Source organism: Ascaphus truei, chromosome 5 (assembly GCF_040206685.1).
Source record: "Ascaphus truei isolate aAscTru1 chromosome 5, aAscTru1.hap1, whole genome shotgun sequence".
NCBI classification, from domain to species: Eukaryota; Metazoa; Chordata; class Amphibia; order Anura; family Ascaphidae; genus Ascaphus; species Ascaphus truei.
In genome coordinates, this window is record NC_134487.1 from 130,767,114 (window position 1) to 130,911,292 (window position 144,179).

At 44.3% G+C, this 144,179-nt stretch overlaps 1 protein-coding gene across 4 annotated transcripts; it reads right to left on the minus strand.

Annotated features, from left to right (window-relative positions):
* Window positions 1-28,007: 28,007 nt before the first annotated feature.
* Window positions 28,008-110,500, minus strand: LOC142495379 (hexokinase-2-like). Of its 4 annotated transcripts, none has more exons than XM_075600790.1 (20): window positions 110,459-110,500; window positions 77,892-77,954; window positions 69,556-69,718; window positions 61,153-61,295; window positions 60,505-60,624; window positions 58,836-58,931; window positions 58,550-58,649; window positions 58,275-58,461; window positions 57,485-57,640; window positions 57,148-57,381; window positions 56,325-56,629; window positions 56,090-56,238; window positions 54,886-55,005; window positions 54,710-54,805; window positions 54,182-54,281; window positions 49,549-49,732; window positions 48,864-49,019; window positions 47,644-47,877; window positions 42,177-42,355; window positions 28,008-28,240 (listed from the first exon to the last, which is right to left on the minus strand). In XM_075600790.1, the coding sequence occupies exons 1-19, from the start codon at window positions 110,483-110,485 to the stop codon at window positions 42,205-42,207; spliced, it is 2,784 nt and encodes a 927-aa protein (XP_075456905.1). In that variant the 5' UTR covers window positions 110,486-110,500; the 3' UTR covers window positions 28,008-28,240; window positions 42,177-42,204. The 4 variants fall into 4 exon arrangements, with proteins under 4 accessions (XP_075456905.1, XP_075456906.1, XP_075456909.1 ...); XM_075600791.1 differs by lacking the exon at window positions 110,459-110,500 and adding an exon at window positions 110,088-110,133; XM_075600794.1 differs by lacking the exon at window positions 110,459-110,500 and adding an exon at window positions 85,028-85,052.
* Between the last annotated feature and the right edge of the window lie 33,679 nt (window positions 110,501-144,179).

Sequence of the window (144,179 nt, forward strand, 5' to 3'; positions counted from 1 at the left end):
CATATGTAGGTGAGAGCGTCCAATGAGAACCTGCAGCGTGGGGAAGGGGGGTGTCCAGCAGGGGCTGTGGTAGACAGAGTGCAGGTGCAAGGAGGACCTCTGAGAGAAGAGAGGCAGGGCTGCAGGGCTAGAGCATGCCTCCGTGCGCGTGTCCGCATGCACGCCGCGCGCGCCATGATTTGCACTATTAGATTTGATGCGGGTGGGCGCACGTGTAGTAGTGCCGCAGGAGCTGCCTGACATGGCAGGAGATGAAGGCGAGCAGCGCGGAGGAGCCTGCGGCGGCGATGCACATGCGCGCCCAGTGCGGGAGCAGAGCCCAGAGGTGGAGCCGTGGCCAGCGAGCTGCGCGGGAGGTAAGCGGGGAGAGTGCCGAAGGCAGTGTAACTCCCCGATACTCACACTGGTATATCTATTAATTCCCAGACCCCCATTTCTGAGACAAGCGTACCTTTTTCTGATCCATTTGCAGTACCTAGTGTAATCATTGCTGATTCTCAGACAATCATTTCGGAGACAAGCGTATCTTTCACTGACTGCCCTGCAGTGCCTGTTATAACCATTGAGGACTCTGGGACTCCCATTCCAAGGACACGTTTAAGTATCACTGAGTTTTCAGCAGCATCTGAGGTACTTGTTATTGACTCTAAGATTCCTACATCAACGGATAGCTTTCCCCTCACTGGTTTCTCTAGAGTACCTTATTTAACCCTTCATGAGTCTTGGACTCCCACTCCAAAGGCAAGTTTATGTCTCGCTGATTCTTCTGCAGTGTTTGAGGTACCCCTTACTGACTCAAAGACTTCTGCTTCAAGGTCAGGTTTACCTCTCAGTGATTTTCCTGCAGTACCTGATGTCCTTACTGATTCGAGGGCTCCCGTTTTTAAGATGGATTTACGGCTTACTGATCCCTGTGCAGCACCTGACATGTCCTTTCCTGATTTCATGGCGTCCCCTTCAAAGACAAATGCACCCCTCTTGGACTCCCCTGCAGAGCTTGATGTACCTTTTCCTATTTCCTGTGCTCTTGCTGTGGGGACGGGTGTACTTCTTTCTGATTGCCCTTCAGTGACTGGTGCTTCCTCTCTGGATTCTGGGGGCCCCACGGCCGAGACAAGTTTCCTGCACATCGATTCTCTTCCAGAGCCTGTTGTATCTGCGGCAGATTCCAAGGCTCCCACATCAAAGTCAAGTTTACTGCCCACGGATTCCCTGGTCTCTGTATTGATGCATTCCCAAGCCCACCTGCCCGGGGGTGCTGGTCTCCTGCTGATGACCAGTCCCACGGCAGAAAGCTACTTCATCACGTCAACTGTCACAGATAAGTTGCTATGTCTAACTGGACCTCGATAAGGGGATTGTATCTGTGCCTGAGTCGTCTTATGATGCATTCTGCGTATCAAGACTAGCAGTACCGCTGCTTTCTATCCCAGAGAGGCTACTCAATAAACATGGTTTCCTCAAGTCTTGTACCTGTCCAAGATGTTTTCGAAACAATTCAGTCACCAAGATCACCAAGTGAGCCAGGTTCTGATCGCCCGGAGGTCTCTCCTGAAGGGGGGGATACTGTAAGGGTTCCAGTCCAGGCTTTGGCTGAAACTCGAATTCCAAGAAAGGTTGAGACCGCGCTGATCAGGAATCCCCCATTTTTTTCCTGGGTCAGACTGTTCCCGCTGCTTACACTCTGCCGCGATCCACCGGGTCAAAACAGACAAGTACAATAGGTGAAGCACAGTGAAAACGACTTTGTCAGAGAAATATTCCTAATTTATTTCAATGTGGCACTCAGCACCTAGCCAGCAAGGATTCCCCACGTATGCCCCATGCTTTAGTGAGAATAGCTCTGATTTGTGTTTTTGTGTTGTGCTTACTGCCTCCTGCTGGAATAAATATTCTTATTCAACTGCTTTGTCCTGTCTGGTGCCTTGATCCCACTGATAAGTTATTGTCTTCCATGACAGCATGTACATATAGTAATTCGTAGTTTATCTCACTTTTACTCTGCATACAATTTCATGTATCTGTCTTCAGTCACCCTTATGATAAGTGCATGTTCTTTTAGTGTTGACCCATCATCCTGACTGAGTGCTTCTTGCCAATCATCATAAATTGCTGCTTCGTTGTCTTTTGCAATCTTCGATAGTCTCTTCACTATATCAGTTACATTTTGTTACATCTTCAGTTATACACGAACACCTGGAGCACAACTCTCATGGGACATATAAAATACAAAAAACAATCAAATATAGTGCAACCTTGTTTGTGCTAAATAATATTTCTGTTCTGGTTTTGTATTGCACTCACATGTACAGTATGGAATTGGTTTTCAAGGACTTTCAATTATTATCAATATGCTTGAGACCAAAAGATAAAATGAAACACAAACATAGTATAGATCTACAGCTATACAGGGGCCTATGCTATAAGCGCCGAAAAGCCCTTCCTCGCCAGCTTCCCGCCAAAAAATGCCTACTGCTATTCAGTAAGCCCAGAGAAGCTGTCAAGAATTGGAAAACTCGCCATTTTTTTGGGGCAAAAAAAAAAATCCGCCGACCACTTGGCGAGAAGCCTTATCTTGCCGCTCATCGCCAGCTTTTCAAACTCGCTGTATTCTAGTAGCCCCAATCAGCATCTCGCAGCTAATCGCCGCTCTAGAATGGGGAATTTATCGCCAAATGGCCTCGGCAAAAAGAGTTGGCAAGAAGCTGGGGATAAGCAGCGAGATGGCACTTAGAAAAATCAGACCCTATTCCTGCCTGGGATTGATGCCGGGGTCCTGGAGCTGATACCCATTAATACCAGCACCGGAGACCCCCGGCATGCCTCCAGGAAAAATACATTTACAGCCCACTTCATTACCTTAGCGGCAAACCGCTACGGCAATGAAGGGGTTAACCACCCGTGCCAGGCTTATTGTGGGTAGCGGGTGATAGTGGTATTTGGCCCTTGGTGGGTGACTAGGCCTTGCCAATGGGGGGGGGTTGCGGGTGGACTTAACGCCTTAATTTCCTTAGCGGTTAATACCGCTAAGGTAATTAAGGGGTTAACCCCTCCAGCTACCCACCCGCAAGGTCTAAACACCCATCCTTGGGGCTAATACCCCCTTTACCCACCCCCGCTACCCACAATAAAAACAATACACACAACAGCCCCACTACCCACCTCATAGGCCCTCATAAATATAGCAATATCTAATTTACCGCCCCCTGTGCCCCCAACAACCCCTGTACCCCCTTAACATACATAAAATATCTTAATATTTTTGGGATGCACAGGCATTATACTACAGGCCTGAGGTGGCCTTTGGGTAGTCCCCGCTTGCCTGCAGTCCCTATCCTGTGCCCCCAAAAAATACATTAAAAAATACATAAATACTTTCAAATAAATACACACACCCCCCTCCCGCACCCTAACACATACAGTACAATAATGGTGGGCTAAATCACTATTATCCACATATGGATAATAATGCATTTGCCCATTTAAAATACAATAAGCAGCAGAAATAAAATAAATACATCTTGCACTCACCCCTGCCAGGCTGCCACGATGAAGGCCGTCCTCATCCTCACCCCGTCCGTGTCCTCCGGTGCTGCAAAACAAATGAGAAGAATAAAAAAAACACAATATAATGTCCCCTAACCCCTTAATCACCTTAGCGGTTGGTAACCCACCTTCCCCCACTACTCACCCGTGAGGCCTATCCACCCTCCCAATACCCACCCGTAAGGCCTAACCACCCACTAACCACCCTCCTTTGGGGATGATACCCCCTTCACACACCCCCACTTCCCACAATAAAAACACTACACAAAATAGCCCCACTACCCACCTCCTAGGCCCCACAATAAACATTACCATATTTAATAAACAATATATAACCCACCCACCCCCTGTGCTCCCCCATAAAAACCTGATTTATTATTTTATATACAGGTTTAATACCCCAGGCCTATGGTAGTCCCCGGTGGTCCTGACGGGTGTCCGCCGGCCCCACAGTGCACCCCGGGGGGTGCCCACGGGTGTCTGGCGGTCTCCAGGTGGTCCCCGCTAGGTGCCGCAGGCCTCCAGGTGGTCCCTGGGGGTCACCATGGGCCCCAATGGGGTCCATGGATGGACCCGCGGGTGTCTGGGGGTCCCCGGGTCATCCACACAGGTGTCTGAGGCCCTCGGGTGGTTCCCACGGGGGTCTGGGGTCCTCGGGTGGTCCTTGCGGGTCCACGGTGCTTCCCTGCAGATGTTCCCCTTGGGTCCGCAGGTGGTACCCATGGGCTTACGGGGATCCTCGGGTGGTACCCGTGGGCGTCCGGGGGTTCTCAGGTGGTCTCCATAGGTCCCCACAGACCTACCCTACCCTGTATGTAACCAACCCTGTATGTAAAAAAATAAAACATGGCCTACATTTAAATAAATCAACAACCCCCCCCCCCCCCACCACCACCGCCACCACCACCACCACCACCACCACATACAGTTCAGTAATGTGCAAAATAACTATTATCCAGATATGGATAATAGATTATTTGCCCATTATTAAACACATTAACCAGCATAAATAAAGTAAATAAATACAGTTCTACTTACAACAGCCAATATGAAGGGGGTCCTCATCAGAATCTGCAGGTCCCTGTCCTCCATTGCCAGAAAAATACATAGCAAATACATTCTAATGTCCCCTAACCCCTTAATTAACTTATTGGTTAATAACCGCAAAATTAATTAAGGGGTTAACCTGCCCTGCCCCGATACCCACCCACGAGGCCTAAACACCCTCCCCAGGCAACTACCCCCAACCTTCACCCATTCATTTGTACAGTGGCTTCATCATGCCCATATATAATATATATAATAGGGGCATGATTAACCAATATACAAAGAAATGGTAAAGGATTACCAAAACATGCGTAAATAAAAACATCACATCTCAAAATAAAATCATCCCATAGCCAAATATAAAAAACAGCCCATCTCAAAATAAAACACAGCACATAGCCAATTACCTCTATAACAAATGCCAATCAAACAATTGAATGGTACAGTGGGTACATGATGCAAATAATCTGTGCATCATGTAACACTATGCCACTCAATGCTCAAACTAAAAGAAACAATTACAAACAAGATCCAATACCACCCAAACAATGATAAAATATAAACAAAGCAAGAAGTAAACAGACATAAATTACCAACAATCAAGTAATCCAAGCCAAAATAAATTACACAACAACCATTCTGATATAAATGCAAGTTCAAAGTAACCACCATCATCCAAAATCTAACTACCAAAAAGAAGCTACTATTAAAAAGCAAGACCCCCCTGAAATAAATTATTTAAAACAGCACTCAAAATTACATATTACTAAATAAAAAAAAAAACATTACATTGCACCAATATTTCTAAACAAGCCAAACAAGCATTTGCAAAAGAAAACATTGATTTTCCTTGTATGTACAGTACCGACCAAGTTTATTCTAATACGGCTAGAGCCGCAAGCCGCGAGGTTTCCCGGCTTTGATGGAGAATACCCTCGGCGACATAGGGACATACATAAATACAGGGGCAATAAATGGGCATACAAAATAATTCAATTACAAAAAAAATAAAAAACCAAAACAACCATTGATTGTCCCTGTATGTATATCCGTAGGGACATACATAAACACAGAGTCAATAAATGGGCATAAAAAAAAACAATCACATTAAAAAAATGAAAAACTTGTAAAATAAAAATAACATACATTTAATATTTTTACTTACCTTTAGATGACTTCACCCTCCGAATCCAGGGGACACCGCATACTCACAAACCAATCCATGCACAGAAACCATGTTAAAAAAAAATTGTAATCCATACCGTCACTCTTCTAGGGTCTTCGGGGTCTTCATCTGTCTCTTCCTCTTCATCTGTGTCTTCATCCGGCACACCCTTGTCCTCTTCTTCCTTCAGGATGTCCTTCCTCCTTTGCTTCTTGCTCTAAAATGAGGCGTCATATGCTTTTATAGGCCCCTGATATCACATTTCCATCAAATGGTTCCCACGGCCCTGATTCGGCAGCGAAAACCATGATTTTGTGGGGGGGTTTTGGTGATGTCATTTAAAGGGAATGATGCCAGCCAATCAGAATGGCTGTGCTTCATTTCCCTTTAAGATTAAGTCATCAAAAGCAAGATGGCCACCATCACATGGTACTTGAGCCAATCAGATCGTGGGAACTAAATCCCCAATCTGATTGGCTGTAGAGGTTAAATAGCTCATGGTTGTCATGACAGCCTGCGGGGGAGTGTCTACCCCGGGCTGTTAGCTGGATACACTGCCGCACTCTTTGACCTGCGGCATGTGAAGTGTATAAATGAAAGCCTAATATGCTTAGTGATAGACTGCTGTTGTAGCAGATTAAACACATACAGTAGCACCAATCGATGTAAATGCAGGCATACGTGAATGCTGTAGTTGTATGCACAGAGTACATAGAAGAGTGGTAAACAGATAATGCCCCAACCTCCATAAACACATCAGTGGTCTAAATCAATGAGAGGGGGGGGGGCGTAGTAGTGTGGATGGGGAAGGTAGATTGCACTAATTAAGTGCTCAAAAAGTACATAGGTAAGACCAAACGGCAACTAAGACACAGGATACTCGAGCACTTAGGGGATATTCGCAACCATCGCGATACCCCTGTTGCCAACCACGTCCATAATAGACACCAGGGAATGTCTACAGCTCTTAAATTTGTGGGTATTGAGGCAGTGTCTAACCATAGCAGAGGTGGAGATTGGGACAATGAGATCCTGAAACGTGAATCCCGATGGATCTACACCTTGGGTACCCTGGCCCCCAAGGGACTGAACGAGGAATTCCTTTTCTCTCCATTCATCTGAAGTATTGTCACCTCTATTCAGTTATGGATATTCATTCCCTGTTTAAGCTTGAGCACATATTTCCATTAATGTGCAGTTGTAACATCACACCCTTGCACCAGGGAACTACATGCTGGGGACATACTATCCTTCCTATTTCAGTGAGCACTTAATTAGTGCAATCTACCTTCCCCATCCACACTACTACGGCCCCCCCCCCTCTCTCATTGATTTAGACCACTGATGTGTTTATGGAGGTTGGGGCATTATCTGTTTACCACTCTTCTATGTACTCTGTGCATACAACTACAGCATTCACGTATGCCTGCATTTACATCGATTGGTGCTACTGTATGTGTTTAATCTGCTACAACAGCAGTCTATCACTAAGCATATTAGGCTTTCATTTATACACTTCACATGCCGCAGGTCAGAGAGTGCGGCAGTGTATCCAGCTAACAGCCCGGGGTAGACACTCCCCCGCAGGCTGTCATGACAACCATGAGCTATTTAAGTGCTCGTTGACTGCGGGCAGGTACCTTTGAAAAAGCGCGAGCATGCGCGAAACGTACGTCTATTTAAGTGTGCTGATTTTTTGACAATAGATTATCTGTTTATAGAACAGATTATCTAGTCTGAAGTTACACTGTGATTACTACTGGCAGGTCTCTAGCCCACATATCGGCGGTGTAGTGTCATACCTCATTATCTCCCGTGTATTTATTTGGGAAGATTGTTTCTTGGTTTGTCAATAGGGACTGGTCGTGGATTACTTTCTGCCATTTCCCTCTATACAAGATGTTTTACTATATGTGTGATTAAAAGGTTTTTTAATATTATCAACCATATCACGTTGACTTACCTTTCTGAGTGCATTCTAGGAGGATCTTTCCTGTTCGTCTATGTTGTTAACCATATATATCCTCTATTGCACCAGTCTGTGAGTTACCTCATTCACATTGCCATTTTCACTAGCTGATGCGGGAGCCTCCATTCCCCTTTCCCCTTTCCCTACCCTTAAAACTTGGCTGTAGTAGACCATGTGACAGAGTTTTTGGGAGAAAGGATGTGACGTCATCCAAAGGTAGTCACATGGTCTACTACAGCCAATCAGAGGGCCACCGGAGGGCATGGATGGGGGGAGGCCTTCATCGTGGCAGCCTGGCAGGGGTGAGTGCAAGATGTATTTATTTTATTTCTGCTGCTTATTGTATTTTAAATGGGCAAATGCATTATTATCCATATGTGGATAATAGTAATTTTGCTCATTACTGTACTGTATGTGTTAGGGGGTGCCAGGGGGTTGGGTGGGGTGGGGTGGGGGGTGTATTTATTTTAAAGTATTTAGTATTTTTTATTTATTTTTTGGGGGCACAGAATTGGTACTGCAGGCAAGCGGCGACCCCCAGACACTTGTGGGGACCACCCGAGGGCCTCCACCGGCCTGTAATATAATTCCTGTGCATTAAAAAAAATGTGCTTTATGTTTGGGGGGTATAGAGGGGGGTATAGAGGTTGTTGGGGGCACAGGGGGTGGGTGGCGTATTTGATATAGTAATGTTTTTTGAGGGCCTAGGAGGTGGGTGGTGGGGCTGTGTGTGTATTGTTTTTATTGTGGTTAGCGTGGGTGGGTGAAGGGAGTATTATGCCCAACGGTGGGTGTTTCGGCCTTGCGGGTAGGTAGCGGGAGGGGTTAACTCCTTCAGTATCTTAGTAGTATTAACCGCTAAGGTAATGAAGGGGTTAGGTCCACCCGCAGTTCCCCCGCAAGGCCTAAACACCCACCAGGGGCCAAATACCCCCTTCACCCACCCCCGCTACCCACAATAAGCCTGGCACTTGTAGTTAACACCTTCATTCCCTTAGCGCAGGGGTGGGGAACGTTTTTTCTGCCAAGGGCCATTTGGATATTTATAACATCGTTCGCGGGCCATACAGACACAGACAGGCAGGCACACGGCAGGCACACGGCAGGCACACAGCAGGTATGTAGGCACACAGAACCCCGCCCCCCTATCTCTGGTAGTTGCTGCTGCTGGGGGGATCGTGTAGGGCAGATGCTGGGGTAAGTGCGGAGGGAACTGCTGGAGAAGCATGGGGGAAGTGCAGGGAATGCTGCGGGGGGAGTTCGGGGGAAGTATGGTGACTGCTGGGGCTAGTACGGTGGCTGCTGGGGATCGTGTAGGGCTGCCGGCACCTCACACCACCTCCTCCCTCCTCCCGATCGAGCGCGCGGCGGCCATTTAAAAAATAATTAGCGCGACCCCGGTTATAGCAGTTGCCTTAGCAGGGCCAGACCAAATGATTTCGAGGGCCTTATACGGCCCTCGGGCCTGACGTTCCCCACCCTTGCCTTAGCGGTTAGCCGCTAAGGTAATGAAGTGGGCTGTAAATGCATTTTTCCTGCATCGGATGCATGCCGGGGTTCTCCGGTGCTGGTATTAATGGGTATTAGCTCCAGGGACCCCCGCATCAATCCGAGGCAGGAAAATGGCCTGATTTTTTCTAAGTCCCATCTCGCAGCTCATCCGCTGCTTCTCCCCACCTTCTTGCCAACTTTTTGTGGCGGGATGGTTTTGAGAGAAATTCTCAATTCTAGAGCGGCGAGAAGCTGCGAAAAGCTGATCGGGGCTACTAGAATTGAGCTTGTTTGAAAAACTGGCGATCAGCGCGAAAAGTGGCTTTTCGCCAAGCAACTGCCAAATATTTTTTTTCGGCAAAAAAAAAGGCGAGTTTTGCTCTTATCGGCAGCTTCTCGGGGCTTACTGAATCGCTGTATTGGTAGTGTTTTTATAAAAGTAGCTTTATTTTCAATGAGTAAATTAAATTGATACATTGAGATATGTCTAAAATGTAAGGCAGAGATACTGAATCGGCATTTTTTTCGAGAAGCTGGCGAAAAGTGGCTTTTCGGCGCTTACTGCATGAGGCCCGATGTCTCATAAGGGGGAAAAATACATTCCTTCCTGACTCTTTTTATCCACAACCTTCTCATGTTTACATTTGGCATATCCCTGTATATACCACAATTTTTTTTTATTTATAAAATAAAAATGAATCTAACAAATACACAATATTAAAAACAATGTTAATCACCTAAATATACGATTCACTGGGTAAAAAGGATATATACAAATAGGAAAGAATTAATATCCATATAAAATGAATATGAATTTATGGTGTTAATTTAGGTCTTTCAACACAGTAGAATTTATAGCAGACTTACGCTGCGTTTATAGTAGGCGCGACAGTGCATGCGATTTTGTGCGCTGCTCGAACAAAGTGCAGAAGCTCTATTGGGCCGGCCATAGTAAGCGCGAGCGCGCTGCAGAGCGACCGTGCGGCAGATTTTTTTAAATACAAATTATTTTGTTTTTCATGCGACGGCCGCGTCACGTGAGCGGTTCAGCCAATGAGGGCAAACCAGCCTGGTGACGCATCTGCCACGCCTCCCGCCTTAGTTTCCCGCATTGCTCGGGCGACAGGCACGCATGACCCCATGCGCTCTATCACGCGCGCCTAATAGAATCTCTGCCTTACATTTTAGACATGTCTCAATGTATCAATTTAATTTACTCATTGAAAATAAAGCTACATTTATAAAAACACTACCAATTCAAATAGCAACCTATAATAGATCCCTATAATCTGTGCATAGACTCACATGGTCATAAATAGAAAACAAACAGACAACCTATACTATAAAGAAATGCAGGTCAATATCCACATTAATTCCGGCTTGATTCAAAGTACAGTACCCAATTTGAAGAGCCAAAACGTCTCTCTTTGTGATACTCGCTCTCCAATTAGCATGAACAAGATGTATCCCTACAAAGTTTAACCCTGTTGGATGCAAATTGGGCTTTCTTTTTGAAGTGTAATGAAACATTATGGGACTGGTGTATATATCCAAGATTATCGTGCATAGTGGTCTGGTAGTGCAGCCCACATATTGCAGACTGCACGGACATTAGATATGTTACCTAGTCCATTTTACAGTGAAAATTTTATATTTTAAATTTTATTTAAAAATATCAGTTTTACTGGATTTGGAAGCTTTGCATTTTAGACATTTAAAAAAAACAAAAAAAAAAAAACTAATCTATTCCCTAAGCAATTACATGTATTGTCTTCATGTTTATTATTCCTTTTTAGAATGCTCTGAGCCAATTAGATCTTCAAATTAGGTGCTTTGTTTGTCACAGTTGATCAGGTAAAATCTCCTTAAAAATGAGATCCTGCTTCAATATGTTCCAGTGTTTCTTCAGTATATTCTTAATTTGATATGCCTCTTTATTAAACTGAGTTATGAATGGAGTAACATTTTATTGCAGTGTTTTTTTTTTTTTTTTTTTACGGTTGTATTACATACTGTAGTAGATCCACCTACAGTACAGTATATCCACCAAGTTCAACCTATGTTAAATTTAGAAAGCGACTTACCCTCTATTTGTATTAAGGTTTATTACATTGTATCACGTTTTTACTTGAGTGTCATATTGTATTAAGGTTTGCCATAAAGTAACACATCGGGTTGCTTTATATATTCACACTTTTGTTACTGCACTGGTACAGTATTTCACATCGATTAATATGACAACCTTCAGTTATACGCCTGCGGACTGTCTTGCACAGCATATTCAATTCTTGTTCGTGCGTCTTTGGATTGCTTATTTCCTTGTTCTTTCCTCAGTAACTGCTGCTGTGTCTCATCTGATATTTTCTTTTCCTGTTTTTTTTAAATACCAATTCATCTGGGTTTTTTTTTTTCTTCTGTGCTTTCAACTACAATCTTTATAAGTTCTTCATCATTGTTTGTTAAAGTGTCCCCATTAATTTCAAGCCAGCTGAAGTGATTTTTCAGCCCCAGTTGAAACCCTGCCATTATTCTTGAGGTTCTTGATATTGATCGTTTTTGTCTTTTTAATACATTTTTTATTTGTTCATCTTCACATTCAGATGTAATTTGTGGCGAACCAATCAGTGGTCACTCCTGTCAAAATGCTTAAAGACTGTGCAGTCTTCAATCATTATTTGTTTTGTTGGCTAGGATATAGTCAATTTCATTTTTTATTCAATTGCTTCCACTCCATGTCCATTTTCTATTTTTTTTTTTAAAGAATTCATTTATGATGTAGAAGTTTTTAAATTCTGTAAATTCCACCAATTTCACGTTCGTTCCTGTTGCCGTAAATATACTTACCAAAGTGACGCCTCGTTCTTTTTGCAGGGTGCCAATCTTTACATTGACATCTCCCATAATGATCTTGAGGTGACAATGTTATGTTAGTTGATTTCATGGTGGAAGTCTTTCACTTCATTGTCTGTGCAACTTGATGTTGAAAACAAAGTAGAAAAAGACTCTGCAGTATTGCACTGTTAATCAGAGTGAGTAAATTAACTATTAAAACTAGTAGCATTATTAAATAACTATAAAAAATGTATGTGGTGAAATGAGAAAAAAGGCTAAACAACGTACTTTATATATTACAGTATATACAACAAAAATAAAACTAGTCCTAAGCTGGTCCACCAGATCAACAAATGAATAACGAGGCAATAAAGATCTAGGTTTAGGGAGGGAAGGGAGGGAATAAATAAATATATATAGGGAATGGTAATACATTCAATATATAAGGCTCCCAGGATTCTGGACAGCTTTTATCCTGAATAGGCTGGAAAGTGCAGCCACAGAAGGGATGTCCTCCATCCCACCGTTTTGCAGCTGCTGGAACTGAGGGATGAGGGATCCAGATCAGAGTTTGTCTACTGCCTGATTTCTGTCACCTGTCCTGCTAATTAGGAAACAGGTATTTAAAGCTGGTTTCCTGGTTCCTCTCCCCAAGAGCCTGGAGGCAGGACTGCTGCTGGAAGCAGAAAGGGGAATCATTCTGATCCTTTGTTAACTTGTAAAGTTCCTTATGATTATGATTGTTGGAAGTGGGCAAGCCGCCCAACCCTAGTCAGGGTGATCCTGTGTTAAGTTATTGCTCAGTAGAGCACTGTTTTGTTTTGTATTTGTTTTCAATGTGTTGCAGTCTCAGTGCCTGGGACTAAATAATGTTGGGTATCTGTGTGTTCATTGACTGAATAAACTAGGCAGAAGCCTGCTGGAAGGAACAGTATATTATGCCACATTATTTTCTTACCCTAAAAGACAGTGTTCTAGCGGACTCGGACAGACAGAGCCCCTGAGTAAGCCGTTTGTCACATATGGTGGAGAATGCGGGCCGAACACTAAAAGGTCTGCAGGTATAAGAACTTTAAAAAAAAAAAATCATTTTATTGATTTTTTTCAGCATATGAATATTGACAAAATACATCTGCAGTCAGGTACAGTAATTCGGCTACACATTAACAGTGTCCACACATTGAAAACAGAACAGAATAACATGATTTTAGATATAAATCAAAATGTTCCAATTACCGAGTGACACATAGCATGAGTCTAACAATCATCCATCTCGACTAATGCAGAGTATTACATAGCTTTTGAATAACATTTGTACTTGGGGTGACAGACAACAACAACTAAAAAAATGAAGTTAAAACCAACAGTGAAGGTAGGGGGGGTAACCAGGGGGGAGGAGGGGAGACAAGGACAGTAACCCCTATCTACCCAGTCCACTACCCGGCCCAAACAGTAGTCTCGCAGAGTTCTCTTAGCTGATTCTAGTCAATTTTGTTTTGTTCAACCAGAGCTAATAGAAAAGGAAAACCCCTTATCTAGCACTTCTGGGTCTAATCCATCCGGTCAATTCCCAGCCACCAGTATCTGATCACTTGCCTGGGTAAAAATGAAGGCATCTCGCAGTAAATCAAAAAGAACGATTCCTGCGCTCCTACTAATTAGGCCAAAATAAAATAATAATCTCATGAAAAAGGGTTATTTAGTTAAACCCTTTGGCCAAAGCATTTATAAGCCAGCATGCCACGACAAGGCATAACCGTATGCAGGCTTATAAATGCTTTGGCCAAAGGGTTTAACTAAATAACCCTTTTTCATGAGATTATTTTATTTTGGCCTAATTGGTAGGAGCGCAGGAATCATTCTTTTTGTTTTTCTATATGTAAGGCCTATCTTTTTACCTGCAGCAAACTTCTATAGGGAGGAGCGTGGTATTATGTACAGTTTCTCACAAATATTAGGCAATCCTTTTCCTTGCTGTATACTCTCTAAGGGCATTTTAAATATAGTATCTCTGAAACGTCATAGGGGTAGGTTTATTGGCTCATCTGCTTTACATAGCAGTCACTGAGCCCCTACCAATCTTTTGTTTTGCTCCAGATATTCCATGTGCATCTCATCGAGCCCAATATGAACATGTTGATATTAGCCTCCTGCCTCCCGGGGGACCATAGAGTCATTGCTAGTTGGGTATCCCTCGAATAGTGGGATTTGATACCCAGCCAGAAAAACACCATCAGGTCAGCATTCCAAACCACAACATGCATCAAGTGGGCTGCTTGATAATATTTATATATATTCCGGACCCCCATACCCCCTCTTGCTCTAGAAGCTAGCAAAATGATCTTGCCGTCCTAGGTCTTTTGCCCTGCCAAATGAATTAGAATATTTTACTTTGCTGTTTTTTTAACTCCGAGATCAGTATTAAGACCAGAAGGGTCTGAAAATAATATAACAGTCTAGGTAGTATATTCATCTTGACCGATATTATCCTCCCGATCCAGGAGATCTGGTACTTATCCCACACCTGCAGATCTTTCTTGATCTTGTCAAATAAAGGGGGGTTAATTACAGTGACAAAGAGAGCTATAGTATCTGGCAATTTTAACTCCCAGATATTTAATATGGGAGGAACTCCACTTGTATTTGAAGTTCAATTGTTGTAGTTTAATTTCCTGGCATGGGAGGGTCAGATTCACAGCTTCTGATTTATCGTTATTAATGTATTAGTTCTCTTTGAGACATTCTCCCTGTGTTTAACCAACAAAACATTCCCATCCATACCACTCACTTTGTGATGGGAATCTTCAATGAGTTTATCACTAAAGCCTTTGTCAAAAATTTCCCTCAAACTATTTGACTGTCTCTCAAAATCATAACTGTTCTTATGAACAGTTCCACTTGAGTCGACAGAACTGTCCATAGGGGATATTGTTTAAGCACTTGTGACGGTGATTACTCTTTGCATCAAGGTAATTTTTATAGGCAACTGTTTTAAAGTGAACATCCGTTTTGATCCGATGTTCTCCATCCACAAACAAATGTAAAAATTAGACCAAAATCATTGGTATTAAAGTGGGAAAACCGTTTTATGAGTTCCAACTCCTCCCCATCCCAAATGATAAGTATATAATCTATGGAACAACCATAGTTCACCAGACCCAACCCATATGGGTTGCCTGATCAAACCTGTTGGTTCTCCCAGCAACCCATAAATTGGCATAACTGGGGGAAACCCCTGTGCCCATGGCCATTCCACAGAGCTGCAAATAAAAGAGTAATCAAACATAAAATAATGAACCCAATACTATCCAAAATAAATTATTTTTGAATAGGTGGTAGAGCATCATCTTTGTCAAGATTTTACCTCCCACCAATGAGTACCTTGACATGATCAATGCTGGTACCGCTCAACCCAATTGTAACGCTGTGCTTGGGGTCCAAAGAATCACATTTCGGTTTAAGCGGATCGCGTTAGAAATAATGTACAATTGTATGCATTGTACAATAAAGTATTTAAGATGCCAATAATCGTGTTGTAAAGTATTCATAAATACGGAAATTGGGAGCCACGCTTGCATCGCGTTATAAGCGGATTTGCGTTGTAACTGATTGCGTTATAATGGGGTTGAGCTGTATATAGTGCCTGCATGTCACAAGTGGCCCATCTATATGATGCCTTTCACTCTATATCAGAAATCAAATAAATGACGTGCAACGAATCTCGAATATGTGATGAAATTTAACCACATAAGGTTGGAGAAAGTGGTCATGCCTTGAAAGTGGCTCGCAGGTTTGTACGTTTTGGCCAAAGGGTTAACTAAATAACCCTTTTTCAAGAGATATATAGGTATTTCACTGTGTATTTTTGTCACATTGGATGTTGCTCTGGACGTCTTTGTTTCTTGGAAAAAGTGGGCCACTTATTGGGATACATTGGACGTCATTAATATGATTCCTGATATAATAGTTCTTCCTGGTGGATTAATAAGGCTTTTGTGAGCTTTAGGTAGATCATAGAAAATAGCAATATTGTGATGTGTAATGTGGAGAAATGTATACTCATAATCTGTAAGGATGCTAATATCTTTAGCTCTTGCCAAATGTTGATCAAATATGATCTGCTATTAGTCAGTAGGATCCTGATCCAACAGAGTATATCATTTCTCTACTCCCAGTAGTCTAAATGCTTCAGCTACATAATCAGACTTATCTTGAATGATAGTCGAGAGAGGTGAGGCACTGCAATGATGATCGGGTTGGAGGCAGTATATTAAAAAAGAAAATGTAATGGATACACATGGCGATGTACACTCAGGTAAAACAAATATAAACACCAACTCTTCTCTGTATAAGGAGCATGCAGCTAGTGAAGGAATTGGCCATACAAATGTGCAAAACAGAAAGAGAATCCCTGCGCTTCTCCCAAGCGCACGGATTCTCTTTCTGTAATGTACACCCAGGAACAGAACAAAAAATTCCTCTGCCGCGTTTCTCACCATGCAGCGCTTTATCAGAGAATAATGGTATATGGATCTAGTGTCTAATTTATAGCCGTCCCTCAGGTGGGGGGCGGCCCCTGAAATCTGCACCTTGTCACTAATCATCTGAGAAAGGTGAAAATGGAACAAGGAGAATGGGAGGGGGAAATACCAGGGCCGCTTATCCACTGGACAAATGCCCAATATCATATATATACAAGGAGAAAATGATAACAATGCATATACAGTGTATATACTACAACACACAACTGCTATACAACATAGGGAAACTATGCGTACAATCATAAATAGCAGACACGTCCCATGTGCGCTGTTAAAATGTACCGGACTATAAACTGGAACAATAAAAGGCCTATAACTGGAACTGATGCATTGTGAGAAAGCAACACGAATGCAAAATCCCAAAATGTCTGAAATAATATATAATAGTGAATAAAGGTATCCACAAAAAATACCCCATGTACTACTAGGATGCAGAAGCAATGATATTGAGCTTGTTATAAGTCAAAATTGACCATAATAGACCTATAATAATATGTCAAATCAGTTTTAATTATGATTAAATCAAATAACAACAATAATGATAATTTCTATCTTTAATAGAAGGATCTAAAAAGGACAGTAGATTACTCACATTTGGATTGTCATTCATGTTGTGATCAAATGCTCACTTAACTAAATAGTACTAAAATGGATCCCTTTGACAAGATAAACTAAACACTCTTGGTAATATAATGTATAGAAATAATCCATACATAGATAAATAAATGAGTTAATAGTGTTGAACTAATAAATCAATCAAGTCCATCTGAATTAACTCTGAGTTGAATCAATTAGTGCAGAAAAAAACGTACTTGATAAATACACAAAATATGTCAATAAAATAATCAACAGATATATTTGATTCTAAAGATGAAGAATAGAATCAAGACCTGAAATACTAAAATCATGACATAACCTAATGTATATTAAAGCAAATTGATAATATAAATTAAGCTCTTACTTCGAAATAATACAAAAAATCATAATATTAATAATAAGTTACAAAATAGAAATCAATCTGATAATCATCAGAACGGGAGTATGTTATTCAAATGAGAACTGGTTGAAACCCTGTCCAATAATGTACATCCTCCTTAACTCAATCCATATTAACAATTCCATGGATGACCTGATCGTAAATGTTGAATTGCACAATATTGAATGTGGTTCTCTATAAACCCAATTACACAACAAAGGTGATTCTAAAATCACATTAGTATGTGTAATCAAAAGATATCTTTCAAATAAAGAGTACTTATATTGAACCCAAATACATATATAAACAATTATTATTTACCATTGTAGAAAGCAATAAGCGTTAAACAAAACAGACATAAATTCCAAAAGTATGCTCAAAATATCACAAGTGAATCACATTACACAACATGTATATTAATTGTAAAAATTGTTTTAATTCACAGTGAACATTTGTTGTAGGCACCATTCCGTGCTTACCTGTTGTGGGGGGGACTTGCCGAGTGAGTTGGAGAACCCGCCAGAGGTGCTTCGGCTGCGAAGCTTCCTCCCGGTGTGGCTTGTTCCTTCTCTTTCATCTCCGCTCCCTCCTCTACACCAGGAGTTTGGTTGCACAGAGGGTTATTATCCCACATGGAAAAAACAAACAAAAAAAAGCAGAGCACTGCAAAAACCAATAATGAAGCTGGACTAAAAGCCGGGAGAAAAAATATTTATTGAAAATACAAAAGTCATCTCTGATGCATTTCATACCGCTATGACACTTTAGCAAAGAGGGGTCTTGCTGTCGGTTTTTCCCCTCCCTCTGCTCTTCTCTTCCTCTACCTGCTTTGTTGTCCACACTTACACAGGCTACAGAATTCAGTGCTTTTATTGTGCAGCAGTTGTATACATCTCCTGGACTATTACAATTTTATTATTGTCAGTTAATATGGACTTTATTACAGTCACTATGTCTTTACCAATCGTCTAAAGCACCGGCACGGGGGTTTGTCCCCCTTTTTTCCATTATTATCCCACTTGTATTTCGGTCGTTGTTCACTTGCCACGGATATGTTACCCCCAATGTGATATTCATGATGGTTCTATTCCTTTTCACATTCACAGATATATTATTTTGTATATAAACAGACTGCTATCGGCACTTACAGTTTTTGGAACGAACACAAGGGATTGTTTCCTTCAATTCTCCTCTATGTTAAATGATGATGGCTCTGCCTTTATCGGCCGCCTGTTTTATAACAATGTTATTATTACTTTTAAGCTTTTTCAGGGCATTAGTTTCTCCGGATATGAGATTATTCTTGAATCTACTATCAAATTCCTACATGTTAATCAGTTATATTTTTATATATATATATATATATATATATATATAAATATATATATATATATATATATATATATATATATATACAGTGTTCGACAAACCTATACATTTGCTCGCCCCGGGCGAGTGGATTTAACCCCCGGGCGAGTAAATATTGGCCCAAGCAGCACACGTTTGGTACTAGGCGAGTAGATTTTTTTGTGTGGCGAGTAGATTTTTTGGTGATTTGTCAACCACTGACTGTATATATATATATATATATATATATACTTTTTCTATACATTTTAATAAATTTATTTAGACAGATTGATCATAGGGTGTACAACATATTTATGTAACAATCGCACATTAGTTGCATCCCTTGATCTACAGCTTATTTCACATTTCCCATGTGTTTTTAGATTCATCACCATTTTTTATTTATATCTATATAATTTTTGTTATTTTTTATGTTTTTATTGAATATTATGTATCAGCACAATAGTTTTAACACCTCTGTATACTGGTTTGATATAGGATGTAGTTATATACCTTTTTCCCCACCTTTGTCCATCTTGGGATGGTGTTGCTTTAAGAATTAGCTTGATTATTGGTTACCCAAGTAACTGCTGGGGGTTAAATACTCGGTTGATTCAATGCGGTTTATACCCCTGAGGAAGTCTCAGATGCGACGAAACGCGTTGGCCGATTCGGTGACCTGTGTCCCTTGAAGTTTCCAAGTTCTATTGCCGAGACCTCTTCTGGATCCATTTCTATCAGCTGTGCCTACAGATGACTGTTTTGACCAACTGAGCATATATGGGAGAGCAGAGTGGCCGGACTATCCGGGAGTGTGAGACAGAGTTAAAAGATCCTTAGGCTTACTACCGCAGTTGTTTCATACTTATTGCGCAGGATGTTCATCTGGATCTGCTACATGAGGCCTCTACACAGGACACAAGAGATTTTTGCTTGGAGCTAGTGACAGTATACCTATACCGGACACACGCTACATGCAAGGCAATGCACTGTTTGTTACATTTCTATGGCACAGAGTCTGCAGTGTATTCCTACAAGGAATAGGAGATTGATCCTTGTACAAGGCAGGGTAATAGAGAGGCTAACACCCACTTGCATTTTCCTCCAATTAACTCCTTCATTAACTGTGGCAAGAACGCACAAGACTTGGACTCACATTATCTGCACTTACATTTATGCAGTGGGTTCAAGTGTGTATTATACACACTATTAAGTTTACATATAAGCAATATTTGAGTGTACCAATCTGTTATTAATTGCGCCCTTTTAAACACATTATTGCTTAAAAAAAATAATATATCATGTTTATTTATGAATATACTCACATTACATAACTAATGTTTGCTATTTTAGTGTGTTAATAATTGTTCGATTTGTTTATTTCACATCAATCTAGTGAGAATTACAGCGCTGACATGTTGTGTATGTATGTATGTATGTATACACACACACACACACACTATATATATATATATATATATATATATATACCCAAAATGAACTGTGGTAGGTAACAACTTGGTTAATTAAACCCTAATAAAACAAAGATATCTCCACATCTCCTATAAAGATTGGTAATAGAGAGAGGTAGGTCCAGGTAGTTCGTTAAGGATTATAATCCCTTATATATAGCCCTAGAGTTTATTTTGCTATGGTTAATTATTAACCAGTGGCACAGTACCTCTTTTGAATAAAGGCATTAGTAGCACTGGAGGATAGATCTAAATAGAAAAAACCTTGTATGAAATGTTTAGACACCAAAGGGTTTAGCTTGGTTACATAGTGGTTAAATAGGTAGATATACATTAACCCAGGGTAACAGCTGGGTACAATCAGGGGGTTAAGCTATATTCTAGCACAGTGTTGTAGTGGATGAAGTGAATCCACCTCGCCCCTTTTTTAAGGCATTAATTGTCCCAATTACTTTTCCTACTGTTTGGAGCAACTCTATCAATGGCTATGAATTTCAGTGCACATTGATCACCTGCATGCATTTATTCATGTGCAACCGAGGTATCCACCTGGCTGCGTATGCAGGGCCACTGACTGATTTCCCAGGGCTTAGGACTAGATTTACGACTGGGGCCCCTCTCCCCCGTGTCGGCTGTTTTGGCGAGCACCCCCATTTCACATCTCGCGAGTCCCCTCTATTTCCTCCCCTTCTTCCCATGTATTTCTCTCCCCTCCGTCTAACTCCCTCACTCACCCCCCCTCCATCAATTACCCCACTCTCACTCAATTCCTCCCCCTCATGTATTTCTCTCCCGTGTCTTACTTTTACTCCCTCTTTTCCTCACTCCCTCTCTTACACCCCCTCTCCTCTCATTCTCCCTAACCCTCCATCAATTACCCCACTCTCCCTCAATCACCGCATCTCACACTCATTTCCTCCCCTCACACACAATCCCCCCCACAAAATACATACCAAAACAAAACCACCCCCAAATACAAAAAACCTTCCCACCCCCAAATACATACAAAAAAAACTACCCCCCGAATACATATCAAACTCCCCTCCACCTACCCAAATACATTTAAACCCCCCAACCCCCAAATACATATATAAAAAAAAAACTCCCAAATACATAAACCCCCCCCACCAACCAAATACATATATATCAAAAATAAAATAAAATAAACAAATACTTATAAAATACATTTACCATGCGGACGGTCTCAAGTCTCTGGCCGGTGGCTGCGGGGGGCGTGGATGCCAGTCCTCTCGTGGCTGCCCGGCCCCGGCTCCCTGCAGTCCTCCTGACCCTGATTCCTGCTATTATACAATTGTTCCAGGATATTGGATTTGCTTTGAAGAGACTTATGTTCTACTGTGAGCTTACTGTGGTGATGCACCAATATACCACATAACCTATGTCCTCCTGACCCGCCTCCCTCACTGACTGTCCCACACCTAGCTTCTGACGCTGGTGCGCGCTGGGCCCGTTGCATCCGGCGCGCCGACGTCAGACATGCCTGACTCGCTGACGTCAGAAGCTCGGCGTGGGACAGTCAGTGAGGGATGCCTTGTGAAAAAGATTGTTATCCTAAAAGCGCTTAAACCAATTAAGTACAATTCTTATAATAAAAATAACGTGAATATTCCGTGAATTTAATCATTAAAGTGCAAAATAATTTCACAACATGCATAGTGACGAGATCAATTAAATAATAAATATAATGGTAATTTGTAGCTCAAACCCTTTCTGGATTTTTTTCTCAATGGTTCGAATGTTTTGGGGAGCGCAGGTATATGAAATAAAAAACATACAAAATATAGTGTGTAGCTGTGCCTGGTGTGGCTACTAGTCTGCCCTCACTGCCATGCAAGTCCTTGTAAGAACAGGCAGTGCCAGTACCAATTATGGGTTTTCCCCACACAGGCAGCTTCCTTGAGTTTCAGGGGAGGAGGTGGGACTAGGTCTGTGCTCTGCCCAATCATGCGTTCAGACCAAGTACCTTCCCCCTACTGTACTTAAGGGACTTGCAACCCCAAATTCATAAGTGTCTCTACTATTGAGAGAGACAAGGTATCAAGCAGGGCTGCTGTGCACTGGCAGGCCCTGATCCTCTACCCTAGGGGGGAGAGTGAGTGATTACCTTTTCACCTGGTCCTGCTAGAGGGCTGGGGAAGAGCAGGGACTGCTGTGGGAGCCCTCGGACCATAGTGAAGGTCCAGGGACCATCCCAAGTGTAACCAGGTCCCCTCTGGTCCCCCGGTCTTCCGTTCCCCACCCCTTACCTTCTGTGCCAGGGGGATGTTGCGGGGAGGGCGAAGGGCTCACCGGCGGGTCACTCCGCAGGACGTCGCCATGTTTTGTATGCGCGTGGACGCTGCACGCGCGAAGGTTCGCACATGCGCAGAGCGATTGCGGAATGGGAAAAGTGGTGCTCCGTAGTGCAGGGACTGCCCACAATTGCGCATGCTCAGTTGAGAGAAGCGGCCATTAGAAGTTTGCGCATGCGCAGTAGAGATTGTGCACGCAGCCCCAATAGCAAAGAGCTCTGCAAGGGACTACAACTCCCAGCAGCCCCAGGGGCTGGAGCACAGGTGACTCATTACAGCCAATAGGGCTCTAGGATTCCCCTGGCTGACAGGATATAGTCATCAGCCAGAGACCATGCAGGTCAGTAGGAGCTGGGAGTGAGACAGGGGAGGTTGTGTGTGCTAGGGTCAGGGACCCACTGCACTAGGCCCGGTAATTCCCTAGGCCCCAGCTAGGCCCTGAGACATTGTATGAGTTTGTGGCTGCTGTAGGGAAGGCCCATGCATTTAGGTACTTTGCCCTTTAGCAGCGAGTTAAGTTCAGGGACACAGCGGCAGTGCTGCAGGGCCCTGATGGTTGTGGAAGGGGGGGAAAGGAGGGGGGAAAGGAGGGGAGGGGGGGAAGGACAGGGGGGGAAGGACAGGGAAGGGGGGGAAGGAGGGGGAGGGGGAAGGAGGTGGAAGGAGGGGGGGAAGGAGGGGGAGGGGGGGGAAGGAGGGGGGGAAGGGAGGGGGAGGACTGGGGGGGAGCCATTTGCCACACCAGTCCTGTAGTCCACACCTGTCCTGCAGTCCACACAAACATACGTTCCAAGTGACACAGCTTTGCATTTGTCACAAATTATATTTTGATTTTTATCATTTTGCATGAATGAGAGTTTAGAGTGACAAAATGCTAAGAAGTTTTCGCTTCATACACGTGTGCTCTGCACACACCCCTTTTTTGTGGTGGCAACTGGACTAGAGTATAAAATTATTACTGTCTACATCTTTAAAGTGTGTTTTTGTTTAATTTTGTTGTAATCGATGTAGACCGTCAGATCAAGAAAATGTATTTCCGATTCGCTCACAGTTGATGTAAATTTTAAATTCACTGTGTTTGTATCTAGGCCTATCAGGAACCCATCTAAATCTTCTCTGGTCCCGTTGCAGACAATGATGATATCATCTATATACCTTCTCCAGGTCACCAGCTTCGAGCCGAGTCCTGCCCATGACCAAATGTGGTCATCTTCCCATGCACTCATGAAAAGATTCTTGTAACTCGACGCGAACCAGGTCCCCATTGCCGTCCAACATTGTTGGAGGTAAAAAAGTTTGTTAAACCAAAAGAAATTCCTTTTTAATATAAATGCAATGCATTCTATGAGGAATTGTATCTGCTTTTTAGGTAGTTCACCACTCTTTTCTAAGATCCTCATTACTGCTCCACAACCGTCATCGTGGTTTATTGACATAGAAAGAGCAGTAACGTCCGAGGTCATCAAATAGTAACCCTGGTTCCACTCAATTTCATCTAAAAGAAGCAAAACATCACTTGTGTCTTTTAAATATGATCTCTGACTTTTAATATAGCTTTGTAGGAAACTGTCAATTAATTCGGAGAGTTGGAGGTCATAGACCCGATGCCCGATATTATGGGTCTTCCAGGTGCATTTAGTCTATCTTTGTGGATCTTTGGTAAGAAATAGAAAGGAATCTGGAATCCTCAACATTCAAAAAATTTAATTCACTTTCTTCTAAAATGTCCTGTCTCTTACCCTCAGATAACAACAACAAATGTAGTTCCTTTTTTTTTCTGTGGTGTTAGATTCTAATTTCTTATAACTATTTGTGTCCCCAAGGATCCTAGCATCCTCCTTCATATGGCAATACAAAGGACATTATAAGTGGCACACCACTGTTTAAGGGAAAAATTTCTCAAGGTGTTTGCTTTTGGTGCTCACCTTCCGTTGATCCTGGCGTCCCAAAGCTGGATCCAAAAGTAGCTCTGATGCATTAATACATTTGGAAATCATTTGATTCAACTATATTTTGTGTGCCTCTTCTTTTCTCCTACCTATCCTCCTTCATATAATATTTGTCCATAATAACAATTCCTCCGCCCTTATCTGCTTGTTTAATAGCTAGACTAGTGTCTAAGGACCGTTCTTCTAAAGCTTCTTTTTCTATTTTAGACAAATTGTCAAATGTTCTGCCTCTTTTAGTGGTGAGAGCTTCCAAATCTTTATTTACCAACTGAAAAAATACCTCTAAATTATTCCTTTTGGCATGACTATGGTAGAATTTCGATTTCGTCTTGAATTTGAATGTTGATAATTTATCTCTGAATCTACAACATTAGACAATATTTTTCCTGGTTCAATTACTGGGTTTTCCTAATTCCTTATCTCGGTTTCTTTGTTAAGAAAAAAAATCTTTTGATAGTTAAAGTTCTTAGAAATGTTTGTGTGTCTATGAACAGATTCAATTTATTAGGCCCAATAGAAGGGGCAAAAGTAAGGCCTTAAGAAATCACTTTATTCTGTGTTTCTGTTAGAACCTTATTGCTTAGATTAAAAATGTTTCCATATTTTATGGTTTGTATGCTTTTTTTACTTGGTCTCTTTCGTCCCTCTCGTTTTCCTCTGACATGCGTCTTTTTTTTATACTTGGGGACATGTCTTTCTCTGTCAGTGGTAGGAACCTGTTTCTGGTTCCAATTCATGGGAGACCAGAAACAGGTTTCTACCGATGACAGAGAAAGACAGCGTATCGGAAATACATTTTCTTGATCTGACAATCTACATCGATAACAACAAAATTAAAACAAAAATATACTTTAAAGATGTAGACAGTAATAATTTTATACTCCAGTCTCCACCACAAAAAGTGTATTGAAAATATACCATTTGGCCAATATAGAAGGCTAAAAAGAAATTGCACTGACAACAGTGTTTTCCTGAACAATCTGAGACCCTTACACAAAAATTCCTGGAAAGGAATTATAAAAAAATCTGATATAGATAATGCTCTAACTAAAACTTTAACCCTGGAAGGGAAATCCATGTTCAGTTCTACCAGAGCATCTGTAAATAATAATAAAAAAATAGTTACCTTTCATCACCCAATTTAATAGGGAAGCTGGAAAAATGAAAAAAAAAAATGTAAACCAATATTAGCATGTGCTAAAAAACGACCCGGTATTGGGTAATAATATCCCAGAAAGACCTCAAGTCATCTATAGGAAAGTTCAGAATATTACAAATAAACTGTCTCCCAGTGTCCTAAGAAAGCAAGAAACTAGCTCTACGTGGCTAGATCTCCCAAAGTGCTTCTTTAGCTGCAAAAACTGTACAGCATGCAACGATAGCTTGACACTTGGCAACCAGTTTAAATCTAATAAGACAGGCAATATCTTCAAAATTAAAAATCATATAAATTGTAGGTCTAAATTTGTTAACTACCTCCTAGAATGCCCCTGCGGTTTTCAATACATAGGGAAAACCATTCGCCTTCTGTGTGTACACATCGTAGAACCAATGGGAAATATTAAAAGAAAATTATTAACTCATAGTGTGCCTAAGCATTTCCTTACAGCTCATAATGCTGATCCCCAGAGGTTTAGCCTATTTAGGTATTGAAGTGGTCTTACAGCACTGGCGAGGGGGAAATAGAAATATGGATCTGATAAAGAGAAAGCTTTTGGATTCACCAATTGGGTTGCATGACACCACATGGCCTAAACATAGATTTTGAATTGAGTTTATTTTTATGTATACACTGATCATAACTTTGTCTTTAATTAGATCCTTATTTCGTCTTCTTAATATACATCTATGCATATAGTATATGCATTGATTTTGTGTTTCTAACATCATTTTCCTTTTCATTCTAGTAAATCTGCTCTCTAGTATACATTCAGTCATTTTAGTTATTCCAGTTATCACAGTTTTATTTTAATATGTTTATTAAAGCGATTTTTGGACCTCTCTTGCATGTTTTGCTTGGAGGGTTTAATAATATGTAACTCTTACATATGTCTGAGTGTGTCAGCTTATAATTGTATCAGTGCAATTGCCATCTAGCTGTACTACCCTGTCATTGGCCACTTAGTCTCCAATTGACAACCTATGAATACAAGCTTGCTGTAACCAATAGAAAGATGAGAGGGTATTTAACAGCAGCTGAAACATCTAGCACCACTCCTAACTCGGAACTGCGGGACTAGAGACGAGCGACGCGAGCCCTGCTGAGGAGGAGAGTTGAGAGAACCCCCAACACCCCAGCTGATCGCGTTCCTACACTTTTTAATTGCGCATTTTTATGTGACACCATGTGAGTGTATTTGATCTATCTATAGGTGTTTTCAGGTCCACACTATTTGGTTCTCCACCTTATTTTACAAGGGCTGCTGTACCTGGGGACTCAAAAACACAGACAGAAAGATACCTCAAAGACACAGATTTTGCCACAGATTTGGATATGCACAAAAGATTTGAGAGTTTGTGAGTACACACTCTGTTGGATTTTGACCAATCAAGTTCACACTTCTATATAGACATAGATTCTGCACTATATTTTGTATGTTTTTTATTTCATATACCTGCGCTCCCCAAAACATCCGGACCAGTGAGGGAGGACTGCAGCTGGGAAGAGCCAGGTCCCGGCGGGAACAAGAGGACCGGCCGCTGGGCCCGGGACACTTGTTCGGGCTCGCCCCCATTGGTGGCCCTGTGCGTATGGTAACTATGTGTTCTAATATTCTGCGCCTAAATTAGTGACATGTTTTACATTCATAAATATATTGTATGTGTATATATCTCATAATTAAAAAGTTAAACAATTAATATATTAATGGGGATTGTCGGGGGGAAGCCATATTTCAAAGAGTTACTGTATACAGGTAGCACTGCTACAGAAGATGGGGGCGACAGAAGCCTCAGAAGTGCACAAAGTGAACATTAGTCATTGGTTGCCTCTCCAGGGGTTCTGGAAACAGCAATTGGGGAGTTAATGTGGGCTCCTGCAATACCCATCCTTTTCAAGCACCAAGAAATGGAGATTACATGGTAAGTATTATTCAGGTGCAGAAGGTGCAAATGCTGGTCATAATCAGGGCTTCCCAAACAATATCTACAGTTATAGGTAGGAGGGGGAAGGACACAAAATCAATCCACCATCCAGTAAACTTGTCAGTGTCACACTGTTGCCAACAGGGGAAGTCTCTGCTACAGTGGGACCAAACTTAGTTCATGGCACATGTTTTATACAGTGGGTTCCACCCCATGCCCCCCCTCCCCACCCTGATTTAGTGCACTCTGTACAAGGAGTCAGGAAATAAGTCAGAGTTGAGAGAAATCAGCAATAGATTTTATTTAACAATAACGTGCAAACTATTCATAAAGAGTAGTGTATAATATAACTAGAAATTCCGCTTTTAACTGAAAAAAACACCCAAAACATCTTGCACTTTCGATTAAAACCGATAAACACCGGAAATGAAGCATTCTGTCCAATTAAATTCCGCCTTTCGTGGCAGCCTGTCCACAAGTAGGAGACACATCACGGGGAAGGGTGGAATCTAAAAAAAAAAAAAGTGCACTGATAAAACACCAAATTCAAATGCGTCAATTCTTTTCATTGTTAACACAGATTTTTTTTTTAATTAAACGAAAACAATAGGAACCCCCTCCCCCCACCCCGATTTTTTTTATTTTTTTTAACAAGGGACCTACTGTACTACCTCCCAGTCATAGGCATTCATAGCAAAAAAATCAAAGTGTCCTTTATCTAAGTCCTGTTGTGTGATGTATATGAAGGTTCTTTTGAAAGATTGTCTTATTTTTTTTCTAAATGTCCTATCTAGAGATGGACGAATCCGCCCAAATCCGTTTCTCCCAAATCTCACATTTTCTGCCCCAAATCTATTTCACGATGTAAAATCCCTAAACCATTTGGTTGGTTTTAATCCATGCGGATTCATCAAAAACCGCCATTGGATACAACATGTGGATGAATTTGTAGAATTCAATTGTCAGGAATATCCTGACACAGTTTAGGTGTTCTCCCTTTCTTTTCATTGTTTGTCCACCGGATGTGCTGTTGTTTCTGTCTGCTCTGGGTTTTCCTCTGTCGGTCTCCTCTTAGGTGCTCCTGTCTTCTGTCTCTGCCGGCTTTATAGTTTCCTGTTTCCTGCACCTGCTTGCCTTTGTTTTGTAATCTTGACTCCTGCTCTGACTTGACCTGATCTTTCTATGTTTTGTCCTGATTCCATATTAAAGGCCCTTGCCTAATTTTTTTTTAAACATATTTTTATTGAGCTTTTTCAGATATAAATGGGGTGGAAGTGTTTTCTTCCACGCTGCTGCTACAGTGCATCTAGCCGCCGTTAAAATATGCATAATCAATTTGTCTGTATAGTGGTTCACATCATCCATGGGTCTAGCCAGGATAATTAAGACTGGGTCTAGCGGCATCTTAATCCTACGTCACATCTTCTATCAATTTCAGAACTGTCCTCCAATATGTCAGCATAGGTGGACTGAACCACCAAATATGCGCTAGATCCCTTATCTGCCCACAACCCCCGTAGCATCTTTTAGTAGCCTCTGGGAACATTTGCTTTAACCTCTTGGGGGTGTAATACCAATACAGCAACATTTTGTTAATATTCTGCTTCGTTACTGTACATATAGAGGTTTTGCCTGCATTGTCCCAAATATCCTCCCAGTTCTCTCTTGTTTTTTCAGTCTGGAAGTCCAGAGCCCACTCATCCATATATTTATGATCCGGGGTATCCTTTTGAGGGGTTAGACCCTGGAAGTGAGATGAGATCAGACCCTTTTGGTATTTTTTTGTTTTGCACAAATCTTCGACTTGTGTGTAACCGGGGAATTCATCCCCATAAAAACCCTGCCGAACAAAATGTTGGACCTGCATATATTTGAACACCTCAGTTGGGAGTAGACCATATTTTCTAGTCAATTCTTCAAAAGACATCAGCTTGTCTTTTTCTAATAGATCTCCCATCTCTAGGATCCCTCTCTGTCTCCAGGATTCAAAACCCTGAACCTGGAATCCAGACAGTAACCCATGGTTACCAAACAGGGGAGTAAGTCTGGATGGGGTTGACATAACTTTATATTTCTTTTTTTGCAAGCTGCCCAATTTGTAGGGAGAATACGATTACCAGCGGGTCTAAGTGACTCCTAGTACCAACCCTGGGGCTCGACCATAGCAAAGAAGGCAGACCAACTGGGCTTTTTAGTGAGCTCTCCAAGTCTACCAAAGCATAAGTCCCTCCCGAGGAGTGCCAGTACACCATCTATCTCAAATGAGAGGCTATATAATATTTTAAAATATTTGGTTCTGCCATACTGCCTCCTTCCTTAGACTCCAACATAATTGATCTGGCTACTCTTGGTTGTTTATGATTCCAGATAAATTGCATAATTCAATTTTGAATCTCTTTTATAGTTGTATGCGGCACAGGTATTGGTAATGTCTGCAACTACTGTAGTACAGAAGTCTGGGGAGGATATTCATCTTAACCGCAGCAACACGCCATAACCAGGAGATGCAATGGGAATTCCAGACTTGAAGATCCTTCTTAGAAAAAAGCTTGGGGTAGTTATATTTATATAGTGAGTTGTAGTCTCTAGTGAGATGAATCCCCAGATATTTTAAATGGGTCTTTTTCCACTTGTAGTCAAAGTGGCCTTTGAGAACCTCAACATCCCTTTCCGTTAGCGTTAGATTTAACGCTTCCGACTTTCCTACATTAACTTTATATCCTGATAGATCTCTGAATCAACGGAGGCTGGATTGTAAATTCGGAAGGGACACAAGAGGGTTAGAAATGGTAAGAATGATATCATCCACAAAGAGTGATATTTTATAGCCCTCATCTTTTATTTTAATCCCCTGTATATTTGGGGAGGTTCTGATTGTTAACGCAAGAGGCTCGACCTAATCCCTGTGAGTTTATTTGCCAGCAGACGGTCCGCCTTTTCTCCTTTATCATAATACATCTGTTTAGTCCACTTCAGGGCCTTCACTACCTCTTCTAATTGTAAACTCTTGAGTTCTACTCTTGCCTGACTTCAAATTTTATAGACTTTCCTTGATGGATTTTTCTTGTGTGATTGCTCTAACTGTACTATTTTTTTAAATTTCAATTTTTTGTTTCTCTATTTTTATCCTCTTTCTATACATTGCTATTGAAATGAGCTGTCCTCTAATCGTGGCCTTATGCGCCTCCCTTAATACTGTTGATTCTACAGATCCGTTATTAATAGGCAAGTAATTTTAAGCGACTCTCCAATTTGAGTACTAATCTCTGGATAGTTTAATAGTGAGTCATTCATCCTCCAATGGAAAGATCAAATCCTAATAAATAGTTGGATCAAACAAGATCACCACCGGGGCGTGGTCTGACCACGTAATAGGTCCTATATCTGACTGAACAAATACTTCCAAGATACTTGGGGATACAAATATATTATCAATTTTAGAATACGAGTCATGTGGAGGCGAGTAAAAAGAATAATCCCGCTGTCCTTTATTTGTGCCACGCCAGGCATCCCATCGTACAAATTCTTTGAGTAACAGTCTAAATTTTTTTTGCAACACTGTAGGCCATTGCGGAGTGTGGGTGTTCTGAGTGAATGGACTTGTCCATGGCTGGATCTGGTACCATATTAAAATCACCTCCCAGGATCAGATGCTGATCTCTACTTTCCCACATTGATTTCAATGTTTCCTTTAAAAAATCAATTTGACCCTCGTTGGGAGCGTAAATATTTACTAACGTAATCTGTTGGCCTGAGACGAGCCCGCGGACCACCAGGGACCTCCCTCCTTTATTCCTCTTGATTTCCAGTGGCTGGAACTGAATACCCTGTTTTATCAGTATCGCAACCCCCCTTTTTTTACTGGTAAAAGACAAGTAGAATACTATAGAGTAAGCCCCACTGAAAGTATTTGGGGGGTCCTGGGTGTCAAAATGTCTCTCTTGTAGAAAGACAAAATCTGCATTCAGATTCCTAAATTCTTTTAGAGCTATAATCTGCGCTTACCATTGCTATTAAGGCCTTTAACATTCATGGATATTAACTTCAATGGCGCTTGTCTAGTCATTCCCAATGTCGTGTCTCTCTCTCATATGAAAGTTGTGAACAGAAAAGACTGATGGTTGTGGGGAACAGGTGGGAGTAGGAAAAAAAATAGGGGAACATTCCCCCTCCGGGAACTTGGATACAAACAAAAGAAAAAACACCAAAAACAAAATTAAACTATAAAGAAAGATGAGTGTAACCAGCCACTCATCCGTAATTTGCGGCCAGGCCCTTCTTGGGGCGACCTGACGTCGGGCATACAGGGCTTCTTCCTACCCCACACACCCCGCCTTCCTGTATTCTCAGTCCTTTGATCGCACCTGCATCCTAGCCGAAGCCAGTGCTCACAAACAGCACCATCCTCGTTTTTATTCCACCGATCAGCAGACCAGCTTCCAAGATGTAGACGGTAAACTCCAAGACTCTGATGAAACAGTACCTACAAAGGTTATAAGGAATAAAATACAGGGAAAAACAAGAAGAAAAAAACGAGGGGGAGCAAACAGTTTTAGGACCGGTGAAGGCATCTCACAATCATCCTATGTAGACGGATCGAGGATTGGAGAAAACAGCCGTTGATGCCAGTTAAATCTTCCAAAGTCCAAGAGAATCACAGGAGAGTTATTCGACAAGAGTCTCTCAAAGGCACAGACGGACTTGGGTCATTAATCTCCGTGCAACTGCACACTCAGTTGATCGATCATCATCTGTGTCATCCCGAGGTCTTTGTCGTTGGCCCTCTCCATTCCTCTGTTTCTGCAGCCTTTTATAATCATTTCCTTTGTTTGCATATTGGTGGAGCCTTAGGACCACATCTCTGCTTCTTTTGGGGTCATCAAATCTTGATCCCAAGGCTCTGTGAGCCCGATCAATCATAAGATCACCATCTTGTAGCTGAGGGTCAATTGATGTAAACAGTCTTTTTTATGATAGGGCTTCCGCAGACACCGACTCAGGGACATGCCGGATTCGTAAATTCTGCCTTCGCTCCCTGTTCTCCATATCGTCCATTCCATCCCTCATAGTTCTTATCTCAGCATTGAGACGCAGGACCTCATCGTCGGTATTTACTTGGTTTTGTAGGGAAATGTCCATCTTATTTTCAAGCTCCGTAGTTCTTTTAGCTAGCACAGAGACTCCTGTTTTAAATTCCCTTACAGCCCTATCCAGAGCTGACTGAAAACGTGCTTGCATTTCTTTAAGCATGTTCTGGAGGTCCTGTTTAGTAATCACTGTATCTCCCTCTGTCGTAGTCAGTTCTCTGCCAGAAGCAGCTCCCCCCACTGCCTCCTCACCTGAAGTGGCCCCCTCTGCTTGATTTCTTAATGTGGCCTTTCTGTTAGGGATATTTCCCTCAAAATCCATAACTTGCCTCTCTCCCCTGTTGTTGCCTGCAGGTGCGTGCTCCCGTGTGCCCAGCTCAGTGGCGCCATCTTTGTTTTTCGTCCTCTCTGGTGCCGCTTGTTTTCCACGGCTGAAATGGGAGAGATTCGGGGTCCCCGGCCTCGACGACTTCCTGGAGGACATCCCCGCTAGTTCCCACGGCTTATCGGATGTCACGCGGGACTAAACGAAGTGACGACTGGCCACTGACAGTGGCGCCAATATGCCCACCCCTGGAAGAAAGCGTGTCCCACACCGAAGCGTATGTCGGATACAGCGTTCACACAAGCCGGCTTGCAGCAGGGAGCTCTGAGATGCCTGATCGAGCTAAAGCACCGTCACATTAGTAAATGATTCAAAGTAGGGCTTTAACTACTGATCTAATGTACTGATCGGGTACTAATGAGCTGCTGCTCTACTGACTTGAGGAGCTAAGAACTCCATTTTTATTCTTACTACAGCTAAGGGTTGTTTTCACTGAATAATGGGGTGATACTTTTCCTGCAATACACAAAATAGGTGTTGAATTTGCCACAATATAGCTACAGTACATGGTCATCTGTCTACACTATCACTGTAACGTATTATGATATGCCTTGAACGTGGCATTGATAGATTGATTCACTAGGACTATATGATGCCATAATTCCCCCATTTGTATGTATGTCTGCCCTGAGGTTACTCTGAAGGGAGATAGCTTAATAAGTAATACAGTTGGCTAGCTAATATTTAATGTGGTATATATCTATACACCAGTGTATGTGGATTGAATTCATAATATTATGTTTGATTAAGCAATAGGTTTTACACACAATGTATGGGGCATGATTTAAATCATATATTATTCATCCCCTACTGTTGATTTTTTAAAACCTTCTCTGCAGTTTTTGATCTCTGTGATTATGATTCCCCACACAAAAGTTTTTTTCTGATGGATAATATTGGGTTTGCTATGTGTTTTACATCTTGCAAGTATCATAAATACTATTACATTATCATCATAATACTGTTACATTTTCACCTACATGTCAGTAGTTTAAAGCTGCAGTTCAGTCTTTTTTTTTTTTTTTTTACTTCAATAGTTTCATGTGTGCAATCTCTAATTACCTAAAGAACTGTATAGCTGCAGGTCAATTCGTTCTCCATGTATTGATCGGCAAAATTTGGTGACATCATTAGTGAAGGGATCTGTTTTTCTTCTGCGTCTTTCTCTCAGTGGAAACTCATGAATATTCATGAGCACTCCTGCACTGACATGTGCTAGAGGGAGGGCAGGGCTGACAAAGGGGTGTGCCAGGGCTTGTGACAGGACATGAAGGGGCAGTGCCTTAGCAAATGGTTGTTAAAATAGAATACAAGAAAATTGGTCTTTCAAAGTTGTTTTTTTAAAAACAGAAAATGCTAAAAGTATTTTTTCTTACTACAGAACTCATTTATTAAAAAAAACACACATGCAGGATATTGACTGAACTGCAGCTTTAAACTATGATGTGTCTTAAATGTGGTACTTTCTAGCTACTTAAATTGACACATTATTTTGTAGCAAGGGTGAATACGGTCACACTCAAGGCAGCCCTTTGAAAAGGAGTTTGGAACAGAGACATCCTATTTAAACCTTCTGTGGGATTAATTAAGCCCTCACAGGTACCCTTAATGTAAAATAGATTGAGATCAACTTGTGTTATTATAGTATCACCATTAAGTGAGGTGTGTTAGGAATTATTTGCATACGTAACACCCTTATCACTACAATAGGATGCATCATATGCATGCAATTATATCATTTACCCTTTATGATGTTTACTTGGCCAGACAGGTCTATTAATTGCAACACCTAGATCTGAGTTATTAATTTGTTATATCTTCTAGTGCCAATTCTTTTAAGATTAATTCAAATCAAATATTAAGTTTTAATACATCATACAATACATCTTCATTTGGATTTTGGTGCGCATATAGGGATCTTTTTCTCAAGTGCCTAGTGCACTTACCCTTCTTAGTACATTTCCTCCCAGGCAGCACATTCTCCTTCCCAGGAAAGATTAGAGCGAGGCCACCATACTCTACTGCACTACAAAAGTGTCTGTCCACAACACTTGCTAAATGCGTATTACAGGGGAAAGAACAGCACCAGTTGGAGAGTGACCTGGTTATCATGTCAAGTAAGCTGGAGAAGGCATACACTGATGTGTAACAGAGTGCTCACCACAAACAAGGCGTGACCACAGGGCCGAGGTGGGGATTTGATATAACACCAACCTCCAGCCAGCCGCGAGGACGCGTCTGGAGTGTAGATTGGTCTCCCTCGTGGCACCAATCTGCGGATTCAGCAATCCATTGGCGGATCATTAAGGATCCACCAACGGATTGCTGAATCCACGGATCCACCAACGGATTGTGAATCCACAAATTGGATTCTACAAATCCATTGACGGGTTGTGGAATCCGGGAAGTTTATTGCTAATAATAATAATAAATCTGAAAAACGTGAATCGCTCTTTTGAGGTAGATCTGCTGTAATCCACAGAGTAAGGGAATCTGCCAATCCGCTGCGGATACACATTTGCCAAAAAAATTGTCCATCTCTAGTCCCATCCCATCTTTATTCTCTTATTGATTTAATTCTGGATGTTCCCATCTTGTAGCAGCCCTCAACTCTCCTTCTGATAAGTGTACGGTCTTTTATTGTTCATTCATTGTTTTGTGTGAGTGTGATGACTTGCTTCTTCCCAATCAGAAGTAGCCACTTCATCTTCCTTAAACCTTTGTGAGCTTTAATAGTTTACTTCACCATTTCACAGTTACATTTTCTTACATCTTCAGTGTGCGCGAGCGTATCATCTTGTCCGGCTCTGTATATTCCATTTCTGTTCTTACATCTTGGGTTTGCTGCATTTTTTTGTCATTACCTTAGTAATGGCCTTGTCTTAGAAGATTCCTCCATTTGTTTCTGTGCTTTCAGCTACAATCTTTACACATTTTTTATAGGTGTTTGTTGAAGTTTCCCCATGCATCTTGTGCACGCTGAATACATTTGTCAGCTCGAGTTTAAATTCTCTGCTGTTCTCAAGGTTTTTGATGTTTTGTTTTTGATCAGTTTTCTTCTTTCCATCTTTGCTTTAAGATTTAATTTGCAGCAAACTAATATGTGATCACTTCTTGAGTCAAAACGATTAAGTGAATTTAATTTTTTATTCCATTGGGCCTATTCCATGTCTATTTTCTATTTGGAGTCTTCTTGAATAATAAATTTATGGTAAACTAGCTGATATACCCGGCGTTGCCCGGGATGTAAATCCGTAATAGGTATTATTATTTATAAATAGTTGAAAAGAAACATGGAAGAAAATGTAATACGATATTGTTGTTTAAAAATGGTTTATTGTAAACACACCACAGTACAATGTATATTTTGGTGACATAAGTGATGTAAAAATGTGAGGGGTGTGTCCCGCTACGGTGTGAGTGGGTGTGAGGCATCGGGTTGGTGTTCAGTACGGGTGGCGGGTGGGTAGTGGAGTGCTGGCTGTGGGTGGGAGTCGCGCTAGGGCAGGCCTGCCCAACTCGTAAAGTGAGAAGGGCCGAAGTGCTCCAAGGAAAAAAAATTTGGGCCGCACGGGTTAAATCATCATCATCATCATCTCTCCTCCAGCACCTTTCATCATCATCATCATCATCATCATCATATCTCACCAGAACCCCTCACTATCAATCTTTACGATACTCCCCATCTATCTCTCATACCCCCATCTCTCCCCCTCACCCACACAATACCCCCCTCCACATCAAACACACAATACCCCCTCCACATCCCCCCATCCCATTCCATGTCAGCATCCCCCCCACAAGTCAGCATCCCCCCCATGTCTCTCTTCCCTCAATATGACACTCTCTCCCCCTCCCCTTAATGACACTCTCTCCCCCTCCCCTCAATATGACACACTCTCCCCCTCCCCTGAATATGACACTCTTTCCCCCTTCCCTCAATATGACACTCTTTCCCCCTCCCCTCAATATGACACTCTTTCCCCCTCCCCTCAATATGACACTCTCTCCCTCCCTGCAACTCACATCACACCCTCCCCCTGCAACTCACATCACTCTCTCCCCCCCCTGCAACTCACACCCACCCCCCCACCAGCCTGTTTTTCACACCCACCCCCCACCAGCCCGTTTTTCTCACACACACACCACACACCACGCACCACACACCTCTCTTAGATTCAGCTCAGCACATCCTCTCTCCCCGGTACTAAGCCCCGCCCCCGGCATGCTCTGACCTCCCCCGCAGCCTGCTATTGAAGAAAAAAAAACACACGGCTGCCGCATCGTCCTCATGCTGCTGCTGCCCCCGCGCATCGCAAAACCTGGGGGCTGGGAGGGACAGGGAGGGGGCTGGGAGGGAGAGGGAGGGGGCTGGGAGGGAGAGGAAGGGAGGAGGGATGAATTGCTGCCATTTTTTTAAACTTTTTTATTTATTTATTTAATTAATTAACTGGCGCCTGGCCAGAGTCATCGCGGGCCGCACAGAGAGGCCAGGAGGGCCGCATGCGGCCCGCGGGCCGTATGTTGTGCAGGCCTGCGCTAGGGTGTGAGGCGGCGGGTGTCTGGTGAGTGCGTGCGGCGGCTAGTCAGTGATGTCGGTGCGTAGGGGCGAGAGGCGGCGGGTGTGTGTCGAGTGTGGCAGGTGGGTGAGAGGCGGCAGGTGTCTGTTGAGTGAGGGCGGCGGCTGTGGGGCGCAGGGGTGTGAGGCGGTGGGTGGCTGAAAGGCAGAGGCGGGAGGCGGCGGGAGTGCGGGTGGGTGAAAGGCGGGAGGGCGGCGGGCGGCAAGTGGGTGAAAGGCAGAGGCGGGGGTCAAAAACGGAGCTGGGAGGGGTCAAAAACGGAGCTGGGGGAGGGGTCAAAAACGGAGCTGGGGAGGGGTCAAAAACAGAGCTGGGGGAGGGGTCAAAAACAGAGCTGGGGGAGGGGTCAAAAACGGAGCTGGGGAGGGGTCAAAAACGGAGCTGGGGGGGGTCAAAAACGAACCTCAGGCAGCAGCAGCAGTGTGACAAGGGGTTGGGGACCCCTGGGTTAGAGCGCACAGGCCAATGAGAGCCGTAGGGGGGCGAGCAATCCGGAGGGGTGAGACATATGTGTGTGTATATACTGTTAGACCACACCGGCCAATGAGAGGTGTGTGGGGGCGGGTGGGCCAAGGGAGCCATCTCATTGGCCTGAGGCGGAGTGACGGGACAAAGGTCCAATGTGATTGCCCCTAGACACAGGGACATACAATGTTTTCAAAAATATAGATATAGATAGGTGAAAATCTATCTCCTATTGGTTTAAAACTATTACTTAAATGGACCCCAACAACCTATCCAAGAGGACTTCAAGAACAGGAACTATTTCTAGGCCTCCGAGGCAAACTTTATCCGATTTGAACCCAACAACCGGAACGGTAAGAGCTCTCCTGTCAGATCCTTCACTCTTGTCCAACCTAATACTGTACAAATAAAAGCGCATCTAAATACTAAGCTGGTAAGCTGCTTTACATGGAGAAAGGGTCTCTCCTCTAAGGTGTCCCATGTACTGGGACTTTAGCTGGCTAGGATTTCAGTCAGGGTCTGGATGCTGTGGTTGGTCACTGCTCAAATTGGTGTAGTCCCCCAAAATCAGAAGTGCTGTCTGAGGTAACATTTCTCACAGGCCCCTCTAAGGCTAGGGGGCCTGGCTTCTGAAGTAGTCTGCTCTTCTCTGGTGTTCACTTGGATGGTTTAGTAAAACCAACATTCCTCCCAGTCAGGGCCACTGTTGATCGGTCCTCGACCTCTGGGTGCGCAGGCTGTGGCTTGGTTCTGGGAGTGGGGATTTTTGCCAAGCCCTCTGTCTAAGAAGAGGATTGGGTGAATGCCTCTCCCAGATCTCAAGGATGGATCGTTTCAGCATATGGTGTGCTAGTGCAGTGGGGCCTTGTCTCAGGAGGCTGAGGTTCCTCCGTCCAGCCTCACCCGGTTGGCGATTCCGGCCTCAGTGGTTGGTGATTCTGGCAACTGTGCCCCTGGGTTCTCAGTGGACCACACCTTGTTCCAACACAGTTGGTGGTTAGCTTGCAAATGTTCAACCGTTTTGCAGGCGGTGATCTCAAGGCGGAAAACCTTTGCAGGCAGTTTACAGTAGCTTGGTGGGAAAGTTCTTGCAGCCACCAAAACAGCCCAAAGAATAATGCAAAAATGAATAAAGTAGGGGAAATGGGAAAACTACCACATTACTTTTCAATCTCAGTCCTTCTTTTCCAATTTGCTCACCTAGATCCTGGTATTTAGCATCAATTATAACCTAATTGTGGACACTATGGTGCCAGTACTGCCACTTGTTCAGGATTCAGACCCGGAATTACTGTACTCCAACGTAACCATATGAGGGTATATTCTTGAGCAATAAATAGGGTAGGACCAGAGAGCTCAATAAAGGAAGGCTAAAAATCAGATTTAAGGCAAAAGTAGAGAGGATGAAGTATGGCATGGGAAGGAACTCATATCACTGACAGGTATGGTTTCTCCTGTCTCCCTATCAGAAACTGGATAAGTGGTAGCAAAAAAAAGGTTACCATAGGACAACCCCTCTGGTTAAATGACAGAATGAGAGCCAAGATTCCACTAAAGCAAAGAGCGAGAGCAGAAGAGGTTCAGGTATTAAATGGAGGGCGAAAGAAGGCGAGTCTCCTGTACTGCCTACTTAATTTCCCAGTCCCTCATCCAGGGCTACCGACGGTGCATATCTGGTGTGGGCCTAGTGGGTTTAGGGGCTCTGCCTCCTTCCAGCACATCAGTTATCTGCAGGGACCCCCTTAAGCTGCAGGAAGCACAGATAGGGGACATCGGTCAGTGGGCGGAGCGTCGGTCAGTGGGTGTCGCCTCAGGGAGAGTGGAGGAGAGCAGTGCAGGGCTGGAGCATGGGGCAGAGACAGCCCGAGGTGAAAGAAAGGACCAGATCAGGAAGAGAAACAGACATGAAAGTGGAAAAATAGATTTAGAAAGGAAGAGAGAAAATAAAGGAGAAAAGGGGTGGGGGAGGAAGGAGAGCAATGAGGGGGAATAGATGCGAAGGGGGAAGCAAAAGAGGAAGAGATACTGGGAGGAGAGATAGAAACATCTGGGATTAAATATAGAGGATATTAGGAATGGGGAAAAAAGCATCATGGGTTTTTTTTTTTTCAAACGTTTTTATTAGGCATTTGCAGTTTACATGCATAAAAATACAGTTTTTCAAGGTATATAGGGGCTAGAGAAAAACTTCGCCAAGGGAGGCGGGGCTCCAAGACCACTGGGCGGTCTTATGAGCTAGAAGCTGGAAAAAGAGAGGGAGAAGGGAAGAGAGGGTAGAGGGGGGGGAGGGGGGAGGGAGGGGAGAGGGAGGGAGGGGAGAGGGAGGGAGGGGAGGACCTCCCTACCCCCAGCCACCGGGGTTCGTCCACCGAGATTCGGAATCTACTCTTTTGTGCGAATATCAGAATTAGACGAGTTTTGGTCGAGGTTACTGTGTCAGCCAAGGCTCCCAAACTTTGTAGAAACCTTCCGTCGATCGCTTAAGAAAAGCAGTTTGCCTCTCCATAAGCATTCCCTCGTTTATTCTTTTTTTTTACATTCTGTTTGGAGAGGAGTAACACCTTCTTCCAAGAGGCCGCTACTGCACATCTCGCCGCTGTGAGAATGAAGGAGATTAATTTCCCAATTGGTCGGTCAATTTCCTCTATTGGCCGAGCCAGTAGGTAGGTCAGTGGATCGATGAGTATCGTGAGGTCAGTTACCTCTTTTATTAAAGATTGTATAGTTAGCCAATATTTCTGAATTTCTGAACATGACCACCAAATGTGGGCCATGTCCCCCCTTTGTTCACAGCCTCTCCAGCATAGATCAGAGGCCAGGGGGTAGATTTGTTTTAGCATCATCGTGCATCATGGGGTTTTTTAAAGAATAGAAAGAAAGCGTGTGTGTGAAAGGCGACATGGGGAGGGAGGGGAAAAAAGAGATGGGGGAGGGAGGGGAAAAAAGAGATGGGGGAGGGGGAAATACATGAGGGGAGAACAGAGAGTAAGAATTATATGAGGGGTATAAAAAAAAAAGAGGGACATGGCAATCCCCCCAACAATATATATCAACTGGCTTTTGAGCGAAGGGTATTATGGGCTGTTTCTTGTTCACATTGGAGATGTCAAATAAATGGAAATTGGTGGTTCTGGACCAAACTATTGCATTTTAATGGATTTAATTATATCTAGGAGAAAGGCGATACGGTTTTTCTCAGTGGCTTTCTTGTAGCAGCTAAATGCCCTTGCGTTTAATATAATCTTTTGTTGGGGTTTCCCTTGCCGCAATTTAGGTTTCATTATCTGCAGCCCGAGCCCAATCGCCATGCTCCTAAACCTTTGGGAGGCACAGTACTTCCCCAGTGGGAACTTGACTCAACAGGCAGCTGCTATAGCTTAGGTTGGCAACTAGGATTCTCTCCTGTACATGATGTCAGAGGGTGCATCGGTTACCATCTATTTCCCATCAAGGCCCTGAGCAGTGTGTTTTATACTTTTGACACCCTTGCAAGCTAGAATGCACTGTATACTTAACACCTTGGGTGGCTGCAGTGCATGGAAGAACAACTAATTGCAGATCTCTTTAGAGGGGAAGGAGCCAATCACTGCAAAATGTTATTTCTCTCTTCAAATCAAGCGTCTTGACATACTGTTAAGGAGGGTAGTGCTTTTTGAACAGTTTTGCCATTTAATGGTGTAAGTGTATAGCAATGCATTAAGGGGGCATGGAGGAGAAAGAAGGTGGTTACAATATTTTGGTCTGAAAGCACAAAGGTATGTCTTGTCAATTTAAAAATATTTAATTTGCACACAACGCATAGCATTAATTCATATAAATATGACAAGTTAATTCCAATCTGGGACATTACTAGTCATTTTGCATTCCACGAGACCCAATACAATTCATCTTTCCAAATCAACATTATTTTGCCATAATCCCAATTGACCTGTTGGCTGCAGAGGGTGAAGCAGAGATTAGGCTGCACGTTGCTCAGCACCAGCGATACGACAAGCGACAGCAGTGATCAAAGCTGCTCCCTTCCCAGAGCCATCATCTGACCGGAGAAAGGTGATATCACACAGAGGAGCCAACATCTTCACGGTCTTGTGAACGACTCCTGCAAAGCTGCAGAGGAGAAAAATGTTTGAGCACCATGTTCAGAACAGCAGCACTATATATAGTTTGACCCCTATCCCTTCAAAGGGAAGAAAAATCAATTTTATTGATTGATTTTAGAAATTATTTTTGTTTAGATGAAGAAAAATTGGGTAGCATCTTAATGTGGTACTACAGCTAGCATCCAGAAACTGTACAACTGTGTGGGGGCAAAGATTCCTTGACCCTATTTTAGAGAGGTTTACATACTGTATCATATTTGTGCTCTAAAACAGCAAGGGAGATGGTCTTTGTATGGCAAATCCCTTCTTAAAATAGAAGCTAATTTGTAAACCCAAATTGTAGCGGTCCTCAGTGTTTGTACATAAAAGAAAATAAACCTCACAGCACTGTCAGAATTATAGGATGATCTATAGAACCAGTTTTGTAAACTATTTCTTAACTACTGTATATCAATCTCAAGCAGACCAAGTCTCAAATTGAGCATCTGCACAATGTATTTACTGAACATGAGGCTAAATGGAGACGTCTTAAACTCCATGGTACCCGATGGAGTACTAACACATTGAAGTCAACTTGAGAATCGAGCTCTGGGTTGTTACAAGCACAGTAATATGATGGATAATTGCACTCCACTGTAAATAATGTGGCAGAAATAAATGTGTTACACTGTGTATAGTTTGGAGCAAACACAAACAAATAAGGGGATGTTAGAAAAAAATGGAGGGATGTATTTCTACCATGTATTAAAAACAGACCGTTGTAGAAGAACTGCAGTAGTGGTTGAGCCCTTTCGGTTCCTTTTGAACCTGTGCAAGTCACTAAATCAGGTGCTCCAGGTACAGGCAGATTGATTGTTAACTCTTAAAGAAGTTATTAAAGACGTTTTTTTCTCTCGTTTTTTAATTTTTTAATACAGGATTGAAGCAGTGGGATCTCCTGAGCTGAACCCCATTAATTTCAGCTCTGGGAATCCCCTGCTTCCAGAGATACCGTCACCCACTACGGGGGTATGTATCTCCTGCAGTTTAAAGCTCCCACGTCACATAGGCCAATAGGAAGCTGTACCCGATGTCATGGCTTCATATAGGCCCGCGGGGCGCGAGCTTTGAAAAATCAGCCATAATGTTAACCCTGGAGTGGCTACCGGCACTTACCTCCAGGTGTAGGGGGTCCCCAGAGCTAAAATTAATGGGATTCAGCTCCGGAGACCGCAGGCTTCAATCCTGTATTTGAATAAAAAGATATGGGGTTAGGGGAGGGGGGAAACCGGCTTGGATTGCCTCTTTAAGGGAAAGTGGTCGTATAATTCTGTATAATCTCTTTTCTGACAGAGCCAGCAATGCAATACGAGGCCCCTCTGTCACCAAAAAAGATTTCATAATGTACAGGTACAAGAAACTGTCTTCATTATAATAAAAATGAGATATTTCTTAACCAAAGTACTTGATTTTATTTCAGTGCATTTTACCCATAGAAATTCACTGAATTACGAAGATTTCCATAGGTTTTCCTAAAGATGAAAATGAAAATATTTAAAAACAGAAACAACTTGCTTTAAAATATCAATATTTCACAATCAAAGGTGAGAAATTAGGTAAGTGTCAAATCGTTGTTCAGTGATGTGCAGAAGTGAGTCATCCTTAATTTCATGCCAACATTTGTTATATAGTGACAGCGATATATCAAACATTGGCAGTGATACAGTACGTTGTGGCTGAATCAAAAGGAAAGAAGAAAAAACATTGGAGAATAATTGGACTCACTGAACCAGAAATGAGACTCAACCCCTCATTTGTTTAGACTGATTCACGATGAAATTGTAGCATTGGGAATGAGAATTCATGCTAAAGTCTAAGAGAGGATGCAATTGCAAGACCAGTAAGAAAGCATGCATTATATGCAGTTTCAGTATTTAACTTGTGATGTTCAGTAGGTGCAATGGTTAGGGTGACTCAGATTGCAGTACTTCTAAAATGTGTTAATCATGCAATAAAAAAACCAGTTACAATCTCTATAGATCGTTCTAGAACGGCACATATTATTATTATTAATAATAATAATAAATTATACAACATGTATGGTATTCGAACAGAAATTGATTACATTTATAAAATAAAGCCCATTTATTTAGAAAAAATAAAGTGGAAATGTACTTAAATAAAAACAGTATTTACTTACCTCTATTCTTTTTATTTTTTTTCCTGTGAGCTAACTAGGCATAAACATGTTACTGTATTGGAAGACACTCCTTACTAATGCAGGAACCAAGCTACATCATTCAGGGGCGAGTCTATCCAGCCTCAGGCACCCCTTACCTGAAGTCTTAGATACTTCTATAGCCAAAGCAATAGACCTTGGCCTTAAAACATTGTGCCACAACCAAGAAAAGAGAGAGGAAATAAGGGAAAGAACCACGTTTGCCTTCACTGGACAGAATAGCAGTAAATGAATTCTCCGTTTCCTGGGCATTTTCCCATGGCAGCACATGCTATTGGATTTACCATAGCCATGTACATATCGGGCTGCATGAAATCCCATGGGAGCAAGTACAGAGAAAATAATATCTTATAATGCAGCAAAAATGTATGCAGTAAAGCCCAAGTTGCCACAGTACAAATACCAATCAAAAAACCTTGAAAATGTTCTGCCCAGGACAAGTTTGCCACCCTTGTTAATTGTGCTTTCAGAGATGGGTTCGAAGTCCTTGGTAGTATGCTTTATTCATCACTGCTGTTTTCCATCTCGAAAGAGTTAGCTTCAAGGCCAACATGCCCTTCTTTGGTCTTCGAGTCTGAACTTACAGCTTGTCAAACTTTCTGAAGTCTTGTGTCCTGCATATTTTTATTCACTCAGCATGTCCTTAAGTATGACGTTTCGTATTTATCATTTTTAGGGTGCAGACAAAATAATGGAAGTATGTCCCACATTAAATGGACTACCAGAACCATCTTGGGGATGAAATGTTGTGGCATCCTTAGTGTTTGTGTCTTGTGCAAAGATGGTTCCTTGCACACAGCACTGCCCGCATCTCCAATATATTTTTTAGCAATTGGCGTTCTAGTTTGACCAAACTAGTAATAAAACAGCTCTGAATAAACCTCCCCATCCGTTGTCACTGTCAGCCAAACATAACCAGCGAGGCATACACCATAGATTGCGTACATCCTCCCATCATAGTAGTTTTATAACATTTGTCAGCAAGACCTTCTGTCGGGCCTTTTTTTTGTGTTCCTGGACTAAAGAAAGCATTCTGTAGCAGCCTAATTTGGAACCTTGCCCATCCTACTGTGCCCATTGTAGCAAACATCAAGCCCAGCAAGCTGAAGCACACATACTGTATGTTTCATAGGGTGCAGACCTTAATGCTCCTGCATAGTGCAGTACAGTGGAAGTTCTTCCCTCTGGTGGGATTCTTCCTTCTAGATTTTTTAAGTGAACTCCCGAAAACCCTAAAGGACCCTGGGATGAATGTAGAAGGCTTTCGAACCAATTATACAGCCATGTGTTTACAGTTCCGAAGTTACCTATGTGCGTGTGTGTGTACATATGTTGGCCATCTTCAACAACCTTGCCCTAGCCAGACAGTTGTCAAGGTATGGGTAAACGTATATATGCCCGCTGTCTCAGTTTCCCTACCACCATCATCACTTTTGGGCAAGTTCAAGGCAAGGTTGCCAGTGTAAATGATAGAGCCCTATATTGAAAATGTTTTGCACCTACTGTACTACAAAATGTATAAAAATGTACTAGACAGCACTCGTAAACAGTGAAAAATCTAATAGGGTGGTGCACAAGGGAACCAGGAGGAACCTACTTCCTCCCAAATAACATAAATAACAAACAAATGTTCCCGGCACTCAAAATGAAATAGCATAAGCAAATGGATCAGCCAAAAAGAATTTAATGATTAATAGAGGATGCACAACAAGAGTTAGATAAAGACGAGAAAGTCAAAATGCACTGAAATCATATTTACAGCCATCTTCAGTACTCCAACTAATTTATCAATGGCATCGACATTGAAAAAAAAGGTATCTTGATGCATTTCTACTTTGGTAACTGCAGCTCCCCTCCAGCGACTGACTAATAGAAAGTCTGAATCTTATTTTTCTTGCATTCTGCAAAATTTCTCTCTAATGAAAGGCTCCCACAGCCTCATCCTTTACCACTGCGGATCTTTCTTATAATAAAGTTCTAAATCATGATCAAGATGAAGCCATGTTACAATCTTTGGTCTGAATTTTCTGACGACAGGCTGATCCTACTATGTCTCCTGGGATAGTGACCCCCCATAATGTTTACATAGAGGCTTTTAACTTATCGGCATCTTAGAACACTCACTAGTCCTTCTTAGTTCTCTAAGGCTTTAAAAGTAAACATTATACGGAGTCAGCCTGTCGTGACAAAAAAAAGTGAAAACAACGTCCTACCCCAGAAACCCCATGTCAGATAGAGGGAGCAAAACTGACAAAAATTAATATTTCACTGAGTTAAGAACACCCAGGAGTCACTAGGCCAAACCTATAGGTGCAGCTATATAACCTCAATCCTAGAATTTTACAGGACTCAAATACTCCTGAAGAAGGTGCCTAAAGTGAGACCACTCAAGAGTGAACATTTAAAATGAAAAAAATTAATTAAAAAATCTATCCAACCTGGGGTCATTCCCACAACAGCCTCCCTAGAATCTGCATGAGTACAGGCACAATCCCACAGCAGTTCATGGGAGTGTAAGAAAGAGCCTTCATCCCCTCTCCTCTAGCGCCATCTATCCCATACAGTTCAAAGTGCAGCATCTTCACAAGTACCACGCCAAAAGTTTGCCGTAGCTCCTCTGTAGTCCAGCAGATCACTGGATGCCGGGCCCGGGCTACTGCCACATTCCAAGAGAAAAAAGGTATCCCGGGAGTGGAGGGAAAAAAAAGGAAGATTGCAGGTAAGAGGTGAATGGATCAGATTACCTCTCTCCTGAATGATGCCGCCAGGTCACTATCTGTAGGAAGTGGGGCATCTTCCCACTGCTCTAATAAAAGGCCACTGCTGTAAAAATGCCCTAGAAAAGCATAAGAGAATAAAAGGACTAATAAAAAACAACACGTTTCTCTTACAAAAAGGGACCTACATTTGGGAAGTATGGGGCCATAGTATGGCCCAAGTACCAAATTTACCGTTACACTTTTCCCAAAATTGTGTACAAATGCAGATCAGCCGGCGAGCCCATGATGACCCCAGTGTGATTGTCCTGACAGTAGTCATACCATAAAAATTCCTGGAGAGTTTGTGTTTCTACTTACTGGGGATGCAGCTTATATAAGGTTCCATCCACCCCCACCGTGACTTTTAGATGGCCCAGCCTCCGATTCTCTCTCATCTTCTCCACCACAGCAGCGATGCCGGCAGCACACAGCTCAGCCGCTCTCTGTGACACAGTGCGGCACACCTCTTTCACCAATACTGTGTCATCACATGTACTGCGCAGGCCAAGCTGTATCAGAATGGATCTCACTTGCACCAGGCCCAGCGTATCACTGCAAGAGAAAAAGAAATAAATACAAAGAATAGCTCTTTAACCGTTATACATGGTCACAAGTTAGAATTTTTTGTAGGTAAGAATCAGCCATATTTAGCATACACAGGAATAAATAAATAATGATCTATGCCAAGGTACCAAATGTAGGAGATACAAAGTCGAGCACTATTCACAGCATTCTTAATGCAGTAACTTCCATCCATTTGAAGGAACAGTGGATGGTGCAACGTTTCAGGTTCCGTATGATCAGGTCTGATGAAACGTCCATATGGGACCCGAAACGAAGAGCTCTACGTTGTATATCCCATTTAGAATTTCTGTTTCTACTAATGTTTTTGTCAATTTCTGTTGGTCACACATACAGACTTGTCCTCACTGAAGCTTTTTTCCCTATGTTACCAAATGTTAAATAATTTGCAACTGGGGTGTGCATCGACTCCAAACAATTCAGTTCTACTTTCACTTCTTCATTGAGGAAAAAATATATTAAATGACAGAATAACCTGCGACACCTATAACTTTCAGCATGGGGGGGGGTGGCGGGAATCGTGTTGGAACACCATAAAAACATTCATAGCGAAAACTGCATCTGAATGAGTGGAGTACAAGTTCCCAAGGTGCTGTATGGCTCATGACCTAAATGTTCCCTGCAGTTCATCCTACATTCATGTCGAAGGCTGATTGCAACTGCAGCTTTGAGAGCTACAATTCCAACAGGAACAGAAGCGGGATTTCTTCTTGCTCTCCTGATTTTGGGAGTTTCAGGGCCATGTGATCAATGCACTATCAATCCCATGACTCTTGAGCCAGTATATACAGGGCACTGTTGTAAAAGATATTCAAGTAGCAAAGTGATTCAAAATTCACTTAACAAAAACAAACAAAAACTTTATTTACTACAAAAATGCAGTCTAATCCTGTCGTGTGACTACACCCCCTCCCAGCCTTACCAACTGCCTGCATTCGGGAAATCATAGCACTTACCTCTCAATAAGCGAAAGGAACTTGGTAGGGAATAAATCTCTGGTCTGCAATCGCTGGGAGATTTTGCCTCCAAATAGGATTCCGTGCTTAGTCAGGACAATGAGAATCTGGCGCACAATTTCTCCTAGGTACATCCCACTGATCATCTTCTCATACCTGAAAGAGGGGTTATGTGAGAGACTCCACCAGTGCCTGAAGTGGAATCGTCTCAAACTGCAGAATAAAACCTAGTTTCATGGAAATACCTCATATTTAATACAATAAGACACCTTTTGTGTCTGCAGGGAATATGTGGTATGGGAAAAACTATCTGATGGCAAACCCAGAGAGTATATTAACAGCAGCAACACTTACAGAATCATGCACATTTTTTATTAAGGTGTCACAGAATGTAACTGTATGCAAAAGTACATAGTGTGGAATTCTGTTAACCTCTCCCACGCACGGTTTACTATAAAATGATGCTGATTCGTGAGGAATGTGCACCTACAAAGATTTGGGTGCCCTAAGGGAAATGACTAAATGGACATGGTACTAAAATGACAGCTGTATGATATGAACTATGGATGGGATTTAAGATAATTAATGCTTACAATTTTTTCTATTGAATTTATTCCAGCCCTCGGGATTAGGCCATTCTGCAAAGATCAGAGAAGAAACAAACCCTCTTGTCCCCATTACTAACCTCTGCTTTCCAGGATTGATTGAGAACTCATCTACATCCTGGTCAAATGAAGTCATGATGTCTTTCAAACAGCCATTGTCCCCAAAGGCTCCCCACTCCATATTTATACACATCTGTCCCTCATCTCCATCCACCAGCTCCACATTCCTCATCTCCTCCATGTAACAAGCATTGGTTCCTGTACCTACAAGGTGTTAGCAAAAAGAAGAACATCTCTATGCACACTCAAACAAGATAAAACAATAAAGGAGATGAGAAGGGGGTCAAAAGTTTACCTCAAGAGGCCAAATAAGTAGCAAAAATAGATGTAGAACCAGATAGAACACCATATGAGAGTAGATGATGAAAATGTAAATTATTTAATTAGCAATAGCATATAGCAAATGACATGGGGTGCTACCAAAACTCCACAGCATGTTGTAATGTATATGCTGTTGCTAATTAAATTATGGTGGCATGCCATTAATTCCTAAATCTGAGAGATTAGGACATGTATTTTATGGCAACGGAATATTGATACATAGCTACAGTAGGACTGTCATACAGGAGAAAGAGAGGAAGAGGATGAAGTCAACCCAATTGTATTCATTCTTTTATAAAAGCACCAACATATACCATAGTGCAGTGACTGAATAGCAATATGTAAAAATATTTTCAATCTATAGAAAGTAGGTGGGGAGGGGACAAACAAGGTTATGGGAAGACAAATCTATATATATATATATAAAAGTCAAAAATTGTTTGTTGGTTTGTGGGTATGTCACCGGCTGGGCGGTTACATTGCAACACACTAACCCCGCCCCCTCTGACATCACACGATGGCAAAGAACTACATTTCCCATAATGCTAGGCACCTCGTGAGGTATGGGAGTGTAAAAATGGCAGCTCACAACTTTGAAATCTGCATTAAGAGACTGCAGACAGGTGTGTGTTGTGTGTGACTGTGCTGTGTGTCACAGTTGTGTGCGCGCTGAAGGTGAAGCCAGGTATTATTCCACAAGTTTCAAAATTGTTGCTATATAAAGACGTGCAACAGGCATTTCTGTTACTCTCTTACGAATACTGCTAAAGTGTTATTAGAGCCTCTGTTGAAAATGTAAATAGTGCTTTGAGATTCAGTGTGGAGTATACTGTAGCACTGCTTACTGATTCAGGCTGGTGCATTTGTAGTAGTGCTTTTTATTCAGTCTGCTCTTTATAGTTGTAGTGTTTCTTTCATCAAGTCTACTGGATTCAAACTGCCTCCAAAAAAACGCAAACACATTGGACAACTTAATCCGAAAGCAAACAAATCAAAATTACTGCGCCCCACTGAGACAACCGAACAGCGCGAGACCCCACTTCAAAACACATTTACTGAATTTTTCTTTTCACCTTTCTTTTGGAGTCTTTCTGAAAACCGTAAAGCTACCTTAAGATATTTCTAACAAATAGTACCTATGAGAAAATGAAATCCCGCAACGCCGGGTATATAAGCTAGTGGCTTATAAAGGTCAAGATTTGGTGGCTGATCGTTATGAGCCCAGCAGAAAGTATGAGCTTCTCTCATGGCATTGGGTCAGGACCGACAGGCAAATGTTTTGTTGGGGAACATTACCCCTACTGGCTCAGGTATCAAGTTGCCTTGACACACACAGCCACTACTTGCACCATATTCCCAAACATCTCTCCCCCTCATCTCTTTATACAGTATATGTAAGTTTAACATCTAGGCTTATTACTTTAGTCCACTTGACTTCAAAGGAAACTTGTTAGTGTTAGAACAGGATTTTATTTTATAAGTGAACCTCACACTGTTGTGCCAATTTAATTTTAATGACGCGCTTTAATTTCCTTTGAGTAAAATGTGGAAGGTAGCACCAGGTATTTTTTTGTTACTTTGATATCAAATAGTTGATCAAGGCAATTCAGATATATGTCTGCCCGAGCATGTCATGTATGCAAAAGAAAACATTTGGAGGTGATTATCCGGAGCACAGTAAGTAAGCATTGCAGGCTCTCTGCCCATCATTTAGTCCTAAGGACAACAGCAGAGGGTGTTTTAAGTGGGGATTAGAGGACTTTAACTGTTTTTCTTCCCCACCACACCTCCTTGGTTTAGACTCTGTGGATATTCAGTGCTTACTCCCTCCATTTGAGCCCCTTCTCCAATTGTGGGACCCCACGTTTTATATATATTATTTTCCTATACCCTGGAGTGCATGGCAGTTTCTCTTTTCATTCTCTCTGGCAGCCAAAGGATTAACGGAGCTCAGATTGCAGCGCGTCAGATACGTTTTGATCCTTGGGATAAAGCCTCAAACACTTTTACGTATAAAGGACAAGAACAAACATTTATACATACACACATCTAAATACTGCAATGGGACATTTGGTCGCGGCCGTTTCGGCGCGACCAAATGACTGCCGGTGTTCGGGCCGCAGACGGGCGCTCCGCTGCAGCCGATCCACCACCGCAACCTCCACCGATGGCCGCTTCTACAATAAGGTAAGTTTTAGGGATTTTTAGGGTTCTTTGCGGTTAGGGTAGGGGGTTAATATGAGGGTTTTTTTAGGGTAAGGGGTTAAGGTTTTAAGAGCAGGAGGTAGCGTTAATATTATCAGGTTTTAGGGTAAGGAGTAAGGTCAGGGACTTACTTTAGCAGCAAAGTGGCCGGCGGTCGAGTATCCCGATAGCGAGGTGATTTGCAGCCAAGCGCTGGTGGTCATTTGGTCACAGCGAAACGGCCACGTCCAAATGTCCTAGACTGTCTAAATACACACACACCCCCACAGGGGCGAAACTAGTCCCCGGTGGGCCCTGGTACAGTAAAAAAAAAAAAAAGGCCCCCCCTCCTCTTCCCACCGGGGCCCTACCTGAAGAGCAGGTACTTACACAGTGGCGGGAGCCCACCCAGGTGGTGGTTTTGGAAATTGGTCCTAACTTCAGTGTTAGGACCACCTGGGAGGGCTTCCGCCACATCCAAGTAAGGTCCTGCACCACAGGTCGTGTCCAGGGAGGGTTCCTTTAGAAATGACAAAACGCTGTTACGGCACTCTGCCCCCTTCACCCATGCCAGCCTGCCCCTGCATTGGTAAAGTGTACTGGTCACACAAAAGGAGAGTGAGAAGTGTGTGCAGCAGGAATGGAAGGAAGTCACGACAGCAGCAATTAAGGCAACAATTACTGTTAAGAGCAGAGGTTAAGGTTAAGAGAATATAGCCCCCTCTTGGTTGCCTACTAAGTGGTTAAAGGGTAAATTGATACACAGGGTTAAACTGTGTGGGATCACCAGGTTCTGCCTTGCCACCAGTAATATCATTACAGGGGTAATTGGTATCAATAGCCACGCTCGTATTGTAGAAGCAGTTCTTCAGAGTTCGAATGTGAAGTTCTCATGCACAGTAAGTCCTGTATATAGGTTTGCGTGTTACTAGTATGAATCTAGCTGTGTCATGTCACCCTTTATTATTTTGACAATTAGTAACAAGCCCCTGTTCTTATGCAAGTGCCTGTAGAGAGGATGAGGACGTTTATGTCTATAGGAGAAGTATGCAGCATAGTTCCCATAGGGTTGCCAAATCAGGAACCTGAACATATGTCGGACTGGCCAAATCGGAAGGTTCCAATTGCATTACTGACTTCGTGCAAGATACTTCCATTCCAGTCTTTTTCTTGGTAACCATGATAATTACTTCCCTTCCAGAGGATGATTCTCCAAAGCTTCTATTTTTTGCCATTTGTATTGTATCATCTCATCATGTATATTTTGAAGTGTGTCTGGACTGTGTTCAATAAACACGCTTTTGTTTTATAAAACTTTCTGGTGCCTATTTCTATCCCTACTTTCATCAAAGCCCAGCCTGCCGGATATACTTGGCCTGAGAGACTGAGCATATACATTATATGGAGATATGAGATGTGACACCCTTCAGAGCCGGGAAAAGAGGGTTACATGAATATTGAAAATTGCTATTGGAATGAGCAGAACAGCCCTAAGATTGTGTATGACAATTTTTAGCTAGGTTGCCACCATCATGAATTCACCAGAAAATAAGATACAGACATACCTCGGTTTAAGGACACTCACTTTAAGTACACTCGCAAGTAAGGACATATCACCCAATAGGCAAACAGCAGCTCACGCATGCACCTGTCAGCACGTCCTGAACAGTAATACCGGCTCCCTACCTGTACCGAAGCTGTGCGCAATCGGTGAGACTATAGAGCCTGTTACAAATGCATTATTTAAGTCATGCATGTATATGACGATTGCAGTACAGTACATGCATCGATAAGTGGAAAAAAGGTAGTGCTTCACTTTAAGTACATTTTCGCTTTACATACATACTCCGGTCCCTTTGCGTACGTTAATGCGGGGTATGCCTGTATTGTGAAGTAATTTGAAAATCAGTGACATAAATGGGGATTAGCTAAATACGGCTGTGTACCTACGTTTCTGTGTTTACATCTGATCTTGTCCATTTTATTTTAGCTTGTGTGACTAACATAACTAAAATTGTTTGTAGAACTTAAATGTTCCATGCTTTAAACAATGCTTCTTATCTCTCTACAACGGAAGGTGCTCTAAAATGGTATCCAACGCAAGTTTATTAAATAGATAGAGAAGGTTTCAGTTATGTGGTTCCTCACCTACAATCAGCCCAATCTCACATGCTGGGTCATCATAGCCACAGGACATCATCGTCCCCACAGTATCATTCACTAGGGCAATCACGAGCAGATCAGAGTTCTACAAGATAAACTCCATTACTAAATGGTCACATGGCAGATAACATAGATATCTTTAAGAAAAGGTTAAACATCTTTGAGAGGGGAAAGGTATATAGGGATATATCTAAATAAGTTAAATAAACTTAGAAAGTATGTTGATCCAGGAAGAAATTGGATTGCAATTATTAGAGTAAGGAAGGAATTTACTTTACCCAATTATAGTAGGTCTCACAAGGGGAAAATGTGGGTTATTTTACCTTCTTCTGGATCAATACATACACACATATATAGGTTGAGAACCTATCAACAAAATGTAACAAAGATTGAACTCTATGGACATGTGTCTTTTCTCAACCTCATCTAGTATGTAACCTTAGAGAATGAAGCAAAGACAGCTATCACAGGACAGAGACATGCGTTTCATTCTTCATGCTGGAACATACACACCCCTTTCCTGATGGTGGCCTCTCGAAGAAGTCTGACCACATCTTGTCCTACACACCCGGATGCACTGAAACCTTTTGTCCAGGTAATCAGGATGCCCTGTGTAGAAACAGATGGGTCAAGTTGGTAATAGGAAAGCATATAACTTTTTTCCAAATAGAATGATGCAAAATCTTTACCTGGTCAAGGCTGGTCTGTCTACAGGGAAAGGAGAAGGTGAAACCCAGGGGCAGCTTTTTCCCTTGCAGATTGTTTGCAAGTTGAAAGTCCGAAATGCAGTCCACAATATGATCAAAGAGCTGAGGAGACAGTGGTAGTGCTTAAATGAACAACAAAGCTCATCCATAAGCTCTGCCTCGTCTTATAACCAGAAAAGAAGTGTACATGCAGTATTTACTGAAGCATTGCAGGTCTAGCCCATCAAAAGTGGAGAAATACAAATAATTGTATGTATTGCTCCTAAACATCTCACCTGGATAAAGTGCAAAGTTACTATCAAGTCTCACTTACTACAGGATTTGTGTATTGCTTCTATATCAGAGTGATATAAACTGACCCTTTCCTACCATGACATCTGTCAATTGAGGTCAAACAAAGTGGCGATTTCAGCCAAGACAAGCAGCCCAAACACCATCTGGTCCCTCTTTATTTATACCTTGTGTTCCTGTTTCCCTTTATATGGTGAGCTCCTTTATGCAGGGATCTCAACTTATTGTATTGCAATGTGGTAAAATTGAAGTTAAATGAATGTCTCCAGCTAAAGGGGCTATTAAATTGAATTAATGCTAATTGGGTACCCACGTTGATGTGAATTAGCACTAGCACACTATTGTGAATAGCCCCCTTAGTCTATACATTTTTAATGAAATGCTCAAACTATTAACAGATAGAAATAAAACAGAGAGGGAACCGTATGAAGAATGAAAGGAAACTTGCTAGTAACCTCTAGAGATGTGTGAGATTTTCACTGAAGTTCAAACAAGGCATAAATTTGTTTTTTAAGTTATACTAAAGCATGAAATGAAATGCATAGTTCATTTTGTCTATACAGTAATTCAAATTCTTCTGACATGAAATATATTTCATTATGATACTGTCTTAATGAAGTATATTTAAGGTCAGAAGAATTTACATAACTGTTTTTTTTTCTATATGGAAAGCTTAAAAAAAAATATTTTGCCAAACATTAAAGTCAATGTGCAACTAACATGGCCTTTTATATACAGTCGTTTTAAATGGACAAGATCAAGGGTCACCAGGAAAGCCAAGACTAATAACATATGTACAGTAAGCCACAGTACAAGGATTCATTATGTATGGATTGACAAAATTCCATGTACAGTATGTAGAAAAGGGTTACGGCTCAGGAGTGACCACACATACCTTTTCTCCTGTTCCTTGTATCACTTCCTGAGGCAAGGAGAAAGTCTTGCTCGTTATTTGCACCCCTCTCTCCTCTTTACTGTCCACCTGGACATACAAGACCCTGAAGTTGGTTCCTCCCAGATCTAATGCAATGAAGTCCCCTCGCTCTGTAGGACAAATGGAGCACTGTTAAGACAACCTATTCATGTGAGACAGTGGTTATCCCTCCATTGTCCCACCTACAGTATCTTACCTGTTCCATCAGGTGTAGCACGCACATAGGTGGGCAGCATCTTCACAGTGGCAGTGGGCTGTGTACTCTTCTGCAGGCCAATGTCCATCTCCTTACGCATACAGCCTTGCACCTCCTTCAACTTCGTCTGAGACAGATGAAACGGGGCTAACACTTTGTTAATCCGATTTCGCTGGGCTGCAAGTCGCTGAGCTACAGCAGTCACTATGGCAGTGCCCTTCCCACTTCCATCTTCTGACACCAAAAACTTCACCTGGCATCTAGGGGCCAAGCTCTGTAGAGCAGAACAGAGACGTCCACTGAATCTAGAAGGTGAATGCAGAAATCGTTATCCTGTACACCATCCAAAACCAATAACCCTCAAATCAGGGAGGCAACCTCGGGTAACAGCCGTCACAGCAGGGTTGCCTAGTCACACTCAGAATGTGCAGCTTTATAGACTGATTAATATAGTACATGAATATGCATAAAAGAAAATATATTACACACCCCATTATTTGGGCTAAAATGTTGTGTACAGTGTCTAACACTACTAAAAATGTTCTTGTCCATTAAGATACTGAGTGTCCGATTAAACAAGGCCCTTCAACATTGATCAAGTGCAATGATTAGCAGTCCCTGGATCATTTACAAATCACAAGCTAGTAAGTTTTACAAAAATATGCATCTAGGGTGTCCCATAATTCCTTACAATCTAGGTATGCAGACTCTTAAAGCCCCTGGGGGGTCAGGCTAATTTAGATGCAATGCATTAAGGAGACTTGCGTACACATGCAGCACAAGACCAAGGTACAGTAAATAGCAAAACAGTCCAATATCTCACTTGGGGTGCATCTTATACACAGAGCCATCAACTCCAACAGTGACACTGTCCTGTGGGCTCTGGTGGTTGCATTGGATACGGGTAACAACTGCAGCAAGTCCAGCAGCACACAGATTGGCAGAGCGAGAAGACACAGCGCTGCACACTCGTTGCACCTTCACAAGGTCCTGCTCACTTGGATTCAGTCCCAGGAGAGTCAAGAAATTACGAGCTGCAGCCAGACCTAAACTGTCACTACAAGGGAGAGACAACAGTGATGGCATCAGGCCTCCACAAAGCATCGTCATGTCAATTACATACTGTACAAAAATATACGACACTCAGACATAATACTTACTCCTCAATGGCCGACACATGTTTGGTTACAAAGCATCCTTTGGTAAGAAGTGCTGGAGTTGTGACACCATCAAACAGAAGTCCCCGACTGGCCAGTGTGACCAAGATGTGACGCACAATTTCTCCCATGTACATTCCACTGACCATCTTGTCAAAGCTGTATGAGAAAGATGAGTAACTAGGAAATATTTTTTACATCTATGGACAGTGGTGTTTTTTGTAGGGGAAAGGCCTCATAGAAAATGATCATCTAAATTACAATAGATACAGTAATTCAGCTTTAGATGCAGAAATATGTATCCACTCCCAGTTACTATACCACCCCCATTAATAATTATTTCAAGGTTACTATAAGGAGTTTTTTGTTGATCCAGAAAAGGTGGTCCTGGAACTCCGCTCTACTGAGGTTATTCCAAAAAAAATAGCTCTTGTTATTGTTATTCTTAACCACCCTAGGCCACTATTAAATAATATAATGCAACTGGAGTGCTGGAGAAGAGGTTAGATCAATTCAAAAGAATCTGAATACCATGTTCTCCAGAAGCAGGAAGCAGCTTCAGAGTATATTGAATTAGGGTTTTCCTCTAGCTGGGCTTGACCTTTGTTTATTCAGAATGGGTAAGACTACAAGCTTTCACCCCAATAGAAGAGTTGCAAGGAAGATTGTGAAATTGTTCATAGAGCAAGGTTGGAGTATGAAAGTATGGAGTATGAAAAAGAAGCCCTGCTTGTTCCTCTAAAAAAATAGGAGTAAAAAAAAAAAAAAGAGTAACGCAGAAGGTCTCACTCACGACTGCTTGCCGGGGGGGTCCAAGGAGTTCTGGTCTACCTGCCGGTCATACTCTGTCTGGATGCAACTTAGCTCTCCATCCTCCCCAAAAGCGCCCCACTCCATGTTCACACACATTTTTCCTTCATCCCCCTCTACTGACTCTACATTCCCCATCTCCTCCATGTAACAGACATTGGTACCGGTGCCTGAGAATGATACAGATCACCACATCAGAATGCCTTACCCTCTGCCTTTAAGCCTTCCTATACCCTTTAAAGGAACCATAGCACTCACCTGCGATGAAACCGACTTCACAGCTGTGGTCATGGTATCCACAACTCATCATTGTTCCAACAGTGTCATTGACAATGGCAATCACATCAACATCATAATCCTGACAAACAAAAAAGATAACGGCTACAAAGCAATACATTTTAAGGACTGTGCTGGCTGTGTCCAAAGCTACAAATCCCTCCATGCCACACTAAAAACATAATAGCTGCCTAAATTTAATAAAGAGACTTCAGATTAAAAGCATCCTACACACCTCCATTTTTCCTCCCCACTTTCTGGCACTCACCCCATGCCTGTGGATGGCATCACGCAAAAGTTGTACCACATCCTTGCCTTCTACTCCAGAGCTGCGAAATACTTTTGTCCATGAGATCAGGACACTCTGTGGATGGGAATGATATTAGGATTCACAATATGACCCCAACAGCACATTGATCCTATGCACAGAATAAAGTAAAGTGCATATAGGTAGACCTGTAATCAGGATTACAAAAGTAAATCCAAGCATTTGAAGACACTAGCACACTAGTGCCACCTATCATTACCAATGGTAAAACTGTATTTTACCCGGCTGCGACGCACTCGCAAGTCAACTGCGAGCAACTGACAAAACATCGGGAGATCAGATGCAATATCTGCGAGACCCCGGTGAAAGTAAATGATGCTGTATCTGTATATCATGTGTTGAACAGCAACATGTAAATAATACCTGGGCAAAGTTAGCCACTTCATTATACCTTGCCCCTTGCAGGGAAAGGAGATAAAATTGGAATTATGTTCTGAGATCATAATCATGGTGGTGTAAACTAGACACAACATCTCGAAGATGACATAAATATTCCAACAACTACCCTCAAATCTCAATAGTGTCATGGAAGGTTGGTAGGTTTCTAAATAGACAAAAATCGGTTACTATGACACTGGTTTAATGGGGAGGAGCAGCTTATAATGATATCATGCCCCCCTCTCCCAAATTTGTCTCTACTGCTTATATTCTGTGGGATGGTCGAGGGTGGTGAATGTGATGTAAAGGTGGGCGGCCCTGGGTGATAAGGAAGACTGTCTGGCACTGGCAGCGACACCTAACCTAACCCTACGGGACACAGTACATGTCTGCTGCTACTACTGGGTGGTAGTGGCAAACATATGGCCACTACACCTCTTCGCACTCTGTCAGCTTAGAGGAGGACGTCTGCTGCTGACAGTGACCTACACAGGTTTCCCTGTGATTAACTTGCAGATGGTTGTGCAGGGTAGATGTACCTTTGCAAGGTGGAACTACACAAGTTGCAGTGGACCACTGCTCAGCCATGCACTGGTTCTTGGGGTGTGCAAACTAAAATATGACTGTTCCAAAAATTATGTAGGCCAGTGTGTCCTTCTCTTATGCTAAAATGTGGTGCTACTAGTAGTGGCATGTTTATTCAGCATCCTTCTTTCACTCACCATCATAATCATCCTACTCACTCAGGTCCATGACCACTACTTTGGACAGTAAGAGTGGCCTGTCCCAGTCCCTCCTCCTGAAACATCCCCATGTGTGCCTTCCTCCTTCTAAATAGCAGCAGCTTTCACCAAAAAAGTGTTGAACACGCTATAGATTTCGAGCAAACTTTCATGAACACCTTCGCAAATGTGACGCTTTTAAAAAGTTGCAAACATTTTGACAAAGTGTACAGCAAGGCATTCACGCATCTTTAGTGTTGACCAATCAGGGTGCAAATCATTTTATCATTGCACGGTGCAGTTGGTTGCCAACGCTCTAAATGTGTTCATAAATACACACAAGTATAAAAGACATTGCTTATGCACAAAAGCTTCTCTATAATGGCCACATGTCAATAACTGGAGAGCCAAGAAGAGCTGTGATATTGTCATGTGAAGGGCTGCTTCTGGATGACAAAGGGTGATTAAACTTACTGATAGAAAGGGATATTAGTTTGTGTGCGTCTTACCTTGTCCAATTGACTCTGCACACAGGGGAATGAGAACGTGAAGCCAAGGGGCAAGACTTTTTGGTGGAGCTTTCGTTGATGAAGGAAACGCGAAAGGCACCCAGCAACGTGATCAAAGAGCTACAGAGACATTACAAATAGTATTTAGAAAAAACTTAACCAACCGTTAAATAAGTACCATCTTCTATCATAGGGCATCACCTGACCTCTCTCCCATTATACTGAACTGACAAAGTCTATGGTCAATACATGTCTCCAGATAAGGACCATATTGACCAGTGTTGCTGGGGGAGATGTCCGAGGATGCCAGGAAACGCCACTGAAGGTAAAGCGCTACATTTATTTAAAAAAAAAAAATTTGTGTTGGCCTTCTGTAGAAGGTGGGAACCCTGACAGTATATTGGGTGAATAACGTGTTTTTTTTAGGTCATCTAGTGTTTTAACTAGGTTTTAAATAGAGGTCTTAACATGTGGTTTGAATTTCCTAAATTTATTTAAAACAACCCAGTTTAGGTTAACGTCCATGGTCACAATTATATAACCGCACGACATACAGTAGCTAATCTTCTGATTCCAGTTTGAGGTCCTTCACTACTAAAAGGAGTGTTCAGTGGATTGTCCACTTTCTTCGCCTCTACTAGCAGTCACCTGTTGTCCCGTCCCCAGCATTGCTTCCTCAGGCATGGCGAAGACTTCACTGTCCATTTCCACCTTATGCGAGCCGCCCAGCTTCACCTGTAGAATTCGAAAGTTGGCCCCTCCTAGGTCCAATACCAAGAAGTGGCCCCTCTCTGCAGATAGAGACACCATGGTCAAAAAGAGGCACAAAGCAATAACTAGGTGCACAGCATGAGCACAGAGCTTTAATCTTCATTCCTGTGTCTGCCATTGAAAGAGATTTCAGTCTAGAAGTTATATTAATCTATTATTAGTGTACATCACTAGAGATTTTCTAGCATCCTATGATACATGTTATGGGACGAATATGAAAACTATTGTTAAAGGATGCTCTACAATATTAGAAATCTAAAAAGATATGAAGAGTTAATGTTAAGGTTTTATGGTTTTGCAGCCTGTATTTGTGAAAGCAATTTAAATCGAACAAGAGAGGCTTGCAACTAATTTCAGAGAGAATGTAAGTGGCACAAAACTGACAAATGTATAAACCACTCTTCAGAATACTGCACTACAAAAATGAAAGGAGCAAGAAGGCTGTTTAAAAGACAGCTCAAAATACATACATAGAATGAAAGATGTGTTCCCAGAGCTCTTAGAATGTTTAAAGAAGAAAAAAAAAAGAGAACAGGAAGATGTCTGGGAAATACAATATTTAATTCCTCCAACAGCTGAAATGTTGTCTGGGATTATACTACGTGTATATTGCATTGCAGATATACTTTATGGTATGTCAATAGGTAGGTCAAATATTCTACGGGCAGATATTTCAAACCATACACTTGTAACCCATATGAGAAAGCCTGTGGCTCCCAAGTAGATTAATACATTGAGAGAAACCAGTACTTTAGGCCATAGTTACATTTTTAACAAGAGAAATTACTAAATACAGCTCAACCCCATTATAGCGCGATCCGTTACAACGCGAATCCGCTTATATCGCGATGCAAACATGGCTCCCAATTTTCGTATTTATGAATACTTTACAACACGATTATTGGTATCTTAAATACTTTATTGTACAATGCATACAATTGTACATTATTTCTAACGCGATCCGCTTATAACGCAATGTGATTCTTTGGACCCCAAGCACAGCGTTATAAGGGGGTTGAGCTGTAGTCATTTCATTAGTAAATAAATTTATAAACAATTAGTGCATTTTTTATGCCCTTATCTGTATTCCAATCTAACACTGAAGCCAGATATAAATGGAGACAAAGGGGACTTACTCAATATCACGAGGAGCGGACCCTAGAATTCAAACTGGGTTTAAGCTCTTCAAAACGTCTCTGATCCAAGACAGAAAAAGAGATGTGCGGAACGGAAAGAGTAAAAAGAATAGAGGCATGTGCAATCAATCTGCAGCAATCAGGATAATTAATTCCCAACAAACGCATGCCTCTCATTGGGGTCTCTGGATCACAGTATTGCTGCAGTAAAGGTCCACAGCTAAAAACCCGCAAATGCAAGAACTCAACTTTTAGTACATACTACTGTACAGTACATTTCCTCTGACAGATATACAAGACATTATATATTGCAAATGTAACAGTTCCTACTTTACACTCCATCTCGGAGATATAAACATGTTGCACTGACCTAAGACATATGAGATATCCTTATAGTTCCCTCTTCACCGTATAAACATTGTGACATAGTGAGGGGTTTATTCTAAGCACACTCTCTCTGGAATATAAACTTTATACAGATCATTTATCACAGTTTATCACCAGTGTATCCACATAGCATGGGAAAAAATAAAGTCTATAAGTCTCACAGCCACTTCTAGGCAAAAGCTGGGAGATGACAAAACGACTCGGTATCTAGAAAACACAAGATTACTTTGCCTCAAATGGAAATGAGGAATTCGGCTGGCAAATACAGAAAGGGAACAATGGTCGGCACAGTTTTACTTCCAATTTTCTATCCCATCCCACACCAAAAAATAATAATAATATTTGCAGAATAATGGGACATACTGTAGAAACAGCTACATGTTCTTCGATCGTACCCCCAACTACTACTCACACTAAAAGAGCTATGCCACAGGGAAGTAAACTACTATAACACTTAAATTCCTGACCCCTTTCTCTTAATTGTTGCATCTGATGCACTCTGGGGGGTTTTAACCCTTCCCTTGCCAACACATAACATTATCAGCCCCTTCCTGGGAGGAGCTAGGGGTGATAAAGGGGAACCCCTTCTTTCCTCATCCAATCATCTCTTTATATAACTGTTGCATATCTGTGTATGTTGAAAAGGAGGCATTACTTGTGACCCCGAAGAATGTTTTAACTGCCTACTGAAAGTACCCCAAGACCAGAGAAGAAAGTTCGAGTTACATTAGTTAGTGTGGAGTTGCAAAGGGAGGAGGGGAAAGCCATGAGGCCTGATATAGTTTCCACACACACAAAAAAAGACAAAACGATTCTTATGCAATATTCTTATTCAGTTGATTACACAAGCTCAGCTGATAGCAAATGACAGGGCATTTTTGAGGAAGAGTGAATACTCTTTAGACTGCACAGAGCTCTGGGGAGCTCCCGGACACTTTATATTTCTGGAACAACATATTGGATTTTGAAAAATGAAACTAAGTAAAAAAATAAAATGCAAAAAGATAATAATATGCCGGTCAGTGGGGACTGCTGTTTTAAGACGTTCTAATGGTCTGTGTAACAAGCAAGTGGTCTTCTGGCAGTAGCCAGTGTAAGAGTACCCACCTCTACTACAGAATATATACAGAAATAAGAGAGGGGCCAAGACCACTCATAGTGTAGTATGTATAAAAATAGTATTTATATATAAAGGGTAAGTATTGCCAATACAAAAAGATAACACATTAACACATGTTACCCCCACAGTTCCCGGTTAGCCTCTCCGTCGGCTTACACTGAGGAGAGCGAATATCGTGAAGAGCTGCAGTCCTGGGCGAGTGCCGTCCATCCACCCCCCCACTTAAACACTACTGGCAGGCTGCATTAAAGTGTTATCTTTTTGTATGTAGCCATGCATAACAATGTCTACAGTCATCTCTCCTGCTGGCAGTAAAAACCTGGTAAGTTACAGGAATGCCAGCAGTAATCATGGAGGTTTGCCCTCACACCCTGGTGAGGTGCCCTATGTATGGATGGGACTGGCTACATGATCTGAGTCCCTAGTTAGTGACATCAGAGATGTGCCTGTTTCCTGAGGTATATAAGGCACTGCACTGCCTAAAGTTAGTGTGTGGTTGCTGCGGGTTGATGTTACAAGGTGAAGGTGAAGCAGCAAGTTCAAGGTGCCTACTAGTGCAGTAACTAGTGGCACCAATCTATCTCCAGCCAGAGAAGGCCAACTGTGTCCAGGGACCTGGCACAGGGGTGATCTCCCTGCGGGGAGAGGGAATCCCACTCCATTGTGAGGGCGTACCTTTTAAAGGGGATCACGGAGCAATGTGCGGCTGAGGCACTGATTGTGAGGGGCAGCTGGCCCTTATCACCACGCACAATAAATATGGCTTGTTCAACGAGAACCCCATGGTGTGAGTCTGCAATTACTCTCCAGGGGCCCTCACCACCAAGAAGGAGTTCCTCATCAGGACCATCTACCTGCATACGCATAGATCCTGATGAGGTGGAGGCGCTGCACGTGATGTAAGTAGGACTCGCACACACTACCTCAGCTACCTGTCTGGATTGACATCCCCCAATACCATCAAGCGGGAGACTCAGGAGTCCTGTTGCCTACAGGTGCACCACCATACACAGACATGTAACGGGGCTGGATAGACCATAGGGGCCAATGTGAGATTGGGTGGGTCAGACCAGACACGAACACCCGTTACATGTACATGCAATACTTAACTTTTCATGTATAAATACTATTTTTATACATTACTACCCACGCTCTCTTTTTCTTTTATTTCTGTCTTTTAGATCTCTGTTTTTTAGATCTCTGTTGTGGAGTCAACACCTATGAGGAGCTGCAGCCCAGGAGAGATGATTTGGGCTTTATGGCGAGTTGCAAGAACATTGTCTGGACTAATCTAATCTGTGATCTTTACACCTTTTTCTGTGTTGTTATAGTTATCTCACGTATATTTGTCACTTCTGTTTACCTTTGGTGTTCACTCGCCATTCGGGATTTATGGATAGTTTATCATTATATATTTTAATTTGGGTTTATTAGCCTTTATAAGGTTACTTATATCACGTTTAACACAAATGAAAAAGATGTTTCACAATAGAACATAGACGTGTACATGTCTGTTCAATATTGCCTTTCACTACAGAATATAATATATACACTGCACTGAGGTGGAGAGCAGGCCTAAAATACTTTTCTTACTGTAGCTCAGATGAATGTCTTTTTCAGAACTAATCTGTCATCATTTTTACAGCATGATACATTTACATATACACTATACCTTCAAAATGATTTTATCAAAAGAGATGTGTCAACTCTCATTTCTCATTTCTCACCAATATAGATACACAGATATGTTAACTGTAATGCAAGCCTGCCAGCCAAAGCAATGGGAGTTATCCAACCGTAGCTGGTATTTATCAACAGCTCCCAGATGAAAACTACACAAATATATATATCAAAGGAAATATCCCGCAATTGCTACCAATGGGGCCGGTACTGTTTTTAACCCTGGTTTGATAGCCACCTCCACAGATTCCTGCTCCCCTCCCAGTGCCTTAAAAACAGCAGTGATACTGTGTCTGATTGAAAGAAATCCTAAACGTATTAAACGTTAGGGCTGAGCATGATGGGCTTTATTACTGCAGTAATGATAATAGAATATTCACATTCTGAAAACAAAAAGTCACAGAACTAAGGGGCACCTCCTATTTTGCAGGAAAGCGCTGCTCTTGGTATATAAAAGGTAGTGGTACCCGAGGTTTGTAAACAACAACAAAAAAGCAGTAGTACTCTCTCCCCAATTACCCTTAGGCCACGATTATAGTGGTGGCGTGCGCACGACGGAGAAGATGATGTCACGCGTCACACTGAGGCTGGAGGCGATTGGGAGGCGTAGCAGACGCGTCACCAGGCAGGTTCGCCCTCATTGGCCGAGCCGCTCACGTAACGCGGCCGTCGCATTGAAAAAACTATTTCATTTGTCTCCTCTGTTACCTGTAGCGTTTGATCGCACGCACTATGTGCACCGCCACTATAATCGCGGCCTTACACTTTGACCTTTGCTTCTCGAGCAGGTGGTTTCATTAATGAGTGAGTACCACCTGGGGTCTAAAGAGGACTAATGGCAGTGACATGTTTAACCCTTTGTTGCTAGCAATGTTCAAGCCACAATAATGATAACATTTGAAGTATATACATACACAAAACATGTTTTTGGGGGGGCCAGAACCTATAGACTATGATGCTATCCATGGTTAGATGTCATTTTCACACATAATGCAGAGATTTTTCTAAAAATGCATTAAAAAAAAAAGTTTAATAAAGTCAAGTAGATATAAACTTTCAATATTTTAGTAGATGCTCTTAAAGAGTCCTCCAATAACGTACAGTAACCGTTACATTGTGCAGCACCACTGCGTGACTTTTAGGGTTGTAAGTACTAAATCAGCCTACCCTCCAACTATCCCCCATATGTGAGAGGTAGGACCCGGTACGGAATAGGATAAGTTCATCGACCTAGGGCGAAATTCTGTCCCAAAGTTGATGTTCCAGTTAGGGTTCCTGTTGGCAGTAAGATGAAGTATAGGCCACAGTCCAGGAACCTTGTCTGGAAACAGAAGGGCCACAAGGCCTAGTAGTCAGGGATTGACCCAGTTGTGTATAGTGCAAGTGGCCACGGCTTGCGTTCCAGTTAGGGTTCACTCTTGTCGGCTAGTTACCTGCCCCTTCTCCCTTCCTTGCCAGCAGTACTGCGGCGAGGCTCGTTCAGGTCTACTCCACTGCGAAGGGCTGCGGAGACTACTCTTTCAATAGAGCATCCCTCTTCAGAGTTCACCTTGTACCTACCTTCAGGGCAACGTTGCACTAGGGCAACGTGGGAGTACAGGTACGTTGATGTTCACCAGTTAGTAAATTAAATCTTAGGGCTGAGTGAAGGGACACAAATAAAGGAAGAAAAGGGATGCACCCTAAGGACAAGGACTTACGATTTGTTTGTTAAAGTTATAGCATTCAAGATTACTAGACCGGACCCAGTAAAGAATGTTATTTTTTTTGTGTATTTCACCATACAATAGTATAAGCTCTGTGGTTAGTGTTCTGTATGTATCTATACATTAGAGTGTAAGCCCTGTGCCTGTTTACATACATACATATATATATATATACACACACATCAAAAAACAGAGATGTACTGTAGGACAGCGCATAATTGTTGACCATATACATGTTGTAATTGATGTACAAAATAAAACTATGATTAGACGCCGCGCCAAGGCGGAACTACAACCATTACCATTGGTTGCCGGAGGACTGCATTGTGAGGAGGCATAGCCTGCCTAGGTCCCTGACAACGATCAGCGGCTGGAGTTGCGGGATACTTGCCCTGTCTGCTCACGGAGCATAGCTCATAACATGCCTTTACACAACAGATGTTTGTGAGTTTGTTTCTTTTACCTTGTTCAGGATATTCAATTGTGTAGCTGATTTTACACATGGAGTGGGCGCATGAGAGAGAGAAGAGAGAGAGAAGAGAGAGAAGAGAGAGAAGAGAGAGAAGAGAGAGAAGAGAGAGACGAGAGAGACGAGAGAGACGAGAGAGACGAGAGAGACGAGAGAGACGAGAGAGACGAGAGAGAGGAGAGAGAGGAGAGGAGAGAGAGGAGAGAGAGGAGAGAGAGGAGAGAGAGGAGAGAGAGGAGAGAGAGGAGAGGAGAGGAGACAAGAGAGACGAGACAAGAGAGACAAGAGAGACAAGAGAGAGAGAGATAATCTACTCCAGCAGGAGCAGACACAAGACAGCACTCAAAGGTAAGTAAGAAAACTTGTATTCAAAAATAAACATAGCACAAACATGACCAACGTTTCGGTCCTCGTGGGACCTTCCTCAGGGTGGTGCTTGAGACTAATGGCCAGTGGATCCCTTAAATACCCCCATACCCCACCAAAATGACTCAACCAGAGTAGCTGAGTGGCCGTGCATCAAGTCCCATGATCAGACCCAAAGTCGCTGATGTCGCACAATGCCCGTCATCAGCGGTGACGTCACTGGAGAGGCCGGTCGGCAGTGAATCGGAGGATTCAGCGCCGTGCGACCTACCAGCTAGATGCGAGGACCATCGACAGATCCGACACCACAGTGCAGTGTGATACACATTCTAAGGCTCATGTGCTAGTTACGTCCTGTAAGTAGGATTCCAATTTTTCTATCCGACGGAGGAGTAGAATCGTCAATTCACATGTACTGTACCATACTTACTTACTGCATTGGTCATTAATGTTGACAAAGTGCTAGGTGCATGTTGTGGATTTGTTTTATAGTAGACTATAATATACGGCCTTTTTTTTATATATATTTTTCTCATATATGAGTACAGGCATACCCCGGTTTAAGGACACTCACTTTAAGTACACTCGCGAGTAAGTACATATCGCTCAATAGGCAAACGGCAGCTCATGCATGCGCCTGTCAGCATGTCCTGAACAGCAATACCGGCTACCTACCTGTACCGAAGCTGTGCGCAAGCGGGGAGACTATAGAGCCTGTTACAAATGCGTTATTTACATCAGTTATGCACGTATATGATGTTTGCAGTACAGTACATGCATTGATAAGTGGGAAAAAGGTAGTGCTTCACTTTAAGTACATTTTCGCTTTACATACATGCTGCGGTCCCAATGCGTACGTTAATGCGGGGTATGCCTGTATTACATTTGTAGTTTTTATACATTTACTCTGTCATCATCCCTGATCTTAGCTTAATGTTGCCACTTATTATTTACATTTGAAAGGATAATGCACTATGTTGGCATGTTTTGTTTTCTTGTCTTCCACATTCTGAGGTTTCCAGTGCATTACGGATCCACAAGAATCTCAGCAGTTTTCACATTGGAAAAGAACTTTTCGAGACTTTCTTTTTCTCTACCACCAAGGGCCAGAAAGGTCTGTCTTTTCTAGTTCATCCAACTAGTTGTGAGACAGCCAGCAGGACATTTCAGGCAGCTATATTGGACCTTATTGTACGGGACAGTTCACTTTGTATCACATTATTATTATTATTATTATTATTATTTTGGTGGTATATTAATGTATGTTTAGTGGTATTAGCGCTTTTTTCACTAATTTAGCACACATCTGTGAGTGTGTATATTCCTACAAAGTGAGAAGTTACTGGATTAGCCTATTTCTGATATGTATCCAAGAGAATGTCGAAGTGACAGTGAAATAACCTACTGCTGACATACCGGTGCCATCTGGGGTTGAGCGAACATATGTGGGCAGCATTTTAAGTGTAGATGGTTTCTGGTGGTTGTTACGCAGCCCTCGCTCCATGTTATCCAACATCATGTCCCTCACTTTCTCCAGCTGTGCCTGGGACAGCATGAATGGCTGCAGATAGCGCCCGAGCTGCAGAGGGAACAAAAGGTGCGTGAAACAATTTCTGCTGTTTCCCATCCTAAAGTATAAACGTACTAATTCTAATATATGCACATCTGGTATTTTTATTTATTACATATCGTACATCGAATAAAGCAAGCACAATGACTCCTTACCCAAAAAGAGTTTTCTCCACTAACTGTAGTTTACGTCAAATGTGTGTGTGTGTGTGTGTGTGTGTGTGTGTGTGTGTGTGTGTGTGTGTGTGTGTGTGTGTGTGTGTGTGTGTGTGTGTGTGTGTGTGTGTGTGTGTGTGTGTGTGTGTGTGTGTGTGTGTGTGTGTGTGTGTGTGTGTGTGTGTGTGTGTGTGTGTGCACATGCATTATCCCCTTCACTACCACTGTGCCCTGATCCAGATTACATTGTACTACATAACCCTGCAGCAAAATGCACTTGCAGATGCAAGAACCTAATAAACATTGATAAGGTTACACTTAAAAAGACCTGGAAGAGTTTTCATCCATAATGCCCTGTTTGGAAGCTCCATGTACATTCATCTCTGGCTTTATAGTCTCTATACTGTAAGTGATTTTTGTGGTGTGATCCTGTATGCATGAGTAAGAGAACAATGTACATTTTTATAGTGTTCTGTTAAGAGACCGTCTGTGGTTACAAAGTGTTGCTGAAATGCCATTTGTAAACTTCCCGTCAGCGGTGCGAGATTGACAAAAACAGAAGTGAGTGGGGGGATAGGAAGAGCCCTCTTGACCGGTCATGGAAAAAAAATGTACTTATTTCCTGCTGTTATTTTAAAAAACAAAATAACTGGCTTTTACGAGAAGCTTTGTAAAAAGCACTTGTGAATTGTAGCAATAGCCCGTCAAAAATATGACATTTTACCTGTAAAGTTTTCTATACATACCCATTCATTTTTAAATCTATGTTCGTTACAGTACAGTTTCAACTCTTAGTACACTTTAGTCAAAAAGTGAATAAAACATATACAGAAGTGTATAGGGATTTTCAGCTGAAAATGTCCCAAACGGCTGCTTTGGAAGATATATACCAGGGATGTCCAAAGTAAGGCCCCCGGGCCAAATATGGCCCGCCACCTGGATCAATCAGGCCCGGGACTGTTCTTAAAATGTCCTGGTTTGGGCCAGGTGGAGGAGGAGAGCAAGACTGCCGGCTGCATCAACACTACAACTTCCAGAGAGCAGATGGCGCTGGAGAGCCCACCATAGCCGCTCATCCCTAGATTGTGTGTGTTGCATATGTGTTAATAATGCATCTGTGTGTTCCATTCATTATGTGCACGTTTATGTTGTATATTTTGAGTTTGTAAATGTTCAATATAAATGTGTATTTGTATATGGTATGTGTGTATATGGTGTGTCTGTGTGTGTGTATATGGGGCATACATGAGGTGTCTGTGTGAGTATATGGGGTATTGTCTGACTTTGTTGTGCTTATTGTATTATAATTTCCTGTACGGTATTGTCTGTTGGAACTGTGGGACCCACAGGTTACTTCCTAGGTCTATCTCTGTCCTCTGCTCTCAATAGAGCACCAAACGGCCACCTTGCCAAAGGCAGCCTGACTAAAATCCCCAAAGTGCACCGCGGGTCGTGTGAATATCGCGAGAGCTGCTGCCTACTGTAGCTAGAGCAGCAGTTTCACAAATTCACAGCGAACGGAGGAAGAATCACAGTGTCCCGACGGGTGATCTCACCACATCCTGCACTTGGACACTGAAACAGCCTTATTTCCTCTACGCGTTTCACGTTACTACACATAGAAGTATTTGGCACACTATCTATATAAACAAAATACACCATCCACTGCACAACATCAATTTATTATTGATAATATTATGTTTATTTGAGATTATGATTATTTTCTGTTTGAGGGAGAGTACTATATCCAGACCAATGGGATGACCATGGGTACATGATTTTCTCCAAATTCTGCAGATCTCTTTATGGGTCTATAGGAGGAGGATTTTGTATGGGTCAACAACAAATTCTGCCAACATATTGTTTACTATGGAAGATATATTGACGATATTCTGATTATTTGGTCTGGGTTGGGTGAAGACCTGATGGAGTTTGTCTCCTTTTTGAGCAGTAATGATCAGAATATCATCCTTAGTGGTGAGATTAGTACCATAGGGATTCACTTCTTAGATCTCCGTTTGGAGGCAGTGGATCATCGCATTGTAACCAAACCCCATTTTAAACAGATAGATGTGAATTCCTACCTTGATTACACAAGTAATAATTCTCTGCAATGGCTCAATAACATACCGTATGGACAATTCCTGAGGGTACGCAGGAATTGTTTGGAGCCATTGGACTGTGAGGAACAAACACAGGTCCTTTAAACAGAGATAAGGGTTACAGTGCGGATGTAATACATAACTCCATGAGCAATAGTAGTTTAAGGCCTAGGGATACATTGTTAATTCCAAAGGATAAAAATAAAATCTCAGACTTTAATAAAATCCCAACGTTTATTGCAGATTATTGTAAGCAGGAAACCAATATAAAGAAAATGATCTCTAAACATTGGGAGGTTCTCCAAATGGACCCGATTCTATGACATACCCTACCACCTAAACCTAAGGTAGTCTTCAGAAAAACTAGGAACCTTAAAAAGTGTACTAGCACCTAGTGCCCTGAAACCACCCAATAAGATCACTTCCATTGATAATTTCCTAGGGAAGCCGATTGGGAACTATCGGTGTGGGAAATATGTGTTATGTGCAAATACTTGACACAAGAGAAAACCTTTAAAGATGGCAGAATAGGGAAAGAATACAAAATTGGTGAATTTATCACCTGTTCTACCAATTTTGTAGTTTATGTCATTAACTGTCCCTGCAATAAATATTATGTTGGGATAACTATTAGACCGATAAAGGTAACAATGAGGAACATGTCAATGGCATTAAGAATGCGAGACACCTTTTAGATAAAGAGGAAAAGGTTCGTAATTTATCTCAGCACTTCCTTGACCATCATGGTGGGTCAGCAGAAGGTTTGCATTTTAGAGGTTTAGAATTGGTTAAGAGAGATGTTAGGAAGGGAGATAGAGATCTAAAACTTCTCCAGCGAGAACAGTTTTGGATATACACATTATGTAGTAGGACCCCTTTGGGACTGAATGAACAACTGGAGCTCCACCCGTTTCTGAAATAGAATGGGGGGTGGGGGTGGGGGGGGTTTGTGGGATCCTCTACTATTCTCTCTCTCTTTTAGGTCTCTGTCGGGCATTTTTAGTTTATGATCTTAGATATATGAAGTGTTTTTAATTCTTTTATAGTTTTTTTTAGAATTTTAAGGGATTTTTAAAAATTTAATAGTTAGATAATGGGATCACTATAATTTTTTTTTTTTTAATAATTTTTTTTATTAGGCAGACATATTATTACAGGATGTTGACAATACAGAGGTGCAGAGTATGAGCCTAATACATCTTTTTTCTCTTTTTTAACTGAGGGGAAAAGAAGAAAGGCTCAACGTCCCCCCTGGCCTTAGTTGGCCCATCGGGGTGGCGTGAGTGTAGAAAAAGAAGAAGGGGTGGGGAGGGGAGGAGGGGGGGGCAGGGGGTGAAGGGGTACGACCGAGATGGGTCGTGCTCCCCTACTCCTTGTCGGCTCCTGGTTGTGTCGTGGCATTTTATGTGCTTCTGAGTTGTTATGGGTGAGTTCGGCGCAAAAGAGCCATATGGGTTTCCCATGGGTCCCAGGTTTTCAGAAAGGCTGACAGCCTTTCCATGTCCTTTACTGTTTGTATTCTTTGTATTATTATTTGTTTTGAGGGAGGAGACACCTTCTTCCAGGCCGCAGCCACCGCACATCTAGCCGCCGTTAGGATGAAGGAGACTAATTTTCTCGTTGGCCGGTCCAGGTAGTCTAAGGGCCTGGCCAACAAGTAGGTCAGCGGGTCAATGGGTATTGTGAGGTCTGTGACCTCTTCTATTAGTTTTTGTGTTGTTTCCCAGAATTTCTGAATTTCCGGACATGACCACCATATGTGGGCCATGTCCCCCTTTTGACCGCAGCCTCTCCAACATAGGTCGGATGCCAGTGGGTAGATTTGATTTATTCTAACTGGAGTAAGATACCAGCGGAACAGTATTTTATATATATTTTCTTTGATTGTAGTACATATGGAAGTTCCTGGAGCATTTTCCCAAATACTTTCCCAGTCCTCTCGGTCTATAACTATATCCAATTCTGCAGCCCAATGCTGCATGTAATCATGTAGAGGGGGGTCTGTGGCCCTTTCCAGCTCTAAGCAAATTTGTGTTATTAGACCTCGTTGGTGGCCTGCTTCTCTACATAGCCGCTCGAATCCGGTGAGAGGGGGAAATTTCAACGTTGGGGACAATGTTTGGATAAAGTGCCGAATTTGTAGGTATTTAAAGACATTTAATCCTACCATTTCATATTTAGCTTGCAGATTTTGATAGCTCAGGAACTTCCCAAAGCTCAGGAGGTCGGCTATCGTCCTGATGTTTTTGGTTTTGAATTGGTCGAATTGTCTGGGCTCACATCCAGGAGGAAATTTTGGATTTTTGTGAATTTGTATTAGTTGAGATTGGGGTGTGGTGAGCTTGAATTTAAGTTTGCATTTCGCCCAGGTCTCCCAGGTGTGTCTCATAGGGCCTAATTTGAATTTGCTATTCTGCATGTCCTCTCTACTCAGTGACCAAAGGCAGGCCGGCAGTGAAGGCGTCCCGGCATATTGTATAATTTTTTTTAAAGTGGACCTAAATTAGAGAATATTTAGTTAGGTATAGGTTATTTATGGGGTATAGTAGTTGGTCCTTTCCCCCCCTTTTCTTCCCTCTCCCCCTTCCCCTCTTCCCCCTCCCCTTTTCCCTCCATTCCACTTGTCCTTTTTCTTTCCCCCCTCCCCTTCCCCCACATTTCAAGTCCATCTTTCTTTTCCCCCCTACCCCCTCCACTTTCTCCCCTCCCCCCCCCCCCTTTCCTTTTGTCCTTCTTCTATTTGGTCCCCAAATAGACCAATACCATCAAGGGGGAAATGTGTGAACACAGATATTGAATGTGGCTTTGTAGTGTATTCACAATTTCCATTTTTAATCTAGGGTAGGAATTTTTATGGTATAGTCTAGGTGCTGATGTGATTGATAAAACAATTAATAGGAAATAGTGTTCCCAACAGGATTTCATTTTCCTATCACTTTTTCTGGGTACGTAGCTTTTTTTTTATTTTTCTTTTTTAACATTTTCTGCCTTTCATATTTTATTGTTTTAATGTGTTTATAATGTGTAATATGTTCTTTGTGAATGTAAGTAAATGTTGCCAATTAATGTTGTGTGTGTACACAGGAGTAACTGTCCAATGGCTGCACTGTCCGTTTCAATGCCTGGGCCAATAGAACGATATCTGTCCGTATAAAGGGGACAGTTCCCAGCATGCAAAAAATACCTCCTGCCGAAGCGTGGAAAAACGTGAAACGCGTAGGAGAAAAGGCTGTTTCAGTGTCCAAGTGCAGGACGTGGTGAGATCACCCGTCGGGACATTGTGATTCTTCCTCCGTTCGCTATGAATTTCTGGGAGCGCTGCTCTAGCTACAGTAAGCAGCAGCTCTCGCGATATTCACACGACACGCGGTGCACTCTGGGGATTGTAGTCAGGCGGCCTTTGGCAAGGTGGCCGTTTGGTGCTCTTGTGAGAGCAGAGTACAGAGAGCAGACCTAGGAAGTGACCCATGGGTCCCACAGTTCCAACAGACTGTGATGCGAGGGAGGGATGCCAGCAATGCCATTTTATTATATGTACGTTTTTGATGTACTACATATAATCATATAAAGGAATTTTCTTCTAATAGAGTTTTTTCTCTGCACTCCTCTTTTTGTATAAGCATGTTTGTTTTTGCCCCAGTAGATCACAGAGAGGCTTGGAGCAGCGGGAAATACTGTGACCAGCAAGAAACAGGAAGCTTCTTATCAGAGCATCTTCAAAAAAAATTCTTCTGTACTGTAGCTTTAATCCAGTTAATTAAAGGAGCAGTTCCTCCTGCTAGATTTATTTTTTCTTCCTTTTTTTACATGTATAGGAAGCAGGGGGTCTCTGGAGCTGGGCTGCGTTCATTTCAGCGCCAGGTACCCCTGGTTCCCGAGATAGTTACCAGGGCAAATGCTGCAGTTTGTCTCCTCCAGGGGAAAGAAAAATGGAGGTTTTAATCTCACGTGATTGCGGCATCCCTGAACGCCTATTCTCTCCCAGACCCTCTACAATCTGGCTTCCGCACTGCTCACTCCACTGAAACAGCCCTCACTAAAATAACTAACTAATGACCTCAATGCTGCCAAAGGCTGAGGTCATTACACTCTGCTCATATTACTCGACCTCTCTGCAGCATTTGATACTGTGGACCACCCTCTTCTCCTTCACATTCTCCATACTCTTGGCATTCGTAACAAAGAGCTATCCTGGATCTCATCCTACCTCTCCCATCGTACTTTCAGTGTCTCATTTGCTAACACCTCCTCTATCGATCTCTCTATTGGGGTCCCAGGGCTCTGTCCTGGGACCCCTTCACTTTTCTCTTTCCACACTCCCTCTTTGTGATCTAATCACATCTCTTGGGTTCAAATATCACCTCTTTTCTGATGACACACACATTTACTTTTCTACCCCTGACCTTACACCTGCTGTACAGACTAAAGTTTCGGAATGTCTCTCGGCTACATCATCCTGGATGGCCCTACGACGACTTAAACTTAACATGGCAAAAACAGAGCTCCTCATATTTCCTCCCAAACCTGGCCTTACTACCTTCTTTCACATTACTGTTTGAAGTGCTATAATCCATCCAGTAGCCAAAGCACTCTGACTAGCGGTCACACTCGACTCCTTTCTCATATTCAAAAGGTAGCAAAAAAACTGTAGTTTTTTCCTCCGCAATATCACTAAGATACACCCTTTCCTGTGGTGCTCGACAGCAAAAACTCTGGCTCAGGCCCTCATTCTCTCCCATCTCGATTACTGTAACATTCTGCTGTCCGGCCTTCCTGCCTCTCACCTGTCTCCCCTACAATATATCCTAAAATGCTGCTGCCAGAATCACTCTACTATTTCAGAAACTTGTCTCAGCGTTTCCCCTGCTGAAATCCCTCTACTGGCTTCCTATCAAATCCTGTATCACACACTAAATTCTCCTCCTCACTTTTAAAGCTTTACACTCTTCTGCTCCTACTTACATCTCAGCCCTAATTTCCCGCTATACACAATCCCGACTCTTGCGTTCTGCTCAAGGAGGTCTTCTCTCTAGCCCTTTTGTAGCTAAAGCCCTCTCGCCGCCTTAAACCTCTCACTGACTGCCCCACACCTCTGGAATGCCCTTCCTCTCAATATCCGACTAGCACTCTCTCTATCCACATTTAAGACCCACCTCAAAACACAACTGCTTAAGGAAGCATATGAGTAGCTCCATGGCTGATAATTAACACCTCATACATAAACCTTGGCCCCTTGCAGACACACTAACCAGAACGCCATCCTACTGTCTCTATATGTTCTTCCTACCAATGAATTAGATTGTAAGCTCCTCGGAGCAGGGACTCCTCTTCCTAAATGTTACTTTTTTATGTCTGAAGCACTTCTCCCCATTATGTGTTATTTATATTATTTGTTATTTATATGATTGTCACGTATATTACTGCTGTGAAGCGCTATTTACATTAATGGCGCTATATAAATAAAGACATACAATACATACATACAAGAGGAAGGAATCCTCCAACCTATATGGAGCACAGCACACAAGCCATGACATAGACACTGCAGTCGTGACGTAGCCACGATCTCATGGGGCCCCTGGAGTGCCAGACCCAATGACGTAAGGGCTACGTCTTGGGGCACCCAAAGGGTTAAATGGATACCTTCAGTGCCAGACAAGCCTGTACCATACAGGTTAGTAATGTGTGGCAGATCTCTCTGACACTGACGGGGTTAAAGTGCAGTTCAATAAAACATATTGCCATGTGCCTATGTGACTAAGTCCCCCCCCTTTTTTTTTTTTTTACTCCTCAGGGGGTAAAGATTTTCAGGCATGAAATTACATTCTATACTTTATCCCCATTGCAATATTATTGTACTTTGTATAATGCAGCGGGGCACAATACATCCTCTCTACCCCATACACACCATGATCTTGTGCTTACCTCATCATCAGTGAAGGGTTGCAGAGTCGCAAAGGCTCCTGGGAGTGCCATCGCTTGATGTATCTGGCGCAGCAAACAGCAGAAGGCGAGCAGGAATGGATAATGGAGAAAACAGAAAGACAGCAGATACTGTACGATCGTGCCAAGGGGACAAAAATTATAATTCAATGCAATGGAATAAATAATGTGAAAGGAGCAGTGTCAGTATCGCAGAGAGAAAAACTTCAAAGAACATGCGATGTGCAACCCCTGAGGTGGGACTTCTCACCACCACATCATAAGACTAATGCTATCCCTGTCCACCCCAAAATGTCAAGGGGAAGTTACCAACCACTAGTTTACTAGAGCGCTACAAAAATAGATGCCTTGTATCAGACAGATACTGTGTGACGATGGGTTGATAGTCTGACCTGCCCTTACAGTAAGCTGTTGGAACCGGGAAGGTTTAATATGTAATTATTTCAAAATAAGCATTCAGTTACGTCCCACGACACAAAAAAAACAGGATGTGAAACTGAAAACCCTGATTGAGTAAGAGCATACAAAGGAATAGAAAACTGTGCATGTTTCTGAGGAGTGAAAACTAGGTCTAACACAGCTGCCCTTCCAAGTCGCATCTATGACGGTGAGGGGGTAACCAGGCACTTAATAAAGGTCAAGTCCTGTTTTGGTTACCCCTGATCCGAAATAAGGGCTCAAGAAGAGTCAGCTCTTGAGCTCAGTAACGTTATATGCATAACCTGTCATTTGCGTTAATAAAGAATGTTTGTGTTTTTACCTTTCCAGGCATGCCAGTGAGCAGGGATTGCTGAGGCATGAGTTTCAAGGGTGGGTTTGCGGCGGAATTGCTGTCAGAATGTGCCTAGGTAATTCGGGTCCAGAGTTGTCGGTTCCCCTAAAAATGTACCCGGGAATCATACCTGATTCTCGGATACTTGTAGGCACATTGTCCGGGCAATATCTCCCTTTGAAAACGCTTGCGCGACTCACCACTAGGGTTCCCTGCTTCAGCATAGCTCAGAAAGGTAAATGGGGCAAAGGGTTGAAAAGTGTCCCTATAACTAAAGGGGTCCCTAGGTTAAGGGGGATACCCCAGTTAATGCCCAGGTAGCCCAGAACCTATATAGGGGTTCATGGGTGCTCCAAGAATTCATAAGGTTGTGAGGGGACACTCAGAGTCCAGTCTAAGTCTAAAAGATAGTGTGTGGGGAATAAAGGCTAGTAGAAATAAAAGTGCAGCTTTCTATTCTCTTCCCCATACTCAGAGACTTGGAATGGTATTAAGGTATATTTTTATTAATACTGTAATCATGCTGTAATGTACTGTTGTGCACTGTTTATGAGCTTGGACTTTTGGAACCAATGCCCACACAGACTGTCAGGGCTACCAAGTTGGTGCCAGTAAGTCTAGTCGACATCTGAGTACAAAGTAGCCAGAACCTGCCAGAGGTGTGAAAGCCATTCGGGTGGCAGGAAAGGGCTCAAGTACCCACGTCCTGGGAACAATGGTAGTCGTCCGGGCTGCCATTTGTCCTGCCAGACCTGGAGGAGCCTGACCCAGCGGGTGGCATGAGATAGCCAGGGACAGAGGTGGCAAACTTGCGCATGCCCCTTGACAGATTCAGATTCCCCACTAACCCAGCTTTCTGTACCGGTTTCGCTCTGATTGGCTACTGAGAAAGTTCCCACGCGCTGATTGGCTGTAGTATTTTGTGAATGGAGCTCCAAATACTATAAGAAACCCTGAGCCAATCAGGTTAGAGATTTCTAGCGGTAGAAGTGCGAGCAGGCTTTTCAAAGATGGTCTTGTGCGAAAAGCAGAGCTACCGGCTTCGTTTTGAAGCTGAAAAGTCTGCCCGCCAGAGACTAAGTCCGTCTTTTTGGGACCAAGTTCTCAAAATAGAATGCACAGTAGCAGTCGCGGCTGGGATTGCAAGCTGATTTTAGTTCCAGCAGTTTTGTACTAACACCCGATCAAGAGAAAGTCCAAGTTCTCAGAAGAGAAGGGAGCGGTGGTGTGTGGAACTTCACGCCAATTTGGGAACCAGGAGATTCCGGGCTAAGCCCCGGTCAGGGTAAAACTCTTATTTAGAGTTCCCTGCACCAAGACAAGTCTAGTTTTCGACCCCCAGTTCCCCAGTGTTCCACTGTGTGTATGCCTATTTCTGTGAACAAATTACAATTTATTTCACTATCTTGTTTTGCTCAATGAATGATCCTGGTAAAGGTGTACAATAAACCTGGTCTCCCGTGACAGCATCCCACATCAATAACTAACTTGTATGTGTAGCCAGGTCCCCAGGTCTGTCCTTACCTCCGCTGCAGTGGGAGCGTTAGGCAGGTTGCCAGCGAGTGCAGGGAGCGCTCTGGTACTTAGGAGGCTCTGCGGCGGCCCGAACGTTCAGGGCGTCGCCATTTTGAGGTTTGCGCAGGGAGTTAGCGCTGTAGCGCGCGAAGCCCGGACCTATCAGAAGAGGGCTAGAGCAGGGGACTACAAGTCCCATGAGTGCCAGGACCGACTACATGGTGCCAGGGAGCTAATAGGGCACTAGGATCCTTCCAGGAAGGATATAGGAGGTTGCGCAGGGGAGCACGTTGTCAGTCGAGACCAGGAAGGGAAGGGGGTAGGAGCTGTATGTGTAGAGAGGCAAGTAGCCTCTACACTAGGCCAGAGACGCCTCTAGGCCCCAAGTAGGCCATGAGTCACATACAGCTTGTGGTTGCTGTAGGGATAGGCCCTAGAATAGGGAACCTGCCCCATTAGTGTGCATAGTCTGGGACACAGCGGTCGCTGCATTTCCCTAACAGAGGTTTGGGAACAGGTCTCTTCAGAGACAGACATAATATATCTGGGTGGGATCGCCTGAAAGGACGTCGCGGAAGGTATCGCGTGTCTGCGGATCCTTTTCGAAGATGTCTGCTGGCCCGAGCGCAGGAGCGCTCGGCAGGTAATCACATACACCAACTGCACCAACTATATACTCTCTACATAGTGGCAGCGCGGTCACCACACATTGGGGTTTGGGTGTGGGACATTGGACACCGTGTGGGAAACACGGTGGAGGGTTGCGTCCTGCGAGACGCTTTGGGTAGTTGTGTCTCTAGTGGGAAGGAGTATGTGATGTGTACGCATATAAGGTCACAGTGTATCGCTAGTAAAGGTATTTGTTATTGTACATCCAGTGTGTATCTCATTATATTGGTGTCCTGTGAGGAACAACTCCCACTCTGTTGGGATCCCTCCCAGGTAGAGGCGCTGCATCTAGTAAGAGGTAATATATATCACCCCAGGCTCTCCGTGGCAGAGGCTCAGGCCCTGTGAGCCAACAGGTTAACCATTAGTAGCCTTGCTGTGTTCTAGGGGAAACAGGGCTACATATGGAAAATGACAGGACCCAACGCAAATAAACTATAGAGAAACCCCCGCTACTGCTTGCAATAGTTACTTAATAATGATGGGTGTAGGTGCTGATGGGGCAATATAAGAATAATAAACAATGGAGGAAAGAACCCCAGTAGAGCACTCATACACTGTGTTGAGATGAGTGTAAATTTTAAATTAAACTTTATTAGAAACATAGTAAAACAATGGGGATTAAAATAGGATTAAACTCTGTATCACTACGCTTAATTACCTAACCGATATGATAGTCCCCAGGTAGGTAGTCGTTATTGAAGTGTTGCTTGAGTACACTAGCCCCCAGCCACCTTAATTAGGGAAGCCTGGGGGAAAGCTAGATTGAGGGATTATAAATACTATTCTTATATGGAATGCCAATTATATACTTGTAGTGCATTGGTGCAATATTGTTGAAATGACACTGCTAATGGTGGGTTGATTGCACAGCCTGTAGTTAGCAATAGAGTGTCATTTAAATCTTGATAAGATAATGCACCTATGTTCCCTTAGGGTTAAATGAACAGTGTAAATTACTGCCCCAAGGATACACAGCAGCTATAGCTCTAGGTCATATTGTTAAGACATCTCGCTCTAGCTGATATTACACAGTGTAGTTATAATAAAGTGTGCTGCACTTCTAAAACCTGTTGCTAACTGCAGTAGGTGATAGATTAAATAGAGCACCGTATAGACAAATGGTGGCAGTTGCTATATAATCTGCCCCAGACCTGAAGGGTGTGCTATTTAACCATATAAGATTGTGAACTGACTTAATCAGTAGATTGAAATAAACCTAATCTCTGATAAAGAGCACCATGTGTATACTGATTGCTATACCTGGAAATCCCTGTATGGGAGTTACTGTGCAGAGTAGTTGGTGTATAAGTGTAAAAAATAATTCAGCTCAGCAAGTGTAGAACATGAACAGTATCTTAACAGCCCTGATTAGAGTGCAGGCACTGAGCCCTCACACAGACGCTGCTATCTATGCTTAATGACAGAGCAGGCAGCGCAGAGACTCAGCTCCTGCACAGTTTACACTCCTGTATTACCCGATGGTCTAAGGCAGGGAAGCGCAAACTTTTTGTGCTGCGCCCCCCTGTCTCTCTGCCCCGGCTCTCGCGCCCCCCTGCCTTCCTTCAGCCGCGTCAGATGACGCTGCGTGGGCGTGTGACGTCAGGTCACATGATGCCGCGGCGTCTATTGACGCCGCGTTGCCATGGTGACGCAACACAGACGGCTGAATCCCGGTAAGTAAACAGTTGCAGGGGCCTCACGCGATCCCCCGGCATTTAATTTAAATGCCTGGGGGAAGAGCGCGGGGCCTCTGCAACTGCCCGCGCCCCCCCAGCACAATCTCCCGCCCCCCCTGGGGGTCGCGCCCCCCACTTTGCGCACCGCTGATCTAAGGGAGCCTCCTTTTCTAGGGATTATATATATATATATATATATACTGACAAGCTATACAGCAGCTGTAGAGTATACTTACCTGTGCTGTTGCTCACTACCATTCACTGTTACAGCAGAGTAGCTCTAATCAGGGCTGTTAAGATACTGTTCATGTTCTACACTTGCTGAGCTGAATTGTTTTTACACTTATACACCAACTACTCTGCACAGTAACTCCCATACAGGGATTTCCAGGTATAGCAATCAGTATACACATGGTGCTCTTTATCAGAGATTATGTTTATTTCAATCTACTGATTAAATCAGTTCACAATCTTATATGGTTAAATAGCACACCCTTCAGGTCTGGGGCAGATTATATAGCAACTGCCACCATTTGTCTATACGGTGCTCTATTTAATCTATCACCTACTGCAGTTAGCAACAGGTTTTAGAAGTGCAGCACACTTTATTATAACTACACTGTGTAATATCAGCTAGAGCCGAGGTCTTAACAATATGATCTAGAGCTATAGCTGTTGTGTATCCTTGGGGCAGTCATTTACACTGTTCATTTAACCCTAAGGGAACATAGGTGCATTATCTTATCAAGATTTAAATGACACTCTATTGCTAACTACAGGCTGTGCAATCAACCCACCATTAGCAGTGTCATTTCAACAATATTGCACCAATGCACTACAAGTATATAATTGGCATTCCATATAAGAATAGTATTTATAATCCCTCAATCTAGCTTTCCCCCAGGCTTCCCTAATTAAGGTGGCCGGGGGCTAGTGTACTCAAGCAACACTTCAATAACGACTACCTACCTGGGGACTATCATATCGGTTAGGTAATTAAGCGTAGTGATACAGAGTTTAATCCTATTTTAATCCCCATTGTTTTACTATATTTCTAATAAAGTTTAGTTTTAAATGTACACCATCATCTCAACACAGTGTATGAGTGCTCTACTGGGGTTCTTTCCTCCATTGTTTAGGACCCAACGCAAAGAAACAATTATTGAAATCCCAACTACAAGATATAATTGAGCTTCAAACAAGGAAATATGGTAGGAAATATTTAGTTCTATTTAGAATTCAAGACCCATTCCAAGTGCATCATAAACACGTTTCTTGTTAATCCCTAAAAAAAATGTGTCAGAACTATATTCCTGCAAACGATTCCACTCCCATCTGCAATATGTTGCTGGCCCTTCCCCACACTAAAGAGGTTAATCGAGCCTGTAGGACCCTCTGTTTTTGAGTGCTGACTCATTCACTTACAGATCTGCTGCTACTGCTCAACCCTGCTATGTGTAACGTGTAACACACCCTGCTGTTGTAGTTCTAACTTCAAATATAGAGCTCTGTAACAGCATCTCAATTATAATGAAACCCCAGCTAAACTAGTAACACAGCCACATGTACTGTATGCTCTGCTACTGCACTTCAACTTCCTGCTACTTTCTTGTAGACACAGATCTGCCTTGATTTAGAACCTGCGAGTCGATTATTAACTCTACATGAGCAGCATTGTTACAGCACTTAAAACTGTCCCGCTACACACTCTACGTTCACAGAACTGAGCCCAAATACTGGTACGGACACTGCCCTGGGCTCAGTCTCGTTTGATCTACTATTACCCCCTATGCCAAGTACATTAAACCTGGAGCACACCCTGCTATTTAAATCCTAAAACGTCAGATTCCATTAACTCTCCTACTGTTCTGCCCATAAATAAGACATTGTGCTGGCTGTGGATTAATAAATACATATTGAGGCATTGTAATCAGCAGACAGAAGGCTGCCGAAGATGTGAACACAATGCCGTGTACTTCAACTGCCTCCAGCACTGGAGCATAAAGCATGGTATACTGTACATACCTAGGCTGTAATCCAGAAGTACCAACAGACCAGGATCAGACTCCTTTCTTTAACAAACAGTTTATTCATATCTCTATCCTGTACCCTCCCTCCGTGGTACCCTGTGCCCTCCTCCCTTTCTGCTACAATATAAGTTAAATAACTCCACCTCTCTTGGCACCAAAAAGGAACCACACAAAGAGTTAGGAAAACTGTGCCTCCAAAAACTCTCTGGGAACTTGGGGGTCCAGGACACACAGCACCCTGCTCCTGGGAGCACAGGACACACACACACACACACACACACACTCCACCTTAGTGTTAGTGCAACTTCACGCATTAATATTAGCATGAATTACAAGCAATGGTAAACAGCAAAACCGGTGCAAGTCAATGTAAACACTTGTACAAACAGATGTAACAGGTTTCCCCCACCCTCTGGGAGATTACGCTATTACAGGGTGTCATGTGCTGATTACCTGCTGGCTCACAGAAGCTCTGAGATTCCGCCAATGTTATTGGGGAAGACAGGAAAGGCTTTGGGGTGATGGTGGGTTCTCTCTCACTTGTGCGGCGTCTCCATCTCTTGCAGGCTCCAGGGATGCTGGAGGCAATCCCTGCAGAAGAACACTCTTCTTAACCCCCCTCCCCTTATTGATTGCTCTCTCAGGCAGGAGTATATGAAAGAACTGGAACTTTATTCCCACACACAGAATACAGCCTGAACTGATTCAAACTGATCTCTTCCTTCCTCCGGATGGTCCCTGGAATCAAACCGCCAGAGCCTATCCTCTGCTCTTCCCTCAACCCCTGGTGGGATGAGGGGTATCTGCCCCATCCCCCAAGGGAGGGGATGGAAGTGTAGTCAGGTCCCAGACTTCACACTCCCAGCAAACACTCTCTCATGGGAGAGAACACTCACTAAATGTGGTGGTACAGCCCCTTAAGTACCATGGGGGAGGTTCCCAGGTCTGAGCCCCTGATTGGGCCGAACACAGACCCTAGGCCCACCTCTCCCTGTCACTCAAGGGAGCTGCTTCCTGAAGGGGAAAACTCGAATTAACCCCCTACACTGCCTGCACTGGTACCAGGGTTTATGTGTTGGGCAGGGCAGATTAGTAGCCAAAAAGAATATCTGGCTACACAGAAAAAGAATGTAATAACTTCACTTGGGCCACAAGGTAATGACTAATTATTTGCTCCTCTTCTCATTTGTAAGGCTCAGTGAGTTATTTGTCACTGTGCCTGTGCATCCCACAGCTGGCGGAGCGGTGGATTATAAACAGTTCAAAACTGAGTAGCTTGTGGAGATGCAGAAGAAATGAAGCCAACAGCAGACGCAGTCCAAATACACGCAAAAAAAAAAACGCAAAAAACTCTTAGTATTTTAAGAGTGTATTATTGGTATTATAAAATGGTAAGATATGCACGTACAGCAATAATAAATAAAACAAGCATGTAGATATAAAAATCGTAAAGATAATTCCTCCAGGATTGGGCAAAGCCTCACGCCGGCATCCAGTCAGGAACGCTGTAGCAGCCGGAGGTGAACCATTGGGCAGACATCTTGCCCAAAGAATCGCCTATACAGGCATACCCCGCATTAACGTACACAATGGGACCGGAGCATGTATGTAAAGCGAAAATGTACTTAAAGTGAAGCACTACCTTTTTCCCACTTAATGATGCATGTACTGTACTGCAATCGTCATATACGTGCATAACTGATGTAAATAACGCATGTGTAACAGGCTTTATAGTCTCCCCACTTGCGTACAGCTTCGGTACAGGTAAGGAGCCGGTATTGCTGTTCAGGACGTGCTGACAGGCACATGCGCGAGCTGCTGTTTTCCTATTGGGCGATATGTCCTTACTCGTGAGTGTACTTAAAGTGAGTGTCCTTAAAGCGGGATATGCCTGTACTCCATACCAAAGGGAGCACTGTGACTCGCACCACGCCACTCAACACCGGAGAGATAACTTTCAGATGCTTCAGGCAGCTCACTACGGGACGCACACTGATGACATCACAGCCAATCCGCCAAATGTAGACAGATAGACAAATAGTCCTTAGTATGTCCTGAATTACAAAGTGTAGCAAAAATGTCGAAAATAGTATCCAACACGTTTAGTGGCCCTTGAGCCACTTCATCGTGGAATCAAACTCCCTAAAACTGGCCTTGAAAACTTATCTGGCATACCCTTAACATCAACATTCTTCCTCTTCACCTCCCCCATCCACCCAATTGAGTTCAGCTGTTTGGTTGGACCAAATTCCACCCCATCTTAAACCCCCTAAAATCCACATCCTCAAACCTTAATGGGACCAGCTGTGCGGCTGGACCAAACTCAATCCTGAGGCATACTATTTTGGACCCTAAATGTGAAGATTATTTCGAAGCTTCAGACAATGTTAAGAAGTAAGGAGAGATGCTCCAGAATAAATAGGTTCTAAACCTAGAAAAGTCGGTAACATGATCACAAGGGTGAAGATATTAGAATAGCAGTGGGCTGGACATATCACAAGAAGAAATGACCATCGTTGGACAAACCATGGTACTTGACAATATTCCAAGGGAAATTAAGAGGCTTGCAACTGCAGTACCTGGAAGTTAATTGGAGAGTCCTTTATCCAGCAGTAGATCAACAGGTTGATGGTGGTGATGATTTTATATATAAAATATATATTCATAACAAAGAGAAAACACCTGCTCAATTGATAAATAAATATATGTAATAGACTCTGCTAAATAGTAAGTAGCATAATGTATGATGGCAGACTGGTTATAACATGTTAACAGAAAATAATCTCTGCATCAGCACTCTCATTGTTGCAAAAAAAAAAAAAAAAAAAGGCTTTATTGAACATGTAGATAGATCTAAATCCCACTAATTACCGAACTATAAACAATTAAAAAATCACAGCCCCCACCCACCTGTCTGAAACAATATACTGTAATTAAAGGTCACACAAATATCTGTGCAACACCATCCACACTCATTAAAAAATATTTATTTTAGAATTCCAGATATACTCATACTAATTGCTAGAGGTATACAACCACTACTACTTCTGTATACAACTTCTGTCTAACCCACTAAAGCCCTATCTTGCCTAAAAACTCTCACACACTGCCCCACACCTCTGGAATGCCCTTCCCCTCAATATTTGACTACTACCCTCTTTTATCCACCTTTAAGGCCCATCTTAAAACACACCACTTTAACGAAGCATATACTGTATGTACCTCTGATGGCCGATACTATACACCTCATACATCGACCTTGGCCCCTGGCAGCCACACTTACCAGAACACCCAAGAAAAAAAGAAAACACAAGAGCGCACCAAGATAAGAGAAATAAAGTGTATTACAGATAATAAAAGATAGTAACCACTTACATGGAATAAAACTTTAATAATCCCCGATCTCGATAATAACTTCTCTGATAGGGCATCACATAAGGTATGCAGGGGCAGTATCAATCCTCAGAAATCAGTCCCGCGCGCTGGGGCTGTCTCTGTGACGCTGTCAGACCTCCACGAGTGTCAGCGTGGCTGGATGCGTAGCGCGCATGCGCAGGAAATGAAGCCCCCTATAGCTGTCCTTAGGATGCCTGTCCGTTTCAGTAATTGTAGTTGTGATCGGAATAAAAACACTTGTTTGTGTACTGGCTATGATATAAATATGAGCCAGCAAAACAGTTACCACATAGATTGTAAGCTCTTCGGTTCAGGGACTCCTATTCCTACTTTTATGTCGCAAGCGTTTATTCCCTGTAACGCTCTTGCTGCCCGCAAACCTGATGAGACCCCGGTACTGAGGGGAGAAGGAGAAACACCACACACCAACAGCAGCGGGAGCGCGCCCGGAGTGTGGTATTGAGCGTAGCCGGGTTCTGGACTTGAGAGAAGAGTTAGTCGGGTACTTGCTGGATTCTGGGTTATAGAAGGTAGAGTAGTCGAGTCCGTAAGCCAATGGTCTGGGAATGGAGAGAGCCGCATAGTGAGAGTCCGTTAGCCGAGTCCAAGGAGTTTAGAAGTAAGTGTAGTGGAGGGTTTGCCAAGGTCGAGGTCCAGAGGAGGTACGCAGACAGACCGGGTCAGGAACGTGGAGACTGAAACACAAGAGCGAGAGCCAAGCACAAGACCAGATAGCAAGAAGCTACAAAGGATTATGCTGAGCACTGACTGAACATGGAAGCAGGAACTAAGTACCCCGCAGGCAACAATCAGAGAGGGGGTGGAGCGGAGGCGCGGCCCCAGCAGAGACCACGACAGGGACCAGGAGACAAGGGGCAGTCAGAACCGGGTGTGCTGCTCGGGAGCGTGGCACGACGTCGCGCGATAGCCGGGGGCGGAGTTAACCGCAGGAGAAGGCGCATGAGATGTGCGGATCCGCGCGCGCGCTTTAATGACGACGGTCTGGCGTGCGCAACCCCAGAGGCTGTGGAGGAGACAAGCGCGGGTGCAGGAACAAGGCAAGGGGCAGGTGTAGCAGCGGACGTGACCGCGGGCTCCGGAGCAAAACGGGGGGCCGAGACAGCGGCGGCTGCAGTACCAATGGTGGGTAAGGAGGGGACACGTTGTGCGGGACATGCCCCGATTCCTTACATTCCCATTATGTGTTATATTATTATGTCACGTGTATTACTGCTGTGAAGCGCTATGTACCTGGATGGCACTATATAAATAAAGATATACATACATACATACTAGCAGACAGTCCCAAAAATTCATCAGAGTAGCAGGTAACATTACTAAACTTATATAACCATCATGATCTACAGTGTAACTACCCCATAATGGACTGCAGTTTAGAAAAATAAAATCCGGTACAGGCAGGTTGTCACGAGAGACTCCTGTGCCGGGTAGGATGCAGGGGTCCGAGGCAGGCGGCAGGTAGCGAAGTCAGGTAACAAGCAGGGGTCCGAGGCAGGCGGCAGGTAGCGAAGTCAGGTAACAAGCAAGGGTCCGAGGCAGGCGGCAGGTAGCGAAGTCAGGTAACAAGCAGAGGTCGGCAACAAGGAGACTGGAACAGGACAGGCGGGGCAGGACAGGGACTGAGAACAGGGAGCAGGGACTGAGACCGGGGAGCAGGAACAAACAGGGACAAGCCAGATTACTAGCAAGGGCTTTTACTGTGAACAGACTCAAATACAGGTACAGGTACTGGAACGGATCAGGAATCAAAGACATGAGCAATACTGAAGGAGTCTGACTTCAAGCAAAGGCAATTGAACAACCAGGAAGTAGAAGCTATAAAGGACAGAGACAGGAGCAACAAGAAGACAAACAGGCAGAAAGAGGAACTCAGAGCAAACAGAAGGCAGCAGCACACCCGGTGGACAAAGAAGCTATGGCTAGGCAGGAGGTCTAGGAGACCCTGACATTACTCCCCCCTCTCGAGAGCGTTCTCCGGACGATCCTCCAGGCTCTTCAGGGAAACCTTGATCGAAGGCCAACTTAGTGTGTACGTCAAGTGCTGATGGGAAATCTGTGAGAGGTGCATTTATCCTTATTACAGGAGCGTAGGCATCAGCGTCAGGTACATTAGGCATAGCAAGAAACTTCAAAAGGAATCTGTCTAACGTCATAGCAGGGGCATCAGGAACAGATACAACAGGCTCTTCATATGCACCAGTGGGGACATATAGTTCACTTTCCGTGGTCTCTTTTTGTGACCAACATATGTCTTTTAGTTTTGGAATCAGGAACTTCCCAATGGGTACATACAACTCAATCACAGGGGCATGGACATGAGGAACATGGGCCTTAGGAACGGGTGCATCAGACTCTCCATACAAGTCAATGGGGACATTAAGTTCACTCTTCGTGGTCTCTTTTTGTGACTGCCATCTTGTGGTATCACCCAATGAAAGACCAGCTATTTGTGTTTTCAGCTCTTGAAGCTGTCCTTCTGCACTTCTTCTCCCACTCAAAGTAGTTGTTAGTTCAACTCTTTTGGAGTTGAGTCGCGACTCCATATCTCCCAGCTGACTCAGAGTAAAGCTTAGATATGTTGCATCTTCTTCATTTCTGATCTGCAGCTGCCGGTACTCCTCCCGGGCATTGTACAGCTCCAGCTGCAGCCGGACCTTATCACGGGCTGTGTGGTCCAATAATTTGCAGGCATCAGCCATTTTGACCTCATAGCGCTGTGTCAGGCCAGCCACTTGACAGACGGACACCTTCTCTCTCTCCTTTTTGGCAAGCTGTGTCTTGAGCTCAGCGATCTGCGCCTGCAGCGCTGTGAGTTGCTGAGATGTGTATTCAGCTGCTAGCTGTAGCTCTTCCTCCAGCGAGGCTCTGGTTATGCTCAGTGTGGCCTTCAGCTCCTCATGCTGTTCTTTGGGGACACACTGGGTACTCAAATAATCTTGCAGCATCTTTATTTTGTAGGCAGTCTGGAATCTTTCTTCCTGCAGAACTCGCTGCTTTTCTTCAGCATTCACCCATTTCTCCTTGGTGTCCTGCAGATGTGTACGCAGTTCTCGCAGCTGACTCTGCAGCATATTTTCTGCTTGTGTGCGCCGCTCCAGGGAGACACGTTCTTCTTGCAGCACTCTCTCTGCATTCTGCAGTGCTGTCTGCACATCTAACTTTTCCTGGGCCAACTGTTTCTTCTCCTCTCCTAATTCATGGAGTTTCTTATCTCCTTCCCTGACTTGGACATAGAGATTCTTGCACTCTTGGGTTACAGTTTCAAACCTGATATTTAACCCTTCGAAGATTTCTCTTAATGAACATAGTTCTGTGTTGAAGTGGCAACTCTTCTCCTTAGAGGCTTCCAGCTCTGTAGTAAGCCTGTGAACCTCTTTCTGAGATGCGTCCAGTGCTGCGTCAACTTGAGCCATGAAAGTCTGGTACTGGGCAGAATCAGCGTAGGCCTTCTCCAGCTTACTTGACAAGATCAACCTGTCATTCTCCAACTGATATTTTTCTTTTTCCCAGTTACCCTCTGCTTTTTCCAGCGCTAATTGCATCCTTGACTTTTCTTCTATCAATAGCCTCTTCTCCTCTTCTGATTCATGGAATTTTTTATCTCCTTCACTGGCTTGGACAGAGAAGTTCTTACTCATTTGGTTTATAGTTTCAAACCTACTATTTAACTCTTCGGAGGCGTCTCTCATAGAACGTATCTCTGTTTTCAAGTAGCATCTCTCCTCCCGAACGACTTCCATCTCTTTTTTGAAGTAGCAAACCTCCTCCTGGGAGATTTTAAGCTCTGTATTAAGCCTGTCAATTTCCTTCATAGAGATTTCCAGGAATTCGTTACTTTTAGAAGCGAGGCGCCGATTCTCAGCAGCATCAGCATATGCCTTCTCCAGCTCACCTGACATGACATCCAGGTCACTCTCCAACTGGTGCTTTTCTTTTTCCTGGAGAACACACTTAGCAATTGCTGAGGAAAGACAACTCTGTAGTGCAGCGTTGGCTTCTTGCTCCTTATCTAAACGTCCATAAAGACAATCAATCGCTTTCTGTGCAGCTTGAAGCGTCTGAGTAGGGGCATCTTTCTTTTCTTCCACTATTCTTGGGATACGTCTGTGAGTTGCCTTAAGCTGCAGCATATCTCTTTCATCAAATGCAGACTCTGAGGTTAAATTTTCATTCTTAATTCCTTCTGCAACTTCCACAGTAATGCCTCCCTTCTTTTTCTTCCTTGCTTTGAGAAGCTCTGAAGAATCAGTGGTACTGTGTTCACATTTACTGCTCAAGACTGTTTGAGTGGGAGCCATAATTTCAGACATGGGGAAACCACACTTCCCAAGAAACCAGTAAAGAGGAAATGTGTTTTTAAAGCAGAAGCATTAGAATGAACAACAGGAATATTAGACACAGAGAGACACAAGATAGGAGAGCTGACCTTTTGAGACTTTAGCACAGAGATTTATAAATGCAAGGAAAAAACATAGACAGAGAAACCTGTAGTTATATCTGAAACTTTAGAAATCAGGCGTAGGGATATCAAACAGACAGTGAAAACCTGCAGTTTAAATCTGAAACTTTAGATATCAGGCATAAAAATATCATAGACAGCAGGAAACTAATACAGAGAAAACTTGCAGTCAGATCTGAAACTTTTGACATCAGACATAGGAATATCAAACAGAGAACCTTGCAGTTAAATCTGAAACCCTTGATATCAGGCGTAGGGATATCACAAGTTACAGAGAAACAAACTTTAGGGGAACTTGCAGGTAAACCTGAAACCTTAGAACCAATCATAGGAAGAACTACAGATTGCTGTGATTTTTCCTGCATGCAGTAACAAAATAATGAAAGCACTCTTGTCTTTTGAAATGGGAACCCTATGAACAGCAGTGGTCCAACCAGGGATGCAGAGACAAGCCTTGTCCAGGAAATGAAAAATCAGAGTCTAAAAAGGTGGCAACAGGTACTGCAAGGGTTAACCCAGGCACTGCACAAAAAGAAAAATCTCAAAGAAAGCTGCAATAGTCTCTGCAGCAACAGTTCTAGTCTCAGCAAAAATGTTTTTTCGTTATGAACGCAATACTTCTTGCAGAACACTTAGCAGCAAAAAAAACCTTCCCAACTGGGATCTTTCCAAAAAAGAAACGAAAGTACTTATCTTCAACAATGCGAATGTGGTCTGCTGCAGCAGGCAGGAAAGGGTGCAGGCAGAAGAAGAATCTGTTCCAGCGAGATCCAGAAGTGGCCTTTGCTTTCTGTCACGGGAGACTCCTGTGGCGGGTAGGATCTCGGTTGTCGGAACAGTACGAGCGTAGTAGGGGTCACAAGCAGGGGTCCGAGGCAGGTGGCAGGTAGCGAAGTCAGGTAACAAGCATGGGTCCGAGGCAGGCGGCAGGTAGCGAAGTCAGGTAACAAGCACGGGTCCGAGGCAGGCGGCAGGTAGCGAAGTCAGGTAACAAGCAGAGGTCGGCAACGATGAGACTGGAACAGGACAGGCAGGGCAGGACATGGACTGAGAACAGGGAGCAGGGACTGCGACCGGGGAGCAGGAACAAACAGGGACAAGCCAGATTACTAGCAAGGGCTTTTACTGTGAACAGACTCAAATACAGGTACAGGTACTGGAACGGATCAGGAATCAAAGACATGAGCAATACTGAAGGAGTCTGACTTCAAGCAAAGGCAATTGAACAACCAGGAAGTAGAAGCTATAAAGGACAGAGACAGGAGCAACAAGAAGACAGACAGGCAGAAAGAGGAACCCAGAGCAAACAGAAGGCAGCAGCACACCCGGTGGACAAAGAAGCTATGGCTAGGCAGGAGGTCTAGGAGACCCTGACACAGGTAGATGCAGCATCTGTGTCATATAGCCTCAACTTGCGTTTCGCCCTTGCTTCTTCCGGGGTCTGACAAATGTACGGTAGAGTTGGGACTAAATAGGATAACTCCCATCGGATGTCACCCATACACATATGTACTGTATGAGTAAAAACAATGTTTTATGTTATAGAATCCCCACTTCTTCAACTGATTTCTTTACCTGTATCAATTCACTATAATTATGCCCTCTTCTCAAGTGACGTGCCACTGTGTCCCAAAGTGTTTTGCTAATTCTTTTTAACATATTTTCTGTAAATTTGGCAGAATTCTCAACATTTCTCATTGTTTTAATGAGAATCACCAAGAATTTGCAGTTTCACTAAGCCTTTTTATGATTTCAGATCCTAAAAGAGGGAAAGTGAGAGATCATTAAAATAATTTGTATATATTTTGCGCAAAAGCAAAAAGTCCTATTTCAGGTCTGAAATCTTAAAAAGGCTTGGCGAATAACTTGCCAAGTTGAGATTTTTTTGCAGAAAAAAAGACAAACTTTGCAAACTTCTGTAAAAGTTTCAGACATCTCTCCACTTCACCGGGCACGAGGGCGACAATTTTATTAGGTTTAACTTGGTTTTCCTCATAGCTCATAACTTTCCCTTCCCTCTTCTACCGTCCTCCTTCTCTCCCTGTGTTACTGTATTGCATTGTTCACTTCGACAATGCTTGCTAGCTTTGTTCAAGTTTGTAATGATACTGTAAGTGATATCTTGTCTGAAGCAGCAGCAGTATTGTGATATTAAGTCACATGTACAAGGTAAATATGAACAGCTGATTTTTACAGTACAAATACTGCCACACAAATTTGTTATTAATAGGATTCTGTAGGCTAGACCAGTGGTTCCCAATCTGTGCGCCGCGGCGCCCGGTGCACCGTGGCTTGCCTAGAGGGGCACCGCAATTATCCTCCCCACCATCCCTCTGATTATCCCTCCCCTCCATCCCTCCTTAATGCCGGCCGGGCCGCAGGGGATTGGCTGCAGGTCAGAGTATGCCGGGGGGCGGGGCTTCCGCTTTGTGCAGAGCACACGGTGAGTGTGTCTGCCTTCCCACTCCTGGCTCCTCTGTCTGCTGGTGGCTGCGCGGTGTCCCGTCCCCTTCTGCCCCGGGTGATAGAAGGTGGGGGGGGAGTTGTACATTATTTGCCTGTCCTGGCAGTGGGTGCAGGGGGAGGCAAGAAGCCGCCTGCACGGATCTCCTGCCTTTCCTCCTCCTGAACCCCCCCTCCCCCCCCAGTCACTCACATCCGTCGCTGCCTCTGCTCTCCACTGTGTGTGTGTCTGTGTATCTGTGTGTGTGTATATCAGTGACTGTGTGCAAGGAGCTGCCTGCACGGATCTCCTGCCTTTCCTCCCCCCCCACACCCCAGTCACTCACATCCATCGCTGCCTCTGCTCTCCACTGTGTGTGTGTGTGTATCTGTGTGTGTATTTGTGTGTGTGTGTATCTGTATCTGTGTGTGTGTGTATGTATCAGTGACTGTGTGCAAGGAGCCGCCTGCACGGATCTCCTGCCTTTCCTCACTCCCCTCCCTCTCCCCCCAGTCACTCACATCCGTCGCTGCCTCTGCTCTCCACTGTGTGTGTATCAGTGTGTGTGTGTGTGTATCAGTGACTGTGTGTGTGTATCAGTGACTGTGTGTGTGTGTATCAGTGACTGTGTGTATCAGTGACTGTGTGCAGGGAACCGCCTGCACGGATCTCCTGCCTTTCCTTTTTCCTGTGTGTGTGTGAGTGTGTGTCTGAGTGAGTGAGAGTGTGTTTCTGAGAGAGTGAGAGTGTGTGTCTGAGAGAGTGAGAGAGTGTGTGTCTGAGAGTGTGTGTCTGAGAGTGTGTGTGTCTGAGAGAGTGTGTGTGTGTGTCTGAGAGAGTGTGTGTGTCTGAGAATGTGTGTGTCTGAGAGAGTGTGTGTCTGAGAGAGTGAGAGTGTGTGTCTGAGAGAGTGAGTGTCTTAGAGATTGAAAGTGTGTCTGAGAGATTGAGAGTGTGTCTGAGAAATTGAGTGTGTCTGAAAGATTGAGAGTGTGTGTCTGAGAGAGTGTGTCTGAGAGAGTGAGAGAGTGTGTCTGAGAGTGTGTCTGAGAGTGAGAGAGTCTGGGAGAGTGTGTCTGAGAGTGAGAGAGTATCAGAGAGTGTGTCTTAGAGAGAGTGTGTCTGAGAGATTGAGAGTGTGTCTGAGAGAGTGAGAGAGTGTGTCTGAGAGTGTGAGAGAGAGAGTATGTGTGAGAGAGTGAGTGTGTGTGAGAGAGTGAGTGTCTGAGAGAGTGTGTCTGAGAGAGAGTGTGTCTGAGAGAGTGTGTCAGAGAGTGAGAGTGTCTGAGAGAGTGTGAGAGTGAGTGAGTGTGTGTGAGAGAGTGTGTGAGTGTGTCTGAGAGAGAGTGTGTCTGAGAGAGTGAGTGTGTCTGAGAGAGTGAGTGTGTCTGAGTGAGAGAGTGTGTGTGTCTGAGAGTGTGTGTCTGAAAGTGGGAGCGTCTGAGACTGAAAGTGTGTCTGAAAGATTGAGAGTGTGTCTGAAAGATTGAGATTGTGTCTGAGAGAGTGAGAGAGTCTGAGAGTGTGTCTGAGAGTGAGAGAGTCTGAGAGAGTCTGTCTGAGAGAGTGTGTCTGAGAGAGAGTGTGTCTGAGAGAGAGTGTGTCTGAGAGACTGAGAGTGTGTCTGAGAGATTGAGAGTGTCTGAGAGAGTGAGAGAGAGTGTGTCTGAGAGAGTGTGAGAGAGAGAGTATGTGTGAAAGAATGAGTGTGTGTGAGAGAGAGTGAGAGTGTGTCTGAGAGTGAGAGAGTGTGTCTGAGAGAGTGAGTGTGTGTGTCTGAGAGTGTGTCTGAAAGTGGGAGCGTCTGAGAGATTGAAAGTGTGTCTGAGAGATTGAGAGTGTGTCTGAGAGATTGAGTGTGTCTGAAAGATTGAGATTGTGTCTGAGAGAGTGAGAGTCTGAGAGTGAGAGAGTCTGAGAGAGTCTGTCTGAGAGAGTGTGTCTGAGAGAGAGTGTGTCTGAGAGACTGAGAGTGTGTCTGAGAGATTGAGTGTCTGAGAGAGTGAGAGAGAGTGTGAGAGAGAGAATGAGTGTGTGTGAGAGAGTGAGAGTGTCTGAGAGAGAGTGTGTCTGAGAGAGTGAGAGAGTGTGAGAGTGAGTGTGTGTGAGAGAGTGAGTGTGTGTGAGAGAGTGTGTCTGAGAGTGAGAGAGTGTGTCTGAGAGAGTGAGTGTGTCTGAGAGAGTGAGAGTGTGTCTGAGAGTGAGAGAGTGTATCTGAGAGAGTGAGTGTGTGTGTCTGAGAGAGTGTGTGTGTGTCTGAGAGAATGTGTGTCTGAAAGTGAGAGCGTCTGAAAGTGAGAGCGCCTGAGAGTGTGTCTGAGAGTGAGAGTCTGCGAGAGTGTCTGAGAGAGTCTGAGAGAGTGTGTCTGAGAGATTGAGTGTCTGAGCGAGTGAGTGAGTGTCTGAGAGTGTGAGAGTGAGTGTGTGTGAGAGAGAGTTAGAGAGTGTCTGAGAGAGTGTGTGTCTGAGAGTGTGTCAGAGAGTGAGTGTCTGAGAGTGTGAGAGTGAGTGAGTGTGTGTGAGAGAGTGAGTGTGTGTGAGAGTGTGTCTGAGAGAGAGTGTGTGTCAGAGAGAGTGAGAGAGAGTGTGTCTGAGAGAGTGAGAGATAGTGTGTCTGAGAGAGTGAGTGTGTCTGAGAGTGAGAGAGTGTGTCTGATAGTGAGTGTGTGTGTCAGAGTGTGTGTCTGAAAGTGGGAGCGTCTGAGAGATTGAAAGTGTGTCTGAGAGATTGAGAGTGTGTCTGAGAGATTGAGAGTCTGAGAGTGTGTCTGAGAGTGAGAGAGTCTGAGAGAGTGTGTCTGAGAGTGAGAGAGTCTGAGAGTGTGTCTGAGAGTGAGAGAGTCTGAGAGAGAGTGTGTCTGAGAGATTGAGAGTGTGTCTGATAGATTGAGAGTGTCTGAGAGTGAGAGTGTCTGAGAGTGTGAGAGAGAGAGTATGTGTGAGAGAATGAGTGTGTGTGAGAGAGTGAGAGTGTCTGAGAGTGTGTCTGAGAGAGAGTGTGTCTGAAAGAGTGTGTCTGAGAGAGTGAGTGAGTGTGTGTGAGAGAGTGTGTCTGAGAGTGAGAGTGTGTCTGAGAGTGAGAGTGTGTCTGAGAGAGTGAGAGTGTTTCTGACAGTGAGAGAGTGTGTCTGAGAGTGAGTGTGTGTGTCTGAGAGAGTGTGTGTCTGAAAGTGAGAGCGTCTGAAAGTGAGAGCGTCTGAGAGTGTGTCTGAGAGTGAGAGTCTGAGAGAGTGTGTCTGAGAGAGTGAGAGAGTCTGAGAGAGTGTGTCTGAGAGAGTGAGAGAGTCTTAGAGAGTGTGTCTGAGAGTGAGAGTGTGTCTGAGAGAGTGAGTGTGTCTGAGTGTGTCTGAGAGAGTGTGTCTGAGAGAGTGTGTCTGAGAGAGTGTGTCTGAGAGAGTGTGTCTGAGAGAGTGTGTCTGAGAGTGAGAGAGTGTTTGTCTGAGAGAGTGAGAGTGTGTCTGAGAGAGTGAGAGTGTGTCTGAGAGAGTGAGAGTGTGTCTGAGAGAGTGTGTTCCTGAGAGAGACACCAACTGCGCACTGCAACTGTTAGGTATGTATATACAACTTTGTTTTTACGTTGGGCGTCTCGGAAAAATCCTGATCGCCTTGGGGAGCCTTGAACCGAAAAAGTTTGGGAACCACTGGGCTAGACTCTGTTTTTATGACCTTTTTTACTTTATAATTATGGATAACCTTTACACTTGCCAGATTTTAACTATTACGTTAATATACCAGCGAGTACCTTAATATATTTCAATCTCAAAAATGACATTTTCTCATTAAAACAACACACAAACATTTTGAACAAGGTTGTTTTCGCTTTAGGTATCAAAGTACTTTACACCTAAAATGCCCTACATAGGAGAAGTGAAGGAGTTGTAACTTATGTACAGATTATAGTGACAATCTGGTCATTCCTCATGACTTCCAAATGTAGCCGCTGTTAATGCTCCCGCTGGCATGTTGCAGCGGGACATACTCTATGTGGCAGCGGGAGCAAACACCAATGCCCAGACCAGGGTCGTCTGGGAGTTTGGCGGGGCTCGGTGCTGGCGGAGAGCGCGGGGCCTCTAACCTTTCTCCAGGCATCTCCTCCAGGGATGTTGTGGCGTCATTTGACGGTAATGCGTCATCGTGGCGATGCATCATCACAAGGAGAAGATGTTGGAGATGAGGAGCAGAAGGAATTGCTGGAGAGGAGCTGCCCCCTCCCCCAAAACCTAGCCCCCCCAAACTGTAGTGGGGAAGAGCGTGGGGTCTCTATAAACGCGGGGCTCGTGTGATTGCCCCTGGTCCAGACATTAGCCACGAGAGATAAAAGGGGATGGGCTGATGCGCTGTTTAACCTGCTGGCACCCACCAGCATATTCAATATCTCCTGCTACATCTGTATGAGAGAATCACGCCTAATCTGCAGGAAAGCAAAGCATTTTCATACTTTCTCCCTGTGAAGAAAAAAATCTGTGAATGGAAGATGAAGAAACCTTTCCCATGTTCCTACTAAATCTTCCTGAAATTAGTCTTGGCCAATATTGATGTGGGAAGTTCTGTATCTTTTGACATCGTTTCTTTCCTTTTACCCTGCATCACAATATCAGCCAGGTCTCATGTGGGATAAATCTCCCTGGCTGACAGATTTGTGTCTCACGTAAGAAACTGAATAAGACGTTTCTTAAATGCGGTTGAGATGTAATCATTAAAAATATAATAATATATAAAAATGTTACGTGTGCCAAGGTGAACTTTTCAGAAACTTGTTAAATGGCCCCATTAATCTTTTCTACGTCTGCACCTACGTGCCATAATTACATTTCTAAATGAGTCCAGTAATGGCTCTTAGATGTAGGAGAATCCAGTGTCAGCTATTTAGCTCTCCATTCTATTTCAACGTTACTATGCAATTGTTCATTTGGGTAATACAGTGCACATTATTGGGGGGTCTCCCTACCCAGCTCTTCACTTCTGGAGAATTCCATGGTTAGGACTTTGTTTGCACTTGTACCTTGCAGCACACTAGAAGGGGTTAATGGTGAGCAGTCGATGCTACAGATGAAGTGCAGTGGTCGGTCGCACAGCTGCGAGAATTTCCTGGTCAACAGTGTTCAATGCCTTGAAAGTCCGCAGGGTACCACATAACAGTCGGTAATGGCCCATCGGGATTAACACACCGGGGGTCCCTGCATGGCACTCGCACTGTGTGAATCCTACTGGGTTGCACCTGTCTGTAAGAGATGTGCAGTAAAAGTGAGACTGAATCAGTCACTCTACCCGTGTGCCAGTATCTCCGTAATTTTTTTATATTCTCCCGCATCACGCCCCTTCATTGCCTTGGTGGCTACCCGATAAGGTAATGAATTTTATTTTGATAACACAGTATTGAAGCAGGGGTCCCCGGAGCGGAACCGCATTAATTTTAGCCTCATGGACCCCCTGCTGCAAGAGTTACAGTATGGGGAGCCGGTATCTCCCTGCATTGTTTAAATGTCCCGGTCATGTGGAACATGATGCGGGAGAATTTAAATATAGCAGAGATATCGGCACCCCATATCGGGGCCTGAAGCACGGAAAGCAGGGGGTCCCCGAGGCTGAAATGAATGCGGTTCAGCTCCGGAGACCCCGTTTCAATACTGTGTTATTAAAATAAAATAAAAGCCACGCGATCGCCTGTTAGAGGTGCACAGGTAGAGTGACTGATTTGGTCTCACTCTTACTGCGCATCTCTTACAGACAGGTGCAACCGGGTAGGATTCACACAGCAGAAGTCCTATTCAGATGCAGGGACCCCCGCTGTTTTAATCCCGATGGGCCATTAGGTCTTCTTACTGGGACTCCACAAGCACATATGAAGAAAACACAGTGCCGCAGTGGATTTAGAGGTGGCAGCGTGACCAACCATAATGCTGCATCTGTATGCTCCACCCTGTGTTCCAGGTGGTATAAAAGAGGAAGCAGTGAGTTCTGGCAGTGAGGTTCCAGTATGGAGCGGAGCCTTGCAGTGTAAAGGTAGAGGCCATGTTCTCCAAAGTATAGTATAGATGTCCTGGCCCTTTAGCCCCTTGTAACAAAGGGGTAGGGTCAGGCAGGTTAACTCACTCCCTTTAGATGCACACTGAGTCCTTCTTTCTTTCTGTTCTTTTATTGCAAAACAAACAATAACAGATGAGGGGAATTATGGGCGAGTGGCATATGTGGGGAAGAGTTAAATTAATAATGCATTGTATGGGAGAAGCATTTAGAGGTGTGTACTCACAGACTGCTGGATCCAAAAGGAAGTGTGCTAGTCTGCACAAACAGGAACAAGCAAATGGGGCATACTGATAAACAGAGAAAGGCAGGGGAAAGGGCTAAACCAACTCAAGTTTTGAGCAGTGAGAGTTTGCCAAAGCAATTGGGAGAAGCTAATGGAAACTACAGGGAATAGCAACATTGTTGCAACTATACTGAGGATCTGGCAGCCTCAGAGCAGGGAAATATGCAACTGGTTCCAGAACAATAGATTAGGCCCCCTTTTATTGTGCTGCAGTTAGGGACAGTTAGGTGCCTTCACCCGTGCGGAGGCTGTGAAGTGACCCGCGTGAAGCGGGTGCTTTCCCTGGCCATGGTGGACGGGCCGTGGGGGGCGTTTCTAGGGGTGTCACAGAGCTGGTTCGCCCTCATTGGGCGAACCGCTCACGTGACTGGCCTGTCGCGCCAAGAAATCAGTTTCAACTGATTTCGTGCGCAACGCGCTTCCTCCCGCGCGCCGCATGGACGCAATCACTGCCTTAAGGCAATCTGATTGCTCAGCGTGCGGACGCCTCCACACCATGGCCCCAGCCTTAGGATCCCATATTATGGCCACATGAGAAGAGCATGTCCCAGTAAAGGGAATGCAGACATGCCTTACTGGGCAAAGCAGAGAAGCCCCCAGGATGTCTGCGGATCAGGCCTACCAGCGAATTCCCATCCACAGTATTCAGTAACCCCTGAGGAATTGGCAGTTACAAAGCAGGATGGGAAAGTAACAATAACATTACACAGAGCAAGCCAGGATCTCAGCAGGGCCCCGCAGTATAAGGGACCTCCAGGGTGTTGTTAAAAAGGGGGGCCTGGTCCACAAGATGAAATCAGTACAGTAACAAGAGAACGTACTGTACCTCCCATGAGTATTAAGAGTTGGCACTTAGGGAAAAGGTCTGTAAGAATGATAGCAGTATGGATAAAATAAAGTACAACATGTAAATATAAATGTAACTGTGACTGCAGTGCAGGAAAATGAATAAAGATTGAAGTTGTACTATAAAAACTCTTGGCGCCCATCTTTTCCATCGCCCAGCCGACCGCAGACAGTACCCTGAGACAAGGTAAATCATTGCTGATGTCAAACACAGAACTACCTCGATGTAACCTCCCTAGGGAGCCGGCCAGGGAAGGTCACATACATCTGGCCTCTAATCACAGTGGGCACTGATTTTTATTCTGCTGAATGAGGCAACAGTTCTGTGGAACTGAACTTGCCCTTACATGCCAGACACACACTATATCTTCAGGATATCTCCTTAATGTCCCCAAACTCCCCTCCTGGGCACTCCTCAAGATGGTAAAGACCGTCTCAATCCCAGCCATTTTCTTTCCCCCCTTCATTTCTATCCTGACCCTTCTAACTGGGTCAGTCTTCAACTTAAAACTTGTTTTAACAGGAACTTTAGCAAACCATTTTGAACTCAATATCTCAGGACGGACACCCAGCTCAGTGGGACTGACTCTTTTATTGAGGGCTCCTTACTCCTACATACATCAGTAATAAAATTACATAGATAAAGGTATACTTTCAAACTACATAATTGTGATCACAGAGAGTAATCCTTTGTAGCCCAGTGGGTAGCTACAAAACCTTGTAATAATCCTGATTACCTCTTGTGCCAGGGAGCTGTGCGTTATTTCCCACGATTGCCGTCACATGTCCTCCTAATGATTGAAGGGCCTACACATCATTACTATAAAGCTTTACGAACATGCTATTTCAGTACATTGATTCAATGAGATCCAGTCCTTTGTGGCAGTGAATGGGTTACATTTGCAGTCTCCTCTACTCTTAAAAGAACCCCAGCAGAAACCTCGATTTCCTTTGCCCTACAGTATATACTGTATGTATGTGGGGAAAGTACCTCTGTAAATTACTGCAGCCAGGGATAGACATGGCAGATTGGATGCTTCAGCAGATTCTTTCTTAATTCCAGTCTTATTATACCTGTGCCTTCACTTGGGAGGGAGAGCCAATAAGCAGTGAGGATGAGACAATAGGGGATACCAGGAGAGGAAATTGCAATCATAGTATTTTCCTGATACAGTGAAAAGTCCAAAAACAAAATTGTTCAGTAAAATTCAGTAGAGTTTGAAAAATGTTAGGTTTCACTTGCAGTAAGTCACTGTATCATATGATGTGTTTTATAGTGCATTGTGGGTCCTTCTGGCAGCAAAGGTGATAATGCACTCAATATTTCAAAGTGGAGCACTGCTGTTTTTATTATACAATTACATTTATTTTACTAACTTCTAGGTCCACTTTCACAGCAGGAATACACTTTTGTAGAATGAGGTCCAAAGACCTTTTACCCCAATGTTTATCAGGTTTAGAAAAAAAATTTGTGATCATCCTCATGACCACTACTTTTAATCTCTTACATTTTAATCACTGATTCACAGCAGATCAGTGACTGGGATAGACATGGTTGCCGACACAAGGGAGAGCAGGAACAACTGTCCAGGGTCTGGCGGTGTTGGGCTGAGTCGGTGGAACTCAGAAGTCATCCGGAAGTCAGGCCCCACACTTGAAAGTACAGGCCCCTCCCTCTCCCCCCTCAACACACTTTAGACCCCACAGGTTCACACTTTGGTCCTGCGCCCAGGGAAAGCTGTTGGGGGACACAGTGCTAAGTGAAAACAGTAACTACACACTTTATCAGTGTATTGATAATAGTACAAGGCATTATAAAGAGGGTATAACACTAAGCTGAAACTCTGTCTACTGTAGTTCTCTGGGAAGAGGAGTGCAGAGGAATTGTATATATTAATACTCTTGCAGCATGGGACATAAGAGGAGGACTTTCAGTGCCAAGATCAGACCGGGTGGAAGAACAAGAAATTCAGCTGGGTCTGCCCTTAATCGCCCAGGTAAATAGTTTCCCAGTTTGCCTGGGCTCCACCTTGAATAAACTTTGCGACAGGAACCACCCCCTTCACATTGCTTCCTCTAAACATGGGCCAGGAAAGCAGAAGTAAAAAAAATCTGCTCTGGGGATTAATGCCTTAGACCAATTAAATATACATTAACCCATTCACTGATAAAATCCTATCTTAAAGTCTTATAAAGTCACCTTGTGCGAAGAATGATCAGTGCTTTTAAACCCAAATGGAACTTGGGGGGGGGGGGGGTTATTAGACACTGCACTCAGGTTTCCTCCACCATGTGGTTTGTAGATGGATAGCTCTTTTGCAAGCCTTTCTTCACTGACAAGAACAGAACTGGAACATTTCTTCCTATAATTCCCTGCAGTCCCACCCAGGTCTCCTTAAGCCCTGCGGTGAGAACCTAACCCTACTATGACAGGACTGCCCTTTAGTGCTGTGTCTCTGGGGCCCCTGTTACTGGGAAACTTGCCCTAACTCAGAAAACAAATACAGTTGCTACCCGTTTCCGGACTAGGAGCCTTTACAGCCGGCAGCTCACTACTATTCCTCTTCTCTCTGTCTGCTCCGGTCAGCGCGCGCTCTCACGAGGGGAGGGGGAGGGGGGCCTGTAAGGAAATTAACCCCTTAACTGCCTGTAGGGACCAGAACTCACTAGGAATACTTTTAGCATACTCCAAAAGGTGCTACATAGGTTTTAAATGTATTTACTTAGTCACAGCCGTGTATTGCTGTACAGTAAATACTTTATATGATGATGCCATGCACAAAAGCTCCTTAGTAAATACATGTTTGCATTGCTGAAACTTTCAGCGTTAAATCTATTTATGACAAGATCAGTTCCTCCTACACATTTGTTTACACCCCATTTTTTTACAGTGTGAGGACTGGGGGGGGGGGTGAAGCAAACACCACTTTTTCACATTTTCAACTTTGGGGACCCCCCACCCCCATGGGTTCTTGAGAGACTTACCGGTGACGTTATCGGATTTAAATCTCCCTCACGGGAAACAAAATGGCTGCCATTTCTCGGGCAGTAGGAAGTTGCAACATAATCAGTTGTGGCTTCCTATTGGATGGCCATTTAAAGCCCCTTTAAAAACCAGGAAGTAATGCCGGTAATTCTACCAGTAAGTATCTCGTGAACCAGATGGTTACCAGAGATGAAAATGGTGGATTGATCCTTTAAAAATACTCTGGGGCCAATGCACTTAGCTCCGATTTTTTTGCGCTGAAATGGAAACATTTTGCTCGAGCGCAAAAGGGTGAAGCCAAATGCGCTATTCACTAAGGCAGCTCTGCACGTTTTAGCCCGACAGAAAAAATGCCTTTTAAGGCCTCGGCCATGGTTACTCCTGGCGTGCGGAGGCGCGCTGAGGCTGAGGGAAAGCGGGTGCTTTCCCTGGCCTTAGCGCGCCATCCGGGGGCGTGTCGGCGGGCGGGCCAGTGACGTCACGGAGCTTGTTCGCCCTCATTGGGCGAACTGCTCACGTGACCGGCCCTGCGCTCCAGCAAGCGCGAAGATTTAAAATTTCCCCAAGACCTACGCTTGCGGAAGCGTAGGCGAGCCCCTACTAAAGCCGCTCTCATTGCAGCTGTAGGGGCTCAGTGCCGAGCGGAAGCGCGCCTCCGCCCGCAAGCACTAAACATGGACGCGGCCTAAGGCCGATAAAGCGCTGTTGTCACTGCTTAGGGAATCGCACTGCAGCCTTTATCGGACTTAAAGGGCACTTTGTGCTCTTAAAGCCACTTATCCGAGTTTAGTGCATTGGCCCCTATGATTCTTTAGTACCTTATTTTTTCATTTAAGAACGCAAACTCAATTACGAGACTGGAGCAGCCACGTACGTGAGGCCAACAGAAGAGGAGAGAGTCCCTGTTTTCTTTTGTCCTGCCTGCAAGATCTCATTTAAAAAAATGTATCTTAAAAGCCATAATGTAGCCACTACGTCATAGTACCCCTGGGGTTATAGGATAATTGTACCTAAATGATGAAAGGATGCTGCAGTCGGAGGTAGGAGTGTTGCAGGCTTTGTTCCAGGCCTGTTAAAAAACAGATCATGGGTAGAAAAAAGGGTGTCCTCGGGGGCGTCACTCTGCTTGCGACTCCACGGCGTAGATACGTGCAAAGTAGTGGAGAAAAAAGGGGAGGGGGGGCACAGTAAGAAACAGCACCAAATTATGCACACTTCTTCATTAGGATAGGGAGAGGGGGTGGGAGGAGAAGACAAGGGAAGAGAGATGTTGAAGCAAACTTTTTAGGTGGAGACACACTCACATCAAATCTCTAGTATCTTGATCTGATGTCTCCTCCTCTATATAAGATTAGGTGGGTTGTAGGTGGGGAAATGTCCTCTGGTATCTGACCAGCCCCTGGTCTCTCCTACTCCTGCTCTGTCTGCACAGCGCTGCTGCTGCAGAGCAAACACAGGAAGCAGGGAAATTCCACGTCAGACGGCTGGGGCATGCTCCACCCCTGCAGTCCTCCTGGCTGAGCCAGGAGGACTGCAGGGGTGGAGACGTGGAATTTCCCTGCTTCCTGTGTTTGCTCTGCAGCAGCAGCGCTGTGCAGACAGAGCAGGAGTAGGAGAGACCAGGGGCTGGTCAGATACCAGAGGGCATTTCCCCACCTACAACCCACCTAATCTTATATAGAGGAGGAGACATCAGATCAAGATACTAGAGATTTGATGTGAGTGTGTCTCCACCTAAAAAGTTTGCTTCAACATCTCTCTTCCCTTGTCTTCTCCTCCCACCCCCTCTCCCTATCCTAATGAAGAAGTGTGCATAATTTGGTGCTGTTTCTTACTGTGCCCCCCCTCCCCTTTTTTCTCCACTACTTTGCACGTATCTACGCCGTGGAGTCGCAAGCAGAGTGACGCGCCCGAGGACACCCTTTTTTCTATCCATATTCATACAGAGGTTGGTGAATCACCTCTGAAAGACTCAGGCAGCGGAACCACTCTGTGGAAAGGACTGAAGCCACACATCAAATAGTAGGCTTAATTTTCTGGCGCAAATTTTCTCTCTTTTCCCAAAAAACAGATCATGAATGTCTCTGTAAACATTGTCCTCCAAAAAAACTATTAAGAGGACTTCAAAATAAAGCATTTGATGAAGATCACAAAGTCGAGGTAATGGAAGCTTAAAAGGAGAGACGTCCGGCTGCACCGTTAAGCCATGAGCTTCACTCAGTCATAATGTTTGCAGGTAACAAGTGAGAAACTGGCGAGATGATTACTCAATTTCCCCGATATAAAATGTGGGGACCCGCCCTTCTACAGAGAGAGAGTTTTTGTTGATCCAGGGGGAGCGTAACCCCAAAGGAGTTCCCTATCTATCCGGAGATGGTTTGGTGCCCACTGTAATCCATATCTTCAATTCCTCCCTGACCACAGAGGTCCCCAGCTCCAGTCCTCAAGGACTGCTAACAGTGCAGGATTTAAGGATAGCCTCTCATTAGCACAGGTGGCCCAATCATTTTGACTGAACCACCTGTGCTCTAGCAGGGGTATCCGTAAAACCTGCACTGTTAGTGGTCCTTGAGGACTGGAGTTGGGGACCTCTGCGTTTCCCCCTCCTCCTTTAAGCATGTGCGGTCACACCTGTTATCAAAATAAAACCTAGACCCCCTGGGGTCTGCAACCTCTCAAAGGAAGAAGAGCCATATATAAAAAAAAATATTTCTCCAAAATATTCTGAGAGCTGCAACATTCATGAATATTACACCCCCCAGAAACACATGCAAAATATGTGGGGGAATAAAATGCATCTCACAATAAGTCCCTTTATATAGTTGTTTCAATGTTTTTTCTGTGCAAAACAGTGTCATTTACAAATACACAATAGATAAATATATATATATATATATATATATATATAGTGGTCGACAAATCACCAAAAAATCTAGTCGCCGAACAAAAAAATCTACTCGCCACCTAGTACCACTTGTGTGCTGCTTGGGCCAATAGGAGCTCGCCACGATGTTAAATCCACTCGCCCGGGGCGAGCAAATGTATAGGTTTGTCGAACACTATAATATATATATATATATATATATATATATATATATATATATATATATATACACCAATAGAAATCATGGGGCCCAGGACAAATTAAAGGAGCAGGACCCCCCTGATTTCCCCCCCCACCCATCTTCCCCTTGTAATCCCACATCTCACCCCCTACCCCAATTAATCACTGCACAGTATTGTGTGTTCCTTTAAGAGAGAGAGAGGGTGGGAAGGAGAGAGAGGGGGGGAAAGAAAGAGAGAGAGGGGGAAAGAAAGAGAGAGGGGGAAAGAAAGAGAGAGAGGGGGAAGGAAAGAGAGAGAGGGGGGGGAGAGGAGGAGTGGAAGAGGGGGAGGGAAAGAGAAAGGGGGTAAAGAGAGAGGGAGATGGAGGGGGATGAAAGAGAGAGGGGGTAAAGAGAAAGCTGGGGGGAAGGAGAGAGGGAGTGGGAAGGAGAGAGAGGGGGAAGGAAAGAGAGAGGGAAAGGAAAGAGAGGGGGGAGGAGAGAGACGGGGAAAGGAAAGAGAGATAGAGAGGGGGAGTGGAAGAGAGAGGGGAAGGAAAGATAAAGGGGGTAAAAACATACATACATACATACATACATACATACATACATACATATATACATATACATATATATATATATATACATATATATATATATATACATATACATATACATACATATATATATATATATACATATATATATATATACATATATATATATATATACATATACATATACATACATATATATATATATATACATATACATATATATATATACATATATATATATATATATATATATATACATATACATACATATATATATATATATACATATACATATACACATATACATATATATATATATATATATATATATATATATATATATACACCAATAGAAATCATGGGGCCCAGGACAAATTAAAGGAGCAGGACCCCCCTGATTTCCCCCCCCACCCATCTTCCCCTTGTAATCCCACATCTCACCCCCTACCCCAATTAATCACTGCACAGTATTGTGTGTTCCTTTAAGAGAGAGAGAGGGTGGGAAGGAGAGAGAGGGGGGGGAAAGAAAGAGAGAGAGGGGGAAAGAAAGAGAGAGGGGGAAAGAAAGAGAGAGAGGGGGAAGGAAAGAGAGAGAGGGGGGGGGAGAGGAGGAGTGGAAGAGAGGGGGAGGGAAAGAGAAAGGGGGTAAAGAGAGAGGGAGATGGAGGGGGATGAAAGAGAGAGGGGGTAAAGAGAAAGCTGGGGGGAAGAGAGTGAGTGGGGGAAGGAGAGAGGGAGTGGGAAGGAGAGAGAGGGGGAAGGAAAGAGAGAGAGGGGGAAGAGGAGGAGTGGAAGAGAGGGGGAGGGAAAGAGAAAGGGGGTAAAGAGAAAGCTGGGGGGAAGAGAGTGAGTGGGGGAAGGAGAGAGGGAGTGGGAAGGAGAGAGGGGGTGGGAAGGAGAGAGGGGGTGGGAAGGAGAGAGAGGGGGTGGGAAGGAGAGAGAGGGGGAAGGAAAGAGAGAGGGAAAGGAAAGAGAGGGGGAAGGAGAGAGACGGGGAAAGGAAAGAGAGATAGAGAGGGGGAGTGGAAGAGAGGGGAAGGAAAGATAAAGGGGGTAAAAAGAGGGAGATCGAGGGGGGAGGAAAGAAAGGGGGGATAAAGAGAAAGATGGAGGAAGAGAGAGGGGGAAGAGAGAGAGTGGGGAAAGAGAGGGGGAAGAGAGAGGAGGGGAAGGAGAGGGAGGGGGAAGGAGAGAAAGGGGGAAAGAAGGAGAGAGAAAAGGAGGGGGGAGAGGGGAAGGAAGGAGAGAAAGCGGGGGAAGGAGAGAAAGAGGGTGAAGGAGAGAGAGGGGGAGGGGGGAAGAGAGAGAGAGGGGGAAGGAGAGAGATGGTGAAGGAGGAAGGAGAGAGGAGTGAGAGAGTTGGGAAGAGTGAGGAGTGTGTGAGAGAGAGAGAGGGGGGGGGGCAGGGATATTAGAGTAGAGGATGTGAGTATGCTGCTGCTGCTGCCTACCGGCTGCCCTGGATGATTGAGGGGGCCTGTTTGAGGCAAGTGCAGGGGGCCTGCTGAAAGGTGCCAACAGAGGTGCCTGTCAGGGGAACCTCCCTTCTACCAGTCTACAGCTAATTGCCTGGACAGGCACCTCTACGTACACCTTCCAGCAGGCCACCTCTGCGGATCAGGCCAGATTAGGTTTTCTAGCAGGATAGTGAGGGAGAGAGGCAGCAGCTGGGGGTCGGCAACCTGCAGAGAGCCGCATGCAGCTCGGGAGCCGAAGGTTGCCGACCCTTTGGCCTAGACTCATGACTACTGTCCCACAGACTCAGTCACTCCCACCATTCATTTTGGCCAAACACTGCCATCTACTGCACTTTTTCACTCACCTGCTGTCCCTGTAAGTCTCCCAACATACTTCTTAGGCCTGGGAAATGGTACAACAGACCCCGCTGAGCCGCGCTGTGCAGATGAACTTACCCCCTGCATCTAATCAGCGCGGCTTTAGGAGCTGCTTCCGCATGCGTGCGGAGGCGTGTGTAATTGCAGGAGACAGTGTATTGTGAAATAAGTGATATAAGGCGCAAACAACTATAAATAATAACAATTGTGAATATATCTATGAAAAGTGATGTATGATGATAAAAGTCCAACCACCCAGCTCAAACCTCACTGGTGGGACCTGTTTCACGGGTTCCAAAGATTCAAGTATTTTTCTCAAACATCCAGGGGGAGCATAAGGGGAAAGAAATACAAATTTAAGTGCAGACGTTTCTATAAAGTGGAATGATAATGTCTTGGCTCGTATAAATGTATTACTCACAAGTAACGTCACGGCTGCAGAGTTGGTCAGCTACGGGTCGCGTTTGAGTCACACACTCCTGACGAAGCCGACAACAGCTACAGCAAGCTGAGCGAAACGCGTAGAGTGTACCAATTGTGTACCAATTTTGGACTCAAACGCGACCCGTAGCTGACCAACTCTGCAGCCGTGACGTCATCTTCCTGGACGGGCGCCGTGAGGGAGGCTCTGAACCGACATACAGATCCGTGAGAGAAAGCCAGCCAAACACCCGAGGGAGGCGGTGAGCAGTTCGGGGAGCTTCTATTTTCTCCATTTTTGAGATACATGCATGATTTTTACTGGCACATTGTAAGTGCGCATTTTATTGACCCGTTTTTTAAATTATAAAGTTGTACCTTTTTGATCGCACTATGTAGTTCTCTCTCTATTATATATACATCATCCTGCTGACGGTATCTCTAACAAGGGGGGTCCAGATCACAGATGGGTGGCAACCCAATTTGCCAATTGCCTGATTAACTCATACATCTTGTGAGTAATACATTTATACGAGCCAAGACATTATCATTCCACTTTATAGAAACGTCTGCACTTAAATTTGTATTTCTTTCCCCTTATGCTCCCCCTGGATGTTTGAGAAAAATAATTGCAGGAGACAGACAGGTTTTTATTTTTGCCGCTGAGGGAAGCGGAGGGCCCGTCACGTGACTGCCAAAAGCCAATGGCAGTCCGTGACGTCGGTGACGTGGCGTGCTAGCCCCGCCTCCCGCCCGGCACCCACACGGCTTACACAAACGCGCACGCTGATGCTCAAGCAGGGACACAAAAAAGCTCCTGCTTGAGCAGGAGAGCATGAGCGTCAGCGCTGCTCAGCGCTCTTCTTTTCACCATGTCCCAGGCCTTAGATTGTAAGCTTTGCAGGGTAAGGATTTCCTTTCCTATTGTCTGATTACTTATTGCACTTATTGTATTATAATTCCCTGTACTCTATTGTCTCTCTTGTGTGGCCCAGGTCCCCCTTGGGCTTCCCTTAGTCCCCCTCACCTCCGCTGCGAATGGGAGTGCTGCGGGTGCCGGTAGGGGCGTGCATGCACCTACAATGAGGCTGGGGAGAGTATGGGGGCCGCCGGAGTGGGGAGCGCCTTGCAGGAGCTCCGACGGGAGCAAGTACTCAGGGTGCCGCTATCTGTGGCAGCCATTACAAATAGCGCGCATGTGCAGAAGATCGCGCAAGCGGCGGCCAATAGGGAAAGGCTCTGCGGGGGCTACATGTCCCATGAGCCTCTAGGGCAGTAGTCACGTGGCGCGAACTAGCCAATAGGGCTGCTGCAATTGTGGTTAAGGGAGAGAAGCAGTTTGGCGCGAGGGAGCTTGCGCAGACAGTTATGACAGTTAGGCAGTTAGGCAGTTAGTGAGTGATTCAGTGATAGCTGGGACAGCAGAAGGTTAGGGTGTGTGTGTGTGTGTGTGTGTGCAGAGAGTCAGTGACCCACTGCACTCGGACAGAGACTCCCTTAGGCCCCAGCTAGGTCCTCACTCCCCTCAGCTTGTGGTTGCTACAGGGACAGGCCCATAGATAGGGACACTGCCCTGTAGTACCAGAGTGTGGGACACATTCAGGACACGGCTGCATGGTGATCTGGCCCAGACACCTGCAACAGAACATTTTATACAGTGGTACAATCCATGCGGGACCCACCCCACGTAGAGCCGGAGGCTTCGCGGTTACCGTCACTGGATCCGTGGATCCCATCAGCATCACTGCGCGCCCGGGTGTGGACACACCCGGCAGATACCTAACGAAGTGCACCAACCATACACGGGCTAGTGGGGGGCCCGCTGTCTCACACACTTGGGTGGGTGATTGATCCGGTGGACACTGGGACGGGACGATGCCTGGAGCACCTTAGTTCATTTGGGTAAACTCCACTGGGGTGTGGACACGGTCCTGCGATGCCTGTGAGTGGGTATCACCTTTATTACTGGTTCTTTGATGTGCACAGTAAACTGTTATGTTTTACCCGTGTGTATTCTTTATTGTCCTGTAACAGGGTCATTCCACATAGTAGAATCCCATTACAGGGGAGGCGCTACCGAGCACCAACTCAGGTACACCCCAGGTTCCTAGTAGCAGAGGCTCAGGTTTCCTGTGAGACACAGTTATTGTATTGCATCACATTTAACGTAGCCACACATCTCCCAGGGGGTGAGGAGGGGAGTAGTGTTACACTTGTAAAGCACCAAGTAGAGCTGTGGGCAGGGCCATCTTGACAACATTAGGGGTCCCGGGCAAAGCAGTGCACGGGTCCCTGCCTACACTGTCGCTCCCAGCCTCCCACGCGCTCAATATCAGCAACAAGCTCCGGAAGTGCTGCACTGCTAGGCTGCGAGCGGTTGTGACGCGAGCCGGGGTGCCGGACGGGCGGAGAGCGAGCGGAGCCGGGGTGCCGGGCGGGGGGAGAGCGAGCGCAGCCGGCGTGCCGGGCGGGGGAGAGCGAGCGCAGCCGGTGTGCCGGGCGGGGGGAGAGCGAGCGGAGCCGTGGTGCCGGGCGGGGGGAGAGCGAGTAGGGTTGCCAGGTGGCTTGTCCAAAAATACTGGACACAATGGTGAAAGGTGCGACGCACTCCAGAATCTTTGGTCGGGAAGAATGTTATTTATAAATGACCTGACTGTTATGTCATTTGTTAAAAATTTCACTCCAAGTATTCACCAATTTGCACCAATTTAAAATGTATTTCGTAAAAAATCTGGGGAGGAGTCTTGGGAGGGAGCGCCCTTCCGAGGATTGTTATAGGAAATAGAATATGAAATAGTGCAAATTGGTGTATGCTTGGAGTGAAATTTAGAACAAATGACGTAATGGTCAGATCATTTATAAATAACTGACCTGCAGTCATACTGTACATGGCGAGCAATAGTGATCTTACTGCTCCTCCCACAAATTCCAAGATTGTTGCACCCCCTCTTCATCCTCTCTCTCCCCCCTTGTCCTCTAAAATCTCCCACCCCCCCACTTGTCCTCTCACCCCCTCCCTTCATCCCCCCCATCCCCCCTCCCTTCATCCCCCCCATCCCCCCTCCCATCATCCTCTCTCACCCCCTCCCTTCATCCTCTGTAACCCCCCAATCCCTCATCCTCTCACCCCCCCCCCCTCCTACCTGTCATTATCAGTACAGTAGCTTTCAAATTTAGACTTCAAAATACAGCTTTAAATTGCATATTAAATCATGCCATTGAATAAGTAACCTGCTCTGCCTTCTTGGGGATGATCTGTAAATAAGGCTAAGGCCCCGCTACACGCACCCGCATGGCCGCCTTGCTTGCCGGCGGTGCGTGCAAGTTACTGCACCGCGATTTGCATTCTGCAGATAACTTTTCAGCGCGGGGGCGTGTCAAACGGGTCGGGGGGCGTGTCAAACGGGTCGGGGTGCGTGTCAAACGGGTCGGGGGCGGGACAAAAGACAGAGCAGGGGCAGCTGTGAAGCAGGCACCGGAGGGAGGTGGCTGACACGTGCACCACATGACGCGTCAGACCTGCAGAACACAAGCCGCTGGTATCTCCGGCAGGCTGACGCGTCACAGCACGCAGTCAGCCCTGTCAGAAGGAGGCAGCGGGGGCAGGCAGACATCAGGTACGGGGCTGGTGTCTCGCGTCCGCACGCGCCGCCGACCGCAGCAGGGCCTCAGCCTAAGAGTGCTGCAGAGATTGCAATGCTGCTGTGATGAGAGCTGAGTTATGGAGCCTTTCTGAGAATTTACAATGGTGGTTATTTTTAATAGATCTTGAAAATGGGAAGATTGTTAGTATAGGTGACAGAGTCACTGACTCAGTAAGCTGGAATGGAGGATGTGTGTACTTTCCAGCACTAAACCAGTTAACCTACAGGTAGAGAACTGCATACACCTGCAGTCTAATTAAGCAGAATGCCTGAGAGACTGCAGGTTTAAAAAGCAGGAAGTGGCTCACACAAGGTGAGCTTGTCTTTTCCCAGGAGGGTGGAGTGACTTCTCCCTGCTAGGAAGCCCTAGCTGTTGCTCTGGTCCCCCAGTCCTGCGAGGAGCTTTGCTGCTGGGACCAGCTGGGACCCCAACCCAGGATAAAGATAAAGATTGCTGCGAGCTGGACACAGCCTGCTCCCCGGAACCGGCGTTCCTGTTTGCTATTGGAGCTACAATGCAGATAAGACTTTATTGTTATACCTTATTGTTATACTTTGTGGAGCACATGTTTTGGGCATAACCAGATTAGCTGGCTGCCCTGTTAGTAAGGGCTCAAGAAGTTGAGTTAGTTTCCCTAACGGGAATAGGTTTTATTTTCTGTAATTTGGTTTCTTAAAGGGACAGTGCACCCGTACTTTATTTGGTTGTGGCTAATAAACCACTACAGTTTAAAGTTTCCCATCGTGTCTAGCGTCTTACTGACCCCTCCGCGAGGCCGTCCTGCCACAGATGGTGTCAGAAGTGGGATGCTACACCTCTGGGGGTCAGTAGATGAAGGTGTGTTGAGACACTGAACTCAAGCAGAAAACCAAAAAAATGATTTTGCTGAAGCATGGAATTTACAGCTAGCAAGTGCTGAGTGTAAAGTTTGCCCCGTCGGGTATGAAAGGATTGCTGTGTAAAGCTAATGCCTTTTGCAGAAGCGAGTGAATTTGCAGCTAGAAGTGCTGTGTGTAAAGTTTGCCCTGTCTGGTATAAAAGAAAGTGAAAATGGATTTTTGCAAAGAAGTTGCCCTAAGAAGAACCCAGAAGGTTCAAATATTGTAAAGCACGTACAACTTACGTGTGTTGTGCAAAGTCTGCCCCGTCGAGTGTGGGGGAAAAAAACGGGGTTTTAAAATGGCCACCGTCAAGTGTCAGTTTTGCAATGTACGTAATCATACAAAACAGTGTCCCTTCAGGCCATATGATGATGATGATGACGACGCATATGTGGCCCCGAAAAGAGAGCCGTACCCGCAGATGAAAGCTGCAAAAGTGACCAGTGTCCAGAGCGCAGGACCCCATAACCTTGGAGTCGGTGACCAGGAGTTCGGAGCCGTGCCGGCTAGAAGGAAACCAGGTGACTTTCTAAAGGATTCCGTATGCTGGGCCTGTCATGAACCAGGACACACGGGAGAGGTGTGTCCCCAAATTCTCAAATATAAACAGTGGCAACAGGAGCAACATGATGAATATTGTCTCCCACAGCTGCAAAAGCAAGCAACGCATTGTGAGTACAAGCAAGATGTGGAAGCTGATACCAGTGTGTGTGTGCCCAGTACCACTGATGTCTCTGGAGCTAATAAAGCAAAGAGAAAGAAGAAGAAAAGGAAAAATATTTCTCAAATCACAGAGGAAGTAACCGAACCACTTGAGCCTGCAATATCAGGACAACAGGCGTTAGCAAGGCACCGAGATGTGCTGCAGACCGGAGTGATGGGCAGAATTGTCACAGGAACGGTGGCAAAGGAAAAGGAGGAGCAAAGGGAAGCTGAATCCTTGATCCAGGAAAAAGAGGCCTTCATTTTTGCACTCCAAACTGCCCACCGTGATTATGATGTCTTGCAGGAGCAATTGAATAGGGAGCGAGAAGCGGACGCCGAGGTACAGAGGTGTATACTCCCAGCTATACAAGAGTATGAGGCTTTAAAGAAAACAGAGCGTATCTTACGGGGTGAGTTGGAGGAGCGGACGACAAGTCTGGAAAAAGCCAACACTGCAATTGCTACCATGGATGAAAAGCAGAACAAGTCTGATGGACTAATTGCTAATATGAAACAGAAATATGGGAAGGCTCTACAAGAGGTGCACCATCTCAGCACAGAGGTGGAACACTCACGCCAGGAGAGCCACTGTCTAAATACAGAGCTGGGTACTTTGAAGGAAGCCAATGAGACGGTCCTAAGGGATATAGAGACCGTGAAAATGGAGAATATAAACCTGAAGGAAGAGGTTTAAAACCTGACTGGTCAGGTCAGTGAAGGGACTGAGAAGCTTCACCAAGCACAGATAGTGAAGACGCAATTGTCGCAAGAAAAAGTAGAAGTACAGGCTGCACTGCAGAATGCAGAGAGAATGGTGGAAAAAGAATACCTCAACCTGGAGCAGCTGAAGATCACGTTGAGCGCCACAAGAGCATCGCTGGAGGCGGAGCTTAGAAGCCAGGTGACTCTGTATGAGAAGGAACACGAGAAGGTCCAGAGACTGAAGCAAGAGCTGGAGAAGCAGAGAGGCAGCGCCATCCCAATGAGTCAGTATACCACGGAGAAAGACGCCTGGAAAACAGAAGCAGCAGCGATCCTGGCGACAAAAACTGCAGAGCTCCAAAAGATGGAGGCGCTGATGCGAACCCAGAGCAAGCACCGGGAAGAGTTGCAGATGCAGATGGCTGAGTGCGAGATACAGCGTGCCAAGAGGGAGGAGGTGTCCGTCCGTCAGGTAGCCTGCTTGACATTGCACCATGAAACAGAGATGGCCGATATCCACAAGCAGCTGGTCCAGATGGCCAATGAGGGGGCCCGGCTACAGCTGGAGCTGGAGCTGGACAAGGTCCAGGAGGAGCACCAGCAGCTGCAGATCCAGAATAAAGAAACAGAGACAGATTTAAGCCTTGCTCTGAGTCTGCTAGGAGATGTAGAATCGCGACTCAACTCTAAAGAAGCTGAACTAGCAGCTGCACTGTGTGAAAGAAGAAAGGCAGAAGGACAGCTTCAAGACCTGAGGAAGGGCCTGGAGTCAGAGCGTGCTGGCCGCAAGATGGCAGAGAAACAAAAGTGTGACCTAGGCAAGGAGCTTGAGGCTCTGAAGACTGAGTGGGACGCTACTTTGGACTCTACTGCTGCTCAGCAGGAGGTTTCTCAGATGAAGCTGGAGGAAACGCTTACAACCCCAAGACAGACGTTTGGGTCACTGAAGCAGTCCATGGAAAAGGTGGCGGTAGAGATAAAACAAGGGAGGCACTCCAGGAAGCATGACCGCGATACTGTTGCAGAACTACAGTCTACTTTTCACAAGGCATGGAATGCAAAGAGAATGGAAACAAAAGAAAACAGCGCACAACGCCAAATAGTGAAGCAAATTCAACAATATATTATAGAATTAAAAAGGGGGTAATATATCTGCGTACATAAAAAAAAGGTTGGTAAAAGGCATGTAGTGTGTATCACACTGTTTACCACTCGGCTGTTAGCTGTAGATTCAGGTGCTTGCTTCCCTCTGCTGCTGCAGCTCAGTTGATTCTGGGGCAGGACGTCAGTCTTTTCACTCCCAAGGGGATTTCCCTTCATGCAGCCAGGTTCAGCAGCTGGTACTGGGGCTCGGTGAAATCGCTCCTGCTTCCTAGCCGATATGAAGCTGCTCCTGTACCTCGGCAGGTGTATCCTCTGCACAGAGGTTAAAACGCAGCTTGCTGCTGTCTTCACAGCAGTGGTGGATTCAATAGGGAAGTTTGAACAGTCTTACAAAGTCTCTCACAAGTGTCCAAAACAGCACACAGGATGAAATAAAAACAGGACAGGCCAACACATAGACAAAGGCCAATGTAAGCAGATATAAGGCAATAGAATGTTACATCCAACTAGTTTCGTAGAATTAACTACTTCTTCCTTAAATGCCTAAATTGGAAGGCAAGAAAAAAAAAAAAATAGGGGGAGGGAAGGGCCGACGTCGGACATTTGCGACAAATATGCTGGTGCACGGGAATGGTGCACGGGCCGCTAACAGGACAATGTTTCGCTGGGGGGAGAGATATGTGACAGTCACTGACTCAGTAAGCTGGAATGGAGGATATGTGTACTTTCCAGCACTAAACCAGTTAACCTACAGTTGGAGAACTGCATACACCTGCAGCCTAATTAAGCAGAATGCCTGAGAGACTGCAGCTTTAAAAAGCAGGAAGTGGCTCACACAAGGTGAGCTTGTTTTTCCCCAGGAGGGTGGAGAGACTTCTCCCGGCTAGGAAGCTCTAGCTGTTGCTCTGGTCCCCCAGTCCTGCAAGGAGCTTTGCTGCTGGGACCAGCTGGGACCCCAACCCAGGATAAAGATTGCTGCGAGCTGGACACAGCCTGCTCCCCGGAACCGGCGTTCCTGTTTGCTATTGGAGCTATAATACAGATAAGACTTTATTGTTATACCTTATTGTTATACCTTGTGGAGCACATGTTTTGGGCATAACCAGATTAGCTGGCTGCCCTGTTAGTAAGGGCTCAAGAAGTTGAGTTAGTTTCCCTATTGGGAATAGGTTTTATTTTCTGTAATTTGGTTTCTTAAAGGGACAGTGCACTCGTACTTTATTTGGTTGTGGAGAATAAACCACTACAGTTTAAAGTTTCCCATCGTGTCTAGCGTCTTACTGACCCCTCCGCGAGGCCGTCCTGCCATATATAGTAAAAGAAAAGTAAGGGTTAGTGAGCAATTAAACAAAGTTGCCAGTACTGAATGTACTGTCTGTCACCAGACACACACACACTGAGATACACACACACACACACACTCACTCAAACACACACACACACACACACTGAGGCACAGACATATACAGGCAGGACACAGGACACAGACAGAAAGACAGACACACTGAGACACACACATACACTCACACACAGATACACACACACTGAGACACACAATGAGACACACACACACACATATACAGATAGACAGACACACACACTGAGACACACAGACACCTCTGCTGCATGCTTTTCCTCCACTCTTTGGCCCCACCCCAGAGGCTCCTGCCACCTCCAGATTGGCTGAATTACACAGCAGCAACCAATCAGAAGCTGCCCAGCCCTTAGCAGCAGCAGCCCTGCTCTATCCCATGTCCGGTATTATCTCTCATATTTTTCCGGACAGGGTAACCAAATACCGGACACCTGGCAACCCTATGAGCGAGCCGGGGTGCCGGGCGGGGCAAGAGCGAGCGGAGCCGGGGTGCCGGGCGGGGGGAGAGCATTGGTGGGCACGCATGGGCCGGGCGCGTGGGGCCCTCGGGCAACTGCCTAGCATGGCCATGCGTTAAGACGGCCCTGGCTGTGGGCTCTATATAAATAAAGATATACATATGTACATACACGTACATTATCTGCAGATAAAATGTTTTCTTCCTCTGTATATGCAGCTGCTGATGCCTTAGCGAAGTTGAACTTGATAGACGTATGTCTTTTTTCAACCTCATCATCTACTATGTAACTCACAGAAAATAAGTGAGAGCTGACAGATGGAAGTTCGGGTTTCTGTGTATATTACATGCATTATATATTATGCATATATACAGAGACACACATTCCGAGAGAGCAATCTTTAAGCAAAATATTACTTGGCATGCCCCAAAGGATAAATATGTAAATGATTTGCAGTACTTCATAAATGATTTAGAAATAAGAGTAATTCTGAATTGTTGATGTTCATGCAGTACTTTAGGACGAATTTAGAAACCAAAAAACCATTAACAATAAAATGGATTTCAGGCTATAATATTTTTTTCTTTTACAGCGCTTGACCTAAGTGTACCCTTCAATTACTGGGCCTTCCGTGTAACAAGGAGGAACAATAGTAAGGCACTTCGGTTTTCTATCTAACTCATAAATCCCAATAACCACAGGCACCTTAACTTTGGTTGAAATGGCCACAGCCTTTAATTAACCATAACAATTAACCATATACAGAATCCCTTGCCCTGTTCAGCAAGTAGCCCCAAACCTGTGAACGTGATCATGCTCACCATCGCTCCTGACCCAGTGAACACTCATGATTCAAACCCTTTTAGGAGGATGCACTCAGGTCCGCCGCACCTGGGTCGGACCCAAGTATACCTCCTTTAAATCCGATCAACATTCCTCCAAATATCCACCTGCTCAAAACTGACCAGTTCGCACCCCTCCAGCTGTGACCAACATAACGCTAATAACCATTACTCTCCATATTTCTTTTCTTCTATTTTTATTTTATAATACAATGAATACCAAAACACCTCCTTGCCCCTCACCATCTCCAAAGGAGGGTGGGAACCTTTGTGGAGTTGTGGATCAAGGCAAAGAGGTAGGCACAAGGCAAAATGCCTCTTTAATAACCCTCCTAGTCCACTGTCCGTCTCTTAACCCCTTCCCTTCCAGGGACTCCTTCGACCAAAGCTCATGTAACCCCCCCCCCCTCTGGGATTACATTTGCATTTAAGGGGATAAAGGACCTTAAAGAGTTAACTACAGAGTAAAGACCCTCCTATAATATGTTGCAAAAATACGCCCACAATACATATAAAAATATACCCAATTCATAAAACCCATAGATGGGTTATTTTTTGTCTCTTAGATTAAATGTCTACTGTTGCCGTAATTATGCTTACTGTACATCTAAAGTCTAAAACCTCCAGTATATAGTTTATTGTGAATTTCAGACAGCTTACTTCCTCTTTTATAGTGACTGTCTTAGTCTCGGGTCTGGCACTCAAAAAGTTAATGATTTAGTGAGTGTGTTGCTGACTCCACCCCTTCCCCCCCCCCCCCCTCTGTGATCACAGAGAGCATAACTCTAATTGCCAGGCATCTGTGCATGGTGTGGGGGTTCCCCTGGTAAAACCGTGCATGTGGTATCCTGACTACTAACACTGTCCGCAGTGAAGTATTTCAATAAACAATATTTTACTAACAATTGGTGTGGGTGTGTACTCGTGGGTGATATAGACAATCCGAACAAGCATATTTCTATCAGTACAGTTTGAGTAAGTATTTCCTGTCAGCACATTTGGCGTACTGTAGCTGGCAGGATAAGCAACCCATGTCAACACACCCCTCTTTGAGATTACTAGGGCCTTAAGGGGTTAACTGTGTGGGCTCACACAGAGTATAACGCCCCTTCTCTATCATATGCTCCTGGGGTAAGTCAGCGGAAAGTAAGCCCCGCCCCATTTCTGCCTGGATATAGTGATATCATGCTAGGCTATAAAAAGTAGGGGGACGTTTCTTGAAGATTAGATCTCAGGAGGAGCTGAAGAAGACGGATCTCATTGTGAATAGTTATGTAAGCCCCAATGCATACCTTTTATTGGTTTCAGTTATTGAAAGTACCCTGCTTATCTTAATGTCCCATCAAGATGGTCTGGCATTACTCCCAAGATATCCTGAGAGTCAGACGATGCCTAGAGGGAGCTTCCCAAGCCGCAGCCCCTTTGTTGCTCCGTGCACCTCCAGATGTATAATCACCAGGTGATATTGCACTTACTTTGTGGGCGCGCACCCACAATGCCCTACATGTTTCGTGAATACGATTCACTTCCTCGGGTTTTTATACATCTGGAGGTGCATGGCGTAACGAGACGGAGCAGTCACAACGTGAGGCTGCAGAGTTGACACGGAATCAGACCCGCTGGGTGCTTCGCTACAACTTGGGCGCATTAGAACACTTCCCTCCCTCTATTCCCTTGCCAATGGGGACAGCTCTTTCTGTTCAGGAGACACATGGCTTCTCTGCGTGTGTAGGTGCACTGGGGAGGATCACATTGAGGAGGCATTTATCCACCTGACATCACCTTTCCCTGCTCAGAGTAGCAGAAGCAACGGACGCATGCAGGAACCATCCATGGCGTGCTCTAACTCAACTGATGATATATGCTTTAAATAATTGTTCTCCTGTAAGGGCATTACTGTTTTTTGTTTTGTTCTTTTTATAAGTGAAAATGTTATACGCATGTCCCTGCACTTTTTTCTCTCTTTCTCTTTCCAATGACGTATGTCGTGAACCACTTGAGATCAGCTGCCGGACGAATACTGATTATTTATTAACTAGGAATCACACTCAAAATCACAAAAAAACAAACAAAGTAGGTCCTCTGACGCGTTTGTCAAAAAGTGACCAGTGCTCGAACAAACAGACCTTAAATAGCACTCTCATGTCCAATCATGAGAGTGCTATTTTAAGGTCTGTTTGTTCTGAACACTGGTCACTCTGATAAAGTGCCTCCATGGAGAGAAACGCTTTAGGGGACCTACTTTGTTTGTTTTTCATATTTTTGGCTGTCATGCCTATTTAATAAATAATTATTTTTACCTGCCTCCAGCCCTTTTATCCTTTGCTGTGCTCAGCCTTTTTTCTACAACCTTTTCACACATATACTTTTAGTGGGCCATCACTGATAACCCCAGATTAAGCTCTGGTACTCTAGGTACTTTAACCGGTAGGCCTCTTCAACACATCTCCCTGTTTTATAAGTCAATAAACTCCTTATGCACCTTTGGTTTACATGGAATAGAAATAGGTCTTACAAAAAAAGTCAGGTAACCCTTGGTATCCCAGATTATAAAAAAATATTGAATATTTTAATATGTTGTAGCCCTTGTACCCCCTGGTACCGAACTACCCGTGCTGCTTTCACCTGTGTGGATACCAGGAGGCCTGAGCCTCCGCCACTGGAAGCCTGGGATACACTTACTACACTTATTTCACGGTGCAGCGCCTCCACCGATAAGGGATCCCAGCATAGTGGGAGTAGTTCCTCACCGGAACCAACATACACAATAAGTACACACGATTGTATATGAACAGTATTTACTAAACACATATATATATTGCATGTACCATATCATAACACAGCCACAGAATATTACTCAATAGTGGCACCGTCCAGGTGAATGTTCCCAAAGCACGGAATGTCTGAAAGCACTAGCAGATTGTCACCCCACAATAACACCTCCCTGTTGAGAACCCCAAAGCACTGGAGTGCCTGGGCACTTAACCCGTGAGTGTCCACCAGCAAGTTCCTCCCCAAAGAGTGTGTGTGTGTGTGGGATAGCGCGCTTCCCTGTGTGTTGGGGCCCGTTGGGGCACTTGTTAATACCTCCCTGGTCTCAGTCCAGACCAGGACAATAGCATCAATCTGCAGATCAGCGACGTGGTTCTGCGGCGATGTCTGATGCTCCTCTCTTGGATGGATCCTCAGGCTGGCTTCTCTGAAGGGGCCTCCAGCCTGATGATACCCCTATGAGCAGTCTCTAATACTGAGTGTTGATCTGCTTCAGGCAACAGGCTGCACTTCTACTTCAGGAAATGTCCTGCAGCATATCTACCAGTAATACTATGGTGACAAGGTCCCTATCTGCGGGCCTTCCCTATAGTATACACATCTCAGTTCATCTACTGTGAGTATGGGAACTATCTGGGACCTTGGGGGAAATCCTGGCCTGGCCCGCCGAAGCACTGCTCCGGGGACCCTACCTGCACCCTCTCTGTCCAGACCTTGACTGCCTCTTCCTGCCCCAGCATGCAGTATATCTCCCTTTCCTGTAGAAACAGCCATATAATTGGTTCCCTGGCATCAGGTGGTACTCAGCCACAAGCACTATGGGGCTTGTAGTCCCTGCGGGGTCTATATTGCATTGGGGCCACGTGCGCATGACGTGCTGCGCATGCGTGATTCCTAATGTCCGCCGCATGTGTTCTGCGCATGCGCGAGCCGGAACAGATGCGCACGCAACCAGCAATGGCAGCGCCCTGCGAAGAGGGCCGCCAGCGAGCCCGTCACCCTCCCTGCAACAGGGAGGGGGGGGACAAGCGATCGGGGGGAGAACTGGAGGGGACACCTGGCTACATGTGATATCATGACTATAACATATATGGACACAACAATTCCACCCAGAAACTGACAGAAACGTACAGATATTCATGCTTACATCCTGTGCAGATTTGCAGATCTGCTTCATTATAAATGATTTGGCAATTGTTGAATACAGTAAAGTTAACATGCACTTTCCTGTAACCAATACCAGGATGCAGTTACACTTGTTCCTGTTCGGCTGGCATAATCACAAAACGTGAGCAATATTTATTTAAACCATGTGTCTTCCTGCGTGTGCCTGTTCTGTCCATGTTTCTACAGAAACAGCAGAGTTCAGCTGATAGAATTCAGATCCTACATTTCAGGACAGCTCTGTTAAAAAAAAAAAAAACTAATAACAGTAACTACAACTTTATGCAGCAGCAAAAGGGATTCTCATCCCCTCCCTGAATGTATTTGTTGATTTCTGGTATGAACCTAACTTAACTCATTAGAATCACCTGTTTACCCCAGTGAACAAGAATCACCCCTCCCTAAATGTATTTGTTGATTTCTGGTATGAACCTAACTTAACTCATTAGAATCATCTGTTTACCCCAGTGAACAAGAATCACCCCTCCCTGAATGTATTTGTTGATTTCTGGTATGTTAGGGGTTAGAATGCTTGATCCTTCATTGTGTTGTCTGCGAATTGTCCAGCCTGTAATAGGCATTGTTATTGGGGGGATGTTATGTGACTATGTAGATGTATACGTTTCAAAGAAGTCCTGGGAAGCACAGTACATCTGCTGTTTGTGCTTTGCAGATGCCAACTGGAAACACAACAGCTTCAAGCTAATTCATGACCTCAACCACCTTTCAGCTTTGCACCCCCAATTTGCCTCCACTCACTAAATTGCGCTTTTTGCCTCCACCCCTAAACCCTCCATCTTTATTTCCCATTCCCTACTATCATATCCCTCTCTCTCTGCATCCATCACCTCCATCTGCTTCTCACATCACACCCCCATCACCCATAAAAACAGCAACTCCCTGTCCTATTCCCTCTTTAATCCTTCCTTACTATTACTCCTAATTTGTGATATGTCCGCTAATCCTGGCCCTATCCACATACCAATCCTTTCACATCCAACACCCTACCCCAAAGTCTCTTTCTTACCATGCACTGCTAATTCTTCCATCCTCATTACACCTCTCCCTTCCCTTTTCCTGCGCCCTATGAAACGCACAATCTGTCTGCAACAAATTTATTGCAATACATGACATTCATTTCCAACTCCCTCAACCTCCTAGCCATTACAGAAACCTGGCTCACCCCTCAGACCCCACCTCCCCTGCTGTACTCTCCTATGGTGGTCTATACCCTCAGCAATTTACCCACACCAAAGAATAAGGACTGAAGACCACAGCGGAGCAGCACCAGAGGAAGACAACTGGTGGTAGGAGAAGAGAACCGAGGACCAACATGTCAGTGGAGCAGGGCAGCGGAGGCTTTACACAGCAGGCGGCAGCGTCAGCAGCAGGAGAAGAGTATTGGCACCATGTGAATAGCACAGGAGAACAGCCGGGTAGGAGCGCGCCCTAGTGGCAGACACTGGAAGCCAGAAAAGACTTCCAGGTTGGACTGCTGGGGTGCGCTCATCCCTGGACATCCTCGTGTGCTGCTCACATGGTGCCAATACTCTTCTCCTGCTGCTGCCACCGCCACCCACCATGTAAAGCCTCTACTGCCCTGCTCCCCTGACATGTTGGACCTTGGTCCTCTTCTCGTACCACCAGCTGTCTTCCTCTGGTGCTGCTCTGCTGTGGTCTTCAGTCCTCCTCTTCTACCGCCGCCTCGCCAGCTGCTAAGATCTACTCTCCACGGGCGAGTGGGCAAGTGGATTTGTTCGCTGTGATCTTCAGTCCTCTTCTTCTGCCGCTGGGCACCCACCGTCTTCCTCCTCTGCTCCATCAAAGCCTGGTAAGTGAGAGTGAGAGGAGGAGGGGGGGGTGAGAGCAGGAGGAGTGTGAGAGAGGAAGAGGGAGTGGGTGTGAAGGAGAGTGCATGCTCAGTTGTACATCGCAAGTCCCTTTTTTGTCTGGCAAGACGCATTTTTTATAATTTGTCGAGCACTGGCAATCAGATCTATCCACCGCCACCATCCATGAATTATGAAAAATGTATAATTGTATTGTATGTCTTTATTTATATAGCGCCATTAATGTACATAGCGCTTCACAGTAGTAATACGTGACAATCATATAAATAACAAATAATACAAATAACAGGTCATGGGAATAAGTGCTTCAGACATAAAAGTAACATTTAGGAAGAGGAGTCCCTGCTCCGAGGAGCTTACAATCTAATTGGTAGGTAGGAAGAACGTACAGAAACAGTGGGAGGGCATTCGTCTAAGTGCGTCTGCAGGGGGCCAAGCTTTATGTATCGTGTATAGCAGCGGTGCGCAAACTGGGGGGCAAGTTATGTAGAGGGGGCGCGGGCTGCGTGCGGGGATACCTGGGGCGGGCAGAGCTGTGCACAGGCGGCCAGAAGCTCCGTGCAGACGCTGCTCCTCTTCTCTGCTCTGTCTGCCTGCAGAGGGGGTGGGGCCTTGCTGCGGGTCCTTCCCTGCACACCCTCCTCCTCCTGTCTGTTAGCCGCCCGCCCGTTTTCAGCAGCACATGGGGGGACCTGAGCAGGCTTAGTTACTCCCTCCACCCACCAGGTGTGTGTGTGTATATATATATATATATTTATATATATATGTATATGTGTGTGTGTGTGTGTATATGTGTGTGTGTGTGTGTATATAGGGACTGCGGTGTGTGTGTGTGTTGTGATTGAGTGTGTGTTGTGTCTGTGTGTGTGTTGTGATTGAGTGTGTTGTGTGTGTGTGTGTGCTGTGCCTGTTGGTTGTCTGTGTGTGTGTGTTGTGATTGAGTGTTTTGTGTGTTGTGATTGAGTGGGTGTTGTGTGTGTGTGCTGTGCCTGTTAGTTATCTGTCTGTGTGTGTGTTGCGATTGTGTGTGTTGGTTGTGATTGAGTGTTGGTTGTGCGTGTTGTGATTGTGTGTGTGGGTGTTGTGATTGAATGCAGCGGTGCACAAACTGGGGGGGTGGGGGGCGCCCCGGGCGTAAGATTATTTAGGTGGGGCGCGTGCGGCAAAACCTGGGTGCGCAGGCAAAAAAGATGTGCACGCGCGGGCAAACAGAATAGTGCAGGTGGCGGCCACGTGATTCGGAGGTACGGGGGAGCAGCACGCCCCAGCGCTGTGATATCAAACGCCCCTCCTTCCGGTGTCTGCCCTACAATAGCGTTGTGTCCCTGCTCTCCTCCGCTGGCAGCCTGCTTCGCTGCGATCCTCTGCAAGTGAAAGGGTAGGGTGCACCTATATCAATCATACTATTAATGTACAGAAATAATAATAAAAAAAAGTGTAAACACTTCCCCGCTCGTGCTTGCAAAATTATGCAGGACACCCTGCGCTCATGCTTGAAGAGTTGGTGATGTCACCGCTCTCCGCGGCAGCGTGGACACAGCCTAATTTTGCAAGAGCGAGCTGTTGAAGTATGTAAGTATTTAGGCTGTGCTTATAGTGCCGGCGACGCGACGTCGCCCGAAAACAAATCCATTGTCGCCGCCGCCGCGTGCGCTTATAGTAAGCGTGACGTGGCGATTTTTTGAAGCCGGCAATATTTGATTTTTCAGGGTCTGTCGCCTCATGTGACAGCCCCTGAACCAATCAATGGCCTGGTCGCCCATGCCGCCGCCGCAAAGCAAAATACAACTTTCGCTAGCGGTGATGTCGCCGTCGTGGGCACTATATGCGCGGCTTTAGACATATTTATATTTACATTGTACACCGTTTAATAAAGGTTTTTTTTTTCATGTGATTTTGATTACATCAGGCAGGGGGGGGGGCGAGAAATTTCATGGATAAAAAGGGGGGCTCGGCCTAAAATATAGTATAGTATTAGCCACGGTGCTACTCTTATGTTTCTTTAAGCAAGTGTGTCTTAAGGTGGGTCTTAAAGGTGGATAGAGAGGGTTCTAGTCGGGTATTGAGGGGAAGGGCATTCCAGAGGTGTGGGGCAGTCAGTGAGAAAGTTTTAAGGCGGGAGAGTGTCACGCTTGTGCTCTCCTCACAAGCGCAGGGAGAAAGGGGACGGACCCGTTAGCGAGGTGGGGAGGCCGCAGGGGATACGAAGGGAGTAAGTTGCCGCGCAGCTTGGGATCGGCGCACGTAGTCACGTGACCGCGCCGCGCGCATGAGAATGCGCGACGCGTCCGGAGGTGCGGTGTCTACTCAGAGACACGAGTGACCCAGCTGCATGCGCGCACACGCTCTGACAGCAGAGCGGGAGTGCGTGCGCTCTCAGGCACCAACGCGGGTGTTGCTTGAAAGCCAACGCTTCAGCACAGGAGACAGGAACAGACCGCTGCGTGACACTAGCAGCCGGTCTCAGGAAACAAGGAGCTGAAGTCAACAAGGAGAGTACTCCGCTTCAGCACAGGAAACAGGAACAGACCGCTGCGTGACACTAGCCGCCGGCCTCAGGAAACAGGGAGCTGAAGTCAACAAGGAGAGTACTCCGCTTCAGCACAGGAGACAGGAAACGGAAACCAGGAACATGGAACATGGGCATGGAGTCCAGAGCACAAGGTAACATCCAGAGAAGGATTTCTTCTTGGAGAACGTCCAGCCTCCTTAAAGGCATAGTGCCAGAAACAGCAAGGTGCAGCGAAACTAAACATAACATAAGGGTTCTTAGTCTAATCCATTGGCCAAGGAATTATAAGCCTGCTACCACGTCAAGGTGAACCCTACTAAGCAGGTACCTACACTACCCGACGGTAAACTAACCTCAGTAGTATGAGTGACTGTCCCAGTCTTCCGGAATCCACAGGAGATAAGTAAAGGTCCCAAGGAGGTCCAGGTAGGAACAGTATGCGATGTGTACCAGCAGGCACCAGAGCAGGCAGCAAAAGACTAATAGCAGAGAGAAAGTCAAAGAGAGGCTTACTTCCTGTCAGGAGGAAGAGGGCAGGGTTTGCCAGAAAGCAAGATGGCATTGCTTGCTTCAGAATCCTTAAAGACATAGGATCTTGACTCTCAGCTAGAGGGCGGCGATCGGAAGTAAACAGGTAAGGATGGAACACGCCGCAGGGGGCGTGTTCCGCTCATCGTTACAGTGCCCCCTCTTAAGGATCGAACTCCGAGCGATCCAACTGACTAAGGGGCAGCGATGCATAGGAAGATAGACTCGCAGCTAGAGGCAGCGCCCACCACACAGAGAATCAACAGGGAATCTTGACTCGCAGCTAGAGGGCGGCGCACGCCATAAGGGAGACATCAGGGAAACTAGGCAAGAGGGCAGCGCCCGCCACACAGAGAATCAACAGGGAATCTTGACTCGCAGCTAGAAGGCGGCGCATGCCATACAGGGAGACATCAGAGAAACTAGGCAAGAGGGCAGCGCCCGCCACACAGAGAATCAACAGGGAATCTTGACTCGCAGCTAGAGGACGGCGCTGCCATACAGAGAGACATCAGAGAAACTAGGCATGGGTAGAGAATACGCCACAAGGGGGCGTGAAGTGGACTCGCAGCTATAGGGCGGCGCATGCCGTCACGTGTACGCGCCACGCGTGAGAGAATGTGTGACGTGACCGGGGGTGGCCGGGCTCCGTGGTACGAGTAGGGAACCGCGGGTGCGTGCATTCTCTATAAGGATAGCGGGAACTGAGATGCGGCAGGTAAGGAGGGAGCACGCCGCAGGGGGCGTGTTTCCCGATTCCTTACAGAGAGGGCTTTAGATACAAAGGGGGTAGAGAGAAGACATCCTTGAGCAGAACGCAAGAGTCGGGATGGTGCACAGCGAGAAATTAGGGCTGAGATGTAAGGAGGGGCAGAAGAGTGTAAAGCTTTAAAAGTGAGGAGGAGAATTGAGTGCGAGATGCGGGATTTGATCGGAAGCCAGGAGAGAGATTTCAGGAGGGGAGATGCTGAGACGGATTTAGGAAAGAGTACAGTGATTCTGGCAGCAGCGTTTAGGATAGATTGTAAGGGAGACAGGTGAGAGGCAGGAAGGCCGCACAGCAGGAAGTTACAGTTGTCGAGACGGGCGAGAATGTCATAGTTTTAGCAATCGAGCCACAGAGTAGAGGGCGTATCTTTGTAATATTGCGGATGAAAAAACAACAGGTTTTAGCTACCTTTTGAATGTGAGAGGAGAATGTGAGAGAGTGTAACGATGCTCGTCTCAAGCAGGAAACGGACCCGCAGGGCTGAGGAAGTCCATACCTTCACGAAACGCTTAGGGTGTTGCGGTGAAGGCATTCACCATTACAGACTTTGGGAGTTCTAACTGTACTGAGGAGAACTGAGCTGAGCATTGTAGTGTCGGGCGGAGGATAACAGCCACTTCTGCGTTGTATGCGCAGCCGGGGAAGTCCACGAGGAGAGAGCAGGAGTCACGAGCACACAGGTTGCACGGCTTCTGTGAGAATGATGCTCTGCCAAGACGGTGAGACAAGCAGAGGTAGTATCAGAGCGGCGGTACATGCGACGGCAGTACCAGTACTCTGGAGGGACATCCGTTAGAAGTCTGCCATACAGGATAAAGGTTATCCAAAACACTGTGCGGAATCCTGCTTGTTGTAATTAGGATGCCAATTTTTTCTCACCGGACGAAATCTTTTGAGTCACCACTCCCTGTCATTAAGACATGGTAATTTTACACTATTATTAAATTAGTTTTCTAGCTATTCATTAGGTGTTGTTTAGTTTTTTGTTTGTAGTAAGTCTATTTGTTTTTCAGTGTATGTTTTATTTGTCTATGTTTGTATTGTTATATCAACATTAACTTACAGATACACACTATAATCATTTCTTGTGTTTATCTCCACATATTGTGAGACGGCCATCAAGATACATCTGGAGGCTCCCAGGTAATTTCAACTGGACATTCTATATGGTCAGAATTTATTATCTGTCTATTGGACTTCTTTGTAGGCGCCGGAATATTTTTTGTTTCTTGGCGGCATGGCAGTGATACTTTAATGTTGAGATGGGCGGTCTGGGATAGAAAATGTCCTCCTTTTCAGCGATGTTTGAATTCAGTATCCAGGACCAGTAGGTGTTCTGTTGTCCACTTGTTCCACTCCTGTTTATTTATTTTTTTATTTATAAAAATGTTTTACCAGAAAGTAATACATTGAGAGTTACCTCTCGTTTTCAAGTATGTCCTGGGCACAGAGTTATAACAATACATGGTTACATTAAAATAACATGGTTATACAGTCAATTCACAGACATTTCATGGACAGATAGAGTTGGAAAATTGGGTACAGGGGATAAAGGGCTTGTGATTTTCTGATTGAAATAGAGCAGCTTTAACATCACCAAAGATGAGCGAACGGCAGCAAACGGCTCACACCCTTTGGCTTCCCTTCGGCTGTGCCAAATGCTATCCGGCTTTGGGGCAACGCAGAGGCACACTGGGGTGGTTGATTTTCAATGCAGCTGTGAACAAACAGTTCCTTGTGTCCTCTTGGCTGATTAACATTCCATTGGGTGGGGTTGACGTTCCACAAAGTACAAGCAAATGTTAACCCTTAGCACGCTGGTCCTGTGCAGAGGGGTGCAGCTCTTGGGGAGCCCCATCAGGCTGTCCGCCTTTGGGGCAACGCAGATGTACAGATGTTGGACTCCCTGTTAAACTCCACATTGCTTGCCACTTAAAAAAGGGCCACTTTAAATATGGGCTTCTTTACATGTACATAGGCTGCTCCCCTGCATAGGCTGCTCCCTCAGACTCTCCCTAGCTATAGAGGTCTAACAAGTCACCTGACTGAATTAAGCACAGTATTTGTGGAATACTTTCATAGCCACACCCCCTGAACCTTGCAGAAACCTGAGAGACATATTTTAATCCCATTTCTGGCAAAACAGCTGCCCTTATCTCGACATTCTATCAGCCCCATACAACACATCTTGTACTTTCAGTGGGCGAGAAGTGCTAACCACCAATTAAGCACTCTTGCAAGCACTGAGCAGACCCAGGAAGAGTCTTGACCTGTCATAAACCCAATATACTCTCTTTTTTTAAATAAACGGTAACCACATTAACCCTTGAAGCACCAGATTGATTAAAATACATAATATTCCCCACCATTATCCTTACAATAATAATAATAATAATAATACATTTTGAATGATAACAGCCCTGACTGTTTTTGGAATATATGTGACACCCTGCTCTGTTTACAACATACCATACATTTTTCTTTCAAAGGTTTTATTTTTCTCTTTTTATAAAGTTTGCTTACACACTTATACATGATTAAAATGTCTAGCTTCCACGTTTAGTTACTGTGCTAAGAATTGGAAAAACGAGAGTAAAGCAACTGAAATGAACACTGCAAAGGCCACTAAACTGAGCTCTATTGGGCCTATACATTATACTCTGATAAGTAAATTTCTGGACAAAAACAGACTTTTTGATGCAGCTTGGGTCCGGCTATACAATTACGTGTGGTATGCAAATGAGGCCAACTTGCAAAATTACATATTCATGGGCATTTAAGTGGGGAGTTTGCAAATCGACAGGAAAGTCACAGCTAGAATTCTCGCCTACCTCAAGTAGGAGAAATAGGGTTTTGTAAAGAGGGGATGAGAAATGGGTAGGAGGGAAAAGAGGGAGAGAGAGAGCACGCAATGTAAGGGATGGCCCATTGACCTATACCCTTCCAAATATATTAACAAATGCTCCATGTGAGGAGATACCAGCCATACTGTACTTGGGATATCTCTCTCACTTCCTTCCGGATGGAACTGCAGCAAACAGGGTGCAATGTGGATACAAATGAGTAGTCAAACTGTAATTTTTATGCATAGATAGGTCTGAATCAATCCGTTAAAAGCACAGCAGGCTTTTATCTCGCCAAATTGCATGCCGTTTTCAGTCCATCTGACATCGACAATATCGGAATTGAATGAATAAGCCCTCATGTCGCTCTTCCTCCGTGCTCCTTTTTCTCTGTCTCTATACTCTGAAGTGAGTAAATAATTAAATGTGAATTGAGAGCACAACATTATAACTGATAGAGGAGCATGTAACACATTTCTCTGCCTCTGGTTGTGAAGGTATCTTTGACAGACAGCAGAGATAACCATGAATGAAAATGTGTTCAAACCAGCATCATCTTTTATTAAATGTATTGAATGAACAAAGCTGGGATGATTTATTTATACTTTAGATTTATCCTCCTGACAATGTATAGTGCTTTTAGATAGCTAAATATATATAATTTAAGTGATTATAATTAGCAAGAAGCATTATTACAAAGGATATCTTCCCAATAGATGAAATGATGGCAATTTTATTAAGGTACATATATCTTCAGATTACTACAGTATAAAAAATACAAGTAAGGATCACTGCAGACAGAATAAAATATATAGGTTGTACCCTTAAAAGTTTTTACCACTGACACAACCACAACAAATACTTTTTGTAAATACAAAATATTAAATTCACAAACGATGAACCTGCTGCAAGGTGAGTGCCTTAACATGTAAATATGGCTGTATTCTTGCAACCTGCTGGGGGATATTTTATTTTAGTGTTTACAATGTGCATAGCTCTTTGTAGAAGTAATGTGCAATATATAATACAGGGGAATTCAAAGGGGGGGTTATTAATGATAACCGTTCTTACAATCCAAGTGTTATCATGGTAGAAGCAGTATATCAGTGGCAAGAACTCATTGTCGCAGCAAAATTCTGATTACAGTGCTGAGTAGTGTTACAGTACACAAGTAGAAAATGTTGTTATATTATTAGTACTGCTTATAGAGGGAAGTACATGTAAGTGCATGGATTTATACACATGGCATAGATGCAAGCAAGTGTGTATGGAGAGGATGAATAGTCACAAGCAGATGAAGCAAGGAGGGACATTGACCTAGATTCATTAACAATTGTTGCCCTATGTAATGTGATGTTAACCTCATTTTACGACAGGTAATTACAACGTAGTATTCACTAACGCAAATAATGTGCTATTAACCAATATTTACTATAAATAAAAGCATGGTGTTCTGAATAATGACCATTACTTGAAATGACATGCAAATGAGTCTAAAGGATATTCATCACCTATTTACTAAGCTCTGTTAAGGTTAACGCTAGGAAATAATGGCATGTTATTTAAGATATACCTAAATCTAACGTTACTCCCATTCAGACACCGAAATAAGCCTCTCAGGGTTTGGATGACAGTAGCCCCAGAGGTAGATGTGACTTAAATACCATAGCGTTATTTGCCAGAGGTATTTCCCTCTTCTCTCCAGGAAAAAACCCTTTTTCAAGGACTGGATGGAAGTAACACAAAGACTCAACGTCACATTATTGGAAGATAACACAGGGTTATCCTAACATAATGTGATGTTAACCCTATCCTAACGTGCTCAATTACAGCCGTTGTTTTTGCATATAATTATGTTAGTGAATGAGGCGTTAACTCTGGAAAAATACTGGCCATTTCTGTTTTTGGTAATGTCACATTATTTTCCCTCGTTTAACGGAGCTTAGTGAATCTGGGCCATAGTGTGATATCAGGGCTGAGATACCTGTAAAAAAGGGGTGGAAGTGTGGAGAGTTTTTAAGTGAATACAACAAAGGAATTTTAGGGGAAGAGAAGCAAAGCCACAATTTAAAGAAAGAGATGATCTGAGTAGCAGACTGAAATGGATTGTAAGCTGGAGATCTGCCTGGAAGGAAGGGCAGATGCTCCAATAAGGGAAGCATGAATGGATACATTATCATTTTAGGTGCAGAGCAAGAAGCGGTGGAGATGGATCTTAGTGAGGATGCTAAGGAAGAAGTGGGAAGATTTAGTAAAAGCATGAAGGTAAGGGAGGCGTCAAATCCAATGCCTAAGCCACTAAATGGATGGTGGTACTTTTGGATCGGAAAGCGAGCAATAAGGCCTTGCTGAGAAGTGTGCATATGGAGCTTGGGCTTGGTAATATTAAGCCAAAGGTGACAAATGCTTATCCAAGACAGTACTGCCAAGGGGTATTTAGAAATTTGGGACTGGGTAATGATCTGTGTCTGTAAAATTCACATGTGCTGCTTACCGCGCACTATACTGTAATTGTGAAGCGCTTTGCGTCCCATTGGGAGAAAAGCGCTATATGAAATAAAGTTATCATTTACAGAGGTGACAATTAAAGCTAAGGGAGTTAATAAGGTCACCTAGTGAGAGTCTGGAAGAATAGGAGAGGAGATATCCAAGAGCAGAGGCCAAGATTCACCAATGACAATTGTCTAAGCTAAAGTCTCAGACTTTAATCAATAGTCAAATAAAAAATAAGAGCATTAAACGTCAATCAGGTTGGTGAAAATGTTTCCTCCAGCTTAATTTTCCATGCAACGCTCCACAGCAGTGATTAATGCTGCTCTCTTCCCCACGCCATCTGATTGGTGAAACTTGACATTACAGTCGGGAGCCAGCTTCCTCACAGTCTTTTCAACAAGTTGTGCAAAGCTGTGTGGAGTAGAGAATACATTGAACAATAATATGTACATTATTGAAATTTGCACATCTAATTACCCAAAGCACAGAAAAAATGGTTGATATAGATGAAAGTTAGCAGAACTGCAGCAATTTTAGCTAGGGTTGTTCAAGAAGTCAAGTTAGAAATAACTAAAATAAAGGCAACAACGTAAATATGTTTTGTAATATAGCAAATTGCTGCTTCAAAATTATTATGATTGCAAGTTTAAACCCTCTTAATGAGATAGCCCAAGTTCTATTCTAATTGTGTCTTTTGACATAATCGGAATAGGGGGTGTTGAGATTTAGGACCCTTTTAAAGATGATATGAATGTCTTAGGTTACGGCCCCGCTGCCTACACTGCACACGCGCCTGCGAGGCTGGCGGCGCGTGCAGCCGAATTCCCCGGTCTGCAGTGAGCTGCAGGGGGAAAAACAGGGGGGGGGGGCGTGATGGGGCAGTGATGGGGGCGTACCTGTAATGTGATGGGGTAGCTAATGAGGGCGAACCATGACGTCACTCGGCAAATTCGCTCTCATTAGCTGAACCGCCTGGGGGCGTGGCCTAGTGCTCCATCGCCCGTGTCCATCTCAATTTTCGGGTCTGGAAGAAAAACTCACCACACGGCGGCCGTCCCTTGCGGCGGGCCCGGCCCCATTGAGAGGCGGCTCTTGTCCCCGCAGCGCTGCAGTAGCCAGTGGGGACCAAGTCTTATCCTTGCCAGGGTTGATTTAACCTCCATCTATTGGAATGGCCCTTAAAGTTCCACTGACCTGAAGACTGCTTCATTGCATATTAAATAGGAGCCATAGTTTCTTCAATGCACTAAAAGGTTACCTTAAGGTTTATGACGACAGTGGAATGTTTCACAACTAATGAGTTTTTATGAAGCCTAGGTTTCATTATTAGTACCAATGTTCAGTAAGACTGCGGACCAATATTCAATGGATATGCACAAAATCTGATCTTCAATATCAAGGATAGGTTTCAGCTACCAAAATCAACTCTTATTGCGAAAAGTATACTGTCCTGTTTTGTGTAGTGCGGCAAAATGTAAAGACATTGATTAAAAAAAATGGTAAAACTTGAAGTCACCGGATTGTGGTATAGAACCCCACCAGGTCCTAAGATCCTGCATCATCCAGACCGCTGGGCGTATGTAATAACAAAATACCTGGTGGGATCAGCACTCAGTGATAGATATTTTTTTGTATTAACTAAGTTTCTTTAATGTACAGAAAAATAAAAAAATCAATCAGTCTATAGACACACACTGATACCACAGCACAATAAGCAACATGTCAAGGCCCCCTGGCTCCTTCGTAGGCTGAAACCTAGTTGATATCAAAGGGAACACGTGTATTTTTCTCTATTCTTTTTTCTATTACCGAGTGCTGATCCAACCAGGTATTTTAAAATGTTACGGCATGACAGTTCCCTCAGAGGTATTGCTCTAACAAATGACTTCCATTATAAAATTGAGCCATTCGATACGTGGCATTAAGTATCACTTACCACTGACTGACTTGAATGCCCCACATCATCACTTTGTAAATCTCCCTCTACAAGTTTGAAGGGGGCCTGCAAAACCATCCAAAGTCCTTAGTAGTCAGTACAACAGCGGCCTGTCCATGTTCAAGGGCTACTTCTGAAGGTCACATATAACTATGATTTACAACAGAGTAGCTAAGTCAAAGCATGTATGCATAAGGATTTAAAATGGATTAAAAAGTTAAAATGCCTATTTATAAGGCTGTATTCCCTTTAAAAAAAAAAAAAGAACAAAGATGATTTAATATTGGTCAATATGTTTCTCTTAGTACTCACTGGGGATGCAGCTTATATAAGGTTCCATCCATCCCCACTGTGACTTTTAGATGGTCCAGCCCCCGATTCTCTCTGATCTTCTCCACCACAGCAGCGATGCCGGCAGCACACAGCTGAGCCGCTCTCTGTGACACAGTGCGGCACACCTCTTTCACCAGCACTACCTCTTCACAAGTACTGCGCAGGCCACTTTGCATGAGTTTAGACTGCACCTCTGTGACGGGAGCTTTGTGATAGGCTATAAATAATACACCACCAAGAATATAACTGGGTTGAACTGAACGAGACTTAGATATGATAAAATATAATTTATTCCTTGAAAAAGGTGAACACACGAGATTATACAAATAACAGACAAAATATGGACACTCACTTAAGATGGAAATGATGAAGCAGTCATAATTCTGGACTTGCAGTTCATACAGCAATCTTCAAAATCATCAAGACACGAAAGACATGAAAGACAATAGCCATGGCTGAGCCTGGTTCTTATACAATTATTTCCCATTGAACACAACCTAAACCCAACCCCTCTCATAAATCAATGGAGAGGTTGACAGTTTTCCTCCAAGTAAAACTCCTCCCACCCAAGGACGTTTAAAAACTGCTTTTCCTATCTAAATAACTTCATAGCTTCAGTTCAGTAGTACTTACTGGCACGCGAGCCATATTAATACATTCCGTCACGCATGACGCTCCCAATGAGACTAAATATTACCGTGTAGTACTAAAATTAAGAGAGATATTAATATCTGGCTCTTAGTACCGGCTAAACATCAGGTGTCTGTAATCCTTATGTGCGGATCATTCCCACGAATACACATATGTAGCTTTTAGCACGTTCAGCTGAGGACATCTCATAATATTCTTATATTTAATAAGGTCACTCATTCTGAGATCTCCTTGCGTTACCGCACCCCTGGCCCCCATAACCCCTGGTCAATAAATCCTTTGAAGCAGGGACCCCTGTGTAGAGAACATTTGTCACCGGTGCTATATTTCACACCCAATGTCCCAGCCTGGGTCTAGCTGTCTCTACCCGCAAGATGTGTTAACATACACCAAACCCCCTCTGTACTTTTCACATCCAACTTCAATCAAGCCTTTTGAAGCCCAGATATTTCTGAAAAGACACACCACATTTGTATTTTCCTAAACTGTAGCTCATTAACCCCTTAAGCCCCAGTGTGTGTGTGGTGCAGACACTGTCACAGAAACAATACATTTATACAGGGGAATAAACAGTTGGATGGCTGAAGCAAGGCAAAACCACATTACTGGACCCCAGTCCAGTTAACCCCTTGCTTCCCAGGTGAGAGTAGAGGGTGTCCAAATGGGGTGTAACCCCTTTAATCCCGGGCCAAATCCCCTCTCTCTCGACAACCTCTACCAGGCTAAATTCGTCTCTGTCTCAACAATGAATAGCATGAGCATTAGCATAATTTCTCCCATAGGGTCAGACAATGGAAAATAAACTGTTCACATAAAATTCTATTTAATAGTTTACCGTATGTCACTTGTGGCATTTGAGCTGGCTTTTCGTGGTTAGTGATTAGCTGTTTTGTTTAATTCCTTATTTTATTTGCAAATGCTCCTAGTGGAGTGAATTCTCTTACTGTGAAGTGGTTGAAGTACAATGGGACCAGGAGATTCGGAGTACCACTTGTTTTATTTACAAACCCATAGCACGACTATATTATACATGCCTTTACAGTTTTCTTTTTAAAAATAAATGGGATCATTTTTTAAATGCTCTCTGCTTTTGTTTCATAGCATTAATATTGTATAAGCTATTCTACAATGAGAACCAAAGCCTTGCTCCATTATTTAAAAAGTGGATGCATTTATTAAATCGGGCACAGCACCACTACTTTTTAAGCACGTTGACCTCTGCCCTTTGTGATGTAGCGATGGAATTAGCGGCCCGTGCACCATTTGAATAAGAATATGAAAGTTAGATTGCATCTAGAAAGTGGTTTCCTACCTTAGGAGTTTTGCTGACATAATTTGTGTTAGCGGTGCGGAGGCAAATGTATTTTACTTTAACCGAGGAATACCTGTAATGTAAATAGTGTTTTGTGTGTTTTAGTGACTAATAGTGTTTGAAATGCTATTAGAAGAGCTATTGCTTTCTTGCTTATAGAGTTATTGCTTTGCAATATAGTTTCTTACAAATGCACTTAGATTGTAAACTCTCAGGGCAGGAGTTCATTTCCCCATCATGTGTTTTTATTCTTCTGGAACTTATTGTATAATATTTGCCTGCATTTGAATGTCTATTTTGTATGGCTCTTCGTACACTGTTGCTGCGATACAAATATAGTTATCCATTGAGTTTGCCTTTAGAATAATATTAGGTAATTAACCCTGTCTCAATGAGGCTTCAATAGAAAGCCTCAGTGGCCTGAATAATCCAGCATGGAGCTGGTTAATTGCAGCTAGACAATTAACCTGTCTCCACCTGGTTAATCAGACAAGTGTAAACGCGTCCTGGTGGAAACTGACAGGGGAACTATTGAGCACACAGGAGGACTGTGTGCTGACATTAAGACACAAGGACTGCAGACCTCTACTCCAGGACACAGCGGACCCTGGAACACACCAAAGGGTGGCTCCTCAACCAACACCAATCCAGACCCAGAGACTGACATAAAGGACGACCTGCTTTGAGGTACCTCTTTAGACTTTGTGGTGATAGGTTGGTAAGGGGCTTATCCCCCAGTCTTGCAGATAGGGACTGGGAAGTGAGTTAGCCCTTACACAGGGATAGGCTGTTTATTTGTTTATTTTTGTATGATCTGCATTGTTTAAAGTGACAGGAATAAAGCCATGGTTTAATTTCACCAAATCTGTCTCCCTGGCTATAACTCTGCATATGTATCTTCCATACCCCAATCAATATTTATTCTAAATTAACCTGAACAAAGAGGGGGGAAGGGGGGATTGTTCATATCTTACCCCAAGGACTACAAATTGAAGGAAATGTGATGTGCAATGTTTTCTTTAATGATCACATTTCAATTCAGTGTTCATGTAAACGACAGTATACAGATTCAAATTAGTTTGTTGGTGTAGACGGACGTTTACAGAGGTACACAATTGGAGACTTTAAAAGGTGAAATTATAACGAGGCTTTATTGTGCCTTTTCCTTAACATTAGGAAACCACCCAAACAAGGGGGAAACACAGCTTCTATTCACTTGGGAGTGGTTCTAATGAAATACCATGCAATTCACAACTCCCTTAGTTAAGCATGTCTCCCAGCCCCAAACACATAGCATGAAATGAACAGATATAAAAAGTCTTGTAATAAAAGTCTTATCTGTTCCTTGTAGTTTGGAGGAAAAATCTTCTCTGTTCCTGGTTCAGCTCCCTTCCCTCAGGGTGTGTCAGCATTCAGGTTTAGAAGTTTTCCCTGTGTCTTGAAAGCAGCTATGCTGTGTCTTCTGGCAGAGCTCAAGACAGGTTGTGAGAGTAAAGACAATCACTCCTCTCTCTCCAAAGTTCAGCTCAGGTATGAGCTAAGGAGACACCCTTCCTGTCTCAACAGACAGGCTTTTGTAAGCAATCTAAATCAGGCAGGTGGTGTGTATTAATTGACTACCAGCAGTTAACCACCACACTGCTAGATTAAAGGCACATTACTTGAACAGGGATTACTCCCCTGTTACAGTTGGTTATTATTTTAATCTGATGTAGCCTTAGGAAAGCCTGAAACAAGACAAAGGAGCTTATTTAATAAAGCGCAATAGTGACGATTTGGCTCGACTGCACAGAATCTCCAACTGACTTCAATGGGGTCAAATCGCCACAATCGCACTTCATTGAATAAGCCCCAAAGTGTACTGACATCACCATGTAGGATATGGACAAATAGGTTCAGATTCCCTTTTCTCTCTCTAAAAGCACAATGAACATATTACACCCTACACATCCTTCCCAGCTCCCTTGCCCTTTCTTACCTTGCAATTTGGCAGATGATTTGAGTTGTAAATAGGTCTTTGGTGTCCAGGTTCTGGGGCTGGGAGGCAGAATCTTTAAACAAGATGCCCTCCTTAGTTAGGGCAATGAGAACCTGACGCACAATTTCCCACAGATACATCCCGTCAATCATCTTCTCATACCTGTAAATAATGAAAGAGTCAAAAGCCCTTTCCCACTGACAGGAGGCAGAACCCGCCCACGCACTACAGAATGTCAAAGGAAGGGATGTCAAAGACAGCTGGGTGGACTTTAGTTTCAATCTGGACACTGAAGCAATTTCTTATATAGCCTGGGTCCCCCATTGGCCTCTCGATATGGCTGGAGAGAGTGCGGCTAGGCGGGGGAGGCTGCAGGAGCGATGTGGGCGGTCAGGATGACGAGTGGGTTGCCGGAAATCCGCGGCGGTGCCCTGCATCTTGCATATGTACGCGCATGCGCAGTGAGGTTTCGCGCATGCGCAGAGTGCCTGAGGTGCTGCGGTCATTCCAGGAGAGGTGCGCATGCGCAGTGTACTCACTGGAGAGGCGGCCATTATAGATAGTTCCGCAGGGGAACTTCGAGCCCCATAATGCACAGGGGCTGCAGAGCATGTGAGGCACAACAGCCAATAGGGCTGCAGCATTTCCCTGCAAAAAAGATGCGCTTCAGGGACCACGCCAGTCGGAAGAGGGAGCAGAAGCAGAGAGGTAGTGTCCAGGGAGCTGTGCTTCACTGGACTAGGCCTAGCTTGCCCCCTTAGGCCCAAGGTAGGCCCTGAGACCCAAATAGATTGTGACTGCTTCAGGGACAGGCCCCTTAGATAGGGACACTGCCCCAATTAGAATCTATAGTGTCAGAGACACAGCGACGCCGTGCAGTACTTGTGGCCTGGGGTCTGGGCTCAGACCACCACCGCAAGGCAGAGACTTTTAAAGTGGGACACTCCAGCCGGAGTCCACTTCACGTAGAGGCAGACGCCATTGCCGACAATGACAGCGCGGGACAGAAGGGCCCCTTGATAAAGTCTTTTTAGACGAAACGCGTAGGGCTAAGGTAGTCTTGTCCCTTGGATTTTATGCACTTGCTGGACTATATGCCTTATTAAAGGCAATTGGAACTTTGCAACCGCTATTAGCGGCAATTGTGGCTGATTACGCCCACGGAGAAGCTTCTGTTTATCCAAAAGTGTAGCGTCATCACCCAGATATCGCGAGATATCCAGCCGAGGAGGAGGAGATCTGATTGTACTTACGTCAGAAGCAGACGGTATCCTTTGGAGTGGATCCTGCGGCTAACAGTTCCTGAATTATATTTCCAGACAAGGATTTTTACCCTGACATGCACATTTTACTCTGTTATTTCGTAAGTAGGATCTGTGCTTACGTTGTGTGTCAATAATACATACTTCACCATATTTGGCTATCTTCTAATTTATAGATCCCACTCAATCCAGGATTGTACAGATTGGACTTTCATTGCATTATAATTTATTCGTGTTTATTTACATAAGCATTGTGGTCAGTGATTTGCGCCTTTTGTTTTTTCCTTTTATATATATATATATATATATATATATATATATATATATATATATATATATATATATATACAGTGTTCGACAAATCACCCAAAAATCTACTAGCCCAACCAAAAAATCTACTCGCCCCTAACCCCGCCCCCAACCCCGCTTTAAAATAATACACATTTAATAAATTCCTAGTCAGAGCAACATTCATTTTTGACATAAATGTATTTATTGTATTACATTACATTGTATTACATTATACTACAATTAGGTGTGTGTGTGTGTGTGTGTGTGTGTGTGTGTGTGTGTGTGTGTGTGTGTGTGTGTGTGTGTGTGTGTGTGTGTGTGTGTGTGTGTGTGTGTGTGTGTGTGTGTGTGTGTGTGTGTGTGTGTGTGTGAATGCCGGATCTTACCTGATCTGCAGTCCCTCAATGTCCAGGTACCCTCATTCCCGCAATGTTATACATTGGAGGGGAGGTGTTCCCTACCTGTCTTCTGGGTTAGGGGGGGTTCCGATGTCTTCCATGTGAAGCTTGACGGGGTGACTGGGTGGGGTGACGGGGTGGGGTGGTGGGTGACGGGGTGGAGGGTGACGGGGTGGTGGGTGACGGTGTGGAGGGCGACGGGGTGGGGGGTGACGGGGTGGGGGGTGACGGGGTGGGGGGTGACGGGGTGGGGGGTGACAGGGTGGAGGGTGACGGGGTGGGGTGACGTGATGTGGTGGGATGATGGGGTGGGGGGGTGATGGGGTGGGGTGTAGGGAGGGTGATGGGGTGGGGGTTTGGGAGGGTGATGGGGTGGGGGGGTGATGGGGTGTGGTGATTGGGATGATAGGGGGGTGATTGGGGGGGTGATTGGGTGGGGTGATGTGACACTTCTGGTATCCTACACACACACACACACTCTCCC

Bases quoted from the DNA above. Each gene is read 5' to 3' on its own strand.
- LOC142495379 (XM_075600790.1), bottom strand. From the start codon at position 110,485: ATGTTGGGAGACTTACAGGGACAGCAG. The intron at 69,719-77,891 runs GTAAGCACAAGA...TTCCCTCTGCAG, and splicing joins AACCCTTCACTGATGATGAG to CTCGGGCGCTATCTGCAGCC. The intron at 56,630-57,147 runs GTGAGATATTGG...TTCACCTTCTAG, and splicing joins GTGTATAAGATGCACCCCAA to ATTCAGTGGACGTCTCTGTT.